The following is a 144,179-nucleotide window of genomic DNA, read 5'->3' on the forward strand; positions in this document are numbered from 1 at the left end:
AATTAGGATGATTTCTAGATTTTTTGCACTATAGTCCAGCCATCTGCATCAATTCGAGCGACCTGCCTATGTCACGACCCAAAATCCAACTAGTCGTGATGGCACCTAACCCAACCTGCTAGGTAAGCCAACTAACAAATATCCAATTTAATGAGATTTATTAAGAGATGTGATGAAAATATAACTACTTTTATACAAAGAATTTCCAAAGGACTGGTAGTACAAATCATGAGTTTCTAAGATTTAAATTTTCACCAAATTGGATTGAAATAATTGCAACATGTGTTTGAAATGTAAATGAACAAGATTCGAGTCTAATGCTATCAAGGACAAGTGACAGCCATAATTGGAATGCAGGTACATCTTCAAATCCAACTCCCGTAGTACACAACAACATTTGCAAGCAAGGTGCAGAAGTGCAGTATGAGTAAAATTGGTCCCATGTACTCAATAAGTAACAAACCTAACCTTATGTTGAAAGTAGTGACGGGCTGGGAAAGGTCAGAGTCCAACTCCAATAACCAGCCACAGTTCACAACAATATAATGAAAAATGGTACAAGAAAATAACTCAAAGGTAAGATGCTCACCTCGTTCACAATTACGGAAAAATAGGCATGCTTTTCAAGAATAACATTAAATCCGAATCTTTCACCGAAAACACATAAATAACATATGAGTAAGTTTGAAAATTGTGATTTCCCCAAAAACCTTTCATCAATACATAAGACATTTAATTTTTCAGATAGCATGAGAAAAGTACATCTCTATGACTACATGTCAATATGCAGGTGAAATCATGAATGTCACCAAACTGGGTAGCGTGAGAAAATGCATCTCTATGCCTGTATCTCAAGTACGTATGACAAATGTAATGCATCTCAGTGATGAACTAAGGTACTCACACTTTCAGAGTACTCAATGTCACTGTCTCGTATTCTTATTCACCATGCTCAATACTCATCACACTCAATCACTCAGTACAGTATAGGGCAGATCCAGCCCAAACATAAATAAATCCAAGGTAGATCTAGCCCAATCATAAGTAAATCTAGGGCAGATCCGGCCCAAAAATCATAGCAACTACGCCCACTGTGGATGTGTAGACTCTGGCAGGGCCGATCCAGCCCAATCACTATAATAAGCCAAAACCTAGCATGAATCAATAAAGCCTGCTGCGGCGTGCAACACAATCCCTTAAGTAACTCTCACAACAAGCCCTTGGCCTCACTCAGTCATCAATCTCTCCAGTCTCTCGAGCTCACAACACTCATGCTAAGCAGCCCTAATCAGTGATACAAGATGTGACAATATACGAGAATAGAGACTGAGATATGATACGTAAAGATGAATGTGACTGAGTACATAACTGCAATCAAGCAAATAACTCAACAGCAAAGAACGACCACTGTGGGTCCTGTAGTACCAGTATATAACCTAAACATGATTTCTAGCATGAATCATAGCTCAAGTTCTTAACACATAGAGTATAGTAAAAATGTTTAGATAACATGGCTACACCGTTCCATGGAATCAACTAAATCATAATTACTAGGATGCATACCATACGCCCGTCACCTAACATGTGCTCTACCTCAACATCAATCACATAGCACGTAATTTGGAGTTTCATACCTTTAACACCAAGTTTAGAAGTGTTACTTACCTCGAATAAACCAAATCCAACACTGAGCAAGCTAAAAAATACTTTAAAAATGCCATCTTGAACGTACCGACATCCGAACAGCTCGAAACTAGCCAAAAGCAACTCAAATACATCAAATAAAGCCTAAGGAAACAATTCCAAATGATAAAGGTCGAATCTTTAATCAAAAGCCCAAAGTCAACCAAAAAATCAAACTCAGGCCCACACCTCGGAACCCGATGAAACTTACAAAATCCAACAATCCATTCAATTACGAGTCCAACCATACTAGTTTCACTCAAATCTAACTCCGAATCGATGGTCAAAACTCAAGAATTCGCTCTATTTAACTTTAGTAAAAAACCTCCAATGTTTCCTTTTGAAAGCATCAACCAAATGCAAAAAATGAGTATAAACTTATGAAATATAATCAAAACCGAGTAGAGAACACTTACCCCAATCCATATGGTGAAAATCATTTCAAAAATCGCTTTAATTCGAGCTTTATATATCCAAATATGTAAAAATGGTCGAAGCCTCCGAAATAGAGTACTTTATATTCATTGGACGGATTAATGAAATGCGATAGCGGAGATACCAACGCGATCGCGAAGGAGAAAAAAAGCATTGCCCCAGAATTACTCTATGTGATCGCAGAAATAGCCTTGCGAATGCGGTACACAAAGCTCACAAAACTACGCGATCGCGGGAACAGCATCGCGAACGTGAAGAGGAAACTTGCATCCTTACCAGCTCAACCCATAACACTAAGCGAACACATATAAGCAGTTGCGAACGCGATGAAGACTAGCCCCTCCCTATGCGAATGCGTTCATACTCATGCGAACGTGGAGAGAAAATTTCATAGAAGACCAAAACACCCTTTGCGGTTACGGCTAAACCTTTAGGATCGCAAAGAACGCTGGAAACAACAGGTAATGGCAGAAACTAGCAATGCAAAAACCATTTGAAACGATCCGAACTACGTCTGAAACTCACCCGAGCCACCCGAGACCCCATCCGCTATATACCAACAAGTCTCATAACATAATATTGACCTACTTGAGGCCTCAAATCACACATAACAACATCAAAATGCCGAATCGCACCTCAATTCTAACTTAAACAAACTTTTAACTTTTAACTTCCAAAACTCGCGCCGAAACATATCAGATCAACCCAGAATGAAATCAAATTATGCACACAAGTCCCAAATGACATAATGAAGCTATTCCAATTCCCAGAACCACAATCCGAATCTGATATCCTCAAAGTCAACTCTCGGTCAAACTTATGAACTTTTCCAAACCTTTAAATTCCAATTTTCGCCAGTTTGTGCCGAAACCTTCTAGAAACATCCAAATGCAAATCCAGGCGTATGCCTGAGTCCAAAATCACCATCTAGACCTTGCGAAACCATCAAAACCCAAATCCGAGGTCAAATACTAAAAATTCAAACTTGTCAACTCTTCCAACTTAAAGCTTAAATCATGAAATTCATTCTTCCAAATCAATTATGAATAACCTAAAAACCAAAACCGACGATTCACACAAGTTGTAATACATCATACGGAGCTACTCATGTATTCAAACTACCGAACAAATTGCAAAGGCTCAAAACGACCGGTCGGGTCATTATATTCTCCCTCACTTAAACATACATTCGTCCTCGAACATGCCAAGAGTTGTTCCAAATCCATAAAATCACCATGTAGCCTTACCATGCATATACCCGGGGGTGATCTCATGTCACCCTAATCGATATAAGCCAGAAGACAAACCTAACTGAAGATCCTTAATTCATCCTTAACCCATAAACCTTCGAATCCAATTTCAAACATTCACAATTTTCTATAAGACCCGAATCTCGGATCTACACACCGTATAAGTCTGAACAAGCTGTATCAAGCCGTAACCATAACACAAGTCAAAATAACATGATATACCATACAACTCAAATACTCGTATCAATAACTTCCGACCGCAATAACAATGCTTGCCCGCAGAATTTTTGGCCGTATTTGCAAAATCGCAAAAGCGGTTAAGTTGCCGCAAGTGCAATGGTTGCTTGGTAGTGGGGTGTGATGTTTGCTGGGCAGTTCGTAATGTTATGAGTAATTTTTATCTTTAAAAATTTTTGGAATTCAGGCACGCGGGCCAGAGGGTTGAGTTGTTGAATTTTTGAGTGGAGTTGAGAATCATTATGAATTATTAAATTGTAATCATTAGAGCATATTTTGATTTATTTTCACGTTGTTTGACTAGTTTCGGATCATTTGGCTTTGATTAGAGGAGTTAGAGAGGCATTGGAGCCGGTTATAGAACTTCAGAGCGAAGTAAGTCTCCTATCTAACCTTGTGAGAGGGAATTTACACCGTAGGTGTTATATTCTTATGTGTTACATGTTGTAGGAGCTATGCACGTATGAGGTGACAAGTGTCCGTGTGTATGCTAGAATTCATGATTATGTCCGGGAAGACTTTGGTTCACGCCATGCTTTAATTCTACTATTTTAGTTATCCTTTTCTGGTTAATTCCCTTATTTCGTTTTATGACTTGAGACTAGGCTTGCGTAGAGTGATAGACTTGCTATTATAGAGATTTGATGAGCTACTTTATTAGCCGCGGAATAATTATGCTTCCCTTACGAATTTCTTCCACGTTGTGCGTTTTCATCGATTTTTTTTCTTAAAGTTCATAAATCATACGTTTATTCGTGAGTAGGGTCAAGAACCCATTAAAGCTTCTTATTCTGATGGGATCGGGCCATTTCCCTCGCCAGTATCATATTCTTTTGGGATCGGGTCGTTCGCCTCAATAGTACCATATTATTGTGGGATCAGGCCGTTCGCCTCGGCAGTATCATATTCTTATGGGATCAGGCCGTTCGCCTCGGTATTATCATATTCTTATAGGATCAGGCCATTCACCTTGGCACTATCATATTCTTATGGGATCGGGTTGTTCTGTCACGACCCGAAACCCGGACCCGGTCGTGATGGCGCCTCTCATGAAGACAAGGCCAGCCGACACTTCACATTTCCAATTATTAATAGTTAAACCATAAGAAATAAATCTAAAGTATGATAAGATAATCCAAAGTTAACAGATAATAGCATAATTTGCGGAATACAACCCAACACAGCCCGATATCGGGGTGTTACTAGTCATGAGCATCTAACAAAACAGAATACTCCAAATCAACTACAGAGTTTAATATAGAAAACCAAGGACATGAAGAAGTAAGATAGGGAAGAGCTCTGGACTGCGAACGTCAACAACTACCTAGAGACTCCTCGGATCCGCCTGAGCCGGAAATGATCAACACTCTGGAGCGGGACCAGATACGCTTGAATCTGCACACAGGGTGTAGGGAGTAAAGTGAGTACTCCAACTCAGTGAGTAATAATCATAAATAAACACTGAAAGCAGGAAATCACGTAAGGCACAAAAGCATGCTACAATGAAGCAGTAAAACCATTAAAACAGTAAACAAGTGAAAGATAGGTAAAAATCCTTTAACTCAAATTTAACTTCATGAAAAGCCTTTTTCAACAATTAAGCAGGTAATTTGACAGGAAATTAAGAAAAGATAAACACATAAATGTTTGCCCCTCGGGAAACATCTCAAAACAATACCAGCCCCTCGGGTTCAATCTCACATCATAATGGGTACTCGCACTCATTGGGGTGTATAGACTCCTGGAAGGTCCTCTTACGGCCCAAGCGCAATATCAAGCCATCTCGTGGCATCATCACTAGGCCCTCAGCCTCATATCAATCAAGCCACTTCGTGACGTACATATCTCAGGCCCTCGGCCTCATAATCAGTATCAAATATTTCCTCACAACATAGGCCCTTGTCCTTACACAGTCAAAATCCTCACAAGCCCCTCGGGCAACAGTAAAATAGTGATTCTCAGCCCAATTATCATTTAAAAGATCATTTAAGTATTTAAAACATAGTAAATATGGCTGAGTATGAAAACAACGAAATATATCATGACTGAGTTCAAGTATAAAGTCAAAATAGTGAGGAAATGTCAATAAAAATCCCTGAAGGTTTCAAATAGTTGGCACAAGGCCCAAAAATGGCATTCAGCCCAAATCATGATGATAGCAAACATATTTCAGTCAAATACGCGGTAAAATAGTCATCCAGGATGGACTAAGTCACAATCCCCAACAGTGCACGACCCCACGCTCGTCATCATGCGTGTGCGTCACTGTGAGCACGTGATTTTTTCCGTGTATGTATTACTCCAACAAATTCAAAACAAAATAATTTCTTTCAGTGTTTGCAATTTTGTTGGATTTTGTGGCATTTTCTGTTAATTATTTGCATTTGTCTGTGCACGTTTATGTTATTTAATTCATGAAAAATACAAAAATATATGTTTCATCTGCATTTAGGATATAATTTTATATTTTTAGATTAATTATCAAATTAGTTTGTTTCATAAAAAATGAAAATCACAAAAATAATTCATTTTGCATTTTTATTTTTTTAATTTTGAATTGTATAATTTTTCTTTAAATTTAGGATTTAATTAGTCATTGTAAATACCATGATGAGTGATTAATCTAATTGTGTAGGCTAATTTAGTTTAAAAATAATTATTAATTAATTTAGGATTTATTTTAATTTTGGGAAAAGAAAAGAATTGTGAAATTGAAAAAGGAAAAAGAAAGAAATAAAGAAGGTTTAAATCTGGGCCAAAATCAATCCAAATTTCCCAGCCCAAACGAAATTACCCAATACCCGGCCCAACCCACGCCTAACCCGGTCCGGATCCCCCATCAAACGAAACGACGTCGTTTCGATCAGTATTGATCTGAGCCGTTGATCTCCCCTTGATCGAACGACTTAAAACGGAATCCCTAGGAGTATTTAAGTGTCCAAATCTGTTCCCCCCCCCCCCCCCTCAGAATCCTTCTGCTCAACACCCCCACCAGAACACCCCGAAACTCTAGCTGAGCCGCCCCTAAATTCCCGGCCTCCGGTGGCGGCGCCACCTCCAAACGCCACCAAAATCACACCACCGAACCACCCTGACCCCCTCGTTCCGAATCCCCACTCCGTTTCCCTTGAATGTTGCCCCAGCTCCTCGAATCTCATATCAGAACACGAACCCCAGAAAGCCCAAGTCAAGTTTTGGCAAATTTTCGTGCCGAATTTGAGTTTATTCGTGTGTTCTTCGTAAGAGCACATGATTAACCTCAGATTTGGCCGAAAAGTCTGAGGATCTGAAGACCCAGGCTTCCCTTTTATTTTTCGAACTTTTCTCAGGTATTTTTTCTTTCTTTCTTTTGATTTAATCTGTCCCTCATTTGTTTTTAAATTTTTTGTTTCTTCTCCTCTTTTCAAATCATTTTCATTGGTTCCACAATCTATTCATTCATGCATGAGTAGTCGTAGTCTTGTTAGGTTAGTTTGGTTAAGTTTAGTTAGTAAACCATTTAGTCTGAAGTTTAATTGTTGTGTTATTTGGTAGTCAGATAATAGTTAATTGGGCTGTCTCAGTTTCGATTTGGGCTGCCTTCTCTTTAAGTTTGTTTCAGACTGGGTTTGGGGTTTGGTCAGTTTCAACTCATTGAGTGAAGGCCCAAATTTGGAAGCCTGCCCGTTGGACAAGTTTGGGTCTGGGTCTTTGTTCATTTGACCCTATTTGGCCCAAGGTAAATTTAAGGGCACTTAGGGGTAATTGGGGCAATACACTAAGAGAATCTCTAAAGTAACCACCCAAGAAGCTTCCTAGAAAGCTGAAAATAGCCTTGCTTGGATACCAAGTCAGAAAATAAGGGACTAACTAGCAAAAAGGAAAACTGAGAGAGGACTAAAAATAAAAAGCTGAACCCTTAAGGCTGCCCTATTTTTCTTGCCTATAAAAGCATCATTTTCTTGCCTTTCAAGGCAGACCTAAGAGATTGAAAAGAGATAAAAATTTCTGAAAAAAGAAGCAAAACAGCTGAAAATCACTGTTGCATTGAAATCCTGATTAGAACTTTTGGAGTTTGTTTCTTTTACTGCTGAAGAATACCTGATCCTATTTGAGGTTCAAAATGGTTTGAACATTGGGTAATGAAAGCCTTGCTTTGAGCTGGGGAATTGGTTCATCTCTTCTGGACTGATTTCGTTGCTGGTCTTGTTGAATCTGGGTGAATTTCTGTTACTGCTGATTGCTAACTTTGCATTTCCATTACACCTCTTCTATTTCAAGGTATATCCATAGCCCGGAAGCACTGACTGAATGCTGATAATCTAAATCGAGTGGAAATTCCATGGAATACAAGTTGTGTTTGATCTAGTTTTTCTCTGATTTTTATTGTCTAATACCATGTAGTATATTTGTGATGTTGGTTGTTAATTGAGCTGTCACTAGTATAGTATAAAATCGAATTTGTGTTTGGAACTAAAGGTTCAATTTCAATATTAAAGAGCATGTTTGGAAGGTGTACGAATAGGTTTTATAGGTGTTGTTCGGTATGACATGTGAATCATGGATTTAATTGGGCAGTTTCATATCTGCTTTGTAATTTGGATCATAGTTTGCTGAAATGCAGCAGGTTTTATTGTTTTGAAGGACTAGAATATAGATGTTGGCTTGTATATGTATTAATTCATGCAAATACTGTTTTGGTAAACATGGCTACTGGAAGTTTTGAAGTTTAAGATTCATGTTTGTTCAGTAGGACACTTCACAGATTTCCTTCTACCATCTCATTTAGATTAAACCAACTTTCGAGTAAACTGTTTGTTTTTTTAGATGGATTCTGTGTCATGGTAACCTATGTTTGGTATGGGGCGCATTTGATTGAGCTAGTTATCCATCATTCCCTGTTAAGATAGTATGTGTTTGTGATCGGATGTAACAGGGATTTCACTTCATGATTGGTTCGTTCTTCAAGCGCTAATATCTGTTATTTCGACCCCTGCTCGCACGTTGTAAGGGCTCGATAGCGAGTCCAGTTCATAGTAGCCTTAGGTGATTTGAAATTGGGCTCACCTTGGTCCCAAATGCGTGGGAATTGGATCTGGATCCTTTGTCGCCTTTTCAGCCCCATTTACTGATTACTAGCCCATATTAACTAAGGCCCATTCGCCTAAGTTGAACAAATCAGCCCCGTTTTCCGATTAATATCAATTAGTCGTTCTCTTAAGTAATTTCAAGAGATGCTATTAAATAGAAGATAGTGTGTGGCCCTTGTGAATAATTTAAGAGATCTCTTGATTAAAATAAATCGAGGTGCGCCGTGCCAAACAAAAATGACAATTGCATGACCTCCCTTGTATTTATACCCTTTTTTGGGGGTGTAGCTAAAAAGGAGATGTAACAGCTCTGGCGACTCTGCTAGGGATCGAACCCAGAATCTCTGGTTTAGGGTTCAAGAATTCGAGCTTAGAATAATTGGTATAGTTGGCTTTATCCATTATCTGATTTTGTTACATGATTTGGGCCTTATGTGCTAATTGATTTCTTTTACCGCTTTAATATTCCGTGAACTGTATATAAACTGTTGTGAAATCCCTCTTCTCTCTGAGTCTTCTAAATCATGAAGAAGTGTGCACTTCGTGTGACTTCTTTTGTGTTAGAGTCATATTCCAAATTTAGAACGAGGTTCAGACAAGTTGCAAAGCGGTGAAGCTTCTGTATTCCCGGTACGCTCCCCCCCCCCCCCGCAGCTCGAGTTGTCCGCTCGGGTAAGCCAGGTCTAGAACAATAAACCCCAGGTTTTAAACCTAGTATAACAAGAGCTCATGCCGGATCCCTAGTAGGAACGTTTGTTTGCATCATGTGCATTTGGACTTTAGAGACTCAACACAGGGGTTGGGTCTGTCTAGGACAGGTGCACCTGAAACAAAAAGACCATCCTGATGCATCCTACTTGCTACTTGTGCATTTATTTGCTTCAGACTTGCATGCTGACCGGCTTATGAATATCAGGAAAAGTCGAGGAAAGAGAAATAACAGTATGAGGGGTAAAAAGAGTTAATCGCCTGTTCTGAAAAACAAATGTCCAAATAGTGTCGAAACTCTGCCGAATTTTCAAGAAAATGAAAAGGGAAAGAAAAGAAAAAAAAAGGCTTTTGTTTTCAAAATAGCCTGTTTTATTTTTATGAGAGAAAAAATATTTTCGTTTTCAGAAATGGCTTTATTTATAAAATAAAAAAAAGAGACTCTTGTTTTCAAAATAGTTCGTCTTATTTGCCGGAACTACGCCAGTTTGATTCTCACAGGCTGTGAGATACGTAGGTAACCCCCATCGGGTCCAACTTCCTTTTTGCAAAAATAGCCCAGAAGCCCAAAAATTTTTATTTAATTTGAAAATAATTAGGGTGATGTCATTCTTGTCAGAAATAGCCGAATGTCCCTAAAAGGGCGCCGGAAGGCTGTTTTTGCAAGAACAACCACTTTTGGTCACTTTTAAAGGTTTTGACTGGTTAGCCGACACAACCTTAAAATCTTTGTTTTCTCTTAATAAATGTGCAGGATGAGCACAAATCAAAATGAACCTTTCTCAGTCCGTGAAGAGATTCCTTTGGAGCTTCATATGTGGTGGCATGATTTGGGGGACGACAGCAGGAAAGTTGTGACAAAAGCATTGGGCGGTCTTATTGGGCTTTTGAAGGTTAAGACCAGAAAAGATGTGATTGAGGCCTTGATACCATTTTGGGACCCAGCACATAATGTGTTCCACTTTGCTGATTTCGAGTTAACTCCTATGCTGGAAGAGATAGCAGGCTATGCCAGGTTCGAAGGGAATCTTAGAAGTCAGTACCCAGTAGCACCAAGAGCAGTGACCCCTCACAAATATTTGGACTTGTTAAGCATTAGTCGGGACATCCGAGATGGAAATTTGGTCAAAGGATTTTGTACCTTCTACTTTCTGTACCGACGATACGGGAATCCTCGTGGCTTCGAAACACCAGATACAGGTCTTACTCATGCTGGGAATAAAGACAAGTGGGAAGCACGGAGAGGATTAACTTTCATAGTGGCGTTCTTGGGTATTTTGGTTTTCCCGAGAAAAGACGGGACATAGAGATGGGATTAGAAGGGATAGCTGACTTTATGATGAAAAAGTGAAATGGGACTATAGTTCCGTTCATCTTGGCAGAAATTTACCAAGCTCTTACTCGTTGTCGATAAGGAGCAAAGTTCTTTGAAGGGTGCAATATGCTGTTACAAATATGGATGGAGGGACACCTTTGCCACCGTCCCGGATACTTGAATTGCGGTATTACTGGTCTCGAGTGCATTAAAAAACATGAAAAGCGAGTAGAGGGTTATGAGTTTCCAGATGGTACGGAAGCATGGTATGCTCATCTGAGATCTTTGACTGCAAATAAGATCGAATGGACATTCGGTTGGTTTTCAGTCGATGAAGTAATCTATATGTCGGCTGAGGTGTGTTTTTTGCTATTGATGGGTCTTCGGAGTTTTTTGCTATTTTGTACCTTCTACTTTCTGTACCGACGATACGGGAATCCTCGTGGCTTCGAAACACCAGATACAGGTCTTACTCATGCTGGGAATAAAGACAAGTGGGAAGCACGGAGAGGATTAACTTTCATAGTGGCGTTCTTGGGTATTTTGGTTTTCCCGAGAAAAGACGGGACATAGAGATGGGATTAGAAGGGATAGCTGACTTTATGATGAAAAAGTGAAATGGGACTATAGTTCCGTTCATCTTGGCAGAAATTTACCAAGCTCTTACTCGTTGTCGATAAGGAGCAAAGTTCTTTGAAGGGTGCAATATGCTGTTACAAATATGGATGGAGGGACACCTTTGCCACCGTCCCGGATACTTGAATTGCGGTATTACTGGTCTCGAGTGCATTAAAAAACATGAAAAGCGAGTAGAGGGTTATGAGTTTCCAGATGGTACGGAAGCATGGTATGCTCATCTGAGATCTTTGACTGCAAATAAGATCGAATGGACATTCGGTTGGTTTTCAGTCGATGAAGTAATCTATATGTCGGCTGAGGTGTGTTTTTTGCTATTGATGGGTCTTCGGAGTATCCAGCCTTATGCTCCACACAGAGTCTTACGTTAGTTAGGCCGATACCAGACCATCCCGCACAATGAAGATTTGAGTCAGCAAGTCATTGAGTTAATGCCAAAAGCGGATTTCCTAGAAGAAAAAGTGCATCGGGTTTGGCATCAGTGCAGATTCTTAGGGCCTAACACTCAGGTACGAGACCTATCCAGAGGCTAGGTGGAGCCTAGTTATATTTCTTGGTATGGTAAAAGATCCCAAGTTTAACATGAGCCTGACAGGACCGCAAAGAGACCCCATGTCCAGCAATTCACCGACGGAGCTCAGGTACAATGAGATTGGTTGACCAAAGAAAACGAGTACAGGGCTACCATAAGCAAGTTGGAAAAGCAAGTTAGAGAACTTCAATTCGAGAATAGCTTGCAAGTGGTGGCGGACGAAGGAGAAAAGAAAAAGCTAGCCAAAGAAAATGAGGCCCTTCGAGCTCAAATTTAGAAATTGAAAGTAGCGGTAGAAAATCCAGTCCGAAGTGACAGAGATAAAAAGCTCATAGCTAACCTGAGGCAGAAAGTGAGTGACTATAGTTTCGATTTGAACAAAGCAGAAAGTGAACTAGCCAAGGATCAAAAACAATTGGCTAAGAACACAGACGAACGGGTACGCCTGGTTAAGCAATTGAGAGAAAGGTATGATGATGAGGTCGCGGGGTTGAAGAAAAGGGTCATTGCCACGGAAAACAAAATGATCAAATTGGCCAAAGACTTCAAAGTTGAAAGGGAACATTTTCATATGGCATTGGCGCAATTAGAAATAGATTTGCAACAACTTCAGGAGCAAAGTCATGCGGCTGAGCAAACCTTGGAAGCTAGGACCCAGCAAATTGAACGTTTGTTACAAGAAAAGGGCACCATAAGAGAGAGAATTAGAAGCATTGCCAACTACATCATTATGAAGTGCCAGATTTGTGAGGATATGACTCGCACTACCTTCTTTGCAGCAGTCATGACATTTGTTAAACAGATAATGAACGACTTGGATCAACTTCAAAGAGAGCTTGCATATAGGCCCGCGGCGAGACCGAATGATGTCCCGCGGGCACCAGGAGCATTGAGGTATTCATGATTTTTTTTTTTGAGTCTGCATTTCCTTTTTGTTAGCGTCTATCAGTCATGTTGAGCTTGTATCTTCTTTCTGCTAGAGTTTGGCTAATTATTTTTAAGTCTGTATTTTCTGCTATTGATGTCTATTTTCGGAGTCTGTATTTCATTTTTGTGTCAAAATCTGTTAGTCTTTTGGGAGTTATTAATTTTGAGTTTTGTAATGGAAGCATTTGTTTTTTTTATGAAAACTGAAAATCCCAAAAAAGTTTTATTTCGCACTTATCCACAAGAACTACGCTTGGTCTGATTTATGCGGGGTCATGATACGTAGGCAATCTCCATAGAATTCGACCGTAACCAAATAAAAGAGAGAAAGAAATAGCGGAAAAACAAAAGAGAGAGAAAATAAGAAAATCAAGAGAGAATAGAAACAAAGAGAGAACGAAAGGAAGAAAAAGAAAAAGAAAGAAAAGGGGGAGGTTTGCAATCAAAGGTAAGAAAAGGCCGAATGATGCATGCAACTGATCAAATACATAATAGAGACGGTTAACTGTTTAGGTGCATTCATGCCCAATGTGCGGTTACAAATCTGTTAAAGCCTAATTGCTAACAAGGTTGTTGTTTGATGAATTAAGTCCAGGCAGGTGGTTAGTTGACTGGCATTCTGGCAACTCACTCCTACAACACCCGATCGAAAGACAGGCTGAATATGGTCGACCAGGAACCGGAAACAAGTATTGTCGACCCATCGAAAGAGGTGCAAGAAATGGACATTAATGCTATGAGGGAAGAAATGTATAAGCTGAAGCAACAGATGGATGAAATGTACCAAGCTTAGGCGAAGGGATATCCACCACCGGTTTATCCCGCCAATCCTGCTTATATCCGATCATCAGCCCAACCTCTGGAGCCTCCCACTGTGAACTCATCTCCAGCCTTCCCCCTCTACCAACAATGCCATGGCACCACTTCCCATACTTCTCAAGCTCCACCACTCAAACAAGTCACATACCCTCCTCCACCAATTACACCTGTTTTTGTGGCACCTCCACCTGCTACATTACACCGATCTTCCAGTGAACCCATGTTCCAAACTCATGAAAATTAGTACTATCCCCCTGAACCCACCTTCAAAGTTCCAGAGCCATATCCTTACACTCCTCATCTTGATATCCTGGCAGAGACCGAGAAACCGCCTAAAAACATCAAGCATGAAGATATGATCAGAAAGGTCAAAAGCTTAGAGCAATCGTTTCGAGATATGAGGGGGCTGGGAGGTCAAGTGAGTGTGGCCTATAAGGATTTATGTCTGTTCCCAAATGTTCAGTTGCCAGCACGGTTCAAAATGCCCAAGTTTGATCTGTACGATGGGCATGGTGACCCGGTAGCACACTTAAGAGGGTTCTGTAGCAAGATGAGAGGAGCAGGTGGAAGAGATGAATTGCTGATGGCGTATTTCAGCCAAAGTTTGAGTGGGTCAGCGCTAGAATGGTACACCAGACAAGATCATAGCAGGTGGTACACATGGGACGATTTGGCCCAAGCCTTCGCCTGTCATTTTTAGTATAATCTCGAAATCATCCCAGACCGTCTGTCATTGACGAAGATTGAGAAGAAGCCCGGTGAGAGCTTCCGAGAATATGGGTTCCGTTGGAGAGAGCAAGCAGCGAGGGTTGACCCCCCGATGAAAGAGAGTGAGATGATTGATTATTTCTTGCAGGCTTTGGAGCCCACTTATTTTGGTCATTTGGTGTTAGTAGTGAGCAAGTCCTTTAATGAAGTTGTGAAAATGGGAGGCATGGTTGAGGAGGGACTCAAGTCCAATAAGATCATGAGTTATTCAGCAATCAAAGCAACCACTCAAGCCATTCAAAACGGTACTGGGGGTGTGCTCGGGAAGAAGAAGAAAGAGGATGTTGCGACGATCGAGTCGGCAGCTTGGGCCGGATCCAGGAACATTCCCCGTTACTACAACCAGCCTCAACCCTATCCCCAAACTTACCCCCACACACCATATAGCCCACCACAATACTATTACCCACCACCAGATCCCCATTTTTCTGTCCATCACGCACAAACCTATACCCAACCCCCCGCTCACGCACAACGGCATGCGCCAGCTCCACAGAGTCCATACCAAGCTCCACAAAATACACATCCACCACCAAAAGGCTACAGAAATCCTCCTGGAACAGGTTTTTGGCCTAATAAAGCTCTTAAGAATGAGAGGTTGCAGAAGCAGAAGACTTTCACTCCATTGGGAGAATTATACACCAGCCTATTCCACAGACTGAGACAGTTGGGTATGTTGAATCCGATCGAGGCCAAAATGCCGAATCCCCTTCCTAGAAATCTTGACCGTTCGGTGAGTTATGAGTATTGTTTGGGGGCCCAGAGACATGACACAGAGAAGTGTTGGAAACTGAAAACAGTTGTGCAAGAGCTTATTGATACTTATCGGATCGAGGTTAGGTCCCCAGAAGCACCAAATATCAATCAGAATCCGCTGCCAGCTCACCATGAGACCCATATGATTGAGTTGATATGCAAGGGAGGGGAGCTTAAGAAACCCTCACAGACAGTGATGATGATCCATTCCAGTGAAACCAGTCCCAAGGAAAAGGTAACCAGTGGGAAATTAGTGGTCCAGTTGAAAGGGGTAGACAATAAGCCAGCTGTGGTAGCCGAGAAAGGGTCTTCAAGCACTATTGCAGTGAGACCGGAGAAAGCTAAAGTGGTGGTACCGGGGTTACAAGTAAACCTGTTGTGGTCGTGAGGGTGCTCGCACAGAGCCTGTTATTATAAAACCAGTAACTCAGCTTCCAGTAGTCAACAGCAAGGCGGTCCCATCGAATTATGAACAAGTAATAGTAACTTACCAGGGGAAAGAGGTTAGAGAAAAAGTGTGTGAGACTCATGGTTTGACTCGATTGGGGAGATGCTTTGCCCCCGAAGAGTTGATAAAAGCTAAGACCTCGAAAGATAATCCAGTGTTAGCGAAGAAAGCGGTGACTGAGGAAGAAGTAGAAGAATTTCTGAGAAAGATGAAAGTGCAAGACTATTTCATTGTGGAGCAGTTAGGGAAGACACCAACTCAGATCTCACTCTTGTCATTATTGATCCATTCAGACGAACACCGTCGTGCTTTGATAAAGATCTTGAACGAAGCCCACGTTCCTGACAAAATCTCAGTAAACCATTTGGAAAAGATAGCTAACAAGATATTTAAGGTAAACCGAGTCACTTTTTCTAATGATGAGTTGCCCGTGGAGGGTACCGAGCACAATAGAGCCCTCTATCAAATGGTGAAATGCAAAGATTCCGTGGTTACTCGGGTACTAGTTGACAACGGGTCTAGCGCAAACATCTGTCCTCTCTCCATATTGACCAAGCTGAAAGTGGAGGATGAAAGAATCCACAAGAACAGTGTTTGCGTTCGGGGATTCGACGGTGAAGGGAAGGATTCAGTCGGGGACATAGTGCTTGAGCTCACAATAGGGCCAGTTGAATTTACTATGGAATTCCAGGTGCTCGATGTGGCTATTTCGTACAATCTGTTGTTGGGACGACCCTGGATCCATGCGGCCAAAGTAGTCCCGTATACTCTACACCAAATGGTCAAGTTTGAATGGGACCGATAGGAAATTATTGTACATGGCGAAGATAATTTGTGTGCGCCCAACGGTGCCATTGTTCCGTTCATAGAGGTTGACGATGATAAGGGACCATGGGTTTATCAGGTTTTCGACACAGTATCGGTAGAAAACATTTCGGAAGGAAAGTGCGTTCCAACTCTAAAGATGGTTGCGACATCAGTTATGGTGGTTGTTGAAATGTTGAAAAATGGTTTCGTACTGGGCAAGGGTTTAGGTGCATCTCTGCAAGGAATCGTGCAGCCAGTTTCTCTTCCAAAGAATCTGGATACTTTTGGTCTGGGTTCAAGCCTACCGTTGCAGACGTGAGAAGAGCTAGAAAAATGAAACAGAAAGAATGGGCATTGCCAAAGCCAATCCCGCGTCTGTCTAGGTCATTCGTCAGGTCGGGTATCAGAAAGCAACTGTTGTCAAAGGTCCCTGGACCACTGATTGGTGCCGATGGAGACTTGGAGAAGGGGTTCGAAAGGCTATTCGTCGAGGTCAATATGGTTCAGGCTGGGGAAGGGTCCAGCAAGGCAGATGTGCAATTTGTGGGACGACGTGCAAAAGTCAACAACTGGGAAGCCACTCCTCTTCCTACCCGGAGGGAGTCTTGGTAGTGGGTTTTGATTTTCTTTTAGTTGTTTGGATTATTCCAGGATCTGTAATTCAGATATTATGTTCCGTCCAGTTGGATGTGTTAAAATCCTATTATCTTTACATTCAATGAAATGCAATTGTTCCTTTCCCTTCATTTCTTCTAATTTTATTTTTGTTTTCTTCTTTTGTACAATTCTTTTTATGCTGATATCAATGACATAACATGCATGAGGAATCTTCGGCCCAGTTTTAAAAGCCAATCTAAATCTGAAATAATAAAATAAGAAATTGAGTGTGATGACGAATTGGAATTTGAGGATGATGAGGCCTATGAAGAAATTAGTAAGGAACTAAGTCATTTTGAGGAAAAGCCCAAACCTAATTTGAACGATACAGAAGTAGTTAATCTAGGGACCAAGATAATGTCTGTGAAACTAAAGTAAGTGTCCATATGGAACCACAACTCAGGGAGGAGATAATCAAAGCACTGTTCGAATTCAAAGATATTTTTGCATGGTCCTATGACGACATGCCGGGTCTAAGCACTGATTTAGTGGTTCACAAGTTGCCCACTGACCTGGTATTCCCTTCTGTCAAACAGAAATTGAGAAAGTTCAAAACGGATATGAGTGTAAAGATCAAAGAAGAGGTCACCAAGCAGTTTGATGCGAAAGTTATTTGGGTCACGCGGTATCCCACCTGGTTAGCCAATGTTGTGCCTGTGCCAAAGAAGGATGGCAAGACCAGGGTGTGCGTTGATTATCAGGATCTCAACAAAGCAAGTCCGAAGGATAATTTTCCCTTGCCAAACATCCATATATTGATTGACAATTGTCCAAACATGAGATTGGTTCTTTTGTGGATTGTTACGCGGGTTATCATCAGATCTTGATGGACGAGGAAGATGCAGAAAAAATGGCATTCATCACACCGTAGGGAATGTACTGTTATCGGGTCATGCCATTTGGTTTGAAAAATGCTGGGGCAACCTACATGAGGGCAATGACAACAATATTCCATGATATGATACACCAGGAAATCTAGGTGTACGTGGATGATGTGATCGTGAAGTCTAGAAAGCAGTCTGACCATGTCAGGGATCTGAAAAAGTTCTTCCGAAGGCTTTGCAGGTACAATATCAAGCTTAATCCTACAAAGTGTGCTTTTGGGGTGCCGTCTGGAAAGTTGTTGGGGTTCGTAGTCAACTGTCGAGGTATTGAATTGGACCCATCAAAAATCAAGGCCATCCGGGAATTGCCACCTCCGAAGAACAAGACGAGGTGATGAGTTTGTTGGGGAGATTGAATTATATCAGCAGGTTCATCGCTCAGCTCACGACAACTTGTGAGCCTATCTTCAAGTTGTTAAAGAAAAACCCTGCTGTCAAGTGGACAGATGAATGTCAGGAGGCGTTTGATAAGATAAAGGGGTATTTGTCAAATCCACCTGTATTGGTCCCGCCAGAACCAGGGCGACCTTTGATTCTATATTTGACGGTATTGGACAATTCATTTGGTTGTGTATTGGGTCAACATGATATCACTGGCAGGAAGGAGTAGGCCATATATTATCTCAGCAAGAAATTCACACCGTACGAGGTCAAGTACACTCAGCTTGAGAGGACATGTTGCGCCTTAACCTGGGTGGCGCAAAAGCTAAAACATTATTTGTCATCTTACACTACCTATCTCATATCTCGCTTGGATCCATTGAAGTATATCTTTCAGAAGCCTATGCCCACAGGGAGGCTTGCAAAGTGGTAGATACTGCTCACAGAGTTTGACATTGTCTATGTGACTCAAATTGCAATGAAAGCACAGGCCCTGGCGGACCATTTGGCCGAGAACCCGGTTGATGAAGATTATGAACCTTTGAAAACTTATTTCCCTGATGAAGAGGTGATGCACATTGATGAGTTGGAACAAGTCGAGAAGCCTGGATGGAAACTTTTCTTTGATGGAGCCGCAAACATGAAGGGCGTGGGGATAGGAGCAGTACTTATTTCTGAAATAGGATAGCACTACCTTGTTAAGGCTCAGCTTCGTTTTTACTATACCAACAACATGGCTGAGTACAAGGCATGTATTTTGGGTTTGAGGTTAGCTGTGGATATGGGTGTCCAGGAAGTCTTGGTCTTGGGTGACTCGGACCTCCTGGTGCACCAAATTTAGGGAGAATGGGAAACACGGGATGTGAAACTCATACCGTACAGACAATGTTTGCATGATCTTTGTCAACGATTTCAGTCAATAGAATTCAGGCATATCCCAAGAATACATAATGAAGTTGCCGATGGTTTGGCCACTCTGGCGTCAATGTTACATCATCCAGATAAGGCTTATGTGGACCCTTTGCAAATTTAGATCCGCGATCAACATGCTTGCTATAATATGGTAGAAGAAGAACTTGATGGGGAGCCATGGTTCCATGATATCAAAGAATACCTCCGGATGGGGGTATATCCGGTACAGGCCACAGGTGATCGGAAAAGAACAATTTGACGATTGGCCAGCGGAATTTTCTTCAGCGGAGGGGTGTTATACAAAAGAACTCCAGATCTTGGATTGTTAAGATGCATAGATACAAGACAGGCCACAACAATCATGACTGAGGTACACTCCGGAGTTTGTGGACCACATATGAGTGGGTACGTTCTGGCAAAGAAGATTCTCTGAGCAGGTTATTACTGGCTCACTATGGAGTGGGATTGCATTAGTTTTGTGCGTAAATGTCATCAGTGCCAAATGCATGGAGATTTGATTCATTCCCACCATCTGAATTGCATACAATGTCGGCACCATGACCCTTTGTCGCTTGGGGCATGGATGTCATTGGGCCAATCGAGCCAACAACATCAAATGGACATAGGTTTATTCTGGTAGCCATTGATTACTTTACCAAGTGGGTTGAAGCAAAAACTTTCAAATCTGTGACCAAGAGAGCAGTGGTCGATTTTGTGCATTCAAATATCATCTGTCGATTTGGGATTCCGAAGATAATCATCACGGACAATGGCACTAATCTCAACAGTCATCTGATGACAGAGACATATCAGTAGTTTAAGATTATACATCGCAATTCCACCCCATACCGCCCTAAGGAGAATGGAGCAGTCGAGGCAGCCAACAAGAATATAAAGCAGATACTTCAAAAAATGGTGGAAGGTTCTAGACAGTGGCATGAGAAGTTACCTTTCGCATTGTTAGGTTATCGCACTACTGTTCGTACGTTAGTATGGGCCACTCCTTATTTATTAGTGTATGGCACGGAGGCAGTAATACCCGCATAAATTGAAATCCCATCCCTTCGGATTGTCGCTGAGGCAGAAATTGATGATGGTGAATGGGTCAAAACCCATTTGGAGCAATTAAGTCTGATTGATGAAAAGAGATTGGCAGCAGTATGTCACAACCAATTGTACCAACAGAGAATGGCGAGGGCATATAATAAGAAGGTACGTCCACGGAAGTTTGAAGTGGGTCATTTAGTGTTGAGACGTATTTTGCCTCGTCAGGCTGAAGCAAAAGGAAAGTTCGCCCCAAACTGGCATGGACCATTTGTTGTAACTAGAGTGTTGTCCAATGACGCGTTATATTTGACAAATATAGAAGATAAATGTGTAGAAATGGCTATCAATTTCGATGCAGTCAAAAGATACTATGCATGATTTCTTCCTTTGATTTTACTTGTTTGTATTTGGCATATTTTGAAGATTAAAATGACGAAGGCGTTTTGTTTTGCTATCTAAACACTTTATCCTTTGTTACCCCCTTTTGAGCCTTATTTATTTTCTTTCATACCATTCTTTCGGGATCAACAGCACAATTCATAAATGCAAGTGCGGAGGATAAGTAAGTGAAAAGAAAAAGGAAGAATGAACAAGAAAGGAAAATGGAAAAGAAGAATGAAAAGAGAGAAGAAAGAGAAAGAAAAGAAAAGAAAAGAGAAAAACAAAAAGAAAAAAAAAGAAGGAAAAAAAAGAAGAAAAAAGAGAAGAACAGCAAAAGAAAAGAGAGAAAGAAAAGAAAGAGAGAAAATAAAATCAACAACAAAGTGTTTTCTACGACATGAACTACGTTCGACCTGATTCCTTTTAACGATACGTAGGCAGCCTCACGGTTCGGTCTCATCAAAACAAAAATCCAAAAATCCCCATGCAAGAAACTGGGGCAGAAGTTGTGGTTGTTGTGAGAAACCTGATTCCGAAATTTGTAATATTAACCCATTTGTATTGCTTTGAGGCTTTTATTTCCTTTCTTTCTAACCCTGTCCTGAAGCCTACATTACGGTCCAAAGAAAGACCTTCTGATCAATGTTTGAGAAATGCCAAGTCGAGCAGATAAACGTAATGCATGTCAGGGGCAACACTCTGGTTCAAGCAGGAAAAATGAAATGAGAGAGTCGTATTGGTGAAAACCTTCCCAGGCACCATAAGACGACGAGAGTTGAGAGAAATAAAAATGAGAGAGTTTTATTGGTGAAAACCCTCACGGGCACCGTAAGGCGAAAGTGAGTTGAGAGATGAACGAATGAAAGAGGTCTGCTGGTGAAAACCTTTCAAGGCGCCGCAGGATGAACAAGGTCAAAGTTTGGGTAAAGTAATTAGGTCATGGAAATTCTGGGGAAACGAAGTACGACAACTAAAAGTTGATTGGTTGGAAAGATTGGGCTGATTAATCCGAAATGCATGTCATGATCATTGGTACCAGTTGTTCCACTCAGATAAGTTTCTTTTTCTTTTTCCTTTTGTGGCAGTCATCTGGTTTTGGATTCTTCTTATCCTTAACCTGCAAAGTCATTGCATTTCATTGTATTTTGGGTATTTATCTAAAGATGTTTCAATGTCAGTCTTGTTCAAATCAAGTGACAAAGATTTCAAAGCTCACTACTAACTTCCAAAATTGCAAAGCACAGAGTGGTCAAAGCATACTAAGGATAACACAATGTAAGAGGGGGATACAAGGAATCACCGGAAGTTTCATCGGTGGAATGGCTTGGTAATGTCATAGGAGATGCAAAGGTTCAGATAAAATGGTTAGAGGTAAAACAACAACATGGGTATAGAACACTCAGTTCGTCAAAGGTCATGGGGTTTGAAAGCCAGTCAGAAAGTCAAAACAGTTCAGGGCCAGTTCGGAGAAGCCAGTCAGAACAAAACACTGCAGCAGAAAGATCTTCAGCAAGAATGCCATCAGCTAACCACCACCTTAAACTGACAAAATTTTCTTTTATTGAAACAGGGGTAGAAAATTCGTTTGATTCAGAGAAACTCTCTGTAGGGGAAAAGAGTAAGCACCAAAACAGGTTTGACCGTAAACTTTCAGGACCCTCCTGGAAAATGGGACATAGTTTAAAGTTCAGAAATAGCATAATCTAGAATAAATGTATCACAAAGGAATATAAGTTGGTTTAAAAGTTTGCAGGTTCAAGATAGGATTCAATTAGGAGTTGTCAAGACCCTCCTAAATAATGGGACTTAGTTTAAGATTTCAATTAGATAACAACATTTAGCGTAAGTTCTGCTGTAGGGTAGTATAATTCATCCATAAAAGTTGTCACTCTTAAGATAAAATTGGACTTTTTGATTTTCAGGACCCTCCTGGATAATGGGAAGTAGTTTAAAGATCCTCTTAGATAGCAAGAGTTAGCAGAAGTCACACTTGTAGACGATATAACTTAGATTTTAAACTGTCGTTTAGTTAAGAGTTGTCAGGACCCCCCTGAATAATGCGACCTAGCTTTCAAATCCTTAGTAATACTTGGTAATATGATTTAGTTTTACAATCACATCTGTCCCCAGCCACCAAACTGGGGCAGAAAATTTTCTTTGTTTTTGTCTGTTTTGTTGAAGTCAGGAGCCTGTCTGGAGAGCAAGAAATACATTCAAGCATAGCAGTCAGGAGCCTGCCTAGAGAACAAGGGAGTACAATTTAAATTTTAGCTTTCAAATTCCTTGTTTTGTCTATTATGAAGTCAGGAGCCCGCCTAGAGAACAAGGGAATACATTTCAAGTTGAAGTCAGGAGCCCGCCTGGAGAGCAGGGAATACATTTCAAGTTGAAGTCAGGAGCCCGCCTGGAGAGCAGGGAATACATTTCAAGTTGAAGTTAGGAGCCTTCCTGAAGAGCAGGGAATACTTTCAAGCGCAGCAGTCAGGAGCCCGCCTGGAGAACAAGGGGGTACAATTTAAATTTAGCTTTCAAATCCTTTGTTTTGTCTATTCTGAAGTCAGGAGCCCGCCTGGAGAACAAGGGAATACATTTCAAGTTGAAGTCAGGATCCCGCCTGGAGAGTAGGGAATACATTTCAAGTCAGCAGTCAGGAGCCCGCCTGGAGAGCACGGAATGCATTCAAGTTCAGCAGTCAGGAACCCGCCTGGAGAGCAGGGAACACATTTCCAGTCAGCAATCAGGAGCCCACCTGGAGAACAAGGGAGTACAATTCAAGTTTTAGCTTTCAAGTTCTTGTTGATATTCGGTAACGTGATTCGATTTACACTTACACATGGGCCCACATACCCAAACTGGGGCAAAAAATTTTCTTTATTTTTGTCTATTTTTGTTGAAGTCAGGAGCCCGCATGGATAGCATGGGAATACATTCACATTTTGAAGTCAGGAGCCCGCCTGGATAGCATGGGAATACGTATCAAGTTCAGCGATCAGGCACCCACCTGAAGAAAGAGAAGACATCTCAGCTTACAATTCAAGGGGACAACAAATGGATATCACCGAGAGAATAGAGGACAACACGGCAACAAGAAACACAAGAGAAAGTTGGAAGATCTAGATAGGATTTTGTAAAACATAGATCATAGTCTCGTCTAACTTCTTTTATTTTTGACATGGTGTAATAAGGGGTTCAGCAAGCAGCGACAGCAACAGCAACAGTGAAATCACAGTTCCATGGTAGTCCCAGCTACCAGACATTCCTGAACTACACTGACCTGATTCCTCTTTAGCCAAGGATATGTAGGCAACTTCGGAAGCAGGGTGCGGTCAAATCTTTCAAAAATGCTTCCCCCGGAGTATTCAAACGCGCAAAGATCGCTCGTATCCGCTCACTTATCTTTGCACGAAAACTCTTCGTGTTTCCGGGCAAAGAGGGGAAGCTGTGAGCACGTGATTTTTGCCCTATATGTATTACTCCAACAAATTCAAAACAAAATAATTTCTTTCAGTGTTTGCAATTTTGATGGATTTAGTGGCATTTTCTGTTAATTATTTGCATTTGTCTGTGCACGTTTATGTTATTTAATTCATGAAAATACAAAAATATATGTTACATCTGCATTTAGGATTTAATTTTATATTTTTAGATTAATTAGCAAATTAGTTTGTTTTATAAAAAATGAGAATCACAAAAATAATTCATTTTGCATTTTTACTTTCTAATTTTGAATTGTATAATTTTTCTTTAAATTTAGGATTTAATTAGTCATTGCATATACCATGATGAGTGATTAATATAATTGGGTATGCTAATTTAGTTTAAAAATAATTATTAATTAATTTAGGATTTATTTTAATCTTGGTAAGAAAAAAAAGAATTGTGAAATTGAAAAAGGAAAAAGAAAGAAATAAAGAAGGTTTAAATTTGGGCCAAAATCAATCAAAATTTCCCAGCCCAAACGAAATTACCCAATACCCGGCCCAACCCACGCCTAACCCGGTCTGGACCCCCCCTCAAACGAAACGACGTCGTTTTGATCAGTATTGATCTGAGCCGTTGATATCCCCTTGATCGAACGGCTCAAAACTGAAGCCCTGTGAGTATTTAAGTGTCCAAATATGTTCCCCCCCAGAACCCTTCTGCTCAACACCCCCACCAGAACACCCCGAAACCCTAGCTGAGCCGCCCCTAAATCCTGGGCCTCCGGTGGTGGCGCCACCTCCAAACGCCACCAAAATCACACCAACGAACCACCCTGACCCCCTCGTTCCGAATCCCCACTCTGTTTCCCTCGAATGTTGCCCCAACTCCTCGAATCTCAGATCAAAACACGAACCCCAGAAAGCCCAAGTCAAGTTTTGGCAAAATTTCGTGCCAAATTTGAGTTTATCCGTGTGTTTTTCGTAAGAGCACACGATTAACCTCAGATTTGGCCGAAAAATCCAAGGATCTGAAGACCCAGGCTTCCCTTTTATTTTTCGAACTTTTCTCAGGTATTTTTTCTTTCTTTCTTTTGATTTAATTTGTCCCTCATTTGTTTTCAAATTTTTTGTTTCTTCTCCTCTTCTCGAATCATTTTTCATTGGTTCCGGAATCTATTCATTCATGCATGAGTAGTCGAAGTCTTGTTAGGTTAGTTTAGTTAAGTTTAGTTAGTAAACCATTTAGTCTGAAGTTTAATTGTTCTGTGTTATTTGGTAGTCAGATAATCGTTAATTGGGCCGTCTCAGTTTCGATTTGGGCTGCCTTCTCTTTAAGTTTGTTTCAGATTGGGTTTGGGGTTTGGTAAGTTTCAACTCATTGAGTGAAGGCCCAAATTTGGAAGCCTGCCCGTTGGACAAGTTTGGGTCTGGGTCTTTGTTCATTTGACCCTATTTGGCCCAAGGTAAATTTCAGGGCACTTAGGGGTAATTGGGGCAATACACTAAGAGAATCTCTCAAGTAACCACCCAAGAAGCTTCCTAGAAAGCTGAAAATAGCCTTGATTGGATACCAAGTCAGAAAATAAGGGACCAGCTAGCAAAAAGGAAAATTGAGAGAGGACTAAAAATAAAAAACTGAACCCTTAAGGCTGCCCTGTATTCTCTTGCCTGAAGAATACCTGATCCTATTTTAGGTTCAAAATGGTTTGAACATTGGGTAATGAAAGCCTTGCTTTGAGCTGGGGAATTGGTTCCTCTCTTCTAGACTGATTTCGTTGCTGGACTTGTTGAATCTGGGTGAATTTCTGTTACTGCTGACTTTGCATTTCCATTACCCCTCTTCTATTTCAAGGTATATCCATAGCCCAGAAGCACTGACTGAATGCTGATCATGTAAATCGAGTGGAAATTCCATGGAATACAAGTTGTGTTTGATCTAGTTTTTCTCTGATTTTACTGTCTAATACCATGTAGTATATTTGTGCTGTTTGTTGTTAATTGAGCTGTCACTAGTATAGTATAAAATCGGATTTGTGTTTAGAACTAAAGGTTCAATTTCAATATTAAAGAGCATGTTTGGAAGGTGTACGAATAGGTTTTATAGGTGTTGTTCAGTATGACATGTGAATCATGGATTTAATTGCGCAGCTTCATATCTGCTTTGTAATCTGGATCATAGTTTATTGAAATGCAGCAGGTTTTATTATTTTGAAGGACTAGAATATAGTTGCTGGTTTTTATATGTATTAATTCATGCAAATACTGTTTTGGTAAAATGGCTACTGCAAGTTTTGAAGTTTAAGATTCATGTTTGTTCAGTAGGACACTTCACAGATTTTCTTCTACCATCTCGTTTAGATTAAACCAGCTTTCGAGTAAACTGTTTGTTTTTTTAGATTGATTCTGTGTCATGGTAACCAATGTTTGGTATGGGGGGCCTTTGATTGAGCTAGTTATCCATCATTCCCAGTTAAGATAGTATGTGTTTTTGATCGGATATAACAAGGATTTCACTTCATGATTGGTTCGTTCTTCATGCGCTAATATCCGTTATTTCGACCCCTGCTCGCACGCTGTAAGGGCTCGATAGCGAGTCCAGTTCGCAGTAGCCTCAGGTGATTTGAAATTGGGCTTACCTTGGGCCCAAATGCGTGGGAATTGGATCTGGATCCTTTGTCGCCTTTTCAGCCCCATTTACTGATTACTAGCCCATATTAACTAAGGCCCATTCGCCTAAGTTGAACAAATCAGCCCCGTGTTCCGATTAATATCAATTAGTCGTACTCTTAAGTAATTTCAAGAGGTGCTATTAAATAGAAGATAGTGCGTGGCCCTTGTGAATAATTTAAGAGATCTCTTGATTAAAATAAATCGAGGTGCGCCGAGCCAAACAAAAATGACAATAACATGACCTTTGTGTAATTAATTTTTTTTTGATCCTTAGAGTTCGAGGTGTACCATTTAGCGAATTTTCCATGACCCTCGCAAAGTTAAAGCGCGAAATTGCTTTAGGCGTTTTAGTTTAATAATATTATTTTCCTAAACTCGGGTGCGCATTTTATGTGAACCAAATCCAAATCCTAAACGTCGCATAAGATGTGTTCCGGATTGCGGGTGCATTTCATGTGGCGCAATCCAAAGGCACGTTTTAAACGACGTTCAATCTTCTTTAAAAATCAATTAAAAGCGGTTAAAAGGTTAAATTTGCACATAGGTTCAAAATGTTCTTCAATGAGATTATTAAGCCAAATATAACAGTTGAGCGACCGTGCTAGAACCACGGAACTCAGGAATGCCTAACACCTTCTCCCGGGTTAACAGAATTCCTTACTCAGATTTCTGGTTCGCGGACTGTTAAAATAGAGTCAAACATTTCATCGATTCGGGATTTCAACAGGTAACTTGGGACACCATAAATTATCCCAAGTGGCGACTCTGATTTCAAATAAATAAACGATCCCGTTTCGATTGTCCTTTAATTGGAAAAACTCCCTTGTATTTATACCCCTTTTTCGGGGGTGTAGGTAAAAAGGAGGTGTGACAGTCACCTCAATATAACACAACGATGTGTAATCCGGGGTTTCATACCCTCAGAACATCATTTACAATCATTGCTTACCTCGAACCGGTCAAATCTCTAGCTCGCGACACCTTTGCCCCTCGAATCGGCCTCCACTCGAGTTGAATCTATCCAAAATTAGAACGAGGACGTCAAAATATGCTACGGGAACGAAGCCCAAGCGAAAATAATCAATTTATAACATAAATCCCGAAATTATCAAAACCCGACCCCCAGGACTACGTCTCGGAATTCAATAATTTTTACATCAATAGGTTCCTTATCTCCTCACGAGTTCATACATATCAAAAGTTCTGAAATCCGACCTCAAATGGTCGTTCAAATCCTCAATCAAAGGTCTAAGTTCCCAAGCCCTAGTTCTTCAATTTTTGGCTTAATTTCCATGATTTTTTAGGTGGAATTTACATTAGAATCGAGTTTTAAGTCAAAGAATCATACCTCCAAGTGATTCCCCTTGAATCCCTCTTCAATCCCCTTAAAAAAGCTCCAAAAAAGACCAACAATGGAAGAAATAAACCCTAAAATCGCGGACAAGACGAGTATTTAAACATTCTGCCCAGGCCTTAATTCCTTCTTCGCAAACGCGGTCAATGCCTGGCGTTCGCGAAGCACAAAATGACTTTGACCAAAAAATTCTATTACGCGAACACGACATGCCCATCGCGAACGTGATGGTTCCTTATACTTACTCTTCGCAAATGCACTCCCTCTCTCGCGAATGCGATGAATAACTCGACCTCAAACCCAGCTGACCAATTTCCTCTACGTGAACGTGCTCCCCTTCTCACGAACGCGATGAACAAACATCCAGCCCTTCGCGAACGTGTAGCCTTCCTCGCGAACGCGAAGGATTAAATTCCACCTTCCTCAACTGACTCTTCGCAAACGCGTGGGTCCACTAGCGAACACGACGAGTAAAATACCTGCAACAGCTAAAACCAAAATCTGCAATTTTCTTCAACTTAAAATGATCCGTTCAACCCTCTGAAACTCACCTGAGGCCCCCGAGACCTTAACCAAAGGCACCAACATATCCCAAAACCTTATTCAAACTTGTACAAATCTTCAAAATACCTTAAACAACATCAAATCAACCAAATCACATCAGATTCAAGCCCAAGTTTCCAAAATCTTCCGAATTCCGCTATTGATCAAAAACCCAACAAAACCACGTCTAAATGACCTGAATTTTTGCTCACACATCCCAAATGACACAGTGGAACTACTGCAACTCTCGGAATTCTATTCTGACCCCTATATCAAAATCTCACCTACCAACCAGAAATTGCCAAAATTCTACTTTCGCCAATTTAAGTCTAAATCTACTCCGGACCTCCAAAACTCATTACGATCACGCTCTTAAGTCCCAAATCACCTCCCAAAGCTAACCGAACCATCAGAACTCACATCCGAGCCCTCTAACACATAAGTCAACATCCGGTTGACTTTTCCAACTTAACCTTCCTCAAAAGAGACTAAGTGTCTCAAACCTTAGTAATTCCTTTCTGAACCCTAACAAATCAACCCGATATCACATAACACGGATAAACAAAGCATAAAGAAGCAAAATGGGGAAAACGGAGCGGTAACTCATGAGATGACTGGCCGGGCAGTCACATCCTCCCTAACTTAAACAAACGTTCGTCCTCGAACGAGTCAAGAAACAAACTTGAAGCCTCAAACAGGTGAGGATATCTGCTCTGCATCTCCCGTTCGATCTCCCAGGTAGCCTCCTCCACAGGCCGACCTCTTCAATGCACTTTCATTGAAACTATATCCTTTGACCTCAACTTTCGAACCTGACGACCCAAAGTAGCTATTAGCTCCACATTATAAGTCAAATCATCATCCAACTGAACCGTGCTGAAATCTAAAATATGAGATGGATCCCTAATATACTTCCGGAGCATAGAAACATGAAATACCGGATGCACACTTGACAAGCTGGTTGGTAAGGCAAGCTCATAAGCCACCTTTCCAATCCTTCGAAGCACCTCAAAAGGCCCAATGGACTGAGGACTCAATTTCCCTTTCTTCCAAATCTCATAACAGCCTTCATGGGTGAAACCTTCAACAGAAACTTCTCGCCCACCATGTAGGACATATCCCGAACCTTCCTATCAGCATAGCTCTTTTGTCTTGACTGTGCTGTATGAAGTCTCTCCTGAATCACCTTAACCTTTTCTAAAGCATCCTGCACCAAGTCTATCCCCAAAAACCAACCAACTGGATATCTACACCGCCTCCCATATAAAGCCTCATATGGAGCCATCTGAATACTCGACTGGTAGTTGTTTTTATAAGAAAACTCTGCAAATGGTAGAAACTAATCCCATGACCTTCCAAAATCAGTGACACAAGCACGCAATATGTCCTCCAATATCTGAATAATGTGCTCAGACTGCCCGTCTGTCTGAGGGTGAAAAGTTGTGCTCAACTCAGCCTGAGTACCCAACTCTCACTGCTTAGACCTCCAAAACTGCAAAGTAAACTGAGTGCCCCTATCTGAAATGATGGAAATTGGGAAACCATGCAAACGAACAATCTCCCGGATATAGATCTCTGCCAACCGCTCTAAAGAATAAGCAGAACATACAGGAATGAAGTACGCGGACCTAGTCAGCCGATCCACAATCACCCAAATAGCATCAAACTTCTTCAAAGTCCGTGGAAGTCCAACTATAAAGTCCATAGTGATCGTCTCCCACTTCCACTCTAGAATATCTATCCGCTGAAGCAAGCCACTCGGTCTCTGATGCTCATATTTCACCTGCTGACAATTGAGACACCGAGCTACAAATCTCACAATGTCTTTCTTCATTCTCCTCCACCAATAGTGCTGCCTCAAATCCTAATACATCTTCGTGGCACCCGGATGAATGAAATACCGCGAGTTCTAGGCCTCCTCCAGAATCAACTCCCGAAGCCCATCCACATTGGGCACACAAATTCGGCCCTGCATCCTCGACACCCCATCATCATCAATGGTCACATCTCTGGCATCATCGTGCTAAACTCTGTCCTTAAGGACAAGCAAATGCGGATCATCATACTGGTGCTCTCTTATGCGATCAGATAAAGAAGATCAAGAAACCACATAAGCCAATACCCGAATGGGCTCTGAAATGTCTAACCTCACGAACCGATTGGCCAAGTCCTGAACATTAACTACAAGAGGTCAATCCCCAACTGGAATATATGCCAAACTCCCCATACTTACCGCCTTTCGGCTCAAAGCATCATCCACCACGTTGGCCTTTCCCGAATGGTACAATATAGTAATATCATAATCCTTAAGCAACTTCAACCACCTCTGTTGCCTCAAATTAAGATCTTTCTGCTTGAACAAGTGCTAGAGGCTACGATGATCAGTAAACACCTCACAAGACATACCATACAAGTAATGCCTCCAAATCTTCAATGCGTGAACTATGACAGCCAACTCCAAATCATGAACGGGGTAGTTCTTCTCACGGGGCTTCAAATGACGAGAAGCATAAGCAATAACCCTACCCTCCTGCATCAATACACAGCTAATACCAACTCTCGAAACATCACAATACACGGTATATGAACCTGAAGCCAATATGATTCATGGTATATTCTTCATTTCCTTTGTTTGGACCTGAGTGTTGCCCCTGATATGATTCACCTCTATTCGCTTGACTTGGCATCTCATGAAGACTGATCGGAAGGTCTTTCTTTAGACCGTAATGTGGGCTTTTGGATAAAGTTAGAAAGAAAGGGTATAAAAGGCTCAAACAATTCAAATGGGTTAAAAATTACAACTTTCGTAATCAGATTTCTTACAACAACCACAACTTCTGCCCCAGTTTCTTGCTTGGGGACTTTTGGGATTTTCTTTTGATGGGACCGAATTGTGAGGCTGCCTATGTATCCTTTAAAGGAATCAGGTCGAACATAGTTTATGTCATAGAAATTACTTTGTTGTTGTGATTCTTCTTTCCTTTTTCTTCCTCTTTCTCTTCTTTTCTTTTCTTTCTTCTTTTTCTCTTTTTGTTGTTTTCTTGTTTTTTTCTTTTCTTTTTCTTTTTCTTTTTCTTCTCTTTTTCTTCTTTTTTCCTTTCTTCTTCTTTTTCCTTTACTTATCTTTCACGCTTGCATTTCTGATCTTTGTTACTGATTCCGAAAGAGGGGTATGAAAGAAAATAAATAAGGCTCAAAGGGGTAACGAAGGATAAACTGTTTAGATAGCAGAACAAAATGCCTTCGTCATTCCAATCTCCAACACATTCCAAATGCAAACTACATAATTAAACAAACCAAGGAAAACATTTATAACATCTTTTGATTGTACTAGACTTGATAACCATATCCACACATTCGCTTTCTACATCTATTAACTACAAAGCACAATTGGATAACACCCTCACTCTCATTACCACGAACGGCCCATGTCAATTTGGGCAAAACTGATGTGGTATGATGCATTTCAATAGGGTTTCTTTATGTTCTATCTGCCTCAGTTTCACACAATTCGGGCTTGAAGTGATCTTACAATGCCTTAACTTATTTCCCTCTAATGTCCCCATCATATTCAAAATTGTCTCATTGCTTCCTGACTAAACTGACCTTTAAAGATCAGGCTGAGAATTATGTTGTGCATGTCATGTCACTAGAACCATTATAAAAGAACTGAAAAAGGAGAAGAGAACTAAAACAAATGACTAGAAATAGCAGAAAACAGAGAATTGCATTAGACAGACGGTGAAAAGGTTTGAACAACAAACAAACAAAATAAACTAGGGTACAACCCTAAAACAAACCTAGATAACACTAAATGAGATACTACGACTAAAGGAACTAGACAAAATAAAAGGATAGAAGGGTTTGAATCACAAGACAATATCCGCATTACAACCCTGAAATAACCCGGACAACAGAAATGACAACAATCTAAACCACCAAAGCTTCTCTCCGGTTGGCCAAGAAATGGAGCGCCTTTCCAATTATCAAGTACGGTATCTTAGCCACTGAATTCTGCATCAACAATACTAAGACCTTCACAAATCTCTATCACATTGTTCTTAACAAATTGCTTTTGGGTTCCCTTTGCCTGCTCGTTCTTAGGATCAACCTCTGATAGCGTTGAAAGTTTCGCAGCACGTGGACCTCCGAGGACCTCAGAAGAATTCTCATATTCCTTTTCAAAACAAATCATACCCACCATATGTGTCTCATTATGCACAGGTAATGGACTTTGGCTAGTGTATACTACATCTGGACTTTGCACAACAATGTCGCCTGCATCAATAAGTTTCTGAATCGCAATCTTCAGATTCCAACACTTCTCTATGTCATGCCCCGTGGCATCTGAGCAATAGGCGCACCTTTGAGAAAAATCAAACTTCTTTGGAAGAGGGTTTGGCATTTTTATCTGGGTCGGCTTCAACATGTCCAATTTCCTTAGCCTCTGGAACAGACTGGCATATGACACTCCCAATGGTGTGAATGTTTTCTTCTTCTGTAACCTATCGTTCTTAAAGGCTTGATTGGGCCGAAAACCTGATCCAGGGGATTTTCGGTAGGCTCGTGAGGGTAGATAGGCATTTTGTGGAGCTGGTACTGGGAAAGTGATGTGCGACTTTGGGAGTTCTGTGGAGAGAAGTAGCATTGGGGAGGGTCATCTGGTTCACAAGGATATCCACGGGGACGATGTCGAGACTGGAAGTGTTGATCGGGAAAGCCCATCGGATCATCTTTTCTTTTTCTCTTTCTTCCACTCAAGCTTATTGGGATGTTCTGAATGTCTTTCGAACAACTCATGATTTTGCCTGACTTGATTCCCTCTTCTACTAGCTCCCCCATTTTTAACACATCATTGAAAGGCTTTCCCAAGGCCAGGATCAAATGACTGAAGTAGGTGGTCCCTGGGCTTGCAAGAAAAGCTCAACCATTTCATCTTCACCAATCGAGGTATTGACTCGAGCAGCCTGTTCCCTCCATTTGAGCCCAAACTCTCTAAAGCTTTCCTCCGGCTTCTTTTCCATTCTAGATAAGGAGGAGCGATCTGGGATAACGCCTGATTTTTATTGAAAGTATCGAACAAAATCTTGATACATGTCACCCAATATAGGCCACTTACCAACATCTTGATGAGTATGTCAGTCCAAAGCTGCCCCAGTCAAGCTCTTACTGAAATAGGCCATCAACAAGTCATCTTTATCTCCAACACTTCTCATTTCACTGCAATAAACCCTCAGGTGGGCTACCGGATCTACACACCCATCATACAAGTTAAATTTTGGCAATTTAAATCCCGCGGGCAGGCGAACATAAGGGGACACAAACAGTTCCTTGTAATTCATGCTACCCTGGTTTCCCATTCCTTGCTTGTTCTTTAAGGACTGTTCTATGACTTTCAGCCTCCTAGATATCCCATCTCGCCCTTTTCTTCCTGTGAACTTTTCATTTTCAACATGAGGCCCATCTAGCACTTGCTTGTTCATTTCCCTTTCTTTTTTCCTTTCTAATTATCACTCTTTTCTTTCCTCTCATTTCTCACATCCCATAATTTCACTTTTTTTCCTTTTTTAATAATAAAAATAATGATTCGATCGAACCCTATGTAGGTTGCCTACGTATCATGACCCCGCATGAATCAGATCTTTGCGTAGTTCGGGAAGAACGGAAATAAAGTAAGCAAACTGACAATTCCCTTTTTTTTTACCTTAACGACTACTCTGATGAGAAAAGAGAAATAAAACCAGCAAATCCTTTTTTTTGAATTTCTAGACTTAACATGCTATGACCTATTCTAAACTCAAGCTTAACGGGCATATTTTTTTTATCCTTCTGAAACAAATACTCTATTAAGGAAATATCCTAGAAGAGAAAAATATTTTTTTGATTCTTTATTTTTAGGAAGAAAATCTAAAGAATAAACCACGGAAAAATATTTTGAATTTTCATTTGATATCTTGACTCAAGATTTCGAAACAACCCAAAAAAATATTTTTGGGTTTCAATTTTGATTGCCTAAAAGAGAAACTCTGAAAATAAATCAAAGATAAAGTATGTTGTCTTTTTTTTCTTCTATATACAATATCATAAAATTCTAATGAAAATACAAAGAATTTTTTTTTTTCATTTTTCACTAATTTCCCAAAGAAACTTTTGAAAAGAAAATCTTTTTAGATTTTGAATTAACACCTTAAATAAAGCTTTTAAATAAGTACTAAAAGAAAATTCTTTTTTTTTTGAATTTTGGTCCTAATATACTTAAAGGAAACATAAAAATAATTCATTTTAAGTCCTAGATATTAATTGCCTAAAGGAAAAACAACCTCAAAATTTTTTCTTTTTTCCATTTCTAGAATTAGTAATCTAAAGAAAACTTATAACAGAAATATAAAATGCAATATCTCTTTTTTTTTTTTTGATTTTTGAGTTACAACACATTTTTTCAAATTAAAGAAGAAAATACAATAACAAAAGACTTGACATTACTGTACAAAACTAGAAAGTAAAAGACGACATAAAATAAAGAATGGACTCAAAACATAAAAATAAAACAAATCTCCTTAAGCAACTCCTAATTGAGTGATCCTGACTGGATGGTCACGGGGTGTCTGTCATGCTCAAACTCCGTAAATAAATCCACACCTGTATGAGAAAAATTTAAACCAACACTATATGAGACAATAACACTCCCTACCAGACACATGCAAGACATGATTGAGGCTATTTTTGCAAAATGGCTTATTAGGCCAAAAGGTGGCTAGAAGTGCAAAATTTGGCAAAGACCCCGCAAAGCCAAGAACCTAATATTTACTAGGAAGACCGGATCCTATGTGGGTTGCCTACGTATCCCGCCTCGAGAGAAGAGAATCAGGTTCGCGTAGTTCGGGAAGATTGGATACGGGCGATAATTAAAAAAACAACTAATTTAGAGAAAATATATATTTTTTGTTTTTTCTTGAAATATGATGAAACATGCAAAATCTTTTAGGATTTTTTTTTTTTTGATTTTCTGATTTTCGGAAAATGATGAAAAAGTGCATAAAAAAAATTTTCCTCAATTTTCAAGCTCTTTTTTTAACAACATAATTGGGCCAACTCGCTTTATCTCCACAGTTCACTCTCTCTCTCTCTCTCTCTCTTTTTCTTTTTCATTTTTCATTTGCCCTCAACTATCATTGGTCCGCCAAATGACCCTTTTACCCTTGAATAAATGTAACATGTAGCACATAGGATGCATCAAGATGGTTTGTTATTTTGGGTGCACCTGTCCTAGACGGACCCAACCCCTGTGTTGAGTCCCCAAAGTCAAAATGCACACGATGCAAGCAAGCGCTTATACTAGGGATCCGACATGAGGCTATGTTATACTAGGTTTGAAAACCTGGATTTATTGTTCTAGACCTGGCTTACCCGAGCGAACAACTCGAGCCGAGGGAAGGCAGCGTACCGGGAATACAGAAACTTCACCGGCTTTGCAACTTGTCCGAACCTCGTTCTAAAATTTGGGATATGACTCTAACAGAAGAGAAGTCACACGAAGTGCACACTCCTCCATGATTTAGAAGACTCAGAGAGAAGAAAGGTTTCGTAGCAATTTATAGACAGTTCACAGAATATCAAAGCGGTAAAAGCAACATTTAGCACATTAGGCCCAAACATGTAACAAAATCAGATAATTAATAAAGCCAACTATAACAATTCATCTAAGCTCAAATTCTGAACCCTGAACCAGAGATTCTGGGTTCGTTCCCCAGCGGAGTCGACAGAGCTGTCACACCTCTTTTTTCACTACACCCCCTCGGAAGGGGAGTAAGGGAGTTTTTTTTCAATTTAAAGTGGCAATCGATACGTGATTGTTTTATTGTTAAAATCATAGTCGCCACTTGGGATAAATTATGGTGTCCCAAGTCACCGGTTCAAATCCCGAATCGAGAAAAGATTGACTCTGTTTTACAGTCTGCGAACACAGAAATCCGGAAGGAATTCTGTTAACCCGAGAGAAGGTGTTAGGCATTCCTGAGTTCCGTGATTCTAGCACGGTCGCTCAACTGTTATAATTAGCCTATTATCTGATTTTAGTACATGTTTAAACCTATGTGCATTTTTAACCTTGACCGCTGTATTTAATTTTAAGAAAAATTCGGCGTTACCTAAAACGCATTTTGAACCGCGTCACATAAATGCACCCGCAGTCCGCAACACATTTTATAACGTTGTTAGGATTTGGATTTAGGTCACATAAATGCGCACCCGAGTTTAGGAAATTAATTTTAAAATAGCGCGCCTAAAGCAACTTCGCGCTTTCCGGTTAATAACAAGGTTTGCGAGGGCCATGAAAAATTCAACTAATGGCACACCTCGATTTCTAAAGAGTTAAAAATTAATTAAAGTGAGGGCCATGGGTTTTGAGATTTTTTATTTGGCATGGCACGCCTCGAATTATTTCAAAAGATTGTACTCAACTAAAGCAAACCACGAATGTTCATAATTATTTTTGATAGGTACATGAGAAGGTGTTAGGCATTTTCGGGTTCCGTGGTTCTAGCACGGTCGCTAAATTATCATTATTGGCTTAATTATCTGATTTAATTACACATTTAAAACCAACGTGCCCTTTTTAACCTTTTAGCCACTTTTAATATTTCAGGAAATTTCAAGGTTATTTAAAACACATCGTGAGCCACGCTACATGAAATGCACCCGTGAGTCACGACACGCTCTATTTAACCTCGTTAGAAAATTAGAATCAGGTCACATGAAATGGACACCCGGATTTACCATATTTATTTCATTACTATTTCAAGTTGTTGTCGGGTCACATAAAATGCACACCCTGATAAGAGTTACGTATCGTGACCATGTCACAGGAACCGTACCCATAGCCATGATGGTTTATTTAATCACGCCTACTTCACTCAAAATTTCTTCTAGCGTTAGCCAAAATAGAAAAGGATGATGTTAAAATGAAAAGGGAAATCTTATATACATACCTCGTGCACCAAGGTGCTGAAGGTTTTTTTTTCACTTTGTCTTTCCTATAAAAACTACATGGCACAACAACAAACATCAAAAACAACTATAATGAAAATTAACTCTAGTTTGATATTTCTCTAGGTATTTTCAGTATAGTATATTAGTGCTATTCAGAGACTCAGCATGCAGGTTCGCTATGGATCACATATACTGCTCCGTATGAAATCTGAAGGATTGAACATAAAGGTTCTCATATATTCTGAAGTGGATGAATTTTAGCCTCATCGAAATTCCCTTACCTTGGAAAGATTAATTTCTAGTCTAGCATAACACATTAAGAACAAAATCCGATTTCAGCCATCATTAGCACAAGGATATCAAAAATCTCTAACTGGTCGATAGGTTCAGCTGTATATTCATCCAAATTTAAAGATGGTTACATGAATAAAATTCAAATATAAATAACCATTTTTCATTTTTCACCCAAAATCTATGACGCCAACGAAGTTATAATGAAACTCAAAACGTAACTACTGCAAAAGCAAATCTAAAGAAACAAACTAAATGGGCTAATATCATACTTCAAAATCACAGAAAATACCACACATGGAGGAAAATACAGAGCAGAAAAGAGATGGACCTGGAAGCCGAACTTTTGATAAAACTTCAACAACTACAATGACGAAATCACAGAGAATGAACTTTGAACCAAAGAATTACAACAGGAACCTTCAAACGAATTGAAAACCCGAACGACGCACCAACGATGATGACGAGCTTGAAAGTACCCCCTCCTCAATTAAATTCCATCCTTGAAATTAAATCTCGGAAATCAAAGGAAGAAGCAGGAATGTATTTTTTTTTTTTTTTGTAATTTTCTGAAATGGCTGAAGATTAGGGGTGTTCTTTCTTTTTTTGGAATTTTTGGGTAATGGCCGATTGTCCTCTTAATGGGAATGACTGCTCTTTTTCTTTTTTGATTTAGGTTCCAGAAGAAAGGTTTTCCTCGCTGAAACTTATGGGTGTCTAGATTCAAGGGTCTGCGGCCGAGTCTCCTTTCTAAATAGGCAGTAGATTAGTGCACACATTATTCACAAATGCTCCTTCCCCATTTTTATATTTGATTCCACTCAAATCATTTTCTTTAAATTAATTAGTAGTGCATTTTCCTAAACCAGAAGCTTCTTAAATTAGGTACAAACCTCCTTTTTTATTATTTTGTTTTTTTAAAAATGAAATCCAAATTAATTCCTAACCCCAAATTATTCTAGAAAATTAAATTAATTAACCTAATAATTATTACAACTAATTAAAAACTAAATTAAAGGAAAACCAACAAAAATTCAAATCTAAAAATTGAATAATGCAAAATAAACTATTTTTTGTGATTTTTTTTTATTTTTTTTGTAAAACAGATAAATTACTAACTGATTTAAAAATACAAAATTAAATCCTAAATGTATATTTTTTTGTATTTTCAAGATTATGTAAAAATAAAAATAAGGTACTATTTTTGTTTATTTTTATTTAAATTTATGAAAAACACATAAGCTAAAATATTTTTTTGTAATTTTCTATTTTTATGACGAAATAAAGTAAAGAAGTCAAAAATAGTTGAAATAGCTATATTAGGCCTGTAAGCACGTGATTTTTGCCCTATATGAGAATTACTCCCAAAAATTCCAAAAATTAAAATAATTTTTTGTTTGTTTGCAATTGTTGTGAATTTTGTGTTATTTTTCTTGTATTGTTTGCATTTGTATGTGCATGTTTATTTGTTAAATTAATAAAAATACAAAAAATACATCACATTTATATTTAGGGTTTAAGTTTACAATTAGAAGTAATTAAGCTTGTTTTACAAGAAAGAAAATTACAAAAATATGCATTGTTTGCATCTTTAGCATTCAATGTCAAATTGTGCAATTTTGTTTTAATGGATGTTTAATTGTGTATGATAAATGTTGCTAGGAATTAGTTAGTATTTTGATAATTTAATTTACTTTATAACTTAATTTAGAATTTTAGTTTTATTAATTAGAAAGTAAAAGAAAATAGAGCAAAAAAAAAAACATAAAGAAAATCGGAATTGGGCCTCTTCTTCAATTTCAAACCACAGGCCCAAAGATACCCAACCTTCCCCATGACCCAGTCCATTTCAAACCGGGTCGACCCAGTCCATAACCCCAAAGACCCAACCCCTTTGTTTCATTTTCATTTTTGATCCCCCTCAAAACCTAAAACCTAAAACTATCCCCCCCCCTCTCTCTTCCTCTCCATCTTCTCCAAGCTCATCCATGGCTGCCCCTCAAGCTCGACCATGGCCCTTCCTCGTCGACACACACACACACTCACACACGCACCAGCAGCTCCATAGCTACCCTCCTCCATCGAGCTCCAATCGCAGCACCTCCAACACCATCGTCGAAACCATCCAAAACACCAAACGACCAAACGACCCCTTCCATCGAACACCCTTCACCAATCCAGCCATATCGCCTCAAACAGCCCCAGCACCACCCCTTCATCGAGCTTCGTCTTCGTCGTCGAGCTCCATCGAGCTTTGTCTTCGTCGTCAAGCTCGAGCTCCCATGGCGGCTTTCTTTCTCGATGACCAGCGGCGACCACCAAACGACCACCCTTCACCAGTCGTTCGTTGCTGCTGCTTCTGCTTCGTCAACCACGAACAGCTCCAGCCACCGCCATCTTCCTCCTCCATCGAGCTCCAGTCGCGAGCTTCACCATGAGCGACCTCATGTCGCGAGCTCCAGCCATCAACGACGCCATTAGCGAGCAGCTCCAGCATGACGTGAAGCAGTCCACCTTCACCTCCATGGCGTGTTGCCCGGGAACAACCTTTTTCTTCATTACTAAGCAGCCACTTTCCAGCTTCTTCTTCGTCCCGTTTCTGTTGTACGAAGCCAGCAAAGTTCGAGCGAGAATCAATGTCAATTTCGTCGAGTTACAGTGCGTCGAGGTTACCATTCGAACCCGGGTTCTTTGTTTGTATTAGAGAAGATTTGTGTTCATTTCTGTTTGAAGTTTGTTACTTTTCGAGTTTTTCAAGTGTGTTTATAATGTCGAGTGTTTATTTTAGTTTGAGTCATTTATCTTCAGTATAATGTTGTTTGATTCAGTTTGAGTTCAATTAATTATTGAGTTTAGTGATTTGAATCTACTTGTTCGTTATGTTCAATTTGTTACTGTTATTGAATCTGAAAGTATGTTTGTTGTTAAAAATGTTGTTCAGTCAAAATAATTCCAGTTTGTTTCTTTGCTGTTCATCATTTAGTTTGAATTTGTTGTTTGAATTTGTTTAGGAATTGGTTATAACTGTTGTATTTTGTTTAGAATTGATTAGGAGGATTGGATATAGCTGATGGAGTAGAATGGTAAATTGCAGTATTTTCAGGGGTAAAATGGTAATTTCAGTAAGTTTGGAGGGGTATTTTTGGAATTGAAAATTTGAACAATTATTTAATATGAGTGCTCCGTCCACTAGGCATTAACAATATTAAAATAGTACATGGTGGGGGACAAGACATAAATTAGTGGGGAGGTGATATATTTGTTTAATATAATGAGGGACAAGACATAATGGAGTGGGAATAACTCTTTAGTTTAATATAGTGGGGGACAACACACAAAATAGTGGGGAATAATTCATTTGTTTAAGGTAGTGGGGAACAAAGCATGCAATGATAGGAATATTTCGGGGAGTGGTTCAAGACAAGAGTTTTGTTATAAATAGAGTCATTCTTTGACACAAAAGGGGGACTTTTTTAGGAGGATAAAAAGAGACTTTTGGGAGAGACAAAAAAAAAGTTGAGAGAGTTGACTGAATTTTGAGAAATCATAATTTGAGAGCAAAAAGAGAAAACCAGCTGAAACTTTACTTGAATAATTTCAGGCTGCTTTTCCTTGAGTGTCATTTAAAAATCAGTAAACTACTGCGTCTTGTATCCGTCTCTCTTCTGCTTTGACTGCGATTGCATTCTGGTACTGCTGGTTTTTCAATCTGTTACTGGGTTATTCTATTGGTCGTTACTGGTTTTGCTGTGTTGCTTAACCTGTTTGTTGCTGTGTATTTACACTACTGCTGCTTCCACTGATCTTCATCTTCTTTCCTTGCTTTCCAAATACCAGGTACACAAACTGATACACTGGTACATCTTGTAAGTAACTCGAAGCATGAATGCAAAAAAAATGGGAAAGATTTGAAGCTGTAGTTTAATGTAGTCTTTTCTTTCTTTTACTGTCTGTATTTAGAACATTCTATGCGCTGTCCATGCAAACTCTTTAAACGACTCACTTTCGAAACTCAACTATAATAACTCGTGAGCATGTAAATAAATTAGAATTCTTTTTCTTTCATTATAGAGATAAACGAAATAGAAAACATAGTCACTATAGGTCGATCCTTTTTAAAACAAAAATGAGGCATGCCTTGCCAAACAAAAATGCAAATTGCGGGGCCCTCAATAATTGGTCATAGTAAAATACTTAGAATTTGGGATGGGCCATTTAGCGAATTTTTACGGCCTTCCTCAAAGATAATAACGCGTTAGACTTTTAGGCGCGATTTTTAATTAAATTACATTCTTCAATTCTAGTGCACATTTATGCGACCCAAATCCAAATCTCAACAATGTCGGAATGTATCAACAACAACGGGTGTATTGATTGCGACGTGGTTCGAAGATCCATTTCCTCGACGTTGCAATTCTATAAAAATAATAAAAAAGCGGTTTTTAAACTTTATAAAAGCACATAGGTTATAACATGTATTAAAATCAGATATTTAGCCATTATAACAATTTAAGCAACCGTGCTAGAACCACGGGATCCGTGGGTGCCTAACACCTTCCCTCGGGTCAACAGAATTCCTTATTTAGAATTTTTGGTTCGCAGACTTCATTTGGAAAGTCGGAAATTTCCTCTATTTGGGATTCAAGATAAACCGGTGACTTGGGACACCAAAAGCCAAACCTTTCCCAAGTGGCGACTCTGAATTAAATAAATAATATCATTTCGAATATTGTCACTTAAATAATATCATTTCGACTCTGAAAATCTTGGGGATGGTCAAAAATCACATGTCTACAGTTCCATCCTTCTTCTTCTTCTTCTTCTTCTTCTTCACAAACAGAACCGTCGCACCCCAAGGTGACACACTAGACCGAATGAACCCTTTATCAAGGAGTTCCTAAAGCTGCTCCTTTAATTCCTTCAACTCCGCTGGTGCCATACGATACGGTGGAATAGAAATGGGCTGAGTGCCCGGCACCAGGTCAATACCAAAATCAATATCCATGTCTAGTGGCATGCCTGGCAGGTCTGCAGGAAACATATCGGGAAAGTCCCTCACAATTGGAACAGAACCAATACTGGGAGTCTTAGCACCAACATCCCTCACAAAGGCTAGATACGAAATCCCAACCATACCCTGGGCTTTCAAGAATGAGATCACTCTACTCGGAACATAATCAGTCACACCTCGCTACTCGATCTGTGGCACACCCGGTATAGCATGACAGTCCAGAATAGCACGACATGGAGATAGACAATCCATGCCCAAAATAACATCGAAATCCACCATACACAATAATAAAAGATCCATATGGGTCTCCAGACCCCTAATAGTCACCACACACGAACGATACAAACAGTCTACAACAACAGTATCGCCCACCGGGGTAGATACATGAACAGAAGAAGCAAGAAACTCACGAGGCGTACCAAATAACGAGCAAAGTATGATGACACATATGAAAAGGTGGAACTGAGATCAAATAATATAGAGGCATCTCTGTGGCAGACTGAAACAATACTGGTAATAACAGCATCTGAAGCAATAATATAAGGTCTTCCTGGAAGTGCATAGAAACGGGCCTGACCGATACCTGATCAACCTCCTCCTCTAGGGCGACCCCTAGCTGACTGACCTCCACCCCTAGCTAGCTGGGCGAGTGGTGGTGAAGTAACTAGCGCTGAAGTCGATGATTGACCCCTCTGCTAAGATGAACTCGCAAGACGATGAGGGCATTGCCTCCACATATGACCCATCTCACCACACTCATAACAACTCCCAAGTACTGGAGAAGGGGACTGAAGGGAACCCCTCACACCGGAGTGACTAGCAGATGCACTCGACATAGAAGAGCCCTGAACTAATAGAGCACGGGACGAACTCTGAGCTGGAAGGGCACTAAGTGATGACTGGCCTTGATGTGAATTGTGAGAACCATGAACCGATTATGCCCCACGATAACCGGGGCGAGCTGGCTGAGCATGCCTGAATGGACGGCCTTTGCCGTGCTGAAACTGGCCCCTCGAAGGAGTACCACTGTAACTACCAGATCCTCGAGGCCTCTTGGCCTCTCTCTCATCGCGCTCCTGGCGATGAACAGACTCAATCTCCCGAGCAATGTCTAGAACCTCCTCAAAGGTAGTACCAATCACTCTTTCCCTGGTCATGAGAATACGAAGCTGATAAGTGAGGCCATCAACAAACCTCCTAATCCTCTCCCTATCTGTCGGAACCATCCAAATAGCATGACGAGCTAACTCGGAGAACCTCATCTCGTACTGCGTCACAGTCATCTCTCCCTGATGTAACCACTCAAACTCCCTACGCAGCTCCTCTCTGTGGGACTGCGACACATACTTCTCCAGAAAGAGAACGGGGAACTGCTGCTAGGTAAGGGGTGCTGCACCAATAGGCCTACGCCTCTCAAAATCCTCCCACCAAGTGAAGGCAGCTCCCGAGAACTGATAAGTAGTGAAAGTGACCCCGCTGGTCTCCAGAATACCCGTTGTATGAAGCATCCTCTGACACTTATCTAAGAAACCCTAGGCATCCTCGCCCTCTGCACCATTGAAGGTCGGAGGCTGCAGTCTACCAAACCTCTCCAACCTATGCTGCTCATCCTATGGCATAGCAGGAACTACATAGTCCTGAGCAGCTACAACCTGCTGGGCTGGATGTGCCCCCCGCGTCTGAAGTCCCTGCACGACCTGCTCAGGTGTGCGAGCGGCGGGAGTCTAATTGCCTCCCTCGGCCTGAGAAGTAGTTGTGGCTGAAACCGCCTGAGCTATGCCAATACAAACTGATAAGATCTGAGCCAAGGCCTCCTGAAGACCCAGAATCACAATGGGCCCAGCTGGTGCCTGAGCTGGTGCTGCTGGAGCGTCCATAACTGGGACCAGATCCTGAACTAGGGCAGCTGGTGGATCTGTAGGTGCTGGCCTATCTGCTCTGCCTTTACCACGACCACGACCGCGTCCTCGGCCTCTGGTGGCCATAGTTGGTGGTACTGGGGGTCGTCCATCCTGACCGGTAGCGCGTGTCCTTACCATCTGTGAGAGAATAGAATAATAGAAGTTTTAGTACTCGGATCAACAAATTCTCACGATAAGAATTTCAAGAATATGAAGTTTTTCCTAAAGGTTCTGCAGCCTCTCGAGCATAAATACAGACGTCTCTGTACCGATCCGTGAGACTCTACTAAACCTGCTCATTACTCGTGAGACCTATGTAACCTAGGCTCTGATACCAACTTGTCACGACCCGAAACACAAACCAGGTCGTGATGGTGCCTCTCATAAAGACAAGGCCAACCGACACTTCCCATTTCCAATTATTAACAACTAACCATAAGAAATAAATCTAAAATCCAAAGTTAACAGGTAATAGCATAATTTGCAGAATACAACCCAACACAAGCCGATACGGGGGTGTCACTAGTCATGAGCATCTAACAAAATGGAATACTCCAAATCAACTACAAAGTTTAATACAGAAAACCAAGGACATGAAGAAGTAAGATAGGGAAGAGCTCTAGGCTACGAACGCCAACAGCTACCTAGAGACTCCTTGGATCCGCCTGAGCCGGAAATGATCAGCACTCGGGAGCGGGACCAGATACGCCTGAATCTGCACACAAGGTGCATAGAGTAAAGTGAGTACTCCAACTCAGTAAGTAATAATCATAAATAAAGACTGAAAGCAGAAAATCACGTAAGGCACAAAAACATGCTACAATGAAGCAGTAAAGCCATTAAAATAGTAAACCAGTGAAAGATAGGTAAAAATCCTTTAACTCAAATTTAACTTCATGAAAAACCTTTTTCAACAATTAAGCAGGTAATTTGACAGGCAATTAAGAAAAGATAAACACATAAAGGTTCGCCCCTCGGGCACCGTGTCAACAAATCCGCCCCTCGGGCAACATCGTAGAACAGTACCAGCCCCTCGGGCAAAATCTCAGAACAATACCACCCCCTCGGACTTAATCTTACATCACAATGGGTACTCACACTCACTGGGGGTGTACAGACTCCTAGAGGGGCCCCTTACGGTCCAAGCGCAATATCAAGCCATCTCGTGGCATCGTCACTAGGCCCTCAGCCTCATATCAATCAAGCCACCTCGTGGAGTACATATCTCAGGCCCTCGGCCTCATAATCAGTATCAAATGTTTCCTCACAACATAGGCCCTCGGCCTTACTCAGTCAAAATTCTCACAAGCCCTCGGGCAATAGTAAAACAGTGATTCTCAACCCAATTATCATTTAAGTATTTAAAACTTAGTAAACATGGCTGAGTACGAAAACAGTGAAGTATATCATGACTGAGTTCAAGTATAAAGTCAAAATAGTGAGGAAATATCAATAAAAATCCCTGAAGGGTTCAAATAGTTGGCACAAGGCCCAAATATGGCATTCAGCCTAAATCATGATGATACCAAATAGATTTCAGTCAAATATGCGGTAAAATAGTCATCCGAGACGGACTAAGTCACAATTTCCAACAGTGCACGACCCCACGCTCGTCATCAAGCATGTGCGTCACCTCAATATAGCACAACGATGTGCAATCCGGGGTTTCATACCCTCAAAACATCATTTACAATCATTACTCACCTCGAATCGGTCAAATATCTAGCTCGCGACGCCTTTGCCCCTTGAATCGGCCTCCAGTCGCATCGAATCTATCCAAAATTAGAACGAGGACGTCACAATATGCTAAGGGAATGAAGCCCAAGCAAAAATAATCAATTAACAACATAAATCCCGAAATTACCAAAACCCGACCCCCGAGCCCACATCTCGGAATTCAATAATTTTTATATCAATAGGTACCTTATCTCCCCATGAGTTCATACATATTCAAAGTTCTGAAATCCGACCTCAAATGGTCTTTTAAATCCTCAATCAAAGGTCTAAGTTCCCAAGCCCTAGTTTTTCAATTTTCGGCTTAATTTCCATGATTATTTAGGTGGAATTCACATTAGAATCGAGTTTTAAGTCCAAGAATCTTACCTCCAAGTGATTCCCTTTGAATCCCTATTCAATCCCCTTGCAAAAGCTCAAAAAAATGACCAACAATGGAAGAAATCAACCCCAAAATTGCGGACAAGACGAGTATTTAAACATTCTGCCCAGGCCTTAATTCCTTCTTCGCGAACGCGGTCAACGCCTCGTGTTCGCGAAGCACAAAATAACTTTGACCAAAATATCCTCTTACATGAACGCGACATGCCCATGGCGAATGCGATGGTTCCTCATAGTTACTCTTCGCGAACGCACTCCCTCTCTCGCGAACGCGATGAACAACTCGACCTCAAACCCAGCTGACCAATTTCCTCTACGCGAATGCGCTACCCTTCTCGCAAATGCGTAGCCTTCCTCATGGATGCGAAGGCTTAAATTCCACCTTCCTCAACTGACGCGAAGAGTAAAATACCTGCAACAGCTGAAACCAAAATCTGCAATTTTCTTCAACTTAAAATGATCCGTTCAAACCTCCGAAACTCACCCGAGGCCCCCGGGACCTCAACCAAAGGCACCAACATATCCCAAAATCTTATTCGAACTTGTACAGATCTTCAAAACACCTCAAACAACATCAAATCAACCAAAACACATCGGATTCAAGCCTAAGTTTCTAAAATCTTCCAAATTCCGCTTTTGATCAAAAATCCAATAAAACCACGTCCGAATGACCTGAAATTTTGCACACATATCCCAAATGACACAATGGAACTACTGCAACTCCCGGAATTCCATTCTGACCCCTATATCAAAATCTCACCTACCAACCGGAAATTGCCAAAAATCCACTTTCGCCAATTCAAGCCTAAATCTACTCGGAACCTCCAAAACTCATTCCGATCATGCTCCTAAGTCCCAAATCACCTCCCGAAGCTAACCGAACCATCAGAACTCACATCGGAGCCCTCTAATACATAAGTCAACATCCAGTTGACTTTTCCAACTTAACCTTCCTCAAAAGAGACTAAGTGTCTCAAACCTTACCAATTCCTTTCTGAATCCTAACCAATCAACCCGATATCACATAACACGAATAAACAAAGCATAAAGAAGTTAAAGTGGGAAAAATGAAGCGGTAACTCATGAGACGACTGGTCGGGTCGTCACATGTTCGCCTCGACATTTCTATAAATACTCTTATGGGATTGGGTCGTTCGCCTCGGCAGCTTCCTAAAGCACTTTTATGGGATCAGGCCATTTGCCTCTGCAACGTCATGTGTAATATTTAATAAGAAACCAACGTATCCATGTGTTTTCCTGATTTGAGTTGTGACGACCTATCTAGTGGGGACCATTTTATATATACTCCGGTTGAGGAGGTAACTGATAATTGAGAGCTTGTGTTTACTGTTCAAATGAGGATTGTACCACATGCTTAGATTTGTTTCACTATTTATTTACCATGCCTATACTTATTTATTTTCTATTGTACTTGATAGTCGATGTTCACCCCTCGCCACTACTTCTCCGGGGTTAGGCTAGATACTTATTGGGTACGCGCTGATTATATACTCATGCTACACTTCTGCACTTATTGTGCATGCATATATTTCTGGTGGTATTTTGAGCATAGAGGCGCAGGTATTGTGGGGACTTATGGTGAGCTGCATCCCATGTTACAATCGCAGCATACAGAGTCTCCATCAGAACTATTTACATTTTTCTGTCTAACTTGTATTCTAGATAGAGGTTGTAGTATTATTGTACCTTCCAGTAGATGCTCATGCACTTGTGACACCGGGTTTTAAGGGTTCCTAGTGGATGTTCATTATTGTAGTTCACGTAATTATTATTATTTCACCTTGTAATTTATATTTTATACGAAATTTGTATATGAAATCATGGGTTTTCTACGACTACCAGATTTTACTCTATTTATCTAACGGGACTTATGATTTCAAAATAATAAAATGAGTAATTTAGTTGATAATTCACTGTTGGCTTGCCGAACGACGACATTAGGTGCCATCACGACCCATTGTGTATTTTGGGTCGTGACATACGCCCAAGTTCCAAATCACGATACAGACCCATCAGGACCGTCAAAATACTGATCCAGGTCCGTTTACACAAAACATTGACCGTAGTCAACTCAAATGAGTTTTTAAAGCTAAACTTCATTGTTTAATAAATTTTTCACATAAACTTTTTTGAAAAAAGGCACGAGTTGCGTATGCAAATCGAGAAAGGTAAAACAGAGCTGTTCGAGGTCTCGGGTCACAAAAATAAAGGTTAAAACTAAAAATGATCTATCGGATCATCACAACTATATTTATGCACATTTTTAGTGTTCTTGCATTTTTTATGAATTTGCTTGAAACTTATTGGAGTTCCACTTTACCTTAGATGTTTAGGGTCTAGAATCTTTTAATTCGACAATTTCTGTGCAACTCTTCATTTTTTAATATTTTAATTATCTAGTTATTTGTCTTCGCATCTGAGGAGACTTATTTTGTTATGATAATGATATTGATGCCACTTTATCGACTTTAGTTCTATGTATGTAAGATGGTTTGAGTACTTGGGGACTTGTTATAAGATTATGTGTTATTATTGATGTTACAAAATGATTAGTTAAGGGATCGTCATGGCCCTCTAGCATTAAATTATGACAGATACTACAAAGGAAACCAAATAAAATGCGCAAAAAAATGAATATGAAAGAATAATCTTTTAAGCATGAAGATGAAAATTTTTCGTTGCTGCTATAATAGCTACAAATACATATATTTTATTGGTAACTAGTTTCTATTAGTATGCTAACTAGTCATCCATTACATAGTAATTGGAGTTATACCCTCTTAACAACATTGAATGCATGCGCCTTTATCGCAAATGCAACATTTGGTTTTACATTGTGATGCAAAAGCGCAACCTGAAATTCACGAAACAAACATATTTCATATACAATAGATAAAAAAAAAATAAAGACGGTAAACCTAACAATAGAAAGCCGAATCTACCAGTTTTGAAACCAAAAATACGCTTTTGTAATCGTGATTATAAAAATAATTATGTACACATAAGGAAAATTTGAATCTATTAGTTCCAAAACCATTACTTCAAAAAAAGTAAAAAAAAAAAAACTTATCTTGAAATTTCAATATTAAACATCAATTTCAAACCTTCCATACGTATATATTTTTGAGTTATTTAGTATCTTTGAAGATACATTAATTTTTAAGGTATGAAAATTAGTTGTCGACGCAAGAATGAGAAAATAAAAGGAAAAAGTAAAAATAAAAAAATTAAAATTAGATATACCTGTAATAGTTACACGAGTGCTACGACTTGCAACAGACAGTTTTAGTGATGTTACTTCTGGTGCGTATGATAGCTCCGATACATATGATGGTTTTGGTGCATCCGAAGACTCTGGCACCCCCTGAGTTAATGAAAAAAGAACAAACATGACAAAAATCATATAAACCAAAACATTGGTTGATTTTGTCATCGTAAATAACTATACTTGTTATGCCTATAGGTACTTTTATTTTTTTTATTTCTGTGCTTGTAGATGAAAGCGAGCTCTTCCTTTTATAGTAAAGATGGAACATAATTATTAAGTTAGTAGTGTTGATTTTTAGGTAAGTAGTTACATCAATTATTAGTATGCATTATAGGAGATCCAATCAAATTACAAAAACAATGCGCAATCCTATAAATTTGAATATGAAATCATTGACTAACTAAACTGCATGTAGCAAATATTATATTTATTCTCAAATAGTTAAATATATCTCCTTTTTTGGCTGATTTAATAAATAAAAAATTCAATTGTCTCTTAATACATGTGATGAGCGCAAAACACAACACAAAATTAATGTGCGCTACCTAAAGATGATATAGTAAAATATTATCTACACATGGATTGGATTTCAACACTTTGATTTAGCATGATTAATACTAAAACTAATAAATTAAAATTAAAGCAAGTAATACTTGATCACAGAGAACTAGAGAGTAGCAAAACTTAGGTTGTTATCAGTGCGAGAAATAAGAGTCATGACATGATAGGTGCTGATTGCTATCCTAGATTGGATATTATTAAATTTCACTCTTAGGGCTCGTTTTTTAGGGATAAGGAATAATTAATTTCTTGACTAGATTTAAGAAGAGTTTATCCCATGTCTGGTTGGGAAAAAATTACGGTATGATTAATATCGGGATTAATTATTCCGGAATTACCGTACTTTTTAATCTCCATGGAAAGGTGGAATAACTAATCCCGGGATGATATTTTTCCAACCGAATGGCCTCATAAGGTTCTATTGATTCTCACGAATTCAACAGGTTATTATCTTTTTATTCTAGTTTTGATTCCTCTCTCAGTTAAAACTCTAACACCCCAGCCCACTAGTGATATTGTCCGCACTGGGTCTAGGCCTTCACGGGTTTAAAATGGGTCACCAGAGTCTAAGGCTTGTTAATTTATATACCTTGAATCCCTCTTGTGTTTGCCTATGTGGGACTCTGTTTAAAGTCTGGGGTGTTACATACACCCCCTCTTATGGACTCAGCATCCTCGCTGAGGTTTGCCCCACATATGGGATTCGCCTAGACTCAACACTGAGGTTTACCCCATCTAACCGGGATTTTCCTAAACTCAGTTGAACTCTGACCTACCATTGGTAAGGCTGACACAAGAATGACTCTGATACTATCTGTAACAGCCCATCCCGCTAGTGATATAGTCTGCTTTGGGCCTATGCCTTCACGGGTTTAAAACGCGCCACTAGGGTCTAAGACTTGTTAACTTATATACCCCGAATTCCTCTTATGTTTTGCCGATGTGGGATTCTGTCTAAAGTCTGGGGTGTTATATGAACATGGAAGAATCTTTTAGTAGGAATGATCTAAGGGAAATTTCTTGTGAATATTTCTCAATCTTAATTAAAATAATGGATCACAAAGCTTTTTCGATTACTTTAAAAATCCACAAAATAAAATAAAATTAAGGCATGCGTTCCAACAATATTTAATATTTTATTTCTCTTCCTATTAAACAAGATAACAAATAAAATTACAACTAATATTAAAGATCCTCCAACAAATTCAAGCACTTAAATAATAATCAAATCCATAAACAACAATCATGTCACCAGCTCAAGCTATAGGCAAAATCCGGCCTCAAGTCCTCCAGACTGGTCCAACATCAACGCACAGAGATCACATCTCACCCCTCCATTAGGGAATCACAAGCCATCGATGCACATATACTACTGAGCGCTCATGTGTGCATACGAATGCGTGGAAGGAATTCAAGAAGTTACATTTCAAGCAGAATCAAGGATGCACGATAAGAATTCAAGAATGTGAAATTTTTCCTAAAGGTTCTGCAGGCTCCCGAGGATAAGTACAGACGTCTCCGTATGATCCGCGAGACTCTAATAAACCTGCTCATGACTCGTGACACCTATGTAACCTAGGCTCTGATACCAACTTCTCATGACCCTAAACCCAGACCCGGTCGTGATGGCGCCTCTCTTGAAGACAAGGCCAGCTGACACATTCCCATTTCAATTTTAAGCAATTAAATTAATAAGTATTAAGTCTAAATCAGAATCATAAATCCCAAAAGAAGGTAGATAAAACAGTACAATTTGCGGAAAAATAACCCAACACAACCCAATACCGGGGTGTCACCAGTCATGAGTATCTATAGTTTAATACAAGTCTGAAGAGTCTACAAAGCTAGTACAGAATCACTATTAAGGGAAAGTGAAATGAGATAAAGGGGGAGAAGCACGGGGCTACAGACGCCGAGCAGCTGCCTTGTGGACTCCGAAATCTACCGGGAGCTCTCAACCCTAGCAAGCATGATCAACAACACATTAATCTGCACACGAGGTGCAGAGAGTAAAGTGAATACTCCAACTCAGTGAGTAATAATCATAAATAAAGACTAAGAAATGTGAAATCACGTAAGGCACATTACAGGCTATAATGAAGCAGTAAAAGCCAGTAAAAATAGTGAATCAGTAAAGATGTGTAAAGTCACTGAGTTCAGTTTAAACTTCATAAATGCCTTTTTAACAATTAAGCAAGTAAATGACAGGCAATTAGGCAAGATAAACACATAAAGGATCGCCCCTCGGGCACAATGTCAACAAATCCGCCCCTCGGGCAATATCTCAAAAATAATACCAGCCCCTCGGGATATATCTCACATCACAATGGGTACCCGCGCTCACTAGGGGTGTGTAGACTCCCGGAGGGGCCCCTTACGGCCCAAGCACAATATCAAGCAATCTCGTGGCATCATCACTAGGCTCTCGGTCTCATATCAACAAGCCACCTCGTGGCGTACAAATCTCAGGCCCTCTGCCTCATAATCATAATCAAGTGTTTGGTCACAACATAGGCCCTCAGCCTTACTCAGTTAAAAACCTCACAAGCCACTCGGGTAATAGTAAAACATGATGCTCAACCCAAAATATCATTCAAAACATCAGGGTTCAAATAGTTGGCACGAGGCCCAAATATGCCATTCAGCCCAAAACATGATGATAGCAAATAGTTTTCAGTCAAATATGCGGTAAAATAGTCATTCGGGATGGACTAAGTCACAATCCCCAACAGTACACGACCCCACACTCGTCATCTAGTGTGTGTGTCACCTCAATATAGCACAACAATGTGCAATCTAGGGTTTCATACCCTCAGTACGTCATTTACAATCATACTCACCTCAAACCGGTGCAAACTCTAGCCCGCGACGCCTTTGCCCCTCGAATGGACCTCACTCACGTCGAATCTATCCAAAATCAGAATCACGACGTCAAAATATGCTAAGGGAACGAAGCTCATGCGAAAATAATCAATTTACAATATAAATACCAAAATTACCAAAACTCGACCCCTGTGCCCACATCGATGGATTTCTTATCTCCCCACGAGTCCATACATATCAAGAGTACCAAAATCCGATTGCAAATGAACCCTCAAATCCTCAAGTCTAGGTCTCCAATACCAAGCCCTAGTTTCCCCAATTTTAACCCTTAAATTCTATTAATTATAGCTCTAATCTGTGAAATAATACCATAGGAATGAGTTTTAGGTCCAAAATCCTTACCTCAATGAATTCCCCTTGAAACCCTTCTTCAAATCACCCAAAACGCTCCAAAAACCAACTTAGCAATAATGGAATAGCTCAAAAATCGCGAAGGAAATAATTTTTACTTTCTGGCCCAGGGACTCCGCACCTACGACCAAATCCCAGCTTCTGCGGCACCGCATTTGGAGTCAATGGACCGCTTCCGCGGTCATCACTTAAATGACCACTATCAGCTTCTGCATTCCTTTTCCCACACTTGCGCTATCGTAGGTGTGTGGCTCCTCAGCCGCTTCTGTGGCCCCAGCCTTCTTAGGCCCTTTTTCGCTTCTACGACCCTCTTCTTCACATCTGCGGTATCGCATCTGCTTTCCCCAATCCGCAGGTGCGGAAACAACAGAAGCAAAAAATCTGCAGCTTCACAAAAACTCCAAACTCTCCACCAACCATCCGAAATCACTCCGAGACCCCCGGGACCTTAACAAAAGCACATACATGACCCATAACCTTATTCAAACTTTATCAATCTTCAAAACACCTCAAACAATATCGAATCAACCAAAACACATCGGGTTCAAGCCTAAGTTTTCAAAATCTTCTAAATTCCACTTTTGATAAAAAAACCCAACCAAACCACGTCCGAATGACCTAAAATTTTGCACACACATCCCAAATGACACAACGGAACTACTGCAACTCCCGGAATTCCATTCCGACCCCTATATCAAAATCTCACCTATCAACCGGAGAATACCAAAAACCCAATTTCGCCAATTCAAGCCTAAATCTACTACGGACCTCCAAATTACATTCTAATCAAGCTCATAAGTCCCAAATCACCTTAACGGAGCTAACCTAATCATGAAAATCCAAATCCCAGATGAAATACTAAAAAGTCAAGATTGAGTCAAATCTTTCAAATTTAAAGCTTCCAGCTGAGAATCATCCTTCCATATCTATTCCGATTAACCTGAAAACTAAAACCGACGATTTACAAAAGTCAAAATACATAATATGGAGCTAGTCATGCTAGAGAACTGGCAAGCAAAGTGCAAAAGCTCAAAATGACTGGTCGGGTCATTACAGCCCGGATACTCCTCCATGAGAAATGTTACGCTGAATGAACACACCCGGCCTAGTGTAGAGCACACATCCACATTTAGACCCATCAATGGACCTCAAGCCGATTCTGATCGTACCGTATTGGTCTAATAATCTTTCAAGGATCCACAATAACTCTTTTCCATGACACATTACAACAACCGTCAAATCCAGAACAAACTCACATGGTCCACAAACCAAGGAATAGAATGCCTCTCAGGCATAAACTTTCGCATTTGTGATATTACCATAACTTCCATAATTGGTTTCAATATTTAACAATCAATTGACTAACATGTCACACATATACAAATCTCCCAATGGTAGCAAAGCTCTCACATCCATATAACCAACCGTTCTACTTCTATAAAGCGAATCAAAAATTCGCAATTCAATACACAAAGCCTCTTCCACAGAACACCATTCTCAGGTGACATTAAAGAAAAATGCCAGCTTACTCTGAACATCTGAATTTACCCAGCTCATCCGAGCTCGTGACATCTATCAACACAAAACCACAACTTTGACCTTCAATTCCTGTTCCCATGCTGCTCACTGCACCCGTCATGCCGCTACGCGATAATGCACACATTCACCATAACCCTTGAACCACTAATTGAATAAATACTTCATTGGGTAGAAACCTTTCACCTAGCTCATTTCAGAAGAACCAATGCAACACGCAACTGAATTTTCAAACAGCAGAACATACAAACCTCAAGTCATGATCTAAACCGCCATCGTTCTTCCGTAATCAATTTACATAACAAAGCCACTCGAATCAAATACCTCCCAAATCAACCAAGTTGTGGTGGCGCTCAAGCCCAAGTGTACAACCACAAACTATATGTTTAACTTCACACGCTGAAGGAACTGATCATTGCCACCATTATGTTGATTCAACCATTACCAACTGAGCCGAGCTCTTTTAGTTCACTCTTGACTTGCCTTAGAGATAATAGTAGCTCCATTCAAGATTCATAACAAAACTCAACAACACTCTTCCCGAGTGACCCACTTCATGAGACCGTCTTGTCTTAGTACCCATGAACCATCCTGTGCCTTCCTTATGCGCACAATGGCATCTCCAACTAGTACACCTATTCTACAAGACTTTTCGTGAATCCAAAGCTGTTTATTCCTTTACTCCAATACTGCATCGCATAACCTATGATAACATAAAATACTCCAAGTCCCATTCATAACCTACTGCAAAAACTTGATCCTTAACCATACTACAAACCTGAAATCCTTATGCACTGCACTTAAATTCTTGAACCCACTAGAACTGTTGTTCAAAGTCACCCACTCTGACCCAATCCCGAATATAACCAATTCCAATGCTCTTCTATCACATGAACACCTTCTCAAAGAAGTAACCGGCTAAATTTTTTTCCTTATACATCACATCCACAAGAAGCATAAACTCCGAGTCTTCCCTAAAACCTGTACATGAATCGAGAAAGCCCAAATATAGCACACATTCCTCAAATCCTTTGCTCGAATTACCACTAATGTTTTCTGTCCTTAGTTATAATAACCTACCAATACACCGATAACTTGAAACTGCACAAGCAGACAACCACGTGATCCAATCATAGACGGTGGGGCTCCCCTACTTAGATTCAAGCTACAATTACTTAACCCTGGGACCCACCAAGATTCGTTCTTTCCATCGATATCAACTAAAAGTCCAATAATGCGTTTCAAACTCAAAGTCATGTTGCATCCAAATAAAATCCATAGACCTAGTCACTGTCCATCATAATACCCAAATGGCTCTAAACTTTCCTCAAGGTGTGTGGCTATCCTACCACAGAACCCATATGCTACTCTGCTACTATCCCACTTTGGTTAAACCCTCTCCTTTAAGAAACTTCTTGACCTTTTCTTTCCATACTTGAACTACTAGCAATTCAATCACCGCAAGACACATTCGGCCATGTCTTTCCTCATCTTTCGCTGCCCAAATACTGCCTCAAAGAAAAATCCATCTAGCACCTGATCTGATAAATTGCTACCAACTCTAAGCCTCCTAGAAGATCATTTTTCTCGAGCCATCAACAGTAGAAACACCGATTCAATCCCAAAACTGCTACACACCGCTATCTCTGACAACCGCTTCTCAGGCATCATTCCACAATGCCCTACCCCAAAGGGGAATCGAAGAAGACCATAACACCGGCATACTTTAATGCATTCAACAAAGACAATGACAGTACATCACAATTGAGAATTCCACCACGTCTGAAAATACCAAGTATCATCACTTCATCAACCAAACTTGTACATCTATAGTCTGTTTGCCTTTCCTCTGCTGGGATTAAATGTTGAACCTCTAAATATGCACTGAGAAGAACCTCCTTTCAAGTCTTTTACTATGTTGGCACATAAACGAGCACCCAACCATTACATCAATACTATGAGATAACAACTCTGAAACATCATAGAAATCTGTACAATGCCTCAAAACGATCAAACATATAGCTACTGAGCTGAAATGACATCTTTCGCAAGAAGATGATAATAACTTGCTCGAATGTGTAGGGAGAAACATCATGCCCCACGTCTATAGTACAACTACAACTCCTCGATGCTCAATCGACAAGAGCGCTCAACATCGTATAAGAATGAGTAGGAAGGAAGTAAAAGCATATACCTCAAAGGAATCAAATTGTACGACGAGGAATCAAGAAGGAAAATGCTCCTGTCAGCCGTATAGCCTCTCGAAGATAAGTAAAACGTCTCCATATTGATCCGCAAGACTTTACTAGACTTGCTCATGACTTGTGAGACCTAAGTGCACCTAAAGCTCTAATACCAAGCTGTCAAGACCCAAAATCCACTGTAGGTCATGATGGCGCCTAATGACACCGTCAAGCAAGCCAACGTTGATTGATCCACTTAATTACTCATTTTATTACTTTTAAAATCATAATTTCCATTAATTAAATAATGTGAAATAGAATTTACAGGGTGAAACAATAATAATTACATGAACTATCATACTAAACATATAGTAGGAACCCCCAAAACCCGATGTCACAAGTGTATGAGAATCAAGAAGGAAATTTCTCCTAACCGGCGTATAGCCTCTTGAAGATAAGTAGAGACGTCTTCGTACCGATCCAGCAAGACTATACTAGACTTGATCATCACTTGTGAGACTTAAGTATACTTAACGCTCTGATACCAAGGTATCATGGCCCAAAATCCACTGTAGGTCATGATGGTGCCTAATGCCGCCGTCAAGCAAGCCAATGTTGATTGATCCACTTAATTACTCATTTTATTACTTTTGAAATCATAATTTCCATTAATTAAATAATGTGAAATAGAATTTACATGGTGAAACAATGATAATTACATGAACCACCATACTAAACATCCAGTAGAAACCCCCAAAACCCGGTGTCACAAGTGCATGAGCATCAACTAAAAAATATGATAACATACAACACCTGTCTAGAATACAATTAGACAGGTTAATGTAAATAACTCTGATGGGGACTCTGTATGCTGTGGATTTGTACATGGAATGTAGCTCACCCTAAGTCCCCGTAATAGTCGCACCTCTGCGCCCACAAGACCACTAGACATATATGTACCCACACAAAATGTGTAGCAAGTGTAACATGAGTACGTAAATCAATGCGTACCCAGTAAGTATCTTGTCTAACCTCAATGAAGTAGTGACGAGGCGTCGATTTCGGCGCTTACTATGGGCTAACAATAAAGTACCAAATATTAATTAACATGGATTATATAAATACAGGTGAACATTCAATAACAAGAAATACATAAACAATTCTTTCACTAATGATAAATCCCAAATTAATTTCCATCATTTAACAAGTTAACCTCTCAAGCCAATGAAACAATATCAATTATAATTGGGCTTCAAGAATTTTTATGCACGAATTATGCCGAGGTCGTACAGCCCAATCCAACATACAAATATATAAACTATACACTACCGAGGGTCAAACGGTACGAACCATAGATACATCTATTAACCTGCAGAGGAAAATGACCCGCAACCATGAGAGTAGTGGAATTTACCTCGCTCGTGGAATATACTTGTGACGCGAGTGAACATAGATTTCTCAAAGTTATCGTAACCAAAAATAAGAAATTCAAACTGAAAACTTTTAACTCCTAAAATCCTCAATCTCAGTTCTATTCAATGCAAGTAATAAGCACAATCAAATAACGGTGTCAACAAGGTATGGTGTAAACCTAAGACTACTCGGACATAAGCATAATTAGTAGCTACGCACGGACTCTCGCCACCTCATACGTACGAAGCCCCCACAATTAGTAGCAAACAATAATTTAAATCACCTACAGGGTAAATTCCCTCTTACAAGGTTAAACAAGAGCCTTACCTCGTCTTAAAGCTCACTTTTCGGTCACAATTTTCCTTTAAAGCCCCAACTTGGTGCCGTTCAGTCCGAAACTAGTAAAATAACGTGCAAATTAATAAAAAGTATACTCCAATGCCTGAAATTTAACAATTTATAAAAATTCCCAACTCCGCTTGAAAAGTTGGTAGTGGGGCCCATGTCTTGAAATCCGACGAAACACAAAATCCAATAACTCATTCAATTACGAGTTCAATTATACTACTTTTACTCAAATTCAACTCTAAATTGGTATTCAAAACTCAAAAATTTATTTTGTGAAATTATAGAGATTTCTTCCGATTTCTTCTTAAAAAATCAATAATCTAACGCCGAAAATGAAGATTAATCTATGAAATATAATCACAAGTGAGTCAAGAATTCTTACCTCAAGTTTTGGGGTGAAATTCCTCTCCAAAATTACTAAATCCCGAGGTTCCCAACTAAAAATACAAAATAATGGCTCCAACGTCCGAAATAGAGGACTTATAACACTGCCCCGACTTCCTTCTTCACGTTAGCGAGCCTCACATCGGGTTCACGATGAAGAAAATTCTCAAAAGTCATTTGCAAACTCATCTCAGACAACCTCTAGCATAATGGTCATTACTTTTTGTAAAAAATCCAAATGACAAATAGTTTAGCTTTTTGAAAACAAGACACAATGATCTACACCTTGCATGTTATAGGTACCTATCAATTCCTTATAGAAAGATATAAGATGCTAAAGTCAGCCCTGTGCAACACAAATTTCTTCTTCGCGACTTCCAAACATCTTCCCGGACAGCCTGTAGTGTACCAAGCATAACTTTTATACATGACTCCAAGTTCCAATGTGCTGACCCAAAAGGTCATCTTTTGTGTTAGAACTCGAATTCGTATTCCGAGGTTTTAAAAACCTCATTTTATCTCTCCCCAATTTGCGTGCACAATTCGGGCATGATCCAGGAAAGACTTTATATGGAAAATTTATGAAATAATAGTTTTTGGCCTCAAAAGATGATATTTGTTAACTTCGGTCAACATTTTACGTAAATGGACCTGGACCCATGATTTGATTATCCTAGTAGGTTCGTAGTAAAATATGGGACCTGGGCGTATGCCCGAAATCGAATTTCGAGGTGCTAAGCCCGAGAAATGAATTTTTGATGAAAATTGTAAGATTGAAAATCTAAGGAATTAAAGAAAATTGATTAATGTTTAACTCACTAGTATCGGGCCCGTATTTTGATTTCGAAGCTCGATATAGGTTAAATATACTATTTAAGTCATGTCTATGAAATTTGGTGAAAACGGAGTTTATTTGACGTAATTCGGACATTGGGTTGAGAAAATAGAAGTTTTGAAACTATCTTGAAAATTTCATGCAATTTAGTGCTAAATTCATAGTTCTAGATGTTATTTTGGCGAGTTGATCACATGAGCAAGTTCATATGATGTTTTAAGATTGTGTGCATGGTTGGTTCGGAGTCCCGAGGGCTCGGGTGAGTTTCGAATAGACTACAAAGTGATCTGGAACTTAGAGAATATTGCTGGTGTGCTTTAGCTTGTTGCAGGGTTTGCATTTGCGAGACCTACAGGGTTTACATTTGCGAGCCTATCATCGCAATTGCGATTAGAAGGCTGGGCCAGCAGAGTTCGAAAATGCAAACAAACCGTTGCAATTGCGAAAGGAGGCTGGGAGGCGTATGATCGCAAATGCGATCTTTTACTCGCATTTGCGAGGAGCAGTGTTCACAAATGCGACACTTCCCTTGCATTTGAGAAGGCATCAGGACTGTGAAGGGCTTCACATTTGCGATGGCTCCTTCACATTTTGCGAAGCTCAAGTTGCAAATGAGATATCTACAGCTGATAACTTGGGAATTAGACGGGATTTTTCATCCATTCTCCATTTTTTAAAGGCTAGTTCTTCCCCAAATCATAGGTAAATGATTCTTAACTTATTTCTTTCAATCTTTTACTTCTTTTCACAAGATTGTATACTATAATCTAGGGGTTTTATGATGGAAATAGGGATTTTTGGGTAGAACTTAGTAATTTCAAAATTTGGGGATTTAGACATCAAATTGAGGTCGGATTCCAAAACCAATTGTATATACGGGCTCGGGGGTGAATGGGTAATCGGGTTTTGATTCGAATTTTGGGTTTTGACCAAGAAGTCCCGAGGTCGATTTTTGGCTTTTTGGGAAAATATTGGGAAACCTATAATTATGCATTAGAATTAATTTCTTCAGAAGTAATTGATTTTATTAAGTTAATTGTGACTAGATACGAGTGGATTGGAGGTGGAATCGAGAGGTAAAGCGGTAATTGAGCTTTTAATTTTTCCGTTGGATTGAGCTGTATTTGGTCTAACTTTGACTCGAGGGATTAGGGATCCCCGACTAAATTGCTATATGAAATTCCATGTGTGTGGAGTATAGGTGTGGTGACGAGTACCTATGTGCTGCCAAATTATTTGTTTATCCTATTCACTTCCCCCTTTCTAATATATTATCTTCATGTCTTAACTGTTACATGCTTATTGATGCTTATTGATGAGATTTCATAATTGTATAGCCTTCTGTTTGACTTAGTTTGAGGTTTAAATATTGTTGAGTGTTTTTAGCTAAACTGTGAAATTTATATTCTTATTGTGTGAGTGGTACTAATTGTCTAGTGGGATCGGGTTGCGCGCCACAACAAAGAGTAATAAGAGTGGATAGGTGGGATTGTGTTACATGCTGTAACTGGAGGAATAAGGGTAATATATTGAGGAGTAATAACGGTGGACTAGTGGGATCGAGTTGCACGCCGCAACAAGGAGTAATAAGGGTAAATATTCATATTGTTACTGACTATATGGTGGGATCGGGATGGGCGCCGCATTATTTTGTTGTTTGTCTATTCTGCTGCTGCCGTGATTTCATTCTGTGGCATTGAAACTCTCTTAAGGATTGGTTATAGCTGAGTACTGGCAGGATAACTGGGTTCCATAATTACTTATTGCAAATTACTGTTCCATTTCATTTCATACATCCTTTTGTTTTATTATTGTGACGACCCGGCCGGTCGTCTTAAGAATTAACGCCCAGATCCCCTATTAACTGTTTTTCCCGTGTTTATTTCTGCTATTTTGATTTGCCGGGATGTTCGGCTTTAAGTTTCAGAGAGTTTTGGGACATTTAGTCCCTAAATGAGAGCCTAAGTATTGGAAATTTGACCGTAGTCGGAACAGTGTGAAGACGGCCTCGGAATGGTATTTCGATGGTTCCGTTAGCTCCGTTGGGTGATTTCGGGCTTAGGGGCTTGTTCATTGTGTATTGGAGGTCCGTAGCTAATTTAGGCTTGAAATGCCAAAGAGTCAAATTTTGAAGTTTCCGGTTCGATAGTGAGATATTGATCCGAGGGTCAAAATGGAATTCCGGAAGTTAGAGTAGCTCCGTAGTATTGAGTGTGATGTATGTGCAAAATTTTAGGTCATCGGACGACGTTTGATAGACTTTTTGATCGAAAGCGTAATTTGTGAGTTTTTGAACTTCTTAGGCTTGAATCTGATGTTAAATTGGTGTTTTGATGTCGTTTTGAGCGTTTCGAAGATTGGAACATGTTTGAATGATGTTTTAGGATTGGTTGGCATGTTGGTTGAGGTTTCGAGGGGCCTCGGGTGAGTTTCGGGTGCTTGACGGAAGTTGAATTTGGACTTAGGAAGATTTTGCATTTGCTGAACCTGTCATAATCGAATTTGCATATGTGGGACCGCAGAAGCGGGTATTGGACCGCAAAAGCGGAAATTTGGTCCATCTTCAGGAGCCGCAGGTGCGAGAAGGGTAAAGCACCTGCGAGATTGCAGGTGCGGAAAGTCTGTCGTAGAAGCGAAAAATTGATTTAATGAGAAGTCGCATAAGTGGGACCGCCGGTGTGGTCCTAGGGTTGCAGATGCGGTTTAACTGGGCAGAACATATAAATACTTGTCTTCGCGAATTTGAGTTATTTTCACCTCTTTTCAAACGGGAAGAAGCCTTGGGGAGCATTTTCAAGGAGATTTTCAGAGGAATTCATTGGGGTAAGGTCTTTGCTCCCTAAACTCGTTATTCGGGTGATTTTTATCATTATAAACATGAAAATTTAAGGAAAATCAGTGGTAATTTGGTGGTTAGGCCTTGACTAATTAGCGACCTTTGAGTGATGATTTGAGAGAGCACTTGAGGTCCGATTTTGGTACTTTTGGTATGACTGAACTCGTGAGAGTGTGAGGATTCTGGAAATGTAAATTTTACTCGATTTCGAGACATGGGCCCGAGGGGCATTTTTGTTATTTTACCTAATTTCGCGTATTAGCTTAGAATTTCTTTGTAAAATCCATTACTTGAAGTGCTATTTACATTATGAAATTGAATTGAATAAATTTGGGCAATTGGGAGTCGAGTACTCGTGCCAAGAACGTGGTTTCGGGTTGATTTAAGCTGGTTCGAGGTAATTGGCTTGCCTTACTTTGTGTGGGGGACCTTCCCCTTAAGATTTGGTATATTTGATAATTGAAATACCTTGTACGTGAGTTGACAAGTGCGTACTTGAGCTAATTGTTGAAAATCTGGTTTTCTTTAATTAATTTCAATCATGTTCCTTTTTCCTGTTTTATACTACTTTCAATTTTAGCCTGCTGTTAGCTTAGAAAAAACATGTTTAATTGATTTAATTGCTTATTTGCCTAAACTACCTTAATTGTATTATGTGAAGCATTTTAGGTTATAATTACCTATTTTACTTGGTACGAAATTGAGCTTAATTGAGTATTCTTTTTGTAAGCCTGGTGTGTGTTTTACTTTGGGACTACGGGACAGCATCCCAGGAGATCCCCTGTACGTATTTATGATTTGAGCTGAGGTGCGGGATACCGAGAGATCCCTGGAACGTATATTGAGGATACCAAGAGATCCCTAGAATATATAGAGGGTACTAAGAGATCCTTGGGATATTGAGAGATTCCCGGTTATTATTCTTGTGAAGAGTGATATTTCGTTGTGATTGTTTTTGTCTTTGTTCCAGTTATTGTATTCCTTATTATCCTGTATAAAATTATTACTGTCAACTTTCAACTGTATTGCTTATCTTATCTTGTCATCCCTTATATTTATTTAGTCTCAGTAGGTCCCTGACCTTCCTCGTCACTACCCGACCGAGGTTAGGCTTGGTACTTACTGAGTACCACTGTGGTGTACTCACGCCCTTTCTGTGCATGTTTTTCATGTACAGATCCAGGTACAAGTCGTTCGTAGAGACTTCGAGGTATATCTGTCGCGTCTGTAGATTGAAGAGTCACATTTCTACTCTCTTTTTTGTATTAGCCCTTCCGTACTTTGTGTCCTTGTTAGATATTTTGGAGTTAGACGTTGTAGACTTTCAAAGGCTTGTGATGATTAGATTCCGGGTTTTGGGAAATGTATTTAGCTTTCGAGAGTCATTATTGTGTATGCCAAGTGGCACTTTAAATTACTGTTTTAATTCACTACTTCGGTTTTAAATTATTTGTTCCGTAAATTGGTTTATTTTTTCACACTGTTAGGCTTACCTAGTCGTATAGACTAGGTGCCATCACGATGGTTCACGGAGGGCAAACCGGGTTGTGACAAGTTGGTATCAGAGCTCTAGGTTCATAGGAATCATGAATCACAAGATAGTTTATTAGAGTATCGTTGATCGGTACGGTGACATCTGTACGTATCTGCGAGAGGCTATGTAACTGTTAGGAAAATTCCACTTCATTTGATTTCCTTATCGTGCGACATTTGATGTCAAAATTCTAAATTTCTGTCTTCTATTCTCTCACAGATGGTGAGGACACGCGCTACCTGAGATGATCAGGCACCCGTGCCCTCTACTGTAGTCGTCATAGGCCGGGATAGAGGCTGAGGACGCACACGTGGTGCAGCTAGAGCACCTGCACGAGCTACCACCGAGGTACCACCAGTAGCTCCAGCCGGAGTTCAGGCACCTGATACGTCTACTGCTACTACTCCTCTAGCACTTTAGGAGACTCTAGCACAGTTTGTGAGCATGTACACCACTTTGGCTTAGGTAGGGTTGCTTCCCCTTGCTGCAGCTACATCTAAGGCCGGGGGAGGAGCACTAACTCTTGCCTCTCGCACTCCTGAGCAGCGAGTGCATGTTGAGTAGGTCTCTGAGATTATTCCTGTACAGCCTGTAGTCCGAGATCAGCCCGAGGATAGGGCAGCAGCTTCCGAGGATGAGTAGCTGAGGCTTGAGAGGTTCAAGAAGTACAAGCCTCCTGTATTCAATGGTTTAGCATCAGATGATGCTCTGTGATTTCTAGATAAGTGTTACCGTATTCTTCGCACCATAGGTATATTAGGATCGAGCGGGGTCTCCTTCACTATTTTCCAGCTTCGAGGAGCCACCTATGAGTGGTGGTGCATCTATGAGTTAGACAGTCCAGATGAGGCTGCTTCACTGACTTGGACTCTGTTTTCAGATCTGTTCCTGAGAGAGTATGTGCCTCAGAGCCTCAGAGATGCATGGCGCATAGAGTTTGAGCATTTGCGCCAGGGTGCTATGACTGTCTCAGAGTATGCAGTCTGTTACACTAGTTTGGCTAGACATGCCCCAACCTTGGTTTCTACTGTTCGCGAGAGGGTTCGTCGGTTTATTGAGGGGCTTATTCCCAGCATCAGGTCTAGCATGGCTCGTGAGTTGGAGATGGATATTTCTTATCAGCAGGTGGTGAGCATTGCTAGGAGGATTGAGGGTATGCATGCTAGGGAGAGAGAGGAGAGGGAGGCCAAGAGGTCTCGAGAGTCGGGCCATTATTTTGGTGCCCGTGCCCCAGCTGCAGGTCCTCATAGTAGGGGTTATATGAGTCGCCTTGTTCATTCAGCTCTTCCAGTAGCCAGTGGTATTCCAGACCCTCCTAGGCCTCATGAGCCTTATTATGCACCTCTGGTATCTACTGCACCTCCTACGCGAGGTTCTTTTAGAGGTCAGTCCGGTAGACCTGGCCCAAGCTAGTCACAACTGCCACATCCTCCCAAAGCTTGTTTTAAGTATGGTGACACATGCCATGTAGTGAGGGATTGACCTAGACTTGGGAGGAGTGTGCCTCCATAAACTTCTCAGCCACAACGTGCCCCGCAGAGTTCTCAGGCTATGGTTACAGCTCCAATTGCTACCACACCTACTCAGCCAGCTAGAGGTGGAGGTCGAGGAGGTAGAGGTCACCCTAAAGGGGGAGGCTAGGCCAGATACTATGTCCTTCCTACCTGTACTGAGGCTGTTGCCTCCGATTCTGTCATCACAGGTATTATACTAGTTTGTCACAGTTATGCATCGGTTCTATTCGATCCAAGCTCCACTTACTCTTATGTGTATTCTTATTTTTCTCCGTATTTAGGTGTACCACGGGATTCTGTGAGTTCCCCTATTTATGTTTCTACTCATGTGGGAAAGTCTCTTGTTATGGACCGCATTTATCGGTCGTGTTTGGTTGCTCTTAGTGATTTTGAGACCAGAGCCGACTTATTGTTGCTCAGCATGATAGATTTTGATATAATCCTGGGCATGGACTGGTTCTCCCCATTATGCTATTCTTGATTGTCACGCCAAAATCGTGACGCTGGCTATGCTAGGTGCACCACGTGTTGAGTGGATGGGTACTTTAGATCACACTCCCAGTATAGTTATTTCTTTCCTTAAGGCTCAGTGAATGGTTGAGAAGGGGTGTGATACGTATTTAGCCTATGTGAGAGATATCAATATTGATACCCCTTCAGTTTATTCAGTCCCAGTAGTACGAGATTTTCCCGATGTGTTTCCAGCTGATCTTTCGAGCATGCCGCCTAATAGAGATATTGATTTTGGCATTGATCTGTTGCTAGGCACTCAGCCCATTTCTATTCCTCCGTATCGTATGGCTCCTCTTAAGTTGAAGGAGTTGAAGGATCAGTTACAGGAATTGCTTGATAAGGGTTTTATTCGGCCCATTGTATCACCTTGGGGTGCTCCTGTCTTGTTTATGAAGAAAAAGGATGGTTCTATGCGTATGTGTATTGATTATCGCCAGTTGAACAAGGTTACAGTGAAGAACCGTTATTCTTTGCCTCGTATTGATGATCTATTTGACCAGCTTCAAGGCACATAGGTGTTTTCTAAGATTGACTTGTGCTTAGGTTACCATCAATTGAAGATTCAGGAGCCAGATATCCCGAAAACAACTTTCAGGACTTGATATGGTCATTACGAGTTCCTTGTTATGTCATTTGGGCTGACCAATGCCCCAGCAGCTTTTATGCATTTGATGCACAACGTGTTCCGGCCGTATCTTGTCTCGTTCGTCATTTTCTTTATTGATGATATCTGGTGTATTCCCGGAGTCGGGAAGATCATGAGCAGCACCTGAGGACAGTGCTTCAGACCTTGAGAGAAAAGAAGTTATATGCTAAGTTCTCAAAATGTGAGTTTTGGTTGGATTCCGTGGCATTCTTAGGCCACGTGGTGTCGAGTGAGGGTATCCAGGTGGATCCGAAGAAAGTAGAGGCCGTGCAGGGTTGGCCCAGATCATCCTCAGCTACAGAGATCCGCAGTTTCCTTGGCTTGGTGGGTTATTACCATCGTTTTATTGAGGGGTTTTCATCGATTGCAACCCCTATGACCAGAATCACCTAGAAAGGTGCTCCATTCCAATGGACGGAAGAGTGTGATACGAGCTTTCAAAAGCTCAAGACAGCTTTGACTACAGCCTCAATTTTGATATTACCTACGGGTTTGAGGTCTTACACTATCTATTGTGATGCCTCTAGGATTGGCCTTGGAGCAGTTTTGATGCAGGACGGTAGGGTTATTACCTAAGCATCCAGACAGTTAAAGGTTCACAAGAAGAATTATCTGGTCCATGACCTGGAGTTAGCTGTCCTTGTTCATGCCTTGAAGATATGGTGTCATTATTTGTACGGTGTTCCTTGTGAGATTTATACTGATCATCGGAGCTTGCAGCACTTATTCAAGCAAAAGGATCTAAATTTGCGCCAGAGGAGATGGTTAGAGTTGCTGAAGGACTATGATATCACTATTTTGTATCACCCGGGCAAGGACAATGTGGTGGATGATGCCTTGAGTCGCCAGGCAGAGAGTTTGGCTTATTTACCAGCATCGGAGAGGCCTATGGCGATGGATGTTCAGGCCCTAGCCAGCTAGTTTGTGAGATTGGATCTTTCGGAGCCTAGTCGGGTTCTAGCTTGCGTGGTTTCTCGGTCTTCATTATTTGATCGTATCAGGGATTGTTAATATGATGAACCTCATTTGCTTGTCCTCAAGGACAAGGTTCAGCATGGTGATGCCAGAGATGTGACCATTGGTGATGACGGGGTATTGAGGATGTAGGGTCAGATTTGTGCACCCAATGTTGATGGGCTTCAAGAGTTGATTCTAGGGGAGGCCCATAGTCGCGGTATTCCATTCATCCGGGTGTCGCGAAGATGTATCAGGATTTGAGGCAACACTATTGGGGGAGGTGTATGAAGAAAGATATAGTTGGGTTTGTAAATCGGTGTCTCAATTGTCAGTAGGTGAAGTATGAGCACTAGAGACTGGGTAGGCTGCTTCAGCAGATAGAGATTCCAGAGTGGAAGTAGGAGCGGATCACCATGAACTTCGTAGTTGGGCTCCCACGGACTTTGAGAAAGTTTGATGCTATTTGGGTGATTGTGTATCGGCTGACCAAGTCCGCGCACTTCATCCCTGTGTGTACTACCTATTCCTCGGAGCGCCTAGCAGAAATTTATATCCGGGAGATTGTTCTCTGCATGGTATTCCAGTTTCTATCATTTCAGATATGGGTACTCAGTTCACATCATGGTTCTGGAGGTCCATTCAGCATGAGTTGGGTACTTGGGTAGAGTTGAGTACATTATTTCACCCTTAGACAAACGGACAATCTGAGCACACTATTAAGATTCTTGAGGATATGATATGTGCGTGTGTGATTAAGTTTGGAGGGTCTTGGGATCAGTTCTTGCCATTGGCAGAGTTTGCTTACAACACAGCTATCAGTCCAGCATTTAGAAGGCATCGTATGAGGCTTTATATGGTAGGAGGTGTAGATCCCCGGTGGGTTGGTTTGAGCCGAGTAAGGCTAGATTGGTGGGCACAGACTTGGTTCAGGATGCATTGGAGAAGTTTAAGATGATTCAGGATAGATTCCATACAGCCCAGTCCAGACAGAAGAGTTACGCGGACCGGAAGGTTCGTGATGTTTCCTATATGGTTGGAGAGCGGGTTCTACTTTGGGTATCACCTATGAAGGGCGTTATGAGATTCGGGAAGAAAGGAAAGTTGAGTCCGAGGTTTATTGGACCTTTTGAGAAATTGAGGTGTGTTGGGGAAGTTGCTTATGAGCTTGCCTTACCTCCCAGCTTGGCAGGAGTTCATCCGGTATTTACTGTTTCGACGCTCCGAAGGTATCACGGTGATCCATCGCACATGTTGGATTTCAGTTCAGTCCAGTTGGACAAGGATCTATCCTATGTTGAGGAGTCAGTGGCAATATTGGACAGGCAGATTAGAAAGCTAAGGTCAAAGAACATTGCATCAGTGAAGGTTCAGTGGGGGGGTCAGCCAGTCGAGGAGGCAACCTGGGAGACCGAGCAGGATATGCGCAGCCGTTACCCTCATCTTTTCACTACTTCAGGTATGTCTCTATGCTCGTTCGAGGATGAACGAATGTTTAAGTGTAGGAGGATGTGACGACTCGGCCGGTCGTCTTAAGAATTAATGCCCCGATCCCCTATTAACTGCTATCCCCGTGTTTATTTCTGCTATTTTGATTTGCCGGATGTTCGGTTTTGAGTTTCGGAGAGTTTTGGGATATTTAGTCCCTAAATGAGAGCCTAAGTGTTGGAAATTTGACCGTAGTCGGAACAGTGTGAAGACAGCCTCGGAATGGTAATCCGATGGTTCCGTTAGCTCCGTTTTGTGGTTTCGGGCTTAGGGGCGTGTTCACATTGTGTATTGGAGGTCCCTAGCTAATTTAGGCTTGAAATGCCAAAGAGTCGAATTTTGAAGTTTCCGGTTCGATAGTGAGATATTGATCCGAGGGTCAAAATGGAATTCCGGAAGTTAGAGTAGCTCCGTAGTATTGAGTGTGATATGTGTGCAAAATTTCAGGTCATTCGGACGAGGTTTGATAGACTTTTGGATCGAAAGCTTAATTTGTGAGTTTTTAAAGTTCTTAGGCTTGAATTCGATGTTAAATTGGTGTTTTGATGTCGTTTTGAGAGTTTCGAAGGTTGGAACAAGTTTAAATGATGTTTTAGGATTGGTTGGAATCTTTGGTTGAGGTCCCGGGGGGCCTCGAGTGAGTTTTGGGTGCTTGACGGAAGTTGAATTTGGACTTAGGAAGATTTTGCATTTGTAAACCTGTCATAACCGCACCTGCGTGTATGGGACCGCATGTGCGGCACCGCATAAGCGGAAATTTGGTCCAGCTCCAAGATCCGCAGGTGCGAGAAGGGTAACGCACCTGCGAGACCGCAGGTGCGGAAAGTCTGTCGCAGAAGCGAGAATTGATTTAATTAGAAGTCACAAATGCGACCTTGGCTCCGCAGAAGCGGGACCGTAGGTGCGGTCCAGGGCCGCAGATGCAGTTTAACTAGGCAGAACATATAAACACTTGCCTTCGCGAATTTGAGTTATTTTCACTTCTTTTCGAACGGGAAGAAGCCTTGGGGAGCATTTTCAATGCAGATTTTCAGAAGAATCCATTGGAGTAAGGCCTTTGATCCCTAATCTCTTTTTTGGGGTGATTTTTATCATTATAAGCATGAAAATTTAAGGTAAATCAGTGGTAATTTGGTGGTTAGGCCTTGACTAATTAGCGACCTTTGAGTGATGATTTGAGAGACCATTTGAGGTCCGATTTTGGTACTTTTGGTATGACTAAACTCGTGAGAGTGTGAGGATTCTGGAAATGTAAATTTTACTCGATTTCGAGACATGGGCCCGAGGGGCATTTTTGTTATTTTACCTAATTTCGCGTATTAGCTTAGTATTTCCTTGTAAAATCCATTATTTGAAGTGCTATTTACATTATGAAATTGAATTGAATAAATTTGGGCAATTGGGAGTCGAGTACTCGTGCCAAGAGCGTGGTTTCGAGTTGATTTGAGCTAGTTCGAGGTAATTGGCTTGCCTTACTTTGTGTGGGGGACCTTCCCCTTAGGATTTGGTATATTTGATAATTGAAATACCTTGTACGTGAGTTGACAAGTGCGTACTTGAGCTAATTGTTGAAAATCTGGTTTTGTTTAATTAATTTCAATCATGTTCCTTTTTCCTGTTTTATACTACTTGCAATTTAAGCCTGCTGTTAGCTTAGAAAAAGCATGTTTAATTGACTTAATTGCTTATTTGCCTAAACTACCTTAATTGTATTATGTGAAGCATGTTAGGTTATAATTACCTGTTTAACTTGGTACGAAATTGAGCTTAATTGAGTATTCTTTTTGTAAGCCTGCTGTGTGTTTTACTTTGGGACTACGGGACAACATCCCGGGATCTCCCCTTTATGTATTTATGATTTGAGCTGAGGTGCGGGATACCGAGAGATCCCTGGCATGTATATTAAGGATACCAAGAGATCCTCGGGATACCAAAAGATCCCTAACATATATTGAGGATACCAAGAGATCCTCGGGATACCAAGAGATCCATGGCATATATGGAGGGTACTAAGAGATCCTCGGAATACTGAGAGATCCCCGGTTACTATTCTTGTGAAGAGTGGTATTTCCTTGTGATTGTTTTTGTCTCTGTTCCAGTTATTGTATTCCTTATTATCCTGTATTAAATTCTTACTGTCAGCGTTTAGCTGTACTGTTTATCTTATCCTATCATCCCTTATATTTTATTTAATCTCAGTAGGGCCCTGACCATCCTCGTCACTACCCGACCGAGGATAGGCTTGGCACTTACTGAGTACCGATGTAGGGTACTCATGCCCTTTCTGTGCATATTTTTCATGTGCAGATCCATGTACCTCCATGCATATTTTCCACGCTTGAGATGAGGCGTTCGTAGAGACTCCGAGGTATATCTGCCACGTCTGCAGATCGAAGAGTCACTTTTCTACTCTCCCTTTTGTATTAGACTTTCCGTACTTGTTAGATATTCTGGAGTTAGACGTTGTAGAATTTCAAAGGCTTGTGATCATGAGATTCCGGGTTTTAGGAAATGTGTTTAGCTTTCTAGAGTTATTATTGTGTATGCCAAGCGGCACTTTAAATTACTGTTTTAATTTACTACTTCGATTTTAAATTATTTCTTCCGCAAATTGTTTTATATTTCCGCATTGTTAGGATTATCTAGTCATAGAGACTAGGTGCTGTCATGATGGTTCATGGAGGGCGAACCGGGGTCATGATAATTATCAACTGTATGCATGTTATATCGTAAATGCCCTGCCTTAGCCTCGTCACTACCTCGTCGAGGTTAGGCTCGACACTTACCAGTACATGGGGTCGGTTGTACTGATACTGCACTATGCACTTTCTGTGAAGATTTTGGAGCTGGTTGTCGCTGATCGAGAGGTCGGTTGCAAGCATTCACCTAGGAGACCCAAGGTAGTCCTGCAGGCATCCGCAGGCCCTGTCATCCCCTCCTATGTTCTGCATTTTTATCTTATTTTCTTTCGAGACAGATGTACTTTCATTTTAGACCATTACTTGTAGATATTCATAGAATGTTTGTGGATTCTGACACCAGTTTCTGGTTGGTAACTGTTTCAGTTTTGTTAATTGTATAAGAATAATCATTTTTTAAGCAATCCACTAGGCATAGCCTAGGGTTGTTTTTTATTAATATATAAAAGGAGAAACAAAGTGTCATGAAATCTTAAAAGGTGCACGAAATAAATTTTGTAAACTACATAATACCTATTATCAAAGTTGAGTAATGTACTCAAAGTTGATATCACACAAAGTCTAATAAAATTTGTATAACTAAAAGCCATCCCATACAATTCATGCATTAGTATACACCTTTCTCCTTCGCATTTGCTTCTATCCAGTTGCAATTTAGGTCATGTTGTTTGCATATATAACTATTTTCTATGTGGCTTATCGATCGCAATGTCTAGTCCATTCTTTTGTTGGTGCTGCTGCATTATTCATGCGGCCAATCTATTGTTCCAGCTTAAGATAGTCGAAATTCATTAGCCACGCTTTGTCTACAACATGGAATGTCGACCTAGTGGTGCCTCCTAGGAAACTGGACGCGTGCGCTTACTCTTCTATCGCTATTGCTTAATGGGAGCATTGTATTCCCACGAGTAAAACTCTTTTCGTTTGATCCCTTTGTTGTTGCTGCGCCGAAGATGAGATCACTGGCCATTGTTTAATCACTGGCCATAATTTAATTACTGCCTTTGTCGAACACAGAGCTGGAGCATCCCTGTGCTTGCACATGCTCTAGCATTTCTCGAATTGTGCAAGTGTAGTGCATGCTCAAATATCAAAAGCATTCATGTCTAGCATCCATTAACTTCCAGCGTGCCTTTCCATGTGAAACCAGGCGTGCCTCCCTGTTGGTATTGTTCCCAAAATAGCACTCCCCAGCTGCTTTGGTTGTGATAGCTGCCACCATCCATGCGTGTATCAAGCTTTTCTGAAACAGGCAACTGCACGTGTGTGCTTGTTCTTCCGTTCCTGCATTCCTTTTGATTCCTTGCATTCTCGATTGCGCTGCTCAGACCAAGAGACAGGCTTCACGCTTTCCACATTAAACCATGTGCGCATATGAAAGGGTTTCTCGAAATCACTACAGCCCTCAATGCTTAGTTCGATTTATTAAACTTAACCGGATGTTTTCATTGTCCATAATGTGACCTTACAACTTTTGTCATAAAACTGATTTGTATTTTGTTTCCAAAGCGCATGCTTAATTCTTTTTCCATTCCCTTGACCAGATCCTGTCGAGTGCCATTCATGTTCCAGCCATAAAACAATTAAAGACTTGCATTTCGTACAATTTCCCTAGTGTGCTGGTGCAAACTCCAAAAGATTTGTTATTTGTTACTGTGCATAACTTCACGTGCCTATCTTGTTTATTGATGTGTTTTTGTTCTTTAGCATAGGTTATACCTGCGCGAGAGAAAAGATAGTTAGAAATACCAACCATTATATCCTCTTCCCTTAGGATTTGAATATATTGGTCGATTAAGTTGACATGCCTCCTGCTCTTCCTTTTCTTTTTGCTTCTTATCTCCTGTCCACCTTCACCCTTAGACTTGGACATTGCAGCTTATCTTCATTAACCAACCTCTTTACATGTGCATCTAGATGCCAGAATTGATGGCATTCTATTTCTCCATGATCTAAAGCATAATTAGCCAAGTGATCTGCCAGCTTGTTGCCCTCCCTATGAATATGAGTAACTGTGTAATTTCCCCTATTCATTAGTTGCATCATTTTCTCTACCTGCTCAGATATGATCCATGGTGGTTTCCAGATCCCATCCATTATCTTTTTTAGTAACATTGAGTCAGTTTGAAGCCATACATGAGAGTATTGTTGAAATCTGCAGAACCTTAGTGCTTCTACCATGGACTTCGCTTCAGCTACTGTGTTTGTTGTCTCCTCAATCTCTCTCCCTACTGATTTGACTATGTCACCATTTTCATTTCTTATACAAAAACCTATTGAGCTCCTGCCTGGATTTCCCCTCGATGCACCATCCGTATTAACTATTAGTTATCCTGCACTTGGAAATTCTCACATGACTTTGGTAACCTTAAGTTTAGGAGTGAAATTTTCCATCATAGCTAATAGATCTTGCCATTTGTGAGGTACCATGTCCATCCCAGGCTTTCTCACTTTCACCAATGCCTGGAGAATTGATGAAACTTGATAAATCACTCTGCTAGTTGTCACAACATCACCATACTTCATACTATTTCTTCTTTTCCAGAGTTCCCATACTACACATGAGGGGAGTGCTTGCATTACTGGTTTGAGCCTTAAGCACACATTTGCAGTCCAACATTTTGTGATTGCTTGGTGCAATGTAAGTCCCTCCACAACTATTCCTGCCCTCGATAAAAAATACTTCCAAGTTGTCTTTGCAGTTTCTGATCTAAAAAACAAGTGCTGAAGAGATTCCTCATCAGGCTGTACACAACACAATATTTTGATGGCATGCAATAGCCTACCCTTTTCAAGAAATCATCTAAAGGTAACTTTGCTTTCCACACTTTCCACATGAAAAATGCTATTTTAAAAGGCAGTCCCTTTACCCAAATCATCCTATAAGTTGTTCTTGGTTCGTCTCTTCTTCTCGTATAATCCCATGATGACTTAACACTGAAATATCCTCTTGTTTCCAGCATCCAACAAGGCATGTCAAGAATCTGCTGAGGTGAGGGTGGTTTGATTTTCTCCAGAATGTGTACTGCTAAGTCTTCAGGAAGCATTTCAAATAGTTTGTCCACATCCCACTCACCATATAAGGTAACCTCATGTACATTTTGTACTGTTTCATCAATGCCAAAGTCCTGAGGAACCAAAAATATAGTGCCCCAAGACCTGTCCAGTTTTCAAACAAAAAAAGTGATGATCCCCTTTTTGTTTGCCAAAAGATTTGATGTTCAATCAGATCTCTGCATTCCAACATTTTTCTCCAAATGTGAGACCCCCTTTTCCATGGAACAATTACAGAATTCAATTTTTTACAGTATTTCTGACATACGAAAGAGCTCCATAGGCTTGGTTTTGTTCTGAAATTCCACCACAACTTGCTGAATAATGCCTTTGCTACATCATGCAGTGACCTGAAACCTATTCCTCCTTCCTCAACTGGCATGCATAAGGTATTCCATGAAGCCCAATGCCTACTAGTTCCTCCTACAGAGCTGCTCCAGAAAAACTGAGCAAACAATTTGTGCAACCTATTTATCACATAATTTGGAGGGTTTACAACTGATAGTAGATGCATAGGCATGCTTTGCAGTACATGAGATATGAGAACTGCACTGCCCCCTACTGATAATAATTTGCCCTACCATGATTGCAGTTTGTCCATTACCTTAGTAATTAGGGGCTGATAGTATTCCAGATTTCTCCTTGCATAAAATATAGGACAACCTAGATATATGATAGGAAAATCATTCCTATGAATGCCTGTGATACTTTCCACCTTGCTGACCACTTCCATGACTGTTAAATGATGCAGGTACACAGCTGATTTGGTCTTGTTAACAAGCTGCACAGATGCAGCTTCATATGCATTCAGCACTTGCATAATCAGCATCAGAGATGTTTCATCTGAGGATGAGAAAATAATCATGTCATCTGCATACGCCAAATGATTGATCTTTGGACTCCACTTTGGCATCCCAAATCCAAAAAAATACAGGTTAGTATGTAGTGCATTGAGACCCCTAGATAATCCTTTTGTTGCCAAGATAAACAAAGTTGGAGATACAGGATCACCTTGTTTTACTCCCCTTCAGGTCTTAAAGAACCCATGAGCTTGACCATTGATTAGAATAGAATACCAATTGTTTGAAACTAATCCAAAGACAATCCCTATCAACCTTTTTGTGAATCCCATCTTTCTCAGTACCTTGGTTAGGAATAGCCAAGATAATCTATCATAAGCTTTGGTCATATCTAGCTTCAGGATGACATTAGGTCCAGCCTTATTTCTAAGCCTAATTTCAGTCACTATCTCCTGAGTTAGAAGGATGTTTTCTACTATATTCCTGCCCTTAACAAAACCTGACTGTTCCTCCGATATCAGACTTGGGAGAAATTTCACTAGCCTTTCATGTACGACCCTCGATATAACCTTATTTGAAAAATTATTGAGGCTTATTGGTCTTAGATCAGAAAAAGTGGTAACTTCTTTTTTCTTTGGTAGCAGAACTAGGTTGGTGTGTGTTAAACACTTTGGTAGCTCATGACCATTGAAAAAAGCCCTCACCATGTCGTACAGGTCATCCCCTATTATGTCCCAACAAGAATGATATAATTTGCCTGTCATACCATCTGGCCCCCCAGCACTATCACCATTAAGTCCAAATACTGCCACTTTAGCCTCCTCTTTTGTTGGCTGCTTAATCAATTCTGCATTCTGCTCAGTGTTAATCAGATTAGGAACATGCTCTACGATATCAAATAATGAAGGAGTAGCTGCTTCTGTGAACTGTTCCTCGTAGAATTTGATAGCCTCTTCTGCAATTTCTTGTTCTTCTTCAATCCATGTTCCTCCACTATTTTGAATTCTGTTAAGCTGAAGTCTCTTCCTCCTACCTCTCACTTGTGCATGGAAGAACTTAGTGTTCATATCCCCTTCCTTGAACCAAGTCATGCCTGCCTTTTGTTGCCAATATTTCTCCTCTAGTGCAAGACATTTGATCAGTTCTGCCTGAACCTTTTGTAGCCTTTCCCTGTTCATCCCTGTAGGATTTGATTCAAATTCTGCTTCATGAACCATCACTACCTCCTCCATGCTTGCTATCTTTTGGAAAATATCTCCAAATGTAGCCTTACTCTACAATGAAAGGGCCTTCTTTAATTTTTTTAACTTGTGATTAAAAATAATATAAGGATTTGCACTGAAATCAGCTGTCCAATTCTCTTTCACCACATCTTTAAAAGTTGCATGTTCCACCCAAAAATTCAAGAACTTAAAAGGCTTTTTTATTGGTGGAGTCTCAATATCACACTTCAGATACATTGGACTATGATCGGAACTAGTCTTTGACAAATGTTGCACCTCTATTCCTGGAAATGTTTGTTGGAACTGAAGATTGGCCAAACATCTGTCTAGCCTTTTGAATATACAGTCTTCCTCTGCTATCCCATTCCACCATGTAAATATGCTACCTTTAAATCCAAGGTCGAAGAGATTGCAAGTGTTGATGCAGTGTCTAAAATCATCAATTTCATTCAATGACACAGGTAACCCACCAAACTTCTCTTCTTCGTCCCATATTACATTGAAATCTCCTCCTACAAGCCATGGTGCATCCATATACCTTGCCATTGCATATAATGAACCCCATAATTCTATCCTCTCAATTGCATCACATTTAGCATATATCAATGTTAGGACAAACTCCACATGCGATTCAGTATGAAACAATCGTAGTGTTAATTGTTGCACCATACTGTTCATAATAGTTACCTCAAATACCTCATCTATGAAAGCCCAGATCTTGTTGGAAACATTTGAAATTGCTTGTGCAAGTCCTATCTTGTTTCTGTACCTTTCCAGGTTTTTTTCTTGTTGCTTTTCCTCCATTAATCCTACAAATTCATAGTGAATTTTCCTATGCATTTTTGTCAACCTTTCAAAGGCTTGCTGTGTGTTGACTGTCCTTATATTCCAAATGAGAGCATTCATCACTGATTGTTTGATTTAGTTAGCGTTCTCCTTGCGTGCACCCCAGGTTTTGGGGCTGCAAAATTATCTTTTTGTTGCTTCTTCTTACCTTTTGCTGTTGATTTTGCCTTTTCCATTTCCGTAGGTGATAAGTCACCTTGCCTTGTAGCATTCATAAGGTGTTGGGTAGTTGATTCGTGGTCCATGTCATATCCTGATCTACCAGGTTCTTCTCCTTATTCATTGTCTTCCTTCCCTCCTGATGTAGCTCCAAATGTATTCTTTTTAGAGACCAAGGCCTTCTCTTCTCCTCGTTTTAACAACTGCAACTGCTTTTTCTCCAATGTAACAGTAACATTTACTATTTCTATTTTTTATTTTGGCTGTTTCTCCTTCTCTGTTGGGTTGTATCCTTGTGGGTCTTCTTGTGATTTCTGAAGTTTATCGTCTTCTGTTCCTCCAGGATCATTTACTTCTGGGCCTCTTCCTTCATAGTTTCTAATTTCTGTGACTTCTGCTATCTGATAATTATTGTTGTGTTCAACAATTTCTGATCCTCCCATTATTAAAAAATTACCAGTTGTATTGTTGTCATTGGCATGGAGCTCTCCATTTACATTTGCTCATTTACACTTTGCTCATCTTCTTCTTTGTCTTTCTCATTTGGTTCCTCATCAGCTTGTGCTCCTAGTGGTACTTCGTTCTCCTCTGAATCGTATTCCCTTTGTGCATCCCATAGACTGCCTCCACAACCTTGCACTCTTTCTTTAAATGTAGACGATTTTGACCCTTCTGCTTGAGAATTTGGAGTTTTATTAAGTTCCTTGTTCACAAATGTATTTTGTGATGGGATTTCTTGGCATGATGTATTGATCTTCACTATTCCATCTCCTATTTTATCCTTTAAACTTCTTTCTACCCATTGTGCAGTATCGTTTTTTGCTTTTGATGCCTCATTTCCATTGACTAGACCATTAGTTGAACCAATACCCGATGAGTTAAGATGAAAAGCTTGTGCTGCTGGATTTAGCTTTCCCTCATTATTGACCATATGTTTTGGTTTTTGCTTTGTATATGCTTGGTTATGAACTGCTAGACTGTTTGTTGCTGCATTAGCTGCCACCATTGCCAATTGATTAACAGGTTCTTCCTCTTCATCCATCCCTTGTAATATTGCAAACTTGTTAGCTACTTGAACATGATCATTATCTTCATTGTCTACTGCCACCAATTCCTTACCACTATTGCTTTGTGCTTCTGCTTGTCTATCTACAGTGCTTGTACCCTCCTTGTTCTTATTAATTTCAAGCTGCTTAGTTGGTTCCATATCCATTCCAATATTATTGAGACTAGTATTTTGATTTACTACATTTCTAAATCTGTTGTCCTTCACTTCCTTCCATTGCTCTTTTGCTGTAACATTCACATTACTCACGACATTTCCACTAGATAAAATCATTATAGGCCTTGAGTTCCCTATGTCCTGCTTCTTAGTTGTATCTGCTTGGTTAGCATTCTCCTTCTCCACATATAGTTCAGGGTGTATCCTCCAACATTCAAATTGATCATGCCCTTGAAGTTTACAATGTCTGCAATATTTAGGCAGCATGTCATATTGAATTCTCACCCATTCAGTTCTTGTTGTTCCAATAGCTTCATTGAATATGTCCATCCTCACCCTTTTAGGCAAATCTGCAAGTAGATCAACTAGTACCTTCACCCTAGCACAACTAGGTCTAGTTTTATTAATTGTTGCCATGTCTAGATGCATAGGTTACCTACTGCTGTAGCTAGAGAAAATAGACATTCCTTCACAAAAAAGGTTGGCAATAGACCTGGGAATGAAATCCAAGCCATTGCCTTGGGTGTTTCTTCATCTGCTCTAAACTTTGAGTCGTAAATCAATGGCCTAAGCTGATATTGATAGCCATCCCTGTCCTTTATGTAATGAGTTTTTGATGAGAAATGAAGATAAAGTGCAGGGTTTCAGAATTTTGGAGTAATCCATCGGTTGTTTGTTGTTATTTCTGTTCCCTGATGTTTGTGCAATGTTTGGAGGAGGTTGGGTAGGCATCGCAGCCACAAAAGGTGGCTGGCCACCTGACTGTGTGTTCATTATAGTTGTAATTCTTTAGCACTTTAATTACATGACAAAGGTGCAGTAGCTTTGCAAGAAAACGATGCTACTGTAATTCGAATTAGCTTCATGTTACTTACTGCATATGGCTGTGAATCCAATTTCACAGTCCAAACTGTAAAAAACAGTAATTTCGATTTAAAATGAAGCTTAGAATTCAAACCAATCTTAGAAGAGAAGAGAACACTTTCACGTTATAGAAACAAGCTGTTGTGCTGAAAAATAGCGTTGGAATTAGCTGAATCGCTGAAATTGAATGAAGAACACTGTCTGCTACAGTAACTCGTGAAAAGGAAATTAAGATCTACAAAAATTGACTATAGATCTGAAGTTGAAACCAATTGGGTATTATTCGTAAGGAAATTATGTATCTTTTGACACCAAGTTTGGTTAGTTCCACCACCGGATGCCGGAGTTATGACCGGAAAATGATGACGGAATTACTATTCCTTCTCTTCCTCCCTTGTGGTATATGTTTTAAGAAGAATCATTTAAATATATACTTTCACTTTTATTTCTGTTTGAATTAGCTTTTGTTAATCTTAACTATGAAAATGTAAAGGAGAAATGTGATTATAACTCTAACGTTGGCTTGCCTAGCGAGTGCGATGTTAGGAGTCATCACAGTCCCGACGGTGGAAAATCTGGATCGTGACATCCAAATGGTCTAATTTTCTAAAAACTAGCCATAAAGGGTTACTAATCGGGACATATAAGCTTCCAAATCGGGACAGGAGGAATTCCTTCTTCGCGAACGCGAAGAACAAAGTCCCAGCAACAAAATCCTTCTTTGCAAATGCGAGAGGCTCCTCGCGAACGCAAAGAACAACATCAGACATCAGAAAAACAACATCTAAAATAGCCCTAAATGATCTGATAACACCTAAAACGTACCAGAAACACACCTGAGGCCCCCGGTACCCCAACCAAATATACCAACAAGTCCTAAAACATCATAAGAACCTATTCAAGGCCTTAAATCACATCAAACAATGCTAAAAAATGAATTGCACCCTAATTCGAGCCTAATTAAGCTAACTTCTACATTCGATCCCGAAACCTACCAAATCAAGTCCGATTGACCTTAAATTATGCACACAAGTCATAAGTGACATAATGGACCTATTAAAATTTCCAGAATTGGATTTCGATCCCGATATCAAAAAGGCAACTCCCGGTCAAACATCCAAACCTTCCATTTCCATCTTTCAGCATTTCAAGCAAAAATCAACTACGAACTTCCAAATAAATATTTGGACAAACTCATAAGTCCAAACTCACCATACGAAACTAATCCCAGGCTCGGAATCCCAAACGGACATCGATAACATTAAATTACACTTCAACACAAAATCATGAAATTCTTCCAAAATGCCAACTTTCCATAATAAGCGCCTAAATGCTCTCTGGTCATCCAAAACCCAATCCAGCATATGCCCAAGTCCACAATCATCATATTGGAACCTTCAAATCCAGATTCCGAGGTCATTTATTCAAAAATCAAACCTTAGTCAACTCTTCCAACTTAAAGCTTCCAAATTGAGAATTTTCCATCCGAATCAACTCCGAACATCCCGAAATTCAATTTCGACTACACGTGCAAGTCGTAATACCTGATGTAAAGCTACTCAAAGATTCCAACCTCTGAATCACAGGCCATAGCTCAAAATGACCGATCTGGTCGTTACATCAAATCTAACCCAATATAGTTCAAAAATTCAAAATAAGCATTAGAAACTACCCACGAATGAAAAAGATTTAATCTGTAATGTTTTTAAAAAAGTCAACAAAAGTCAACCCAGGGCCCACTTGGTCAAAACCAAAGATTCTGACCAAAATTCATTTATCCATTTACCCCGAGCCAGTTATTTGATTTGTTTCGAAATTCGATCCAAATTTAAGGTCTAATTCTCAATTTTACAAAAATCCCCAATTCTACCTAAATCCCTAGTTTCTACAATAAAAATCTTATAGTTGATGTTGAAGTCTCATGAAATGTGATGGGTAATTAAAAGGAAATGGATTAAAGTCACTTACCAATGAATTTGGGAAGAAGTGTATCTTGGAAAATTGCTTTAAGGGTGTTTAGGGTTATGATATTGTGAGAAATGAGCTAAGTTCTGTTCCCCTCTCCCCCCCTCTTTTACCCAGCTACGGATGTCGCAATTGCGATGTCTTGTTCGCAATTGCGAATATCAAAAATGCGAGACAATGGTCGCAACTACGAAACCTATTTCAAGGCCACAAAAGTTGCAAATGCAACATTAGGTTCGCAAATGCGAATTCCCAACCTTTGCAAATACAGACCATTTCTTCACAATTGCTAAGAAAGCTTAAGGACTACTAAGTCGCAAATGCGACTCTGAAATTGCAATTATGATCACTAACAGTTCGCAAATGTGAACATAATGTTCACAAATGTGAAATCACCCAATTCAGACCATGCTCGCAAATGCGAACACTTGTTCGCAAAAGTGAGGCTGTGATTTACAAGCTAGACCTTGAAAATGTGAGATTTACGGTAGAGCACCAGCACCAGAAGTGCACCAGCTATTCCAACCTTAATTGACCTCCTCGAAACACGTCTGAAACTTACCTTAGACCCTCGAGCTCCAAACCAAATAAGCACACAAGTGTAACAGCATCATATGAACTCTCTCATGCGATCAAAACACCAAAATAATATCTAGAGCCACGAATCGGACACTAAAATGTTTAAAAATTTTAAAGAAACTTAAGAACTCTCAAATTTACACCCGAACATCAGAATCACGTAAAATAAATTTCGTTTTGCACCAAATTTTGCAAATAATTCATAAATAGTGAAGTGAACATATACCAAGTTCCAGAACCGAAATCTGAACTTGGTAGCAACAAAGTCAACCTATGGTGAAACTTAATATTTAAACCTTCAAATTTATAGTTTCCAACAAACCACATTAAATCAAGTTAGTGACTTCCAAATTCAATTACGGTCTTATGCTCAAGTATATGGACCTATCAAGACCAAAATACTAATCCGAGTCTCTTTACACAAAATGTTGACCGTAGACAACTCAAACCGTTGTCAAGGCTAAAATTCACATTTTTCTTTAATTTTTCACATAAAAATATATCCAAAAAACCCTGATTGCGCACACAAATTGAGAAATGCTAAACAAAGCTACTCGAGGTCTCAAAACATATAAATAAAGGCTAAAACTCAAAATGACCTATTGGGTCACCATAGTTTGGATTGTAAAGTTGGGCTAATACTTTTTTATACTTTAACTCTATTTGTGATGACTTTCTCCATATCTATAGAGTAGTTTACCTTAGGATTTGACATGAATTAGTTGACTGCACGATTATATGCTATGTTGGTTCCAGTTGAGGTGTATGGGTGAATCTATTATGGCCTACGGAGATTGAGACCGAGGATGGCTCGAGTAAAGGAAATTTTTTTGACAAAGGTTATATTATGCTTCATAGGTATGTAAGAATCACAGAATGTCTTGAGTGGTTATTGGTAAAGGATGTGCGGTGCATAGAGGAGGAAGTTGCTTGGTCGTAGGTGAGGTTACATTCTGTGGTGTTGGAGTACTAATGAGACACAGGTTGTTTGGTTCATTTGATTAGTCTAATTTCGGTTTGAGTAGAGTGGATAACTCTCAAGAATGGTTCTAATGGGTTCAAGATTCTACATGTAATAATTGGAGATTTTCAAGTTGTATAATTAGCTAGAAACTGAGGTTTGCATTGGAGCATGTCAAGACTTGTGTCATTTCTATATCAATTATGGGATTCTATATATCAGTATTAGGAAGATAATGGTTCCGGATTCGCAGGAAGTCTCTTCAGGGTAGGTATTTTCAATGTGGTGCTTTTGGGAATATTTAAGAGAGTACTCAGCAGCTTATGAGCCTTAGACAGGATGGTTTTATGCTTGGGTCTCGTGTGGTGAGTCTGGGTTAAGGAATGGTGGTGTTATAGAAAGAAGAAGTATCAAGTTGAAGGTAAACCAGAAGGAACTTGGATAGATGGGATAGCTTGGTAGTAGGCCAGATCGGCATGGTAAGGATATGATTAGTTCCTTGGATGCTTACAAGCTAATGAATTTCTACATGTGTTTCGTGGCAATGCTCTTGGGTTTTAGTGGTCTGCATAGTTTTGTTGAGTTAGAAGGATTCAGTCCTGACAGGTTTGGTTTTGTGCAAAAGGGAGTTGGAGAGTTCTTGATGATTTCTACCATGATTTGGAGGTGTATATTTTCTACCGGCATGAGGAGCGTGGGATGTACAATGATTTTCTTCCAGACGGGCTCAAGGGAAAGTTCTCGGTTAGTTGACTACATAGTTGCTTGTGGATCGGAAGGGATATGAAGTTCTCATGTTATCCTAGGATGGTATGGTACATGCAGTATATTGTGAAGGATTGAGATTTGCGTGTGTAAGATTACGGTTCAGTTCTGAAAGGAAGATTATAAAATTCTTAGGCAGCACGGGCAGTTTCAGATGATTAAGGAAATGGTATTGCTAATTTGTGTTACTTGACGGGGGTATACGTTTCAGAAAAAGGGTAATGTGATTGAGATTGATAATACTTCATTATTATTGCGGCACTCTCTTGTTGGATCGACTTCTGATATTCGAGTTTGCTTGGTGGTACAGAAGAATTTTAGGAGTACCTCTCATAGATGTTTGGGTATTAGAGGTGTGTTGCATATTCAGGTGGATTTGGGATCAGATATGGTGATTCGTGTGGTATATGGAGTTGGAAACTGGGAGTTCCCATAAACAGGTTTGGTTGTGGTTGTGAACCGAGTACATCGGTCTTATGTGGTAACTATCGAAGGTTCGGAGACTCGAGTGGATCCTTTGTGGCTTGGTATATTAGATTTTGATGTGACATTGGGTATGGACTAGTTTTCTCCGTGTCGTGTTATTCTGGGCTATTACGCTAAGGCGGCGATGTTGGCTATGCCGGGAATGCCACGGGTTGAGTGGCGAGGTTCGACGGATTATGTTCTTAGTAGGGTGGTTTTATGTTTCGAAGACCCAGCGAATGGTTGGGAAGGATTATATTTCTTATTCTGGCCTTCGTGATGGATGTCAGTGCAGAAACTCCTACCATTGATTCATTTTCGGTGGTGAGGGACCTTTCGGATGTGTTTCTTGCGGCGGGGCATGTCGCCAAGCAAAGTTGTTGATTTCAATATTGATTTTGTGTCGGGCACTGTTTCATATGGTACTAGCGGAGTTAAATGAGTTGAAGGAGTAGTTTCAGAAACTCCTTGATAAGGGGTTCATTGGTAGACCTATATGTATGTGTGTTCTACATCGAGATTGCTTTGTTGACTTCAAGTTGCTATTGCTGAGGGATTTGTTGATTCGGTTGTTATTGAGCTATTAGTGTTCTGAGGTGATCTATGAGTTACTTTTCTATGTTGCGAGGCGTTATGATTTGTTAGTTATAAGAACATATGGTACGGCTTTATTGGAGTTTCATAGTGGAAGTCGAGCGGGAAGAGTATCTAGGTATTTCTCGGTGATTGGTGTATCGGTTATGTCCTTTCAGGTTTGTGTACAGTTATGTCAATTGCCTCGCTGTGGTTACGATGATTTGCTTTGGTTTTAGACATCATATTGCGCATGGTTATCGATTTTGAGCATAGTGACTTGAGGTATTTCATGCGGACCAGTGCTTGGAGGAGGTCGCACATTGGAGCGAAGCTATGTGGAGGTATGATCCTACGAGTTAGATTCGTGTGTTCTATTTCTATAATGTGTGACGGATTCTCAGCATTGTGTTGTGGTGGTACTGGTGAGTTTGCGGTACAACTCTTTCATTTGAGTCATTTTCATGATTTGAGTATGTTCGGATTGTTGCTTATTGGTGCACGAATTGCACAAGTTACGGCTTTAGACTTTATTGATGTGTCATGTAACCAGAGTAATTGTGTTAGATTAGATGAGATCATTGGGGTCTTTAATAAATACAAACAGATTCAATTTTAGCATGTTGGAAGGATAATATCGAGGTTCGGCTCAGAAATTTGCTATGGTCTTTTGCCAAAGGAGAAGTGGCTTCATGAATGGTTTATTTGAGAAATGGCTATGGCTTACTGCGTGTTTCATTTATCATTGGCAGCATATGAAAGTGTTGGAATGAGACTTTAGTTGATAAGAGGTTTTCTATCGGTATTCGGTTGCTGTGTGCAACTACTGTGATTAGAAGTTATCGCTACAAGTGTTGGAGTTATGTGTTATATCATGTAATTGCACCTGAGGCTGCAGGTATGGGTTATTACAGCTTGTTCGGGCTTATTCAGAGTATAGATGTGATATTCTGATCATGTGGGTGATTTCGGAAGTGGAAATGTGGTTCTAAGTTTATGGGCTAGGCTGGATTGTGAAATTTCAGTTACATTTTGTTATCGAACCTATATGAGATAAGGTGATATGGGATCACCCCAGGGTATGTGCATGGTAAGGTTATTCAGCGGTTGGTTGGCTTTTGGAACAACTCTAGGTACGTTCGAGGACGAATGTATGTTTAAGTGGGGGAGGATGTAACGACCCGACCGGTCATTTTGAGCTTTTGCACTTTGCTCGCCAGTTCTCGGGCATGACTAGTCCCATATTATGCATTGTGACTTATGTAAATCGTCGGTTTTAGTTTTCAGGTTAATCGGAATAGATATGGAAGGATGATTCTCAGTTGGAAGCTTTAAATTTGAAAGGTTTGACTCAATCTTGACTTTTTAGTATTTGATCTAAGATTTGGATTTTCATGATTTGGTTAGCTCCGTAAGGTGATTTGGAACTTATGAGCGTGATCGGAATGTAATTTGGAGGTCCGTAGTAGATTTAGGCTTGAATTGACAAAATTGGACTTTTGGCGTTCTCTAGTTTATAAGTGAGATTTTGATATAGGGGTTGGAATGAAATTCCGGGAGTTGCAGTAGTTCCGTTGTGTCATTTGGGATGTGTTTGCAAAAGTTCAAGTCATTCGGACGTGGTTTGGTTGGGTTTTTGATCAAAAGTGTAATTCGGAAGATTTTGGAAACGTAGGCCTAAAACCGATGTGTTTTGGTTGATTCGATGTTGTTTGAGGTGTTTTGAAGATTGGTATAAGTTTCAATAAGGTTATGGGTCATGTATGTGCTTTTGGTTGAGGTCCCGGGGTGATTTCGGATAGTTGGCGGAGAGTTTGGAGTTTTGGTAAAGCTGCAGATTTTCTGGTTCTGTTGTTTCAGTACCTGCGGATTGGGGACCGCAGGTGCGATGTCGCAGATGCGAAGAAGAGGGCCGCAGAAGCGAAAAGGGCCTAGGAAGTCTGGGGCCGCAGAAGCGGCTGAGGAGACACACCTGCGATAACGCAGGTGCGGGAAAAGGATCGCAAAAGCGGAAAATGGTCGTTTAAGTGATGACCGCAGAGGTAGTCCATTTACCGCAAATGCGGTGCCGCAGAAGCGGGGATTTGGCCACAGGTGCGGAATCCCTGGGCTAGAAAGTATAAATTATTTCCTTCGCGATTTTTGAGCTATTCCACCATTGCTAAGTCGGTTTTTAGAGCTTTTTGGATGATTTGAAGAAGGGTTTCAAGGGGACTTCATTGAGGTAAGGATTGTGGACCTAAAACTCGTTCCTATGGTATTATTTCACGGATTAGAGCTATAACTAATGGAATATAAGGGTTAAAATTGGGGAAACTAGGGCTTGGTATTGGAGACCTAGACTTGAGGATTTGAGTAACCATTTATGGTCGGATTTTGGTACTTTTGATATGTATGAACTCGTGGGTAGATAAGGAATCCATTGATGTGAATTTTATTGAATTTCGAGACGTGGGCCCAGGGGTCGGGTTTTGGTAATTTCGAGATTTATGTTGTAAATTGATTATTTTCGCATTGGCTTCGTTCCCTTAGCATATTTTGATGTTGTGATTCTAATTTGGATAGATTCGACGCGAGTAGAGGCCGATTCGAGGGGCAAAGGCATCATGGGCTAGAGTTTGCACCGGTTTGAGGTGAGTAATGATTGTAAATGTCGTCCTGAGGGTATGAAACCCCAAATTGCTCATCGTTGTGCTATATTGAGGTGATGCACACGCTAGATGACGAGCGTGGGGTCGTGCACTGTTGGGGATTGTGATTTAGTCCGTCCTGAATGACTATTTTACTGCATATTTGATTGAAAATTATTTGCTATCATCATGTTTTGGGCTGAATGCCATATTTGAGCCTCGTGCCAACTATTTGAACTCTTAGGGGATTTTTACTGATATTTCCTCACAATTTTGACTTTATACTTGAACTCAGTCATGCTATATTCTATTGTTTTCTGACTGAGTAAGGCCGAGGGCCTATGTTGTGAGAAAACACCTGATTATGATTATGAGGCCGAGGGCCTGAGATTTGTATGCCACGAGGTGGCTTATTGATATGAGGTTGAGAGCCTAGTGATGATGCCACAAGATGTCTTGATATTGTGCTTGGGCCGTAAGGGGCCCCTCCAGTAGTCTGTACACCCCTAGTGAGCGCGGGTACCCACTGTGATTGGAGATATAGCCCGAGGGGCTGGTGTTGTTTCTAAGATATGGCTGGTGTTTATCTTTCCTAATTTCCTGTTATTTACTTGCTTAATTGTTAAAAAGACATTTTATGAAGTTTAAACTGAACTTAGTGACTTTACACATCTTTACTGATTCACTGTTTTTACTAGCTTTTACTGCTTCATTACAGCCTGTAATGTGCCTTACATGATTTCACATTTCTCAGTCTTTATTTATGATTATTAGTCACTGAGTTGGAGTACTCACTTTACGCCATGCACCCCGTGTGCAGATTCAGGCGCTGCTGATCCTGTTTGCGAGGGTTTAGAGCTCCCGCCAGATTTCGGAGTCCACGAGGTAGCTACCTTGCAACTGCAACCCCGTGCTTCTCCCCCTTTATCTAATTTCCTTTCCCTTAGTAGTGATTTTGTAGTAGCTTTGTAGACTCTTCAGACTTATATTAAATTGTAGATGCTCATGACTGGTGACACCCCAGTATCGGGCAGTGTTGGGTTGTTTTTCCGCAAATCGTACTATTTTATCTACCTTCTTTTGGGATTTATGATTCTGATTTAGACTTAATACTTATTACTTTAATTGCTTAAAATTAAAATGGGAATGTGTCGGCTGACCTTGTCTTCACGAGAGGTTCCATCACGACCGGGTCGTGATTTAGGGTCGTGACACAGGCATTGGATGTTATTTTCACTGTCAGCTATTTCATGTAATATTCTATTGTGCCATGTGGGTTGTGAGACAACTTGATTAGTTGCACATGAGTTGAGGTCCCGCGTAGTTGTGGTGTTATATAAGCAGGATGACTCTCGAGATGCAGATAATATATCGTACCTTAGTTGTGCTTGAGTTTTGTAACTATAACGACCCGGACGGTCGTCTCAAGGTTAACGCCCCGATCCCGTATTAACTATTATCCTCGTGTTTATTTCTGTTATTTTGATTTGCCGGGATATTCGATTTGGAAATTTGACCGTAGTAGGAACAATGTGAAGACAGCCTCGGAATGGAATTCCGATGGTTCCGTTAGCTCCGTTGGATGATTTCGGGTTTAAGAGTGTGTTCGGATGGTGTTTTGGAGGTACATAGCTAATTTACGCTTGAAATCCCGAAAGTTGAATTTTTGAAGTTTCCGGTTCGATAGTGAGATTTTGATCTGAGGGTCGGAATGGAATTCCGAAAGTTGGAGTAGCTCCATAGTGTTGAATGTGATGTGTGTGCAAAATTTCAGGTCATTCGGACGAGGTTTGATAGACCTTTTGATCAAATGCGTATATTGTGAGTTTTTGAAGTTCTTAGGCTTGAATCTGATGTTAAATTGGTGTTCTGATGTCGTTTTGAGCGTTCCGAAGGTTGGAACAAGTTTGAATGATGTTTTAGGATTGGTTAGCATGTTTGGTTGAGGTCCCGGGGGCTTCGGGTGAGTTTTGGGTGCTTGGCGGAAGTTGAATTTGGACTTAGGAAGATTTTTCATTACTGAACGTGTCATAACCGTACCTGCGTGTGTAATACCGTAGGTGCCGCTCCCCAGAGGTGGCTAATGGATTGCAGAAGCGGAATTTTGGTGCAGCTCCAGGAGCCGCAGGTGTGAGAAGGGTAACGCACCTGCGAGACCGCAGGTGCGGAAAGGCTATCGCAGAAGCGGAAAATTGATTTAAGTGAAATGTCGCCGATGCGACCATGTCCTCGCAGAAGCGGGACCGCATATGCGGTCCCAGAGCCGCAGATGCAGATTAGCTGGGTAGAAACATATAAATTTTTGCCTTCGCAAATTTGAGCTATTTTCATCTCTTTTCAAGCGGGAAGAAGCCTTGGGAGCATTTTCAAGAGAGATTTTTGGAGGAATTCATTGGGGTAAGGTCTTTGGTCCCTAAACTTGTTATTGGGGTGATTTTTATCTTTATAAACATGAAAATTTAAGGAAAATCAGTGGTAATTTGGGAGTTAGGGTTTGACTAATTAGAGACCTTTGAGTGATGATTTGATGGACCATTTGAGGTCCGATTTTGGTACTTTTGGTATGACTGAACTCGTGAGAGTGTGAGGATTCTGGAAATGCAAATTTCAATAGATTCCGAGATGTGGTCCCGAGGGGCTTTTAGTGTCATTTTACCTAATTTCGCGTTCTAGCTTAGAATTATTTTTATAGAATCAGTTACTTGAAGTGTTATTTATATTATGAAATTGAATTGAATAGATCTAAGCTATTTGGAGTCGAGTACTCGTGGCAAGAGCGTGGTTTCAGATTGATTTGAGCTGGTTCGAGGTAACTGGCTTTCCTAACCTTGTGTGGGGGACCTCTCCCTTAGGATTTGGTATATTGGTAATTAAAATGCCTTGTACGTGAGGTGACGAGTGCTTACTTTAGCTAATTATTAAAAATCCGGATTTCTTTAAGTAATTTCAATTGTGTTCATTACTCCTGTTTTATACTACTTGCAATTTAAGCCTGCTGCTAGCTTAGAAAAAGCATGTTTAATTGACTTAATTATTTATTTGCTTAAACTGCCTTAATTGTATTATGTGAAGCATGTTAAGTTAGAATTACTTGTTTTACTTGGTATGAAATTGAGCTTGATTGAGTATTCTTGTGTTGCTGCTGTGTGTTTTACTTTGGGACTACAGGACGACATCTTAGGAGATCCCTGACACGTATATTGAGGATAGCAAGAGAACCTCGGGATACAAAGAGATCCTTAGCATATATTGAGGATACCAAGAGATCCATGGGATACCAAGAGATCCCTAGCATATATTGAGGATACCAAGAGATCCCTAGCATACATTGAGGATACCAAGAGATCCCCGGGATACTAAGAGATCCCCGACATATATATTGAGGATATTGAGAGATCCCCGGTTATTATCCTTGTGAAGCATGGTATTTCCTTGTGATTGTCTTTCTCTGTTCTAGTTGTTGTATTCCTTATTATCCTGTATTAAATTCTTATTGTCAGCTTTCAATTGTACTGCTTGTGTTATTCTGTCATCTCTTATATTTATTTAATCTCAGTCGGGCCCTGACCTTCCTCGTCACTACCCAACCGAGGTTAGGCTTGGCACTTACTGAGTACCGATGTGGTGTACTCATGCCCTTTTCTGAGCATGTTTCGTAGACTTTCCATGCTTGAGTCGAGGCGTTCGTAGAGACTCCGAGGTATATCTTCCGCATCCGCACATCGAAGAGTCCCTTTCCTACTCATCCTTTTGTATTTGCCCTTCCGTACTTGTATCCTTGTTAGATATTCTAGAGTTAGACGTTGTAGACTTTCAAAGGCTTGTGATCATGAGATTCCGAGTTTTGGAAAAATGTGTTTAGCTTTCGAGAGTTATTATTGTGTATGCCAAGCGGCACTTTAAATTTCCTGTTTTATTTCATTGTTTCAGTTTTAAATTATTTCTTCTACAAATTGGTTTTTTTTTTCACATTGTTAGGCTTACCTAGTCGGATAGACTAGGTGCCGTCACGATGGTTCATGGAGGACAGACCGGGGTCGTGACACGTTGGTATTAGAGCTCTAGGTTCATAGGAGTCATGAATCACAAGCCGATTTATTAGAGTCTCGTAGATTAGTACGGAAACGTCTGTATTTATCTGTGAGAGGCTATGTAACCATTAGGAAAATTCCACTTCATTTGATTTCCTTGTAGGGCGAGATTTGATATCACAATTCTAAACTTCTTTCTTCTATTCTCTCACAGATGGTGAGGACACGCGCTACCCGAGATGATCAGGCACCCACGCCCCCTGCTGCAGTCGTCAGATGCCGAGGCCGGTGTAGAGGCCGAGGACATGCACGTGGTGCAGCCAGAGCACCTGCGCGAGCTGCCACCGAGGTACTACTAACAGTTCCAGCCGGAGTCCAGGCACATGATATGCCTACTGCTACTACTACTCTAGCACTTTAGGAGACTCTGGCACAGTTCATGAGCATGTACACCACTTTGGCTCAAGCAGAGTTGTTTCCCCTTGCTGCAGCTATGTCTTAGGCTGGGGGAGGAGCACAGACTCCCACCGCCCGCACTCCTGAGCAGCGAGTGCATGTTGAGCAGGTCCCGAAGATTATTCCTTTACAACCTACAGTCCGAGATTAGCCCGAAGACAGGGCAACATCTTTCGAGAATGAGCAGCTGAGGCTTGAGAGGTTCAAGAAGTACAAGCCTCTTGTATTCAATGGTCTATCATCGGATGATGATCTAGGATTTCTAGATGAGTGCCACCATATTCTTCGTACCATGGGTATATCAAGATCGAGTGGAATTTCTTTCACTGCCTTCCAGCTTCGAGGAGCCGCCTATGAGTGGTGCACACCTATGAGTTAGACAGTCCGGATGAGGCAGCTTCACTGACTTGGACTCGATTTTCAGATATGTTCCTGAGGGAGTTTGTTCTACAGAGCCTCAGGGATGCATGACGCGCAGAGTTTGAGCATTTGTGCCAGGGTGCTATGACTTTCTCGGAGTATGCTGCTCGTTACACCAGTTTGGCTAGACATGCCCCAGTCTTGGTTTCTACTGTTCGCGAGAGGGTTCGCCGGTTTATTGAGGGGCTTATTTCCAGCATCAGGTCTAGCATGGCTCGTGAATTGGAGATGGATATTTCTTATCAGCAGGTGGTGAGCATTTCTAGGAGGATTGAGGGTATGCATGCTAGGGAGAGAAAAGAGAGGGAGGCCAAGAGGTCTCGAGAGTCAGGCCATTATTCTGGTGCCCGTGCCCCAGCTGCAGTTCGTCATGGTAGGGGTTATATGAGTCACCCCGTTCATTCAGCTCTTCCAGCAGCCAGTGGTATTCCAGCTCTTCCTAGACCTTAGGAGCCTTATTATGCACCTCCGGTATCTAGCGCACCTCTGGTATCTAGCGCACCTCCTGCGCGGGGTGCTTTCAGAGGTCAGTCCAGCAGACCTGGCCCAAACCAGTCATAGCCACCACGTCCTCCCAGAGATTGTTTTAAGTGTGGTGACTCATTCCATATGGTGAGGTATTGCCCTAGACTTGGGAGGAGTGCGCCTCCACAGAATTCTCAGCCACAGTGCGCCCTACAAAGTTCTCAGGCTATGGTTGCAGCTCCAGTTGCTACACCACCTACTCAGCCAGCTAGAGGTGGAGGTCGGGGAGGTAGAGGTCGCCCTAGAGGGGGAGGCCAGGCCCGATACTATGCCCTTCCTGCCCGTACCGAGGCTGTTGCCTCTGATTCTGTCATCATAGGTATTATACTGGTTTGTCACAGTGATGCATCGGTTCTATTCGATCCAGGCTCCACTTATTCTTATGTGTCTTCTTATTTTTCTCTACATTTGGGTGTACCTCAGGATTCTTTGAGTTCCCCTGTTTATGTTTCTACTCCTATAAGAGATTCTATTGTTATGGACCGCATTTATCGGTCGTGTTTGGTTGCTCTTAGTAGTTTCAAGACTAGATTCGATTTATTGATGCTCAACATGGTAGATGTTGATATTATCTTGAGCATGGACTCGTTGTCGGCCCATTATGCTATTCTTGATTGTCACGCCAAAACCATGAATGTTGGCTATGCCAGGTGTGCCGCGTGTTGAGTGGAGGGGTACTTTAGATCACACTCCCAGTAGAGTTATTTCTTTCCTTAAGGCTCAGCATATGGTTGAGAAGGGGTGTGACGCATATTTAGCTTATGTGCGAGATGTCAGTATTGATACCCTTTCAGTTGATTCAGTCCCAATAGTATGGGGTTTTCCCAATATGTTTCCAGCTGATCTTCCGGGCATGCCGCGTGATAGAGATATTGATTTCGGCATTGATCTGTTGTCGGGCACTCAGCCCATTGCTATTCCTCCATATCGTATGGCTCCTCCTGAGTTGAAGGAGTTGAAGGATTAGTTATAGGAATTGCTTGATAAGGGTTTTATTCGACCCAGTGTTTCACCTTGGGGTGCTCCTATCTTGTTTGTGAAGTAAAAGAATGGTTCTATGCATATGTGTATTGATTATCGCCAGTTGAACAAGGTTACAGTGAAGAACCATTATCCTTTGCCTCGTATTGATGATCTGTTTGACCAACTTCAAGGCGCACGGGTGTTTTCCAAGATTGACTTGCGCTCAGGTTACCATCAGTTAAAGATTCGGGAGCCAGATATCCCGAAGACTTCTTTCAGGACCCGGTATGGTCATTACACGTTTCTCGTTATATCATTTGGGATGACCAATGCCCAAGCAGCCTTTATGCATTTGATGCACAGTGTGTTCCGGCCATATCCTGACTCGTTCGTCATTGTCTTTATTGATGATATTCTGGTATATTCTCGGAGTCGGGAAGATCATGAGCAACACTTGAGGACAGTGCTTCAGACCTTGAGCGAAATGAAGTTATATGCTAAGTTCTCGAAATGTGAGTTCTGGATAGATTCCGTGGCATTCTTAGGCCACGTGGTGTCGAGTGAGGGTATTCAGGTGGATCCGAAGAAAGTAGAGGTCGTGCAAAGTTGGCCCAGACCATCCTCAGTTATAGAGATCCTTAGTTTCCTTGGCTTGGCGGGTTATTACCGTTGTTTTGTTAAGGGGTTTTCATCGATTGCAGCCCTATGACCAGACTGACCCAGAAGGGTGCTCCGTTCCAGTGGACAGAAGAGTGTGAGGTTAGCTTTTGGAAGCTCAAGACAGCTCTGACTACAACCCCATATTTGATACTGCCTACAGGTTCAAGGTCTTACACGGTCTATTGTGATGCCTTAAGTATTGGCCTTGGAGCGGTTTTGATGCAGGACGGCAGGGTGATTGCCTACGCATCCAAACAGTTGAAGGTTCACGAGAAGAATTATCCAATCCTTGACCTGAAAATCTGGCGTCATTATTTGTATGGGGTTCCTTATGAGATTTATATTGATCATTAGAGCTTGCAGCACATGTTCAAGCAAAAGGATCTAAATTTGCACTAGAGGAAGTGGTTAGAGTTTCTGAAGGACTATGATATCAATATTCTATATCATTCGGACAATGCCAATGTGGTGGCCGATGCCTTGAGTCGGCGAGAAGAGAGTTTGTGGAGTTTGGCTTATCTACCAACATCGGAGAGGCCTATGGCGATGGATGTTCAGGCCTTAGCCAGCCAGTTTGTGAGATTGGATCTTTCGGAGCCTAGTCGGGTTCTAGCTTGCGTGGTTTCTCGGTCTTCCTTATTTGATCGTATTCGGGAGCGTTAGTATGATGAACCTCATTTTCTTGTCCTCAAGGATAAGGTTCAGCACGGTGATGCTAGAGATGTGACTATTGGTGAGGACTGTGTATTGAGAATGCAGGGTCAAATTTGTGTACCCAATGTCGATGGGCTTCGGGTGTTGATTCTAGAGGAGGCCCATAGTTCACGGTATTCCATTCATCCGGGTGCCGTGAAGATGTATAAAGATTGAGGTAGCACTACTTGTGGATGCGATAAAGAAAGATATAGTTAGATTTGTAGCTCGGTGCCTCAACTATCAGTAGGTGAAGTATGAGTACTAGAGATCGGGTGAGTTACTTCAGCAGATAGAGATTCTGGGGTGGAAGTGGGAGCGGATCACCATGGACTTTGTAGTTGGGCTCCCACGGACTTTGAGAAAGTTCTATGCTATTTGGGTTATTGTCAATCGGCTGCCCAAGTTCACGCATTTCATTCCTTTGTGTACTACCTATTATTCAAAGCGCCTAGCAGAGATTTATATTTGGGAGATTGTTCGTCTGTATGGTATTCCAGTTTCCATCATTTCAGATAGAGGTACGTAGTTCACATCACGATTCTGGAGGGCCCTTCAGAATGAGTTGGGTAATCGGGTGGAGTTGAGTACAACATTTCACCCCCAGATGGACGGATAGTCCGAGTGCACTATTCAGATTTTTGAGGATATGCTATGTGCGTGTGTTATTGAGTTTGGAGGTTCTTGGGATCAATTCTTGCCATTGGCAGAGTTTTCCTACAACAACAACTATCAGTCCAACATTCAGATGGCACCATATGAAGCTTTATATGGTATGGTGTAGATCTACGGTGGGTTGGTTTCAGTCGGGTGAGTCTACATTATTGGGCACATACTTGGTTCAGGATGCTTTGGAGAAGGTTAAGGTGATTCGGGATAAACTCCGTACAACCCAGTCCAGACAGAAGAGTTACGTGGACCGGAAGGTTCGTGATGTTTCCTATATGGTTGGAGAGCGGGTTCTGCTTCGAGTATCGCCTATAAAGGGCATTATGACATTTGGGAAAAAAGGGAAGTTGAGTCTGAGGTTTATTGGCTCTTTTGAGATATTGCGACGTGTTTGGGAGGTTGCTTATGAGCTAGCCTTATCTCCCATCTTGGCAGAAGTCCACCCGGTATTTCATGTTTCGATGCTCCAGAGGTATCACGATGATCCGTCGCACTTGTTAGATTTCAGTTCAGTCCAGTTGGACAAGGATCTATCTTATGTTGAGGAGCCAGTGGCAATATTGGACATACAGGTTAGAAATATGATGTCAAAGAATATTGCATCAGTGAAGGTTCAATGGAGGGGTCAGCCAGTCGAGGAGGCGACCTGGGAGGCCGAGCAGGATATGTGCCGCCATTACCTTTATCTTTTCACTACTTTAGGTATGTCTTTATGCTCGTTCGAGGAGGAACGAATATTTAAGTGTAGGAGGATGTGACGACCCGGCTGGTCATCTTAAGAATTAATGCCCCGATCCCCTATTAACTGTTTTTCTCGTGTTTATTTCTGCTATTTTGATTTGCCAGGATGTTCGGTTTTGAGTTTCAGAGAGTTTTGGGACACTAGTCCCTAAATGAGAGCTTAAGTATTGGAAATTTGACCGTAGTCGGAACAGTGTGAAGATGGCCTCAGAATGGAATTTCGATGGTTCCATTAGCTCCGTTGGGTGATTTCGGGTTTAGGAGCATGTTCGAATGGTGTTTTGGAGGTCCATAGCTAATTTAGGCTTGAAATACCAAAAGTTGAATTTTTGAAGTTTTCGATTTGATAGTGAGATTTTGATCTGAGTGTCGGAATGGAATTTCGTAAGTTGGAGTAGCTCTGTAGTGTTAAATGTAACGTGTGTGCAAAATTTCAGGTCATTCGGACGAGGTTTGATAGACTTTTTGATCGAAAGCATAAATTGTGAGTTTTTGAAGTTCTTAGTCTTGAATCCGATGTTAAATTTGTGTTCTGATGTTGTTTTGATCATTCCGAAGGTTGGAACAAGTTTGAATGATGTTTTAGGATTGATTGGCATGTTTGGTTGAGGTCCTAGGGGCCTCGAGTGAGTTTCGGGTGCTTGGCGGAAGTTGAATTTGGACTTAGGAAGATTTTTCATTGCTGAACCTTTCATAACCGCACCTGCATGTGTGGGACCGTAGGTGCGGCTCTGCAGAAGCGGCTAATGGATCGCAGAAGCAGAATTTTGGTCCAGCTCTAGGAGCTGCAAGTGCGAGAAGGGTAACGCTCCTGCGAGACCGCAGGTGTGGAATGGCTGTCGTAGAAGCGGAAAATTGATTTAAGTGAAATGTCGCAGATGCGACCATGTCCTCACAAAAGCGAGACCGCAGATGTGGTCCCAGATCCGTAGAAATGGATTAGTTGGGCAGAAACATATAAATTCTTGCCTTCGCGAATTTGAGCTATTTTCACCTCTTTTCAAATGGGAATAAGCCATGGGGAGCATTTTCAAGAGAGATTTTCGGAGGAATTCATTAGGGTAAGGTCTTTGGTCCCTAAACTTATTATTGGGGTGATTTTTATCAATATAAACATGAAAATTTAAGGAAATTTAGTGGTATCTTGGGGGTTAGGACTTGACTAATTAGAGACCTTTGAGTGATTATTTGAGTGACCATTTGAGGCCCGATTTTTGTACTTTTGGTATGGATGAACTTGTGAGAGTGTGAGGATTCTGGAAATACAAATTTCACTCGATTCTGAGATGTGGGCCCGAGGGGAGTTTTGGTCATTTTACCTAATTTCGCGTTTTAGCTTAGAATTTCTTTGTAGAATCATTTACTTGAAGTGTTACTTACATTATGAAATTGAAATGAATAGATTTGGGACATTTGGAGTCGAGTACTCGTGGCAAAAGCGTGCTTTCAGATTGATTTGAGCTGGTTCGAAGTAAGTGGCTTGCCTAACCTTGTGGGGGGACGTTCCCCTTAGGATTAGGTATATTTGATAATTGAAATGCCTTGTACGTGACGTGATGAGTGCGTACTTGAGCTAATTGTTGAAAATCAGGTTTTCTTTAAGTAATTTCAATTGTGTTCCTTTCCCCTGTTTTATGCTACTTGCAATTTAAGCCTGCTGCTAGCTTAGAAAAAGAATGTTTGATTGACTTAATTGTTTATTTGCGTAAACTGCCTTAATTGTATTATGTGAAGCATGTTAAGTTAGAATTACCTGTTTTACTTGGTACGAAATTGAGCTTGATTGAGTATTCTTGTGTTGCTGCTGTGTGTTTTACTTTGGGACTACGGGATGACATCCTAGGAGATCCCTGGCACGTATATTTAGGATACCAAGAGATCCTCGGGATACCAAGAGATCCCTAGCATATATTGAGGATACCAAGAGATCCTCGGGATACCAAGAGATCCCCGGTATATATATTGAGGATACTGAGAGATCCCAGTTATTATCCTTGTGAAGAGTGGTATTTCCTTGTAATTGTCTTTATCTCTATTCCAGTTATTGTATTCCTTATTATCCTGTATTAAATTCTTACTGTTAGCTTTCAATTGTACTGCTTATTTTATTCCGTCATCTCTTATATTTATTTAATCACAGTAGGGCTCTGACCTTCCTCGTCACTACCCGACCGAGGTTAGACTTGGCACTTACTGAGTACCGTTGTGGTATACTCATGCCCTCTTCTGTGCATGTTTTTCATGTGCAGATCTAGGTACCTCCGCGTAGACTTTCCACGTTTGAGTTGAGGTGTTCGTAGAGACTCCGAGGTATATCTGTCGTGTCCGCAGACCGAAGAGTCCCTTTCCTACTCTTCCTTTTGTATTAGCTCTTTTGACTTGTATCCTTGTTAGATATTCTGGAGTTAGACGTTGTAGACTTTCAAAGGCTTGTGATCATGAGATTCCGGGTTTTTGAAAAATGTGTTTAGCTTTCGAGAGTTATTATTGTGTATTCCAAGCGGCACTTTAAATTTACTATTTTATTTCATTATTTTGATTTTAAATTATTTCTTCCGCAAATTGGTTTATTTTTTCACATTGTTAGGCTTACCTAGTTAGATAGACTAGGTGCCGTCACAATGGTTCACAGAGGGCGGACCGGGGTCGTGACAGTAACGTATGGCTCTACCTGTCTCCATAGGATTTGTATTATGCACTTGGCGTGCTTGTTGTTGATATTCGTTATTTCACAAGTATAAGCGTTATAGCTTAATATGTCTTTTCTCCGTAACTATTATATGCGTATTGGGTGGCACACCGCCACGGGTATGTTGTTTGGATTGGGTTTCACACCGCAACAATATTATGTGTGGATTGGGTTGCACGTTGTAACAACGAGATGTTGAGTACGGTTCCCTATATCTATCCTTGTGCATTTGTTTCTCATTCCCTGAGGAAGGTTCATAATACCTTTTCGGTTGTTTTATTAGTTACATGGGCTGGATAGTTCTTTTCCAGAGTTCGATTTTCCTTATGTATCGCAATCGAGTTTGTAGCTTGTTGGCGCATTGTTGGCGTCATATGAGATTTTGGTCAGTGTTTCAGATGGCTTACTGCCTGAGCAGCTTGTGCTGGATGAGACGAGTATTATTGGACCTGGGATCAGTGCGATCTAAAATTATGTAGGGTATGTTAAAGAACAAATATCGTGATTCAAATCAGAATAAGGTAATGGTTCCAGTCAGGAGGAGAGATTCTAGGATTTGTTGATTCGGCAGGTGGTTATGAGTTTCTACACATCTCGTCTATCGTGGCAGTATTGAAGGATTGAAAACCTGTCTTATATGTGTTATGAGTTATGCTTCGGGCGCCGGGTCAAGGAAATTTCAGCTGTTGTGCTTGGAGGAGATTGCCTTAGGAAAATGAGTAATGCAGTGCATTGTATGATGTCAGCATATGTGTATGATTATGTGTTGATTCAGCGTGTGGAGAATTGTACGGTGTTCGTACGTTGGAATTAGCTCTTGTAAAGAAATTTGGAGTCGGAATTTGATTCTAAGGCTTATTGGATAGGAAAAAGGGAAGACCTTCACTCCGACTCGAGTTAATGTGCCCAACTGAGTTCTGGTGGCACGAGTAGGTGCACAGGATATTGATCAAAAATTTTGGATAACTTCGGAGAAGTTCCTAGCACGTTCGAGGATGAATGTATGTTTATGTAGGGGAAAATGTAACGACCCGACCAGCCGTCTTGAGCTTTAGCGCTTCATTCCCGTCAACCATCCGAAATCACCCCGAGGCCCCTAGAACCTCAATCAAAAGTACGAACAAGGCATATACCACCATCCAAACTTATAACAATCTTCAAAACACCTAAAACAACATCGAAACAACCAATCAACCACGGATTCAAGCCTAAAAACTCAAAAAACTTTCGAATTCTGCTTTTGATCAAAAGGTCTATCAAACCTCGTCCGAATGACCTGAAATTTTGCACACACATCACATATGACACAACGGACCTACTGCAACTTTCGGAATTCCATTCCAACCCTGATATCTAAATCTCCACTACCAACCGCAAAAAAGCCAAAATTCCATTTTCGCCAATTCAAGCCTTAATCTACCACGGACCTCCAAAACACGTTCCAATCACGCCCCTAAATTCCAAATGACCTAATGAAGCTATTCAAACCATCAGAATTCACTTCCGAGACCTGTTTCACATAAGTCAACATTCAGTTGACTTTTCCTACTTAAGCTTACTCAAAAGAGACTAAGTGTCTCAAACCTATCCAAAATTATTCTGAACCCGAACCATCCCATACGATATCACATAATACATCCGAACTAAACATAAAGAAGTAGAAATGGGGGAAAGGGGGCGGTAACTCATGAGACGACTGGCCGGGTAGTCATAGATTTCCTGTTGTCCATCATCCGATTTTGGAAGCTTATATCTAGCAATCTATAAGGAATTAGGAGATGATCCAAAAATGAAATTTGTAGTAATTTGTGTCTAGTTTTCAGAAAATAAAACCATTGTAATTTAGAGTCGTGTACAAAAAGTTATGCTTGGTACACTACAGGCTGTCCGGGAATATGTTTGGAAATCGCGAACAAGAAATTTGTGTTGCACATGGTTGACTTTGGTAGCTTATATTCGAAATCTATAAGGAATTAGGAGATGACCATAACATGAATTTTGTAGATCTTGGTGTCTATTTTTAGAAAGTTAAACTACTTGTCATTTGGAGTTCTGTACAAAAAGTTATGACCGGTATTTTAGAGGTTATCTAAAAAGACTTTGGAAATGGCTTTTGAGAATTTTTTTCATCGCGAACGAGATGGGAGGCTCGCTAACGCGAATAAGGAAGTTGGGGCAGTATTATAAGTCCTATGTTTCAGACCTTTGAACCATTATTTAATATTAGTTGGGAACTTCGAGATTTTCCGTTTTTGGAGAGGAATTTCATAACAAAACTTGGGGTAAACATTCTTGACTCAATTGTGATTAAATTTCAATAATTTCACAAAACAAATTTTCGAGTTTTGAATATCGATTCAGAGTCGTATTTGAATGAAATTAGCATGGATGAACTCGTAATTGAATGGGTTATTGGATTTTATGAGTTTCTTCGGGTTCCGAGACTTGGACCTCACTGCCAACTTTATGAACGGAGTTTAAGTTTTTTATAAATTGTTAAATTTCAAGCATTGGAGTATATTTTTGTTTAATTTGCACGTTGTTTGACTAGTTTCCGATTGAACGACACCATGTTTGGGCTTTAGAGCAAAATTGTAACTGTAAAGTGGGTTTTAAGACAAGGTAAGTCTCTCGTCTAACCTTGTAAGAGGGAATTTACCCCATAGGTAATTTAAATTATTGTTTGCTACTAATTGTGAGGGCTACGTATATACAAGAGTCTGTGCGTAGATACTAATTATGCTTATGTTCGGGTAATCTTAGGTTTACACCATGCCTTGTTGACACCGTTATTTGATTATGCTTATTACATTCCTTGAATAGAGCTGAAATTGAGGATTTTAGGAGTTAAAAGTTTTTAGTTTGAATTTTTTATTTTTGGTTACGATAAATTTGAGAAGTCTATGTTCACTCACGTCGCAAGTATATTCCGCGAGCGAGGTAAATTTCACTACTCTCATGGGAGCGGGCCGTTTGCCTAGACAAGTTAATAGATGCATTTATGGTTCGTGTCGTCGAACCTCGACAATGCATAGTTTATATATTTATATGTTGGATTGGGTCGTATAACCTCGGTATAATTCGTCCATAAAAACTCTTGAAGCCCAATTATAAATGATATTGTTACATTGGATTGAGAGATTAATTAGTTAAATGATAAAAATTAATTTGGGATTTACCATTAGTGAAAGAACTTTTTATGTATTTCTTTTTATTGAGTTTTCAGTTGTATTTATTTAATCCATATTAATTATAATTTTGGTACTTTATTGTTAGCCTATAGTAAGTGTCGATGTCGACCCTCGTCACTACTTCTTCGAGGTTAGACTAAATACTTACTGGGTATATGTTGATCTACGTACTCATGCTACAATTTCTATACATTTTGTACAGGTACATTTATGTCTAATGGTCTTGTGGGGGCAGAGGCGCGGCTATTGCGGGGAATTACGGTGAGCTGTATTTTATGTATGAATTCACAACATGCAGAGTTTTCATCAGATTTATTTACATTCTCCTGTCTAATTTGTATTCTAGACAGGTGTCAGGTGTTATATGTTATCATATTTCCTAGTTGATGCTCATGCACTTGTGACACTGGGTTTTGGGGTTTCATACTGGATGTTTAGTATGGTAGTTCACGTAATTATCATTGTTTAACCCTGTAAATTATATTTCATATTATATAATTAATGAATATTATGATTTCAAAAGTAATAAAATGAGTAATTACGAGGATCAATCAACGTTGCCTAGCCTGACGGCGGCGTTAGGCGCTATCACGACCTATAGTTTATTTTGGGTCGTGAAATTTGATTAACTTTGAGGCTAATTCTAGAGGCGAAGCCCCTATTGAGCTTTGATTTAATTGCGGAGCGAGGTAAGTATTGTGGTTAATCTTGACTTGAGAGATTAGGACTTGTTAGTTATTTGCTACGTGTTTTATGTGTGGGAACAATGTATATATGAGGTGATGAGTACATACATTGTTATTGGGTTAAAGCATGCGGGTGAAACTTATTTATTTGTATTTTATTGGTTGCTAATTATGATATCCATGCTTAGGTTAGGTTATTACTTCTTTGATTATTCGCTTCATAATTATTGCTTATTTCATAGTTGTTGAATATTTTTGGAAGTTGAAGTTTCATATCATGGTACCATATTTGGCGTTAAATTATTCCCCACATTATTTAGTACTCAAATTCATATCATCAATATTACATGGTGAGGAAAAGAGTAAAGCACGAAGGGTGATACCGTGTCATTCCATTTATATTATCATAATTATATAGTGAGGACGAGAGTAAAAGAATGACGGGTGATGCCGTGCCATTTCATTACATTATCAAGATTACATGGTGAGGAAGAGAGTAAAAGCACGAAGGGTGATGCCGTATCATTTCATTCATATTATTGCATGGTAAGGACGAGAGTAAAAGTACGAAAGGTGATGCCGTGCCATTTTCATATCGTCGGTTTATTTGATTTCATTGATTGATGATTTACTTGGCTATTTCGTGATTTCATACCTGTCGCAGTTGTTATATTTTCCCCCTTTGCATGCCCCTTCCCAGTTTGTACATTACCATTCTCTGTTATTATTTCTTATTTATATATACTTGTAAAGGTTTATTTACGTAGGTGTCATGTCATAGCCTCATCACTACCTTGTCGAGGTTAGGGTCGATACTTATAGAGTAATTGAGTCGGTTATACTCATACTACACTTCTGCACTTCCAGTACAGATACTGGTATTGGTCCTAGCGGTGCGTGAGGTGCGTCAACTCGGATTACTGCATACAGAGGCTCGAGGTAGATCTGCTGGTATCCGAAGACCTTGAAGTCTCCTCCTTTTCCCCACTATTACTGTTCATTTCCTTCAAACCAGTTGTATTTATTTTAGACTTTGCTTGTAGACTTCTAGTTACTCGTGACTCACTTCTCGGAGTAGACATTATCATGTGGTTTATATCAGTATTGCGTTATACTGAGTTTCTATTTCTCGTTGTATATCACCATTGTGTTTTTAACTTTTAAAATTCAGTTATTTAATTATCTCACGTCAACTTGCCTAGCAAGTGAATGTTAGACCCATCACGATTCTGAGGTTGAAATTTCGGGCCGTGACACAAACTCCCATATTGAATTGGTGGAAGGATAATGATATTATGTGTCTTGAAGTATCCTATGCTCTCTCAAGCCTCTGTGGGTAAAAGTTCCTCTAAAAATCATTTTTTTTTTGTATATATACCATGTAAGAACGGGCCCGAACGAAACTAACTTTTCCAAGCTGAAGTGAAAGAGATGGAAAGCAAAATATACAGGCACGCCACACCATGTGTTGCACTAGTAGACCTTCAAAGAGTTATTTTTTTGTCAGAATTCAGCATCTACACCGTCGCATTGTGCCATGTTGCGCTCAATGTGGTGCGATAGTGCAAATTCCTCATAGTCGGAATTTTTCTCAATTATTTCACATTAATACTTGGTTCTTGACCCCGAACACGATCCTAGTTTAATTTTGTAGACTTTTACTTATACTTCGAAGCTCCAAATTTAATTGTAATTAACGGTATAGTCACCATTACAAAATAACACATTCTATTAAGCTTATTTATTGCCTTCAACGACCACACGCTTTCAAGAGAGCGAGCACAATTTTATGCGATGTCATCACTCAAACGTGTATTTATTCTATTTTGAAAACGTCCAACGGATAATAGGACCCCGTAAAGGTGGAGCGTGTAACTTAAACTTAGGGGATTTGCATCTATATCCAGTTTTTGGGTCACAATTTAACTTATACCTGCTTTGTAAAAAGAATTACAAGTGTACCCACTTTTCGGGTAACTTCAGACATACGGGGCCTGAAGTAGCAAGAATTTATGTCAAAAATTTGAACTTCAGAATTTTTTACCAGAAGTTTGACCTTATCAAATGAAAACTTCATATATTTTCGTCTGAAGTTTGGCCTGACTTACAAAAGCAATCAAAAACTTCAGTTCATAGTGCAAACTTCTGACAAATTAGTCTGAAGTTGTTTAGATTGTAGTGCGAACTTCAGACAAAATCAGCTTGTTATATTTGAACTTCAGATAATTTTTCCTGGCATGATAGTTGCAAACATCAAACAAAATTTAACTTGGTAATGTTTGAAGTTTGGCCCTGCAGTCCCAAACTTCAGCTGATGCTTCTTCGAGTTTTGACAATAAACTCTTATTTTATTATTTACGTACTTTGTGTTGGGATGTATTAATATTTGAGAGGTAGTGTCGAGTCTTTCTTTCTTCTTGATTTGTCGCTTTGTCCAATTTCCAGAAACGATAACATGTATAACTTACAAGGTAACATGTTTGAGAGAGAAAAGAAGAAGAAGATGAAAAGAAGAGGAGGAAGAAAGGAGCCAGGGGCGGAGGTGGCGTATACTTTACGGGTTCGGTCGAACCCAGTAGCTATTGCGTAGATACTGTATTTATATTAGAAAATCTATTAAATTTGTATTGATATATAATTGTGCACCCATTAACTAAAATATTATTAGAAAATCTATTAAATATGTATTGATATATAATGACAAACCCATTAACTAAAATATGCTATGCGTTCGGTACCAAATTCAGAACCCAGAAACTTCAAATCCTAGCTCTGTCTCTGAAAGGAGCGCATAGGTCGCAGGATCTGAAGATGTCAAAATTAGGATATAGGTTAAATAATTTTAAAAATATGAATATAGGTTAAATGGGGTCGACCAAATAGGACGTCCATGTAATTTTCACCTTAAACTTTATGATTGAAGTTCACGAGGATATTTATGCCTTTGCCCAAATAAAAATTACATATTAATACACTACATGGAAAATATATAAGACAACATAGTTAATAATTCAAAATATTTAAAAGAGTTTGAGAAAATCGTAATTAAAAAAAAAAGTTGTTCGATTCCCTAAATAATTAGACGTTCACGTAAAATGATAAAAGATAGTATAGTATTCTTGGAGATGGAGATATTAGAGGTAGCATAATCTAATAGAGAGTGAACTAATGAAGGATCAGCACAACTAAGAAATAGAATTAGAATAGTGGGATGAGTCACACAACCTTGCGAGAAATAACATAAGCTATATATAACTGAAATGGGACAAACCGAGTATGAAATTAAATCATGAAAAATAGAATTACGTACCTATCTGAAACCATGCAATGCATATTATATTTTTTGTTTCAAAGATAATTTTCAACAAGGTATCATAACCTTGCAGCACTGATAGACAAAATGTCTATGCATGCGACAATCTGGAATTGGCATCAAAACATTCATTTCTGGAGAAACAACAATGCAGGTCGAGCAGTCGAAATGATGGACAGGCGAAATGCTAGACAGAGGGATGGACAGAGCTTATTTCTAGTTGAGCAAAATCTACAAGAATGTGCGTGACAAAGAAGAAACAGTGCTCAATGTAACTGCTATGCAAATGATCATTCTGCACATAAGGATATCAAAAGGAAATATGTACTGGTGCATACACATGGATCAATATGAGGTAGTAGCTGATAGATTTCATTGGAATTTTTCTCAGCTTGTGATATCTTTGTTGGGCTATAAACTAAACTTTGATAATAGGTCATATGTAATTCTTAAATAGGATGCCTTTCATTTCAGTAATCATCCGGACAAAGTAATTGTATTGGTTTCGTTGTTTTACTTATATATATAAAAACAGCCCTAGGCGCTCAGTCTAGTGGATTTAAAAAAAAAAAAAACAAGGTATCATAACATAATCAGTGACGGATCCAGAATTTTAAAGTGATGGGTGCTCGCCCATAAAAAATCCGAAAAAAGAATTTAGTTGTGAATGCTCACTCTATATTTATCTAACTATTTTTATATTTGCCTATGTAAATTTACTAAATCTGGTTAAAAGTTATGGGTGCTCAAGCACCCATAAGTATCCATGTACATCCGCCACTGAACATAATATAAATCCTGGTTTATTTCCGAAGCAAATTCCTTTTTTCGCACATGCACCATTTTAGGAAAAATACAAAATTTTTAAGTTCAGACTGAAATTAATTACATTCGCTAGTCAAAAAGTTATATATATATATATATATATATATATATATATATATATACACACATAATTTGTCTGCTATTATTTTTTAGTGCGGCTAAAAATATACATTTCGCTACTACATTCGCTAACGATATATTGAACAAATAATAAATTTGTCTCAGTGTAAATATGCTTTATAAAAGACAATTTATTATTATTAATTAGTATGCTAAGAGGACTAAAATTTGTGTGCTTACTAAAAGTTAGCGCTAGATTTTTGCTTATAAATGGGTCATGCATATATATATGTACAAGGCATATGATTTTTTCTGCTTAAAATAACTCCTTTGAGAGGATGTCACAAATTTTGTGTGTATATATATTATCTTTTGCTTTTTTCGTGATTCGAACCCATAATCTTTGGATAGAGATGGAGAATGCTTACTTGAGTAACCTTCGCCTGTCCGTATCTATTATTTCCTAAAAGCTAGGGCATATCATATTCACATTTTCGAAAAGTCAATATAAATGAATGGATGCTATAAAGCAGGCCCCGTTACGTTTTGCACCGCTAACACAAAAAAGAAAAATACTTACTCGCACTAAATAATTTACTCTTAAGAGTATATGGTTAACACGTGGTTTTCGTATATTGATTTGGTGTAAACAGGTTTATATATTTTCTTTTCTCGTAAAATATATAAGCTATGTAATAAATTACTAGCAATTCTCAACAAATGATATAACATTCTATCAATTACTAGCAAATCCCACTAAATGTAAATTGTATTACAGGAAACTCATTAAAATATGCAGGCAAATCTGGATAGGTACACTATATATACTACATAGACAATATTTAATTGGCTAACCTACCATAGGCAAAATATATTCTTTGATCCACTAAGCAAAATTCAAGATCGAAAACAAAATTCAACAATTGGAAATAACGATATCAAAAATTTGCAAGTCCTTAATTAACTAGGTACTATATATTGTTACAATAAGAAGCACTCTAAAGTCAAAAAATACTACAATTTCCTTTTGCTTTTGCTAGCCACCATGGATAAGGCTTCGATGACACTGCTTTTGCTAGCCACCTTATTGATCTTTTCAAGCGGTTAGTCTCTCTCTCTCTCCTAGGTCTCTCTTACTCAATAGCCTCTATGGCTAAATTTTCAAAATTTTCTTTATTTGAAAGTGGTTTTTGTTAAAAGTATATTTTAAATAAAATTTATATGTTGGCTAATCAATTTTAAGTACTTTTGCCAATATAAGAGCAGTAATTTGTGTTTACCAAGGTTCCCAATGTATTTTTAGCGAAAAACTGTTTTTTTCAATTTCTGAAAAACAGATTCTGCTATTACTCAAAAATACTTAATTTTTTCCCCTAAAATTTTTACCAAATACCTCAACTCTTTAAAATAAGCGCTTTAATAGGTACGCAGATCTTACTCTTACCTTATAGAGATAAAGAGGTCGTTTGCCACCTTACCCATAAGCTTTACCAAACATGATAATACGTTGCCAATAGCGGGTGCGCTCGCACTCCCTACTATTTTATTTTCAATCAAACCATAAAATTATTATATTCCTTTTAGAATGTATAAACAGTTAATTGCATTTGCTCTGAACACACTAACCTAGGTCTACCTCGATCATAATTCATACAAATACTTTTAATATCTCATGAATTATGTTTTTTCTTGAAATTATGCTTTTGCTAATAAATTTTTGATCCACAGATGCTGTAATGGGAGAGGGAGAGCACTGCGTTTTAGTAAATGATTGTCCTTTTAGATGCAGAATTGGAATTCGGCAATGTATTAATGGGGTTTGTAAGTGTTGTTTTTCCGAATCATGCTCTGCTGGCGAAGAAAGCATTGACCTCGGTCGCAAAATGTTGAATTTGGAAGACTCTTCGTAGTTGTTAATAGCTATATTGGAATTTGTTCATGTAAATCTAATGCCTACTTATCGGCGAATAAAGATATGTTCTAAATAAGGAGTATCGCAATATTAAATGATATTTACTTGAGCTTGTTGAAATACTTTTTTTTTGGTTTTAAAATCAATGGACCTATTTTTATTTCATTCCGAAAGGGAATACAAAATACAGAAGAATTGGCATCCAAACTCTCTGTTCCTACAGAAGTGGAACATGCTCCAACCAATATATATGTAGGTCATCAGATATGTTTACAGAAGAGGGTAGGGAGTGATAAATCTTCCCTACACTATAAAAAGGAAAATCAAGGTGCATCAAAATAGTATAGTCTAAGAAGTTGTCGATCCATTGTAAAGTTGTTCTTTTGTTTCATCCTGAATGAAAGGAATTTGAGCTTATCCATATGAACCTCCCCTCTCGCCTCTCTTGGGAGTTTTTGAAAGTGTCACGCCCCGGATTTTTTACTGTCGGGATCGTGATGGTGCCTACTCTTGAAAGCTAGGCAAGCCAAAGATACAGCTTTACCACATTAACTATTAAACAGAACAAAAATAAATAATAGCTAAAGCCAAACAGAAATAAAGTGCGGAAGTGTTATAACAGTTCAACAACTCTAATACATGACTACCCCAATGATCTGATGTCACAATCCACGAACATCTAAGAAATTCTATAAATATATGTTTAAAAGAAATACATATGTTCTCAAAATAGAAAGAGATAGGAAATCCAAAATGGGGAAGAAGGGGACTCCAGGGTCTGCGAACGCCAACAGATCTACCGTGGGTCTCCCGCGGAATGAAGATAGCAACCCAAACTCTATTCACGAAGTCCGACACTAAAATCTGCACAGAAAGTGCATAGTGCAGTATCAGTACAACCGACCCCATGTACTGGTAAGTGTCGAGTCTAACAGGAAATGTACTAACGAGGCTATGACAAGACAACAATATAAACCTATGCAGTTAAATCATATACGAGAAAATAATAGTAACAGAATTTTAACAGATAAAGGCGGGAAAGGAAACCATGCTGCGAAAAATATCAGATTCTGACGGTAATTCAATAGAGAAGAAAAGTAAACACCATATTTGAACCAACAAAAATATTGATATAGTAACACGTGCACGACATCACCTTTCGTGCTTTTATTCTCGTCCTCACCATAAGAAACAACAGAAATGGCATGACATCACCCTTCGTGCATTAACTCTCATAATCATGGCACAGAATCACCCTTCATGCATTGCCTCTCAAAATCATGGCACAACATCACCCTTCGTGCATTAACACTCACAGAATATGGCACGGCATCACCCATCGTGCATTAACACTCACTCACAATATCGTGCAAGGCATCACCCTTCGTACTTTACACTCTTCCTCACCAAATAATAGAAATAATAACATTCCGTCAAGAGAATCAACAATAACAAATCTCATTTCAACAGTTAATTTCACAAAATAAGTCTCAACTTGAGTCAATACTCGACAATGATCCAATACCAAGAAAATATCATAAAACTTGTTCAACATGGAGAATCATCAATTTAAGCATGAGCAGTACGTAATAAGAGACTCAACGATCACAATATAAGACTCACTTGCATTCTCAACATCATCATATAGATACTCGTCACCACACCTATACGTCATACTCAATACTAACACATGGCAAATAGGACAACAACACATATTCCCTCAAACTAAGGTTAGACCAAACACTTACCTTGATTCCACGACCAAAATCAAGCCTCAAATACCGCTTTACCTCTCGGTTACACTTCCAATCCACTTGTATCTAGTCATAATTAATTTAATAACATCAATAAATGCTAAAGAACCCAATTCCAATGCATAATTATATGTTTCACAATATTTTCCCCAAAAAGTCAAAAACCGACCCCGGGCCTTCTTGGTCGAAACTCGAAGTTAGGACCAAAACGTAATTATACATTCCCCCACGACCCCAAATATGTAATTGGTTTTGAAATCCGACCTCAATTTGAGGTCTAAATCCCCAAATTTTGAAATTCCTAAATTCTACCCAAAAACACCTAATTTCTCATGAAAACCCCTAGATTTTGTGATGAAATCTTGCAAAAAGATGAAATAGATTGAAAAAAATGAGTTAGAAATGACTTACCTATGATTTGGAGAAGTTTGGGTCTTTGGAAAATCGCCTATGGAGGTTTAGGGTTCGAGAGATTTGAAAAAAGGGTGAAAATCCCGTCCAAGACCCTTTTACTCAACTCCAGATGTCGCAGCGACATGAGCTTCGCACTCGCAAATGCGAGAAAGGAATCACAAATGCAAACCTTCCGCATTTCTGTTGGTGTCGCAAATGCGAACCATTTGGTCGCAAATGCGAAGTTCCCCTGCCCTGACTTCTTCACAAATGCGAAGAATAGGTTCGCAATTGCGAATTATGCTGGCCTACGTCTCCTTCGCAATTGCGATAGAGACCTTTCAATTGCCAAGTCTGTGAAGCTCACAAATGCGAAGCCTGCCGCAATGGCCTGCAAATTAGCTAGAGCATACTAGCAATTCCCTAATTTCAAAAATCACTCCGTAGTCTATCCAAAACTCACTCGAGCCCTCGAGGCTCCAAACCAAACATGCACACAAGTCTTAAGACATCATATGAACTTGCTTGCGCGATAAAATTGCCAAAATAACATCTTGAACTATGAATTCAACACCAAAACTCATGATATTCTTAAGATAGTTCAAAATTTCTATTTTCTCAACCAAGGGTCCGAATTACATCAAATCGCTTCCATTTTTCACCAAATTTCACAGATAAAGTCTAAAAACTATAACGGACCTGTACAGGGCTCCGGAACTAAAATACCGACCTGATACCAATAAGATCAAATCTTATTAAATTTCCAAAAATTATTATATTTTTTAGTTAACAATCTTCTTCAAAAATTCATTTCTCGGGCTAGGGACCTCAGATTTTGATTCCTAGCATACGCCCAGGTCCTATATTTTACTACGGACCCTCCACGACCGTCCAATCACGGGTCCAGGACCGTCTACTCAAAATGTTGACCGAAGTCAACTTAAATCAATTTTAAAGGCAATACTCAATATTTTTCTCAAATTTTCATATAAGGCTTTCCGGAAGCACGCCCGGATTGCGCATGAAAATCGAGAAGGAAAAAAATAAGGTTTTCAAGGCCTTGAAACATGGCATTGGATTCTAAAACAAAAGATGACCCTTTGGGTCGTCACATTCTCCATCTCTAAAACAATCGTTCGTCCTCGAACGAACATAGAAAAGTACCTGATCCCGTGAAAATATGGGGATATATGCTCCTCATATTGAACTCGGACTCCCAGGTAGCTGCCTCAACACTCTAACCTCTCCACTGCACACGAACCGAAGGGTAACTCTTCGATCACAATTGACGAACCTGTCGGTCTAGAATAGCTACCGGCTCCTCCTCGTAGGTCAAATCCTTGTCCAACTGGACAGTGCTGAAATCTAATACGTGGGATGGATCGCCGTGATACTTCCGAAGCATGGACGCATGAAACACTGGATGCACAGCTGATAAACCTGGCAGCAACACAAGTCTGTAAGCCACCTCTCCCATTCGATCAAGGATCTCAAAAGGTCCGATGAACCTAGGGCTTAACTTGCCCTTCTTCCCAAATCTCATCACACCCTTCATGGGCGATACACGAAGCAACACTCGCTCTCCGACCATAAATGCCACATCACGAACCTTCAAGTCAGCATAACTCTTTTTCCTGGATTGAGTTGTACGAAACCTATCTTGAATAATCTTAACCTTATCCAAGGCATCCTGAACTAAATCTGTACCCGACAACCGAGCCTCTCCCAGCTCAAACCATCCAACCGGCGAGCGACACCATCTACTATATAATACCTCATAAGGAGCCATCTGAATGCTCAACTGATAGCTGTTATTGTAGGCAAACTCAACTAATGGCAAGAACTGATCCCAAAAACCTACAAAGTCAATAACACAGGCTCGAAGCATATCCTCCAAAATCTGAATAGTACGCTCGAACTGTCCATCCGTCTAAGGATGAAATACTATGCTCAACTCGACCCACATACACAACTCATGCTGAACTACCCTCCAGAAATGCTAGGTAAACTGCGTACCTCGATCAGAAATGATAGACACGGGCACACCATGGAGACGAACAATCTCACGGATATAAATCTCTGCCAACCACTCTGAAGAATAGGAAACCGTGACAGGAATGAAATGCGATGACTTAGTCAGCCTATCCATAATAACCCATACTGTGTCAAACTTCCTTTGAGTCCATGGGAGCCCAACAACGAAGTCTATAGTAATGCGCTCCCACTTCCACTCAGGAATCTCAATCTACTGAAGCAAACCACCAGGTCTCTAATGCTCGTACTTTACCTGCTGACAATTCAAACACCAAGCTACATATGCAATAATATCCTTTTTCATCCTCCTCCACCAATAATGATGCCGCAAGTCCTGATACATCTTGGCGGCGCCCGGATGAATAGAATATCGGGTACTATGGGCCTCCTCTAGAATCAACTCACAAAGTCCATCCATATTAGGCACACAAACTGGTCCCTATATCCTCAAAACTCCGTCATATCCAACTATAACCTGCTTGGAACCATCGCGCTACACTGTGTCCCTAAGGACAAGCAAATGAGGATCATCATACTATTGATCCCTGATACGCTCAAATAATGAAGACTGAGCGACTGTACAAGCTAGTATATGGCTAGGCTCAAAGACATCCAACCTCACCAACTGATTGGCCAAAGCCTGAACATCCAAAGCAAGTGGTCTCTCACCGACTGGAATTTATGCAAGGCTACCCATACTATCCGACTTCCTACTTAAAGCATCGGCCACCATATTGGCCTTTCCAGGATGACATAAGATGGTGATATCATAGTCTTTTAGTAGCTCCAACCACCTTCTCTCCCTCAAGTTGAGCTCCTTCTGCTTGAACAAATACCGCAAATTCTTATGATCCATGAACACCTCGCATGACACTCCATATAAATAATGCCTCCAAATCTTCAGCGAGTGAACAATAACAGCTAGCTCCAAATCATGAACTGGATAATTTTTCTTGTGGATATTCAACTTCCGCAAAGCATATGCAATAATCTTGCCATTCTGCATCAACACCGCATCAAGCCCAATATGAGATGCATTAGAATATACTGTATATGAACCTGAACTTGTAGGCAAAACCAACACCGGCATCGTGGTCAAAGCTGTCTTAAGCTTCTGAAAGCTTGCCTCACACTCGTCCGACTAACTAAACGGGGCAACCTTCTAGGTTAATCTTGTCATTGGGGCTGCTGTGGATGAAAACCCCTCTACAAACTAACGATAGTATCCTGCCAAACACAAGAAACTCCGGATCTTTGTAGCTGATTTGGGTCTAGGCTAGTTCTTGACTGCCTCAATCTTCTTAGGATCTACCTAAATACCCTCTGCTGATACAACGTGACACAGGAAAGCAACTGAACTCAACCAAAATTCATATTTCAAAAATGTAGCATATAACTGGTTGTCCCTCAGAGTCTGAAGAAAGACTCGAAGATGCTGCTCTTGATCCTCTCGGTTGCGGGTGTAGATCAAGATATCATCAATGAAAACAATCACAAAGGAATCCAGATAGGGCTTGAACACTCGGTTTATCAAATCCATAAATGTTGTTGCGGCATTTGTCAACCCAAATGACATCACTAGAAACTTATAATGCATGTACCGAGTGCGAAAAGCTGTCTTAGGGACATCAGATGCCCTAATCCTCAACTGATGGTATCCAGACCACAAATCAATCTTCGAAAACACATTGTCACCCTGGAGCTGATCAAATAAATCCTCAATCCTCGGCAATGGATACTTGTTCTTGATGGTGACTTTGTTCAACTATCGATAGTCTATGCACATCCTCATCGACCCATGCTTCTTCTTAACAAACAACACCAGCGCACCCCAGGGCAAGACACGAGGTCTAATAAAGCCCTTATCCAGCAAATCTTGCAATTGTTCCTTCAAGTCTTTCAACACTGGTGGCACCATATGGTATGGAAGAATGGAAATGGGTTGAGTGCCCATGTCACGACCCAAACTGGAGGGCCATGACTAGCACCCGACCATACTTGCCGAGCACTAACGTACATTTTATCTAACCTTATTTATTATCTTTTAGGGTTGACGAGATCAATATAATGGTAGACATGGATCATGGACAACCAATAATAAAATATGATGGCATGAACATACATAACATGGGATGACTAGACAATCAACAAAATACATATAAGGTACGAGCTACCACGCTACCATGAAAGACTATACAAAAAAACCAGCCGACAAGGCATACCAAACTATACATGAGTCGACACCTATCTATGAGCCTCTAAATGAACATAAGTGTTGCAACATTGCCGGAACAGGGCCCCGACATACCCATAAAGTCTATAAAAAAAGGAATACCAAGACCATGGCAAGTCCGGAGAAGGGATCTCGCCAATCACTACTGAACTGGACAGCCTACTGTGGTGGGGGAGCTGCACCTGCCTGTTTATCAGGGCCTGCAGCATGACATGCATTGTCCACAAACAAAAGGACGTCAGTATGAATAAAGCACTGAGTATGTAAGGCAGACAACCATGAATACGAACAGTAATGTAATCAGGGATAGAGAATATACAACCTGTAACATTTGAGTACCTCTGAGGGCTACTGACATGAAATGCATGATACATACATATAAATACATAAACTTTTAAATCATACGCCTCTATGGGCATCATCATCATCATATCGTACCCGGCCGTAATAGGCTCGGTAAAAAAAACGTACCCGACCATCATAAGGCTCGGTAGAATCGTACCCGGCCACGTGGAGCTCGGTAAAACCCAACTGATCAGTGGTTGCACAATAGGTGCCGTACCCGGCCAACTATAGCGTGGCTCGGTAGAGTAAAATAGATACATATATATAATGCATGCTCGACTCATGGAATCACATTCTAAACCTTTCGGAGTGACGTAAGGTCGGTATCCTCTATACACGTTATTAGGACTAACTCTTCACTATGAACCTTATAAGAATCAGGAAGTACCAACAACATTGATAACATAAGAATAAGAGAAGCAACATTAACATCAATCGTTCCATAAGAGGGAAAACAATGTAAGTACTGCTAGCTTCTAAGAGTAGAGTATCTTTGGAAGCTCATTCATTACATTATGTACAATCGGAGTCGTGCAAAAGAATGAAAGGGATAGCCTCACATACCTTGTATATACTGCCCCAATCTCAAGCTATGAAATTGTCAAAACTCTTTAGTCTACAATAAGAGAAACGATACTATCGTTATCATTTAAGCGTCATAACTATTATGTATCGACCACAACCAATTTTATGATGAAACGGACAACACCTCCCCCATTTATATGACTTCACACAATTCAAAACAATTGAGCCTCCCAAAACAATCCACGCACAACCTAATCACTTCATACATACGACATCCACCATAGTCGTGTCAAACAACCCAAAAATATTATGAAGAACTATCAGACCACAACCCTACATATATATGGTGTTTATCCACCCCCTTCCACCTCCAAAACTCCACAAAATAGTAGTTAACCACGCAGCCCAACAACAACACAAAATAGTCTGCTACAAGTGAATAACTCAAACTCACGGCTTCCGATCACCGTCCCGTGAGTTCTTACATGTATAGAACGAATTACCATGAATTTAAAGCAGTAAAAAATGTATGAAAGAGCGCAGTAGCTTACCTTACTTGTTGGATAACTCAGCCCTTCCTTTGGTTCTTCAAACTCTAGATTTTATCTTTAATTAGAACTTGAAAGAGAGGGAAAATCGATTAGGGTTTATTTGGGATTTTTGGGGAGGAGTTGCAGGGGTTTAATTTCGTTTTGAAGGTCTGAAATAAGGGTGAGATAACTGAGTTTATAATTTCTTAAAAGTACTCTCTTGTCCGACTTTGGGACTTTTACTTTTGTCCTCTTATTTTTGGCAAGTAGGTGATGCACCTACTTGTCCCCCACCAATCTGTGCAGACTTGCAAAAATACGAATATCTTTATACTTCGAGATCGTATTGACAAATGGTTTAATGCGTTGAAAACTAGACTCATAGATATTTAATTTTGTGGGTAGATCACCCCATAATTCCTTGTAAATTGGAAGAAAAGCTTAGAAACATTTGACCTAATGTTTAAGTAAAATTATGAACCTAAGTTGCGACAACGTTTGTCGACTTTTGTTTCATAACTCGTTTGACTTCAAGACTTATGATACGGATATTATATGATTCAAATACCTTAATACATGACCTCTTTAGAGTATTAAGAACCTCTAGGTTTACCTGAAAACATGAGTTACAACATCCTTGATTCGTTTAACATCTAATACTTGTTAATCACCCTTGTATCACTTAAGACCAATAGGATTAACTTCTTATCATCTCAAAGGTAATTCCTTCTTGGATTTATGTTAACTAATATATGACATGAACTAACGCGTGTGGATATGGGTTGTAACACCCTTCCCCCCTTAGGAACATTCGTCCTCGAATGTAAGGATTCATGGGGAGTTTAAATCATCGTGGATTCCGGCCAAGTTTCTCCCATAAATAGAGGTAGAACTTGCAAACAGTTAACTTAATGTATGGACTTACAAGAGTATGCAAAGCATTATGGACATGTACATTATCTGCATATCGCCATTTTGTATTAAGGAAGAGTATTCTCAAGTTATTGCTTACCTCATTGAGCCATTTCACCTTCCAATATATCATGTGTTCCACCATCATCCTTGTTATCTTCATTCTGGAATAGGTACGGGTATTTAGACTTCATCTCCCTTTCTGCTTCCCATGTCATTTCTTCCATATTTTTGTTCCTCCACAATACTTTGACGGAAGCTACATCTTTTGTTCTCAGCTTGCAGACTTGTCGATCTAATATAGCCACTGGCATTTCTTCATATAATAGGTACTCTACAACTTGTCCATCTTTGATAGGGACTACTCGAGAAGGGTCTCCAATACATTTCCTCAACATAGATACATGGATTACTGGGTGGACAAATTCCAATTCGGATGGCAATTCTAACTCATAAGCAACCTGTCTAATCCGTCGAAGAATTTTATACGGCCTGATATACCTTGGACTCAGCTTACCTTTCTTCCCAAAACACATAATACCCTTCATTGGTGAGATCCTCAGGAAAACCCAATCACCAACCTCAAAATTCAGATCACGTCGTCGGACATCAGAATAAGATTTTTGCCTGCTTTGTGCCGTCCTCAATCACTCCTGTATCACTTTCACCTTCTCAATAGCTTGGTGAATCAAATCTGGCCCATATAATTCTTTTTCAACGACTTTGAACCATCCAACTGGTGATCTACGTCTCCTCCCATATAGTGCCTCGTATGGGGTCATTTTAATACTGGAATGGTAGCTATTATTGTAGGCAAATTCTATGAGTGGAAGATTGTCATCCCAATTTCCCTTAAAATCTAGAACACATGATCATAGCATATCTTCCAGTGTCTGAATGGTAAGTTCAGCATGTCTGTCAGTCTGTGGATGAAATGCATTACTGAGATTCACTTGTGTGCCTAAACCCTTCTGAAAAGACCTCCAAAATTTAGCTGTAAATTGAGCTTCTCGGTCTGATATAATAGATACCAGCACACCATGAAGCCTAACAATCTCCTTGATATACAACTTTGCATAATCTTCAGCCGTGTAAGTTGTCTTAACTGGCAGAAAATGGGCACAGTTTGTAAGTCGATCAATTATCACCCAGATGGAGTCAAACTTATGATAAGAGAGAGGTAATCCAATAATGAAGTCCATATTAATCACCTCTTATTTCCAGGTCGGAATCTCTATATTCTGAAGCAATCCACCAGGTTTCTGATGTTCTATCTTTACTTGTTGACAATTGGGACATTGGGCTACAAATTCTGCAATAGACTTCTTCATGTTATCCCACCAATACTGTTCCTTGACATCATGACACATCTTTGTCGAGCCGAGATGGATGGAATATCGGGATTGATGAATCTCATTCATAATCTCCTCTCGCAACCCTGCCACATTAGGCACACATAATCGGCCTTGGTATCTCAGTGCCCCATCTCTTCCGATCTCAAAAGCCGTACTTTTACACTGTTGAATGCTCTCTCTTAATCATACTAAGATAGGATTTTCATATTGCCGTGTTTTTACCTCGGCTACCAAAAATGATTCTGATGTATTCTGTACAGTAACACCTCCGTCATCAGAGTCTAATAATCTGATTCTCATATTGGCTAGCTGATGAAGCTCTTTAGTCAACCCCCATCTACCTGCCTCATTATGTACTAAGCTTCCCATTGATTTACGGCTGAGAGCGTTTGCCACAACATTGGCTTTACCGGGATGATACAATATCTCGACGTTGTAGTCTTTCAGTAATTCAAGCCACCTACACTGCTCAAATTCAACTCTTTCTGCTTGAAGATGTATTGTAAACTCTTGTGATCTGTGTAGATGTCAACATGGACGCCGTATAAGTAGTGCCGCCATATCTTCAAAGCATATATTACTGCAGCCATATCCAAATCATGGGTTGGATAATTCTTTTCATGCTTCTTCAATTGTCTTGATGCATAAGCAATCACCTTCCCACACTGCATCAATACGCACCCCAAACCTATACCTGAGGCATCTCAATATACCACATAATCTTCTGTACCTTCAGGGAGAGTGAGTATTGGTGCGGATGTCAATCGATTCTTCAGCTCTTGAAAACTACGTTCACAAGTGTCAGACCACTGGAACTTGGTATCTTTCTGTGTTAACTTAGTCAATGGTGATGATATAGAGGAAAACCCTTCAACAAACCGCCTATAATATCTTGCTAGCCCCAGGAAGCTGCAGACTTCTGATGGTGTTGTAGGTCTCGGCCAATTCTTTACTGCATCGATCTTCTGAGTGTCGACACTAAGACCCTCGTCAGATATCACATGGCCAAGGAACACTACTAAGTTCAGCCAAAATACACATTTGGAGAGCTTAGCATATAACTTACGATCCTGAAGCGTCTGTAATACTATCTGCACGTGGCCCGCATGTTCCACCTCCGAATGCGAATACACTAGAATGTCATCAATGAATACAATAACGAACACATCAAGATATGGCCTAAATACAGTATTCATGAGATCCATAAAAGCTGCTGGGTCATTTGTTAGCCCGAACGACATCACCAAGAACTCAAAGTGCCTGTATCTTGTCCGGAACGCCGTCTTTGGAATATCCTTCTCCTTAACCCTCACCTGATGATACCCTGAACGTAAATCAATCTTGGAGAAATACTTGGCACCCTGGAGTTGGTCAAATAGGTCATTAATTCTTGGAAGTGGATAATTGTTCTTTATAGTAAACTTATTGAATTGTGGATAGTCGATACACATCCGTAATGACCCGTATTTCTTCCGCACGAATAGGACTGGTGCACCCCAAGGTGAAGTGCTAGGCCTAATGAAGCCCTTATCCAGCAAGTCCTTCAACTGCACCTTCAACTCTCGCAACTCTGCCGGGGCCATTCTATATGGAGGGATAGAGATCGGTTGAGTGTCACGCAACACATCAATGCTAAACTCAATCTCCCTTTCAGGAGGAAGGCATAGGAGTGCATCTGGGAAAACATTTGGAAATTCTTTGACCACGGGGATTGATTGTGAAATAGGCGGCTTCGCCTCCGCATCCCTAACGCGAACGAGATGATAAATGTAACCTTTTGAGATCATTTTCCTTTCCTTAATATAGGTAATAAACCTACCTTTCGGTGTAGCAATGTTCCCTTTCCATTCAATGACGGGTTCACCAGGAAATTGAAACCTAACCATCTTCGTACGACAGCCAACATTTGCATAGCATGACGCCAACCAGTCCATTCCCATTATCATATCAAAATCAACCCTTTCCAACTCAAATATATTTGCTGAGGTTCGACGACTATAAATCATCACAGTGCAACCTTTATATACTCTTCTAGCAATTACCGAATCTCCTATCGGAGTAGATACCGCAAGGGGTTTACTTATCAATTCAGGTTCAATGCCAAACTTATTAGCCACAAAGGGGGTAACATATGATAATGTAGATCCCGGATCAATCAGCGCGTATACATTATAAGAAAACACAGATAATATACCTGTAACAACATCTGGAGATGACTCGAGATCTTGTCGACCTACTAGAGCATAGGTTCGATTTTGAGCACCACTCGAAATTGACACTACACCTCTACCTCTACCACGACCTGTCGACTGCTGAAAACCTCGTGCTGGAGGTCGAACTGATGAGGAAGAACCTGAGACAGATCCAGTCGGCTGGGCCATACCATCACCTCCTATATTAGGACAATCCTGTATCATATGGCCAGACTGTCCGCAAGAATAACATGCATTAGAACCTCGACAACACAGTCCAAAGTGGGCCTTGCTGCACTGATCACAACGTGGTGTTGGGGGTCTCGTCTAACTAGTATCCCTGTGATGTTGCGAGCCTAATGCACACAAACTCTGACCTGGACCAGAATAGGTAAATCGGTCATATCGAGGCCTCTGAAACTGTGGAGGAGCACTAGCTACAGGTGGCACCGAACTCCTCGAAGACCGGGGCCTGACGCTACCTCTAAAGTCATCAGAATACCCTTCAAATCTTGCCCTCTTATGCTGGCCCTTATCCTGCTCCCTATCAGCCCTCTGCTGGCGCATACGATCCTCCAGGGTCTGGGCATAAGCCTGAATACGGGAAATATCCATGCCCTCCACCAAAGAGGCTGTCGTACACTCATTTATCAGATGTGGTCCCAACCCATTCACGAACAGATGCACCCTATCACTCATCTCGGTCACCGTATGGGGAGCATACCTTGCCAAAAAATCAAACTACATACTATACTCTCGCACACTCATATTACCTTGTCGAAGGTTCAAGAACTTATCAGCTCTAGCTCGTCGTATCTCAACTGGTAAGTAGTGATGAAGAAAGGCCTAAAACAATTCCTTCCACACAGCTGGAGGAGCATTCGGACCCCTGGATCTCTCCCAACTATCATACCAGAAAACCGCTAAATCCCGTAACCGATAAGAAGCCAACTCTACTGCCTCCGTATCGCTAACATGCATAACCCGTAGTGTACGATGAACCTGGTCAATAAAAGTCTGCGGGTCCTCCTTGGGGTCTTATCCGGTAAACACTGGAGTGTCTAAATTAATAAAATCATGAACTATCGTACTAATTGGTTTATCAACAACACCTGTATTCTGCCTCTGAGCCTGAGCAACTACCAAGCTAGTCAACAACTGCAAAGCACTCCGTATATCCTGGTCTGTAGTTCCAGACGGAGGAACTGGAGGTGCTGGGTGCCTCCTAATATCCTCTGGAGGAGACAAAGTAGATGAGGTATGAGAGGGCATCTCACTCTAAGACTCACTTTGTCCTGCTCTGGTTTGGGGAACCTGACTGGTACCTTCTCCCCCTGCTGTATAAAGCCGTCTACTAATCATTTGCTTCCTAGTCGAAGGCATAAATGAAATAAAACAAGGTGAATATTAGAGACGAACACTTACCAATCAACTCTACGCACGATCTAGATTCATGAAGAAGGTAACAACCCTATATATCATGTAGCCTCCTGAGTATAAATGTGGTGCGCTACACATCAATAATCAAGACTCTACTAGACACGGCTCATAGACAACCCCTAGGACACACTTGCTCTGATACCAAGTTTGTCACGACCCAAACTGGAGGGCCATGACTAGCACCCGACCATACTTGCCGAGCACCAATGTACATTTTATCTAACCTTCTTTATTATCTTTTAGGGTTGACGAGATCAATATAAATGGTATACATGGATCATGGACAACCAACAATAAAATATTATGGCATGAACATACATAATATGGGATGACCAGACAATCAAGAAACAACATATAAGGTACGCGCTACCACGCTACCATGAAAGACTGTACTACAGAAGTGACCCTATGATACCTCTATACATGGTCTGATATATAGGGGAACTAGGTTCATCCAGTCTGGACAAGTAGTTGTGGCGATGGGAGTGTCAATGATTTTGATGTCTCCATATCAAATCTCGTCAGCAGCTTCTTGCTTCACTTGTATATCTAAGAAGAAATTCAGTTCCCCCATCGTACTCATTTCTAACTCACTTCCCATAAGTTATGCACATTCTTTACATTGGGAGTCAACTGTTGCTTCAAAGATGATTTCATCAACATAGATCTGTACAATGAGTAAGTTCCTTCCTGATTTCTTTCACACTAAGCATGGGGAGCCTGGCTTTCATAACAGTTCTGTCAGTAGGTCATGGAACTAGGTTCCACATCCTGTTCCTCTCAAGTTGACGAAGCTCTTTTTGCATAGCTGTAATCCAGTCAGCATCTTCCAATGCTTCCTTGATATTCATAGGCTTTATTTGGGAGAGAAAGGCTGAGAAAGTAAGTGAATTTCTTGTCTTTGACATGTTTTGAGTTTCTCAGCAGCTGGAGTTCCATGTACAATATCCACAACTCTATTTTCTACTTTAGATATTGTGATTGAGGGACCAAGTTCCTCTATGTCGGCTGGCGTCTCATCTTCAGTTCTGAGGAACAAGGTCCATGTAAATCTGGAGTAATCATCCATACTGATGAGAATATGTACCTCTTTCTTCCTCTACATGGCATCCTCATAGGTCCACATAGATCAATATGGAGGAGATCAAGTGGTCTTGAGATACTAACTTCCTTTTCGGGCTTGAAATAGGATCTGACTTGCATTCCTTTTACACATGCATCACACACCCTGTGATCCTTTAAGCTTGATTTGAGCAAACCAAGAACCAGGTATTTCTTGACTAACTTATTCAGCAGCGTGAAAAAACCAGCTGACAAGGCATACCAAATTATACATGAGTCGACACTTGTCTATGAGCCTCTAAGTGAACATAACAACTGCAACAGAGCCGGAATAGGGCCCCGACATACCCATAATGTCTATAACAAAAATGCATACCAAGACCACTGCATGTCCGGAGAAGGGATCTCGCCAATCACTGCTGAACTGTACAACCTACTGTGGTGGGGGAGCTGCATCTGCCCGTCTATCAAGGCCTGCAGCACGATATGCAGCGTCCACAAATAAAAGGATGTCAGTACGAATAAAGTACTGAGTATGTAAGGCAGGGAACCATAAATACGAACAGTAATGTAAGCAGGGATAGAGAATATACAACCTGTAACATCTGAGTACCTCTGAGGTCTGTAAGCACGTGATTTTTGCTTCACGGACAATCACTCCAAAAGAAAACAAAAATAGTGACCAGTGACCTCGCTGTACAAATTTTCAATTTTTGATGACATGTACTGCTAGTCATTTGTGGTTCGTCCCATTTTTGCATTTTTGATCTTATCAATCAAAATACAAAGTATGTCTGTCATAGTAATCAAACCGTAATTCGGTCGTTGAAAGAAAATTCAAAAAATATATATATGCATTGTTCGTTCTAGGTTGTGATTTAACTTACTTAAATATTTTTATATGTGTGTGATAATTATGTTAAAATGTTACATTGTTGTTTATTTTAATTTCATTTTTCATTTTATTTCATTTTTTGTTTTAAAATTAGGAAAAACAAAAGAAAAAGAAGTGATGAAAATCGGTTTGGGCTAAAGAAATAAAACAAAAATAGGCCCAAAACCGGCACACAAGTCCAGTCCAAGTCCGGCCTGCCCAAACACTAATTCAAACGACGTCGTATCAGCGTCCTTATTGGAGCCGTTGATTTGATTCGAATGAGCGGTCCCGATCAGGCCACTCATTCAACCCCGAACGACGTCGTCTTAGGCAATTGATCTGAGCTGTCCAACCCCTTGATCATACGGACCCAGGCCTTCCCCCTAAACCCGTCAAATTTTGACCCGATCTAGCCTTACCCGGTCTCACCCACTATCAAACCCAAAACGACACCGTCTTCCCTAAGTGAATAGATCCTGGCCATAGATCTCATTTGATCCAACGGCCAGGATCTAAACCCCTAGATCGTATATAAGCTTTCTATCGTACCCCACGCCCCCTATTCGAACCCCCCTCCACTCATCGTCTTCACCAAACACTGAAACCCCCCAAACCCTAGCAGCCGCCCTGATTTTCCTTCCACCAGAACCCGGCGGCATGAACGCCGGTGACCACCTCCTGAACACCCTAGGACCACCTCACTATCCTGAACATGGATCTACTAACCTCTTGTTTCGAATCAGTCCTCAGCTTCTCGAATCTTCATTTGAAGATTCGAGTCGGACTATGACTTACCCCGATCTACCCTAGCTTCGCACCAGACAGTCCCCGAACCTCCCTCATGACCAAACCATGTTTGGTTTGGTCCGAATCTAATCAGGGAAACATGAATCCAAGATCTGATTTTTTGAACCCTAGGTTTCTTCGTGCCTGTTCCGTGCCTGTTTAAACCAAGAGATTAGGGTCTACTCCAAGCTAAACCAAGGGTCTGTTCCGTGCCTGTTTAAACCAAGAGATTAGGTTTAAACCTCGTGTCTGTTCCGTGCCTGTTTAAACCAAGAGATTAGGTTTAAACCTCGTGTCTGTTCCGTGCCTGTTTAAACCAAGAGATTAGGGTCTAATACAAGCTAAACCAAGGGTCTGTTCCGTGCCTGTTTAAACCAAGAGATTAGGTTTAAACCTCGTGCTTGTTCCGTGCCTGTTTAAACCAAGAGATTAGGGTCTAATGGACCTTAATTGAAGTGTTTATCCTTTGAGAAACACTTCGACTAAAGTCCGTTCAACCTTGAGAAGGGTCTGTTCGAATCCAAGCTAAGACTTTTTAATTTTTCGGGATTTAAGGTGAGTTTGTTCTCCTTCTCCTTTATTCAGTACGTGTGTGGTTTAAAGGTCTGTTCGTATGGCCAAATGTTTTGTGTAGTTTGTGTTTTTGAATTTTTATCAACTGTTGATTGTCCACCTTGCATGTACCCCTCTGTATTTGGTCAAATGTTTCCTCATTCATGTGTGTATCTAAAACTGCATAATCGACTGAATTGAAATTGTTTGATTAATCAATCCCCAAGTTAACCTCTATGTTGCCAGTGCAATTTGAACCCTTGGTGCAACACTGTTCGATTCTAATCCTTGGTTTTGATTGTATGTATCACAATTAGTATAGTCGAGTCGATATACATCGTAAATTAGTTCAGTTTGGAATCTGATCTTTGTCATTGGTTTGCCTGCTGAGATTTTGTTGAATTCAATTAGGAACTGAGTGTGTTGCCTGAGATTTGTTCGAATTGAATCAAAAACATTTGAGGGTGTGTTATAGTTGCAGTCCAGGCAGTGTTTTTTTTATGGATAACATGTTCTCTTGGCTTAGACTGTGGGCAACATGTGTATGGTTAGCTTTAAGGAATTAAAATAATTAGACAGCATGTGCTGTCAGATTATATTCCTGCTGCCCATGCTTTGGCTAAATAAATAAGAGATTAGGACACTTTAACAACAAAATAGAGAGGGGCTGTCAGGGATCTCATGGGAGGTCTGGTTATTTAAAATAACTGAGTGGAAAAACAACAGGGAGGGGGAATTTTGAGTTGTCACTCAGACTGTAAAGTGCTGAATTCAGGCTATAAAAGAGGCAGACCTTCCATTTAGAAGGGGGGGATTTTTTGAGAGATTTTTGGAGCCTGGGGAAAGGGTTTTCTTAAGGGCTGGACATTTTTAGTCTTCAGAGATTCTGTGAGTAAGAAAACTGAAAAAGAAAAAAAACAGAAATAAATTTCAGAACACTGTGAATGAGTATTGTCTAAAAGAAACTGTGTAAGAGTTCAAGGTGGTCAGGCTGTCTTTGTTGTTTGCTGTTGGTTGTTTGCCAAGCTTTTTGTGGTCATTGGATTTCTGTTGCTGTTACATTCGATATCCTAGGCTTCTTGCTGTCTATCTACTCTGTTTTCTGGGATTGCTTGTTCATTGCTCGATCACATTGTTGAGTTTCATCATTGTGGCTGTTTGGTTGTTGCTGTGTTGTGCTATTTATCTGCTGCTGCTGTGCTTGCTGCGTACCACTCAGCTGATCATTTTCCTCCTTCTTTTGTTCTCTATCCAGGTACACGACTAATAAACTATCAATGTAACTTGAAAGTTGAGCATGAATACAAAAGAGAAGATCTGAAGATTTTTTTTCATACGTAGACTGTTATGTTAAACCTCATGTAATGTACAATAGTTTGCAGTTTTGTTTGGACACTGAAGATAGCTTGCATGCCTAGTATATATCAATGTAGATTAGTTGAATGTTAGTTTATATATGTATGCTGTTAGGTGAATATATTCCCAATGCAATAGGTTGTATCCTAGACTTAGCTTAATTGTGTAGTATATTCTTTAATGTAGGCCAAGCATGAAAACTATCAACTACTAGCTAAGTTCTTTCCCTTCTGATAAATTATCTCATATAACTGGTAAGCCATACTTTAGAACAAAGAACACAAAGCTTGCAATCTCAACCTAATGAAGGTCGAGCCCAGGTCAAAACAGACCAAGCAGGCCCGCATCGAACAAACAGTGGCCCAGGTCTGGCCCATCCCGCATGAGCTGGATTTGGGCCCGCAATGTTCAATCAGCTGTCCGTGTGCGTAGTCACGTTTTCTTATTCTATAAAAGCATTTTGAATCCTGCTGTAAATAACCTGCAAGCATGTAATTAACTAGGACCATCTCTGTTTTCAATTAGTAGAGACAAACGCGATAAGAAACGTAGTTGCTATAGGATACCCTTTTAAAAAAATAAAATGAGACGAGCCTCGCCAAATAAAGGGACAAATTTCGGGGCCCTCACAAAAATATATGTATTAAATAAATAGATTCCGGGACGGGCCGTTTAAGGAAATTTCACAGCCCTACCCAAAAAAATAATAATAATACGCTAGTTGCTTTAGGCGCGCCTTTAATAATGTCATCTCCCTAAACTCGGGTGCACATTTATGTGACCCAAATATAAATATCAACGGAGTCGAAATATGTCTCCAGTCACGGGCACATTGATTGTGGCGTGGCCTGAGATGTATTTCCATGACGTTGTAAATTCCTTTTAATAGTAAAATGAGACGAGCCTCGACAAACAAAAATGTAGAAGCTGCGAAGCCCTCTAAATGCATATATATTAAAATACTTAGAATTCGGGACAGGCCGTTTAGCAAATTTTACGGTCTTCCCCAGAATAACAATACGTTAGTCGTTTTAGGCGCGTCTTAATAATTTATTCTCCTTAATTCGGGCGCACATTTATGTGACCCAAATCCAAATCTCAACCGAGTCGAGATATGTCAATAACCATGGGTGCATTGATGTAACGTGGTTCGAGGTATATTTTCACGACGTTGCAAGTCCTATAAAATAGCAGTGAATGATAAAAGCGGTTAAAAGATAAAATTGGCACATAAGTTCACATTTGTATAAGATCAGATAATCAAGCCGAATATAACAGTTGAGCGACCGTGCTAGAACCACGGAACTCAGGAATGCCTAACACCTTCTCCCGAGTTAACAGAATTCCTTATCCGGATTTCTGGTACGCAGACTGTAATATAGAGTCATTCTTTTCCTCGATTCGGGATTAAAATTGGTGACTTGGGACACCCTAAAACCTCCCAAGTGGCGACTCTGAAATAATTAAACAAATCTCGTTCCGATTGTCCTTTAATTGGAAAAAACTCCCTTGCACCCTCGCGGGTGCGTAAAAAGGAGGTGTGACAGCTCTGGAGACTCTGCTGGGGATCATGAATGAACCCAAAATCTCTGGTTCAGGGTTCAAGAGTTCGAGCTTAAAATAACTGTTATAGTTGGCTTTATTTATTATCTGATTTTTACATGATATATGCTTAATGTGCTAAATGATGCTTTTACCGCTTTAATATTATCTGAATTGTGTATATAAAATTGCTGCGAAACCCTTCTTCTTTCTGAGTCTTCTAAATTTATGGTGTACACGTGCGCGTGACCCACCTTTCTGTTAAAAGTCATATCAAATAAGACGAAGTTGGGACAAGTAACTAGGCCGGGTAGACTTTCGTGCTCCCGGTACGTTGCCCCCGCTTCGGCTCGAACTGTCTGTTTGGGTAAGCCAGGTTTAGAACAATACGCCTCAGGTTTTTACCTAGAATAACTCAGCCATGTACCGGATCCCTAGTAGGAACGTCTATTTGCATCATATACATCTGACCTTGGAGACTCAACACAGGGGTTGGGTCTGTCTAGGACAGGTGAACCCGAAATAAAAAGACCATCATGATGCATCCTACTTGCTACCTGTGCATTCATTTGCCTCGAACATGCTTGTTGACCAGCTTAAATGAAATTATGGTGAGAACCGAGGAATAAAATGGGTTGTTTTAAAAAAAAAATTCCAAAAAATAGTTTTAAATCTTGAAATAAAGGTATTCAATCTTGAAGGTATTTAATCTTGAAAATAGTTTGAAAAATTCTCAAAATAGTTTTAAATCTTGAAAATAGTTTTAACTGAAAATTATTTTTTAGTGTATATTTTCAAAATGAGTCTTGACTTTATTAAATCAAATTTCAGATACAAAATGAGCACCACACAAAACCCCTCATCCACGAATACAGAAGAGTTTCTATTTCAGCTTCAAATGTGGTGGTGTGAATTAGGCGCAGATGGTCAAAAATGGGTCGTCAAGCATTTGGGAAATCTCACGGATATTATGAAAGTTAAACCCCATGATGATCTGATTGCGGCATTAGTAACTTTTTGGGACCCTGTTCACAATGTCTTTCGTTTCTCTAACTTCGAGCTCACTCCTACATTAGAGGAGATAGCTGGATATGCTGGTTTTGACGGAAGTTTAAGGAATCAAAGCCTTATATTTACAAAGTCTCCCTCGGTACATCGATTCTTCGGTCTTTTGAACATCAGCAATCAAATCAGGAAAAGCAATGTCATCAATGGATGTTGTTCTTTCAACTTTTTGTATTCAAGGTTCGGAAAGTCAGATGGGTTCGAAATTCATGAGAAAGGCCTTACTAACAAGCAAGACAAAGACGCTTGGCAAGTTCACCGTCGCTTCGCCTTCATGGTGGCTTTTCTAGGAATCATGGTCTTCCCAAACAAAGAGCGAACAATCGATATTCGCACCGCAAAAGTTGTGCAAATCCTCACCACCAAAGAAAACCACACCTTTGTCCCCATCATTCTCTCAGACATTTATCGGGCTTTGACTTTATTTAAAGCAGGAGCGAAAGTCTTCGAAGGATGCAAAATTTTGTTGCAAATGTGGGTGATTGAACATCTCCAACAACAGCCCAAGATCATACAGTATGGGCCAAGCAACGATAATTGCATCGAGGGTTATGAGGAAAGAATAAAAAATTATCAGGTTCCAGAAGGGATAGAAGCATGGGTATCTCATCTAAAGGCTTTAACGGCAAATCAAATTGAATGGACTTTGGGATGGCTCCCGATGAGGGAAGTGATACACATGTCAACCTCAAATAGTTATCTGCTACTATTGGGATTGAGAAGCATCCAGCCGTATGCGCCACTGAGAGTCCTAAGACAACTAGGGAGATATCAAGTAGTTCCTGATGATGAAGATTTGAGTACGCAAGAAATCGAATTACACCCAGAAGCCACTATTCCTGAGGCTCTACTTCAGCAGATGTGGAATGGATGTCGATACTTGAAAAGTGATACTCAAGTCCCAGACACTACAAAGGGTGAGATAAATCCTGGATATGCAAGATGGTTCGAGAAACGGTCTCGCGTGGATGATGTACCAGAACCTGAGCTAAGAAGGCCAACCAAAAGACCCCATATTCAAAACTTTAATGATAAAATCCAAGAGCGGTTGATCTGGGGAGAAAAAGAAAAGGGGTACAAAGAAACTATCCATGCCCTAAAGGAAAATCTAAGGAACCTCAGTCTGGAGAAAGATTTGCAAGCACAAGAAGCTGAAGGCGAGAAGAAGAGTCTAGCCTGTGAGAATGAAAGTCTTCATGCTCGATTTCTGAGAATGAAAAAGGCTTCTGAAACGCCAAGGAGGAATTGGAAGGATCAAAAAACCATCGCCAATCTTTTTGAAAGAATGCAAGATTATGATTCCGTTCTTGCTGCAAATGAAAGGGCGTTGAGCAAAGCAAAAGAAAGGATCCAACAATTAAACGAAGAAGCTAGATCTGATAAGGAACGCCAAGATAGGCAATCCGAGAAAGACAAGGCACAATTGAAGAAGGAAAAAGACCATTGGATACGATCAGAAGACCAACTTCGTGCACAACTAGAAGAGGCAAGAAGGTACAACAGAGAGCATCAACAAGCGGACATTGACAGAGAAAGAGCGCAGGCGATATTAGAGCAGGCCAGACTCCAAGCTCTATTAGAGTCATCCCTAGATCGTGAAGACCGTATCAGAGATATAGCCACCACTCGCCAGCAACAATTGCAGAATCAAGGCCAACATCTCCAAGATTTCAGGGCACAGATCCACGACCTGGCGGTCTACACCTCTCAAAGTTATGTAAACTGCCAAGGAATGGATTATGAAAGGTTTACAGAGCATGCACCCACTTTTGCCCGTCATCTAGCGATGGATTTGGAAAGGATGTATCGTACGCTGGGAGGTCATCCATGTCAAGCCCCGCCTTGAGCAAATGATCTAATAATTTACAACACAAGTGGAAAGTGGGGCACGTTGTGAGATGTTAAGAATTGTATATATTTATTTCAATTTAAATGTGTGTATTTCAAGACATTTTCTTACAAAGTTTTCAAATGTAATGTCTGTTCATCTTTTTATAAATGAATGAAAATGTTAGCCTCATGGTAGAACTACGCCTGGTCTGATTCGCGCGGGGACGTGATACGTAGGCAATCCCCATAAGATTCGACCGCTCTTAATAAAGAAAGAAAAAGAAAATACAAAAATAAAATAAAATAACAGAAAAGGGGACAAATGAGAAAACCGGGATGACACATGTTGTTCGAAGCAAAGCATGTAGAAACGGTTAACTGCCTAGGAGCATTGCATCCTCTATGTGTTATGATCAAATCTGTTAAACTCTAACGCTAACAAAGTTTGTTGTTGTCTGATCCAGACAAGTTAGTTGTTAAAGAATTCTGGCAACACACTCTTATCAAACCAGATCCAAAGGACCGGTAGCAACAAGCATGACTACTTCAGAGAATAGTAATGAGGAAGAGAGGCCGATGAGCCAGTTGTTAAAAGAAGCGATGGAAAAGATTGAAAGGATGGGACTAGAGATGAACGCAATGTAGCTAGCCATAGCCAAAACACAAAAGAGCCCTGAAACACTAGGACACATGCCGGAATACCCTTACTCCGGCCCTTCCACAAGCCTCCCAAATCCCCGTTATCATCAAAAACGAAGCCCTCATGATTCCCAAGCTCCACCACCCTATCAACCTCTACCCAGTATCCCCACTTTTGTGGGACCCACATCAGCCCCCTTGCAAAGAACGACCAGTGAGCCATTGTTTCAGGCTCACAATACACAATACTATCCCCCCGAGCCTACGTTTCATGCTCCCGAGCCACAGGCTTACAATCCACACTTGGAAGTTCCGGCAGAGATTAAGAAGCCGGTCAAGGCCCCTGAACAGGATGAGGTATTGAGAAAGTTCAAAAGCCTGGAGCAGTCCTTCAGGAACCTGCACGGACTGGGCAACCAAGTCAGCGTAGCTTACAAAGATCTATGCCCTTTTCCCGGACGTCCAACTCCCAGCTGGGTTCAAGATGCCTAAGTTTTATTTATATGAAGGGCACGGTGATCCCATGGCACATTTGCGGGGATTCTGTAGCAAAATGAGAGGGGCAGGCGGCAAGGATGAGCTGCTGATAGCTTATTTCGGCCAAAGTCTGAGCGGATTTGCACTAGAATGGTATACCAGGCAGGATTCCAACAGGTGGTATACTTGGGATGATCTGGTGCAGGCTTTTGCAGGTCATTTCCAGTACAATCTCGAGATAGTCCCTGACCGTCTCATATTATTAAGAACTGGGAAGAAACCCGGGGAAAGTTTTCCCGAGTTCGGGTTCCGCTGGAGAGAACAAGCAGCTAGAGTCGATCCCCCCATGAGAGAGGGAGATATGTGGACTATTTCTTGCAAACATTGGATCCAACCTACTTTGGTCACTTGGTGACAACAGTTGGAAAATCCTTTAACGAGGTGGTCAAGATAGGGGTCATGATAGAAGAGGGTCTGAGGTCTGACAAAATCTTGAACTATTCGGCACTCAAGGCCACGACTCAGGCTATTCAGAGCGGCACGGGAGGTGCGCTACGAAGAAAGAAACAAGAAGTTGCCACGATCGAGGCAGGCAGTTGGTCCAGGGCTGGCAAGCCACACTACAACCAACCCAGACCTCACAGGCCAAACTACCCATATAACCCACCACAACATTTTTATCCGCCTCGAGAACCACATTGCTCCGTACACCAGGCCCAAGCATACACTCAGCCTCCGATTTGCCCGCAATGGCGCGCGCCGGCTCCCCAGAACATATATACGCCACCACAAAACACCTATCCTCCACCAAGGGCATATAGAAACCCTCCAGGGGCAGGTTTTCGGGGAAATCCAGATGCTAGGAATGACAGGTTGCGGAAACAGAGAACTTTCACAGAGTTGGGAGAAACCTACACCGCTTTGTTCCACAAGCTGAGGCAATTGGGTTTGGTTAGTCCTGTCCAGACTCGAGAACCAAATCCCCCACCTCAGAATTTGGATCGATCAATAAGTTGTGAATACTGCTCAGGGATGCTCGGGCATGATACCGAAAAGTGTTGGAAATTGAGGCATGCCATACAGGATCTTATTGACACCGATAAGATCGAGGTCCAGACACCGGAGGCTCTTAACATCAACCAGAACCCACTGTCAGCGCACCACGAGACTCACATGATTGAGTTAGTGTATGAGGGAGGAGAGTTGAGAAAACGCTCACAAATAGTGATGATGATCCAGGCCGCCCCGAAAGAAGTTTCAACCAGCGGGGGAACGAGGGTACAGTCGCAGGGAGAAGGAGTCAAGCCAATAGTGATATTGGGAAAGATCCCGTCCGCCATAACAAGCAAACCCGAGCAAAATAAGTTGGTAATATTAGGGATTCCGCCCGCACCTGCAGTTGTGTTGAAGGGGGCATATAGAGAACTGGTCACCATAAAGCCAGTAGTCCAGCTGCCGATGATTGATAGCAAGGCTGTGCCTTGGAAATATGAAAAGGCGATGGTGATGTACAAAGGAAAAAAGGTGGAAGAAGTTAGTTGTGAAGCGCAAGGGCTGACTCGATCAGGTCGATGTTTTGCTCCGGTGGAGCTAAGAAGAACCAACCCAGTTGCAACCAAGAAACCTGTGTCCGAAGAAGAGGCTGAGGAGTTCCTGAGGAAGATGAAAGTGCAGGACTACTCCGTGGTCGAACAGTTGAGAAAAACACCGGCCCAGATCTCACTGCTATCATTGTTGATCCATTCTGAGGAGCATCGGCGGGCCCTGATGAAGATATTAAACGAAGCTCATGTACCCAATGAGATTTCTGTAAACCACCTAGAAACCATTGCCAACAAGATTTTCGAGGTGAACAGGGTGACATTCTCAGATGATGATCTGCCGGTGGAAGGTACGGAGCATAATAAAGCTCTATACCTAGCTGTCAAATGTGAAGACTCGGTGGTAACTCGAGTATTGGTGGATAACGGCTCAAGTGCCAATATTTGTCCACTATCTACCCTGAACCAGTTAAAGATCGACCACGGAAGGATCCACAAGAACAACATCTGTGTCCGAGGGTTCGACGGAAACGGAACAGCCACTGTGGGGGATGTTGTACTTGAATTAACCATCGGGCCAGTCCTGTTTACCATGAAGTTCCAGGTGTTAGATGCCACAATATCTTATAACCTTCTGTTGGGGAGACCGTGGATTCATGCAGCCAAAGCAGTGCCCTCCACCCTACATCAGATGGTGAAGTTCGAGTGGGAAAGACAAGAGGTCGTGTTACACGGCGAGGACACAGCATGCACCATGGGCGGGGCCATTGTACCTTTCATAGAGACCAATAATGACAAAGGTCCTTGGGTCTACCAGATTTTCGATACAGGGTCGACAAACAAAATTTCTGAAGGAGAAATCATCCCACACCCTAGGGTCGCTGCCGCAACGGTCATGATGGTCTCGGAAATGCTGGGTAATGGATTCATACCGGGAAAGGGCCTGGGAGACGAGCTGCAGGGGATTGTCCAACCTGTCACCTTGCCTAAAAATCTGGAAACTTTCGGATTGGGGTTCAAACCAACCACAACAGATAGGAAGCAAGCGCGAAAAATGAGGAAGAAGGTGTGGTTTCTGCCTAAACCGGTGCCACGTCTCTCAAGGTCTTTTGTCAAAGCAAGTGCCAAGGGGTCACCGGTCCCAAAGATTCTAGGACCATTGATCGGTATAAATGAGGACCTGAATCAGAGTTTTGAGAGGCTATTCGCTGATGTCAGTGTGGTAGAAGCTGGAGAAGGTTCCAGCAGAACAGAGATACAGTTTGTGGGGCCTGAGGCCAAGACCAACAATTGGACAGTTACTCCTCTTCCTGTCCGAGGGGAGTCTTGGTAGTAGGCTTTGATTTATGTTTTGTGTGTTTTGTTTTTTTCGGATTATTCCAGGGTGTAATCCAAATTTTACTTTCGTTTTTGTAAAAGTGTGAACCCTTTTATCCCGCAAGTTTAATAAAGTTCTCTTCTTTTGTCCCATTTTAATTTTGTTTTGTTATTTTTTTCTTTCTGATCAGTTCTCTTTTTACTGGTTCTAATGACATGGCATGCACAGCGGATCTTCGACCTAGTCTAATAAATCAATCTGAATCCGACTCAATGATGCAAAAGGTCGTTTGCGACGATGAACTTGAATTTGACGAAGATAAGGCCTTCGAAGAGATAAACCGAGAACTATGCCAATTTGAAGAAAAACCCGAGCCTAACCTAAATGACACTGAGGCTGTAAATCTAGGAGACGCTGATAACGTCCAAGAAACCAAAATCAGCATCCACATTGAGCCGAATGTCAGGGAAGAATTGATCAAAACCTTCGTGGAATTCAAAGATGTTTTTGCATGATCATATGATGATATGCCAGGATTAAGCACCAATTTAGTGGTTCACAAATTGCCCACTGACCCGGCATACCCTCCCTTCAAGCAAAAACTAAGGAAATTTAAAACAGAAATGAGTGTAAAGATCAAAGAAGAGGTGATTAAGCAGTTGCAGGCGAAGGTCATTCGGGTCACTCGATATCCTGAGTGGTTGGCCAATGTGGTACCAGTCCCAAAGAAGGACGGGAAAATCAGGGTGTGCGTCGACTACCGCAATCTCAACAAAGCAAGTCCCAAGGACAATTTTCCATTACCCAATATCCATATCTTGATCGATAATTGCGCTGGGCGCGAGATCGGATCCTTTGTGGATTGCTATGCGGGTTATCATCAGATCTTAATGGACGAGGAGGATGCGGAAAAGACAGCATTTATTACGCCATGGGGAACTTACTGCTATCGGGTAATGCCGTTCGGATTGAAGAACGTCGGGGCAACGTACATGCGAGCAATGACTGTTGCGTTTCACAATATGATACACAAAGAAATTTAGGTGTACGTAGATGATGTGATCATAAAATCTTGGCGTCAGGAAGACCATGTAGCAGACCTAAGGAGATTCTTCCAAAGACTTCGAAGGTACGATATCAAGATTAACCCGGCCAAATGCGCATTCGGGGTTCCATCAGGAAAGCTGCTAGGATTCATCGTCAGTCGACGGGGGATTGAGTTAGACCCATCCAAAATTGAATCCATCCGAGATTTGCCATCGCCAAGGAACAAAACAGAGGTAATGAGTTTGCTGGGTAGACTCAATTACATCAGCAGGTTCATCGCTCAACTCACAGCAACTTGTGAGCCCATATTTTGGCTGCTGAAAAAAGATGTTGCGGTAAGTTGGACGGCAGAGTGTCAAGAGCCCTTCGACAAAATCAAAGGGTATTTGTCTAATCCACCCATATTGGTCCCGCCTAAGCCAGGGAAGCCCTTAATTCTTTACCTGACGGTCCTGGAAAATTCATTTGGTTGTGTACTGGGGCAACATGATGACATAGGAAGGAAGGAGCAGGCCATCTACTATCTTAGCAAGAAATTCACAGTACATGAGGTCAAGTACACTCAACTCGAGAAAACATGCTGCGCCCTAACTTGGGTAGTTCAGAAGTTGAAGCATTACTTGTCCTCGTATACTACTTATCTCATATCCCGTTTTGACCCATTGAAGTATATCTTTCAGAAACCTATGCCCACGGGAAGGTTGGCAAAATGGCAAATTCTGCTCACAAAGTTTGATATCGTCTATGTGACGAGGACAGCCATGAAAGCCCAGGCACTGGCCGATCATTTGGCAGAGAATCCTGTTGATGAAAAATACGAGACCTTAAGAACGTATTTCCCCGATGAAGAGGTAATGCATACAAATGAGCTGGAGTTACCCGAGGAACCGGGTTAGAAGCTTTTCTTCGATGGAGCTGCAAACACAAAAGTGGTTGGAATAGGAGCAGTACTCATTTCTGAAACAGGACGCCATTATCCTGTTACGGCTCAACTACGCTTCTATTGCACCAATAATATGGCCGAGTATGAAGCTTGCATTCTGGGTTTGCGCTTGGCTGTGGACGTGGATGTCCAAGACGTCTTGGTCATGGGAGACTCGGACCTCTTGGTACATCAGATTTAGGGTGAATGGGAAACGCGAGATCTAAACCTCATACCATATCGACAATGCTTGCATGACCTGAGCACGCGATTTCGATCGGTGAAGTTCAAACATATCCCGAGAGTTCACAATGAGGTAGCAGATGCCTTGGCCACTTTAGCATCAATGCTGCACCACCCTGACAAAATGTATGTTGATCCTCTGCACATTCAGGTCCGTGATCAGCACGCTTATTGCAACGCTGTAGAAGAGGAACCAGATGGCGAGCCCTGGTTTCATGATATCAAGGAATACCTCAGAATGGGGATATATCCAGAACAGGCCACTGGAGATCAAAAAAGAGCCCTTCGGCGTTTGTCGAATGGTTTCTTCCTCAGCGGAGGAGTGTTGTACAAAAGAACCCCGGATTTGGGATTGTTGAGATGCATAGATGCCGGTCAAGCCACGACGGTTATGACAGAGGTACATGCTGGAGTTTGTGGGCCACACATGAGCGGATATGTATTGGCAAGGAAGATCCTTCGAACAGGGTGTTATTGGCTCACCATGGAACACGACTATATCACTTTCGTGAGGAAATGCCATCAGTGCCAGATACATGGAGATCTGATCCATTCTCCGCCAACAGAGTTACATACGATGTCAGCACCCTGGCCGTTTGTAGCATGGGGCATGGATGTCATTGGACCTATCGAACCGGCAGCATCCAACGGTCATAGGTTCATTCTAGTGACCATTGATTACTTCACCAAATGGGTTGAGGCTAAAACCTTCAAGTCGGTAACTAAAAAGGCAGTGGTGGATTTTGTGCACTCCCATATCATCTGCAGATTTGGGATCCCAAAAGTAATCATCACGGATAACGGTGCGAATCTTAATAGCAGCCTGATGAGAGAGGTATGCCAACAATTCAAGATTACACACCGCAATTCCACCCCATATCGTCCCAAGGCGAATGGAGCGGTCGAAGCAGCCAATAAGAACATCAAGAAGATACTGCGAAAGATGGTGGAAGGATCCAGACAATGGCACGAGGGATTACCCTTTGCTTTGTTGGGTTACCGCACTACCGTCCGAACTTCCATAGGCACAACTCCTTATTTGTTGGTGTACGGAACTGAGGCCGTAATACCAGCGGAAGTCGAAATTCCATCCCTCCGGATTGTCGCTGAAGCCGAGATTGATGATGATGAATGGGTCAAAGCTTGATTGGAACAGTTGAGCTTGATAGACGAGAAAAGATTGGCAGCAGTGTGCCATAGTCAGCTGTATCAGAAAAGAATGGCGAGAACATATAATAAGAAGGTGCGCCCCAGGAAGTTTGAAGTAGGGCAGCAGGTATTGAAGAAGATCCTCCCACATCAGGTCGAGGCAAAAGGCAAATTCGCCCCAAATTGGCAAGGGCCTTATATCGTGACCAGAGTATTGTCCAATGGTGCTTTGTGTTTGACAGATATCGAGGGGGGATGTGTCGACATGGCTATCAATTCTGATGCAGTCAAGAGATATTATGCGTCATTTCTTTAATTATGGCAATTTTTGGTTCGTTTGTTTGTATCTGGTATTTATTGGATAAAGAGATGACAGAGACAATTCTTTCTTCTATCCAAACATTTTTAACCCTTGCTTCCCCCTTTTGAGCCTTAAGTTATTTTTTCATACCCCTCTTTTGGAATCACTAATGGAAAAGACATGAAAAAAAGAAAAGAAAAAGAAAAATCTTAAAGGAAAATGAAAAAAAAAAGAAAAAAAAGAAGAAGATCAAATGAAAAGAGGAAGTGGGAACTACGTTTGACCTGATTCCTCAAAGAGGATACGTAGGCGCCTCACGGCTCGGTCATAGTGTGCATCATAGTGTATATAGGATGCATAATGTGCATAGTGTGCATAATAGGCACAGTGTGCGTAACGCACATAGCTCAACATAAGTGTAAAAAATAAAATTCCACAAGCAAGAAAATTGGGGCAGAGGTTATGTTTTAAGTTCCAACAAAGGTTTGATTCCAAAAGTTGTAGCAGATCACCCGTCGAAATTATTTCATTTTTGATAAGCCTTTCTTTTAGCCCCACACCAAAACCAACATCGACGTCCAAAAGACCTCCCGATCAATATCCAAGAGATACCAAGTCAGGCAAATAGAGCCAAGAATAATACGCCGATCCCCAGCAAAGGAGAGGATCATAAGACTGGGAAAGATTTGATGGTCAAAGGAACCTTCAGAAGAGAGGGTCATATCGACAACACCCCGATTCCTTGATGAAGAAATAAAATGATAGAGTCTTATCGGTGAAAACCTTACAGGCACCGAAAGGCGACGTAAGATTAGAAATTTAAAATGAGAGAGTCTTATTGGTGAAAACCTTCACAGGCACCATAAGGCGCCGGGAGTTGAGAGAAAAGAGAGAGTCCCATTAGTGAAAACCCCTCGAAGGGCACTATGAGGCGACAAAATAGATCAACAAAAGCTACCACATTCGCAACGAAATGGACACTCATTTATCATCCCCAGCAAGTCAGACCATCGGGCAAATTGATTGATACAAATAGACTGGGTCGGGAATCTATGGTGCACGTCATGATCACGGGGACCAGTCCTATCATCCAGATAAGCTCTTCTGAATTCCTTTTCCCACCAACTATTGGTTCAGAAAGATTTTCTCCTTTTTTATCTTTTTTATTTCTCTTTCTAAAAGTTTGTCTTGAAAAGGATTTTTCAAAGCTTACTACCAGAGACCGAAGGGGTAACCCAACAGTCTTAAAGGCTAGCCCCAGGCAAGGCAATGTTGTGCTTTACAGTTTCGGAGGAAGTAAACTCCTAAAGGGAGTGGTTTCGGGAGTAAAAGCAGACTCCCACAGCATGTACTGTAAAGAGAAAGCAGAAAAGGGGATAAATTGAAAACCAATCCCCAGCAGGTCAGGAAACCCCCAACAAGCGATTTTTTCCACCAGCCAGTTGTGGGGACACAAAGCAAGAAAAAGGAAAGAGAAGGAAAAGCATCCACCGGAAAGGCACCTCTTCCCACCATAAGTGAAACTGACTAAATCCTTTTGTCTGCTGCAGGAAAATAAACATTGACGATGGCAGCAAGACGCGATGCCAGGGAAATCACCAAAACCGGGGCAGAAAATTTTCTGCCAATTGTCAAAAATTTTCTCGGAAGAACGAGGAAATAATTTCAATACATTTAAGCTCTAGGTCGCCCACCAGTAAAATGCGGGAATACATTTAAGTTCTAGGTCGCCCACCAGTAAAATGCGGGAATACATTTAAGTTCTAGGTCGCCCACCAGTAAAATGCGGGAATACATTTAAGTTCTAGGTCGCCCACCAGTAAAATGCGGGAATACATTTAAGTTCTAGGTCGCCCACCAGTAAAATGCGGGAATACATTTAAGTTCTAGGTCGCCCACCAGTAAAATGCGGGAATACATTTAAGTTCTAGGTCGCCCACCAGTAAAATGCGGGAATACATTTAAGTTCTAGGTCGCCCACCAGTAAAATGCAGGAATACATTTTAAGTTCTAGGTCACCCACCAGTAAAATGCGGGAACACATTTAAGTTCTAGATTTTGGAATCAGTAACCCCACCTGAAGGCAGAAGGTTACAACAGAGATCCTCAAGCAAGAAATAATAAAATCCCCAGCACCAAGAAGCAGAAGGCTGCAAAGGCAAGCGCGCAATTTAAAAGGAAGAAGGAACGCGTCTCGAAGGAAGCAGTTTAGGGAACGTTGTAGCAGGCCCAGCATAACAATTTTGATGAAGAAAGCCATAACCACTGAAGAAACCATTGAAAGGCTTAAAGAGGAGGGCCATGTTCCCAGCAGATCAAGCGGAGTGATGAAAACTGGCATTCAGAAAAGGCGAAGGACCAGTATCATCCCCTGAGTTCACAAAATAAAGGCATCGGAGGAAAGCGCTAGCCGACAAGAAAGCAAGGCAACAAGAACAAGTTGAAGATAGATGAGATCTCATGATCCATACTCTAGCTTAGCTTCTTGTTTTTCCTTTCAGAAAAATGTAACAAGGAGATCGGTGAGCGGTAGCATCCTACAGCAGCATGCAACATCGCACAGCAACAGCTAACACTACAGTCACGCGGTAGTCTCAGCTACCAAAATTTCCCGAACTACATTGACCTGATTCCTGTTCAGCCCAGGATATGTAGGAAACCTCTGAAGCAAAGGTTCGGTCAAACCTTTTCAAAAAATGCTTCACACGGAGTATTCGAACGGGCAAAAATCGCTCGCTTTATCTTTGCGCGAAAACCCTTCGTGTCTTTGTGCAAAGAGGGGAAGCTGTAAGCACGTGATTTTTGCTTCACGGACAGTCACTCCAAAAGAAAATAAAAATAGTGACCAGTGACCTCGCTGTACAAATTTTCAATTTTTCATGACATGTACTGCTAGTCATTTGTG

General features: G+C 40.7%; 1 protein-coding gene across 1 annotated transcript; it reads right to left on the reverse strand.

Moving 5' to 3' along the window:
* Positions 1 to 75,263: 75,263 nt before the first annotated feature.
* Positions 75,264 to 76,881, reverse strand: LOC142174244 (uncharacterized). The gene is made up of 4 exons (XM_075240037.1): positions 76,550 to 76,881; positions 76,237 to 76,435; positions 75,701 to 76,042; positions 75,264 to 75,659 (listed from the first exon to the last, which is right to left on the reverse strand). Exons 1-4 carry the CDS (start codon positions 76,879 to 76,881, stop codon positions 75,264 to 75,266), a joined length of 1,269 nt encoding a protein of 422 aa, XP_075096138.1.
* Positions 76,882 to 144,179: the final 67,298 nt, after the last annotated feature.

The sequence above is a fragment of the Nicotiana tabacum genome, chromosome 20 (genome assembly GCF_000715075.1).
Source record: "Nicotiana tabacum cultivar K326 chromosome 20, ASM71507v2, whole genome shotgun sequence".
In the NCBI taxonomy this organism is placed as follows: domain Eukaryota; kingdom Viridiplantae; phylum Streptophyta; class Magnoliopsida; order Solanales; family Solanaceae; genus Nicotiana; species Nicotiana tabacum.

Excerpts from the sequence above, each read along its gene's own strand:
- LOC142174244 (XM_075240037.1), bottom strand. The coding sequence starts at position 76,881 with ATGCCAAAGTGGAGTCCAAAGATCAATCATTTGGCGTATGCAGATGAC. Across the intron at positions 76,043-76,236 it reads CAAGCCTATGGAGCTCTTTC|GACTTTGGCATTGATGAAAC; the intron begins GTATGTCAGAAA and ends TTGGTTCCTCAG. Across the intron at positions 75,660-75,700 it reads TAGATGATTTCTTGAAAAGG|CCTGATGAGGAATCTCTTCA; the intron begins GTAGGCTATTGC and ends TGTTGTGTACAG.